Consider the following 144,179-nt stretch of genomic DNA (forward strand, 5'->3'; position numbering starts at 1 on the left):
ATTTTATTATAATTAATTTTCATTTATAATGATTAATATTAAAACACTAATCAAATAAAAAATAATTAAATTAAATCAATAATTATTTAAAAGATAATATTAATAAAATAATTATATTTATTTAAAAAATATTTAAAAGATAAAATTAAAAAATTAAAAAATAAATATGAACAACAAAAAAACTTTTCCTTATATATAATTATAAATGTATAAAAATTTATTAAAATATCAAATATATAAAATATATTAACAATTATATATTAAATATATAAATGTAAAAAAAATAAAAGTAGGGGACCATGACCTCCTTAGTCTCCTCTACCAAGATTCGCCAATGAATACAATATTTTTTACAATATTCATATCAAATATGAAACCTTAACTTCTATACATTTTAAAAAGCAATACTATACTTTCCATTTGATTTATGTTAATTAGTGTTAATTTAGATATACTTTAAATTTTAATTTGTTAGGCACTATGCACTACCAAAATATTTAATTTTAACGGAGGTTTATCACCGGAAATTTTAAAAAAGGCTTAAATATACATTTGGTCCCTATTTTTGTTGATTTTATTCAATTTGGTCCCTATTTTCGTTTTATGTTCAATTAGGTCCTCATTTTCGTCAAATTGTAGTCAATTTGGTCCTTTTCACTAACGGTGTTTAAATAGTTAACGTTTTTGAACAGTACATGCCACGTGTCAGCTCTTGGTTTTTTTAATTTTTTTTAAATTTTTTTTAAATTTTTTTTAAATTTTTTTAAATTTTTTTAAATTTTTTTTTAATTTTTTTAAATTTCAAAAAAATGGTCCACGTGTCAAGTCATAATTGTGCCACGTGTCAGTTGTGGTAGTATTATTATTTTTGTTCAATGTAGTCCCTATATTCGTTATTTTTGTTCAATTTAGTCCCTATATTCGTTATTTTTGTTCAATTTAGTCTGACACTAAATTTAATATCTTTTATACAAATTATATTAATATCTTTTCTAAAATTGATCTTTAAATTTATTATTTTTTAAATTCAATTATAAATTATTAAATTTAATTATAAATTGAATAAATTCTTATATTTAATTTCTAAATAGAATATAATTATTTAAAATATTATGAAAATATAATTATTAATTTTTTTTCTAATATTTATATTCTAAAATATTTTTAAAATTGATATATAAAAATATTTTAAATATTCAAAATATTTTAGAAAAATAAACTAATATTTGTAAAATTAACATTTACATATAAAATATTTTAGATTTTAATATCTAAAATGCAATAAAAATATTAAATACTTTAAATTTAAATGTAAATTTTACAAATATTAATATATATTTTTAAAATTTTAATAATTATATTGTAATAATATTTAAATAATTATATTTTAATAATATTTAAATAATTATATTTTAATAATATTTAAATAATTATATTCTATTTAACCATTCAATCTAAGAATTATATTCAATTAATAATTAAATATTATAATTTATAATTAAATTTAAAAAATAAGTAATAATAATGTCAATTTTAAAAATTAAATGGTTCTATTTTCACAAAATTTCGGACTAAATTAAACAAAAATAACGAATATAGGGACTGAATTGAACAAAAATAACGAATATAGGGACTAAATTGAACAAAAAAAATAATACTATCAGAAATTGACACGTGGCTCAATTGTGACTTGACACGTGGACACTTTTTTTGAAATTAAAAAAATTTTAAAAAAAATTAAAAAAAAATTAAAAAAAAATTAAAAAAAAATCAAAAAAACCAGGAGCTGACACGTGGCATGTACTGTTCAAAAACGTTAACTATTTAAACACCGTTAGTGAAAAGGACCAAATTGACCACAATTTGACGAAAATGAGGACCTAATTGAACATAAAACGAAAATAGGGACCAAATTGAATAAAATCAACAAAAATAGGGACCAAATATATATTTAAGCCTTTAAAAAACTCAAGTAAACATAAAGATAACGGAGGCTCTAACAACCTCCGAAAAGTAAGAAACCCTCGAAAAGCGTCAGGGGTTTTCTTAAAATCCCAGTAAAATTCATTGATTTAAACTTTTTTACCTATTTGTCTTCGATTTCCCACTTAGCTCATTTTCATTCTCTCGTCTCTGTGACTCAGCTCATTTTCATTTTCTCTCTGACATTCTGTGCTATGATGTTTTTTGTGATGTGAAGTCTAGATCTTGACTATGGAAGACAAGAGAAGCTTTGTTGCCGCCACCCACTGTTATCGATGAAACGCATCTCCGACATCGGTGCCACCAACGCCCTTCCATGTTCATCTTCGTCCCCGACACATAAGTTCGTTGATCCCCTTCTTCCAAATCCCTAAAATAGGAAACCTTTGCTACGTCCAATAGAGCCACCACTCCTCCTTCTCCGACGAGCATTGCCACCGCCAGTCGTCGTATTTGCCGTGAGAGCGTTGTCGCCACTGGAGGTTGAACAACCATCATCACGTCGCGTTGCCATGACTAGAGGCGCTGATGGTGGTATCTCCTTCTTTCCCCTTCTCCTTCAAGTGACTCCTCCTATCTTTGCGAATTGCACTGCCACGAGCCTTCTACCAACCACTGCAATAGGTGTAGTCAGTTTGAGTTTGCTGATTGCCACTCGTCATGGTGATGTCGTCGATTAAAGCCGGAAAATGTCACTAGTGTCATCGATAATGTTACCCTCTTCTCCCTATTTTTCTATTTTTAGTTTCATTTCTTTTCCTCCTTTTCTTTGATATTTTTTTAAGATTAGTCTTAGCTCTGTTACTACTTTTACCGTTGTTCCAGTGTTATTTTGGTATCATTTTTGCTTGTGTGCTTTGTTGTGGTGCATGAACAGGTGCAAGTTTGAGATAGTTGCAGCTGTTGTAAGTGATTCAATGGATCCTAGTCCATTTTAATTATTCACTTCCTAACACAAGATGAAGAACTATTGCTGCAACAAGAAAGTACTATGGACAAGCACATATGCACCTGGTTCCATCTTCCTTTTCCTAATTCTTTTACGCTATTTTTAGAATTTTATATTTTTATCAATTTTACCTCGAAATCTGTTCTGTTTTTTATTCTAGGCACATAGTGAATGTTTGCATTTCAATTTTAATTTTAGGTTCACAAGGTCATATTTTAGATTTCATGCTTTCTTAAGTAGATAGAAGTAAAATTAGCTTAGGTTAGTGATTTTGAAGTTGTTACTGCTATGTTATGAGAAATTGTTTGTTAGTGTAAGGTCGCAGATTGGAAGAGAGAAAGCGATGATAATGAACTGTGTTAGAGTGACGACTATGGCCATGGTTGTTCCTTCATGGAGGCCCACGTGTTGCGCTTCTTCATCTTCTTCTTCTGCTTCTACAACTGTCATCAACACAGAGCAATTGTGTTCTCAAATTGATCATCTTCACGCTGAGGCTGACGCCACCAGAGCCAAGGGTAACCCTACCCATTTCACATTGCTACCTTCTTTCGTTCTGATTTTCTTTCTCTATTTGAATTAATGTTTTCTAAAAAACACCTTTATAGTCAGGTCCATGAGTATGATTACAGTTTTAGTTTTTCACTTCCAATTCTTACTTGAGGGAATATAACTGAACAACTGTCCAAAGGGTTCATGCATCAATTGGACCTTGAAGTATTACTCTTGTAAGAAAAATTATCTGAGTAGCTCAAGAGGTTATCAAGACAATGTTATGTAGTCCTTCAGTGTCGAAAATTTCTCCAAATTGATTTCTGAACTGTACTGAAATACATCAACTTAGGCGATGAAATGATGGATATTCAATACTTCACGGTCTGCTTAAACAATTTAATTACTTTAGGAACTATTTAGGTGAGGAGCCAATAATTTGAGGATGACATTTTGATTTATTCTAATTTAATGAGTGATTATAAAAGCGCACCCCAAAATGGGGTGTATTTGGGATGGGAAAAAGAGAGAAATAGGAAGAAAAAGTAATAGATAGTGATGAAAAAGGAAGAGAAACAAAAAAAAAAAAAGAGGAAATTGGATGAAAGGGAAATTGAATTAGTGATTAGTATTTTTCTAATACAAAACTAATGTGGTGGTTAACAGCAACTAATGCTAGATTGAGGCTTCTGCGGTTGTCAGAAGTTGCGGAGAAGCTTCAAAAATAGGCCGTTATAAGCATTCAAAAGGGGAGGAAAATTATGCAAGGGAAATGCTTTTTCAGAGGTAGAAGGTGTTGCAGGCTTTGGACAAGTCTAAAAGACGCATTGAATTGCTTGATGAGCTTTCCGCAAAGTTAAGTGAGGTAAAGTGAGTTCATTTGTCCTACACTATTAGTTTCTATTTTCATTTTGAAATGATGCCATCATGATCATAAATATCAATCAATACATCTGAGGGAGAACTCCTTTTGTTATGTAAGCTATGAATTGTTCATATCATCAGAGTGTTAGGTTCTTAATGTAAGTTATGTTGCTTTTACTTAAAATGTTCATTTTTTATTAACTGAATAACGAAAGAAACATATGGTGGTTTCAGGCAATATCTTTGAAAGAAAGTGAGCTAATTGGAAATGTTAATGTGAACATTGAAGACACAACAAAAGATGCTTCAGGCAATAATGATTATTGTGTATACTCTTTTGGGAGGGATACTGAAGTTGTTACTGCTGCTCCTCTTTTTTTCTGGTTCATGTGCACCTTTAAAGAGCCATTGAAGAATCTGATATATATAATATATCACACACAAAAAAAGAAGAGGTGTTAGCTTTAAAAAAAAATTTCTGTGTTTGTGGGTTGTGTGTGATTGTACTAGTCAAATGAACAGTTTTGTAGATCTATCTGTGTTGTCTGGATGCGAAAGATTCTTGTAGTCCTTTGGTGAGATAAGACAAACAAGATTGTAGTGAATCTAAGGATGATGGTGAGACAACCAGGTTGTGAATGGGGAATGGGAAATAATTGGCTTGTGATTCTTTCTGACATGGGACTTAAATGCTATTTTCTTATTATTCTTGGATTGGAGACAGAGAGATCCAGCATGATGAGGTAATTGAGTAGAGATGTTAGGGATTTAGTTGAGTTGAATTTATTTATTTATTTTTTATATGCATTCGGCATTCCCATGGCGATGGTTTCAATTGAATGAATTGATTATATAGCACCTGGGTTGTTTGTGGTGCAGTCTCCAATGAAGACTTTCCATTGGATTTGGCTAACTTCCATTGGATATAGCACCTGGGTTGTTCGTGGTGCAGTCTCCAATATATTAAACTAATCGCAACATGTCATAGCTTGCAAAATGAGATGTAATGTAAGTTTAACACATGCCATTGGTAGCCACGAGAATTAAATAGTTACTTTATGTATTATACGTGCTTTCGATCACTACAAATTCCTTCAATATATTGAACTTACCCTATTAAAGTATTGTTTTGGTTTGAAATTGAACTTACCCTATTAAAGTATTTTTTTGGTTTGAAATTGAAATGAAAAAATGGTAAAGAGAGGCATGATTAGAGATTGGAGAGAGGATTTTGTTTGTTAGGAAATCTATTGGAGCGGAAACCGAGATGAATAGGGATTAATTTAAGAAGAGTAACAGGGAGTGAGTAAAGGGATTTTATTAGTTTAGAGTTAGTGTTGGGAATGTATTTGGTGTATGGGTTGATATTAATTATATATACTTCAAGTGGGGTGATGGAAAAATACAACATAAACTACTTCAAATTTTGATATTAAGAAACATGTTTCAATGCAGCCCCTGCAATGTTTTTGTCATACGTTATTATATATATATATATATATAATTAAGAACTTACCCTATTAATTATATATATATATATATATATATATATATATATATATATATATATATATATATATATAATTGTTGTAGCAAATAAAGTGTAAAATGAATTTAATATGATAAAAAATGCATTGAAATATTTGTTTTGCATGGTAAGTAAGATCTGAAAAAGAAAGAATAGAGTGAAAATGAATATACATACCAGAGTGGAAAAGAAGGAATTAACAGGGAACCCCAGGCATTAACAAGGAAGTGTTCCTAACGAAGAAACAAATTATCAACATCCAACACCGCAGGTTAATTTTGGTTTTATTGTAGGTAGATAGTGCATTGCTTATTATGCCACTGTCATTCAAATGCTACCTCTTCAACACTTATTATGTTAAGAGCATTATGACTGGTAGTCCACTATTGGTACCATTTGAATGAATATTTGTATTGATACCATTTAAATGAATATTTGTATTGATTGCTTATTTTGAAGTGGCATTGAAGGTTTTGCTTATTTGTATTGATTGATACCAAAATGTTAAGTAATAAATAGGAAATTTTATAGAATAAAGTTCTTTTTGTACTCAAATAATTAATTAAATCAATCAATTCTCAGGAAAGTACAACTTTAGCATTATAGCAATGTCATAATAATATGAGCACTAACTTTTTGGTATTAACAGGGGTTTTCGAGGAATTAACGGGGGTTTTCAAAACCTCAAGCATTGCTGGAGTTTTTGTAAACCCCATGCATTACTGGGGGTTTTCGGAACCCCATGCATTACTGGGGGTTTTCAGAACCCCAAGCATTAGTGGGGGTTTTTCAGAACCCCATGCATTATTGGGGGTTACCAGAACCCCATGCATTAATGGGGGTTTTCGAAACCCCAGGTATTAATGGGGGTTTTCGAAACCCCCGGTAAGTTGCGCTACTTCCAGGGGTTGCTAAAAACCTCCGGTAATCCGTTAGCCACGCTTGCACTTCCAGGGAAATCTTAAACCCCTGGTAAAACCATTAGTGGGGGTTAAAACCCCAGAAACGTCAAATATAACCCCCGCTAAAAACAATTATTTTTGTAGTGATGTTATTAGAAAATAAGATATGTCATCCTAAATAAGCATATCAAACGAAAACTAAAAAGTACTCTATTACAATAATTAAATTCTTAGTCATGAATAGTAAAATTAGTAAAATTTTATTATTAGTTTAGACCGTTGCTTCACCTGTTATTGGATTATGTAATTTATGTTTGATATGTATATGTCTCGATTTGAGATAATATATTAAAAGTAATATATCAACTAAAAGTAAAACTAATTTATAATATATAAATGGTGCAAATTTTATCTTAAAAACTAGTTCTGTGTAGTTAAATTAAATTTAAAATTTATTTTTTTAACACATTATGCTAAAATTTATACAAACCAATGAGGATCCTCTTAATTGAGTACGTTGAAATTTAACAACTTTAAACACTTTTAATTTGAATTTCCCAACTAGTATTAGATTAGCAAGGATTTTATTGTTAACCTATAAACATTATAAACCATAGTTAATAGTTATCCACTTTTTCTTTGTTAACCTATTCATGGTATTGTTATGGTAAAACATATTTTCAAATTCATATTTCGCTAATATGTCTCCAATCTCTAAATCACCCGCTTACAAATTTTTTGTTAGCTTCAAATTTAAACAAATTTCAACAAACAATATATTTTGTTCACATGTTTTCAGTAATCTAGCCATTTCTTGTCACTAATTTTACCGTTTTCAACATTTTATTATATATATATATATATATATATATATATATATATATATATATATATATATATATATATATATATATGAAATTTAGATTCTAATTACTTTTTAATATTTTTTTTATTTTTAAGATAAATTTATTTATTTTTTTCTGATGTGATTGATTTCTATACTTTTCTAAACATCCATGTCAAGTTGATGAATACATGACATGATATTATTTTGTTTTCTATATTTGTAGTAACTTATCAACATATTATCCACGGTTCATGAATGAATTAATATATACTCCTAAAATTAAATTAAAGTAAGTTTAATTTAATTATTAAATAGATTCTTTCATCCACCAATAAACAAATAAATACGTATGCCATATATTTTTATTAAATAAATAAGTCGAGATAAAAATTACAGGCAATATATAAATATATATGAAGAAAACCAATTTTATTTAATGATACTAAATGTGTCATGTTTACTCTTGTAATAGAATTCAAATTACAATTCAAATTTTAGAAATTGAGACTCTGATTCTCATTGCTATACAACCTTAATAATATTTTATCTTTTTTAAGTCGTTTTTTAAGTAAAATTTATTTAGTTCTGACGTGATTAATTTCCATAATTTTCTGCCTTGTAATGTAAGTTAGAAACTACAATCAATACCTATCTTCTATTTCTTTTTCATATATTTGTTGCTGTATGAACATAATATAAGCATCGATAAATATATATATATATATATATATATATATATATATATATATATATATATATATATATATATATATATATATATATATATATGATGTTCTACTTTTGTCTTGTATATTTGTTAATTCATATAAAAAAAGATGCATTGATACGTTAATGAATATATATTGTAGAAATTAAATTAAATTCTGTTTAATTTAATTCTTTGCTTTAAATAAATTGACATCTCAAAATATTGTTTATATGGTAATAAAACACTAAATTATATTTTATTAAACTACACTTTCTTTTTGTTTTTCTCTTTATTTGTTCCGTTTAATCACCGTCTCTTTCGATATATAAATTTAATTTTAATTTTAAATAAATGTCAATTATTTGAAATAATTTTATATGACAATTTAGATTGTTTGTTCAAAATTAATACTCATGAAAAATATTTGTTTATTGCAAATTTTAGTTACATTAAAATAAATATTTGTAAGTAATGTATATACTATAGTTCTGAGTAATATAAACAAATATGTTATAGTATTATAAAAGCAAGTTCAAGCAGTCAACATAGCTTGCTAAAATGACAATTACTTTCCATACCTATGAATTCTGTTTTCTATTATTTCTTTAATTTTATGAAATAAACTTTTAAGACTTTCTCTCTTTTACTGGTGTCCGGAAAGCCACCACCTGTCCGTACAATTATGGATATAAATGAAGGCATGGAGAATTCTAAACATCACAGGTGAAAGAGAAAAGAACTGTTGTCTACTCTGCTCTCTGTTAGAAATATCTGAAATCAGAAAAACTATAATGTGGGCTTATTTCCTGAAAAGATTTTATATCATTCTCTTGCTTTCTTTGCTTGCCTCAGGAAGTACTGTTACATTGAAAAACTCAAGTGAGAGTGGTGAAGCAAAGTGCATAGAGAGGGAGAGGCAAGCACTCCTCAGCTTCAAAGATAGCCTCATAGATGTCTTTGGCATGCTGTCGACTTGGACCAATAATACAGATTGCTGCGAATGGAAACGCATTCTCTGCAACCATCAAACTGTTAGGTAAACTTAAATGTGTGTAGTTGGTAGTTGTGTAGTTGGTAGTTGGAAGGTGGGTAGTTAGAAGTTGTTATATTAATTGTGAGTTAGGTAGTAGTTATATTTAATGAATGTAGTTGAAGGGTAATGTCCAAAGGCCTATAAAAGGACCATGTAGTGCTTCATTTCAAGATACAACAAATCTGAATACAAAGAGTGTTTATCTAGAGAGACTTGTTTGTCAACAAATTGGCATCAGAGCTTGAGAGCCTGAGTGTTTGAGTGAGTTAGAGAGTTTGATAGAGATGGCCAGCTTAGCTAACAGCATGCCCCTGCCGAAGTTATCAAAAGGCGTCAGCTATGATAACTGGAGTCTGCAAATGAAGGCTCTCCTTGGTTCCCAAGAAGTATGGGAGGTGGTCGAAAATGGGCACCAAGAACCAGAGGATATTGGAGAAATGACAATAGCCCAGATTGCTACGTTAAAAGCAACACGAGCAAAGGACAAAACGGCTTTGTACGTGCTGTACCGAGCTGTTGATGAGTCCGGCTTTGAGAAGATAGCAAATGCTATGTCTTCAAAAGAAGTGTGGGAAGGTTGGACAAAGGGGATAACCGTGTGAAGCAAGTTCGGCTTCAAACTCTCAGAGGCGAGCTTGAAAGGATGAGGATGAAGGAAGATGAAGGGGTTGCTAAGTACGTCTCCCGAGTTGAGACCGTAGCGAATCAGCTCGGTAGAAATGGAGAGACGCTGCCCGCTTGCCGAGTGGTGGAGAAAATCTTGAGGTCGTTAACCGACGACTTCGAGAATATAGTTTGCGCAATAGAGGAATCAAAGGACTTGACAGCGCTCTCGGTGGAAGAGCTTGCTGGGTCACTTGAAGCGCATGAGCAGCGGAGAAGGAAGAAGAAGGAGGAGTCCCTTGATCAAGCACTCCAAGCAAAGGCAACCATTAGGGAGAAGAAGGTTCCTTATACTCAGAACACTCGAGGCCGAGGTGGTAGAGGCAGAGGAGGATATGAAAGAGGTCAAGAACAGGTCGGCCAACAAAATTGGCGTGGACGAGGACAAGGTGGAGGTCGTGGTGGTAGAGGCCGAGGAGGTCATTCGAACAACTCAGGAGTTGAGTGCTTCAAATGCGGTAAGTACGGTCATTTTGCTAAAGACTGCTACTCAAGAGTCAAATGTTACAATTGTGGGAAGGTTGGACATTTCGCGAAGGACTGTCGATCTGAAAGCAAGAAGGAAACGAACTTCCTTTCTGAGGACGCTGAGGAAGAAGGAATATTGATGATGTCCAGGAGATCAGGTGCCGAGCTAAGTCCGAGCTGTTCTGACAACTCAGTTTGGTACCTTGATACAGGAGCAAGCAACCACATGTGTGGGGATGAGAATCTTTTTAAGGAGCTCACCAAAGTTGACGCTGGACACGTATCATTTGGAGATGCATCAAAGGTGGCAGTAAAAGGTCGGGGTACAATCTGGTACCTACAGAAGAACAACCAAGTTGGAGAAATCAGAGATGTGTACTATGTACCCGATCTCAAGAACAACATATTGAGCATGGGCCAGCTGATGGAGAAAGGCTACTCGGTTCTGATGAAAGACCGAGTACTATACTTGAAAGATAAGTCAGATCGATTGATTGCCCGAGTAGAGATGAAGAAGAACAGGATGTACAAGCTGGACTTGAAAATAGTCCAAGAGAGGTGCTTGAAACTTGATGTGAAGGATGAAGCTATGATGTGGCACTTCCGGTTTGGCCACTTGCATTTTGGTGGACTAGCCGAGTTGGTGAAAAAGGAAATGGTGCGAGGACTCTCGACTGTGGAGTTTGAAAAGAAATTCTGTGAAGAGTGCGTGCTCGGGAAGCATCCAAGGACCTCATTTCCGAGAACTATCGAGTACCGAGCAAAGGAATAACTCGGATTAATTCACACAGACATTTGTGGACCAATTACCCCTGAATCTTTCAGTGGGAAAAGGTATTTCATTTCTTTCATAGATGATTTTTCAAGAAAAACATGGGTGTATTTTTTGAAGGAGAAATCCGAGGTGTTCCAAGTGTTTAAAAGGTTCAAGGCAATAGTTGAAAAGGAGACCGGTATGCCTATCAAATCTGTTAGGTCTGATCGAGGAGGCGAGTTCATCTCATTTGAGCTCATGAAGTATTGCGAGGAGCAAGGAATAAGGAGATTTCTGACAGCACCATACTCACCCCAACAGAATGGAGTAGCTGAGAGGAAAAATCGAACCATACTTGACATGGTTCGTACAATGTTGAAAAGCAAGAACGTGCCTAAGGAGTTCTGGGCAGAAGCAGTGCAATGTGCCATCTATGTGCAAAATAGATGTCCACATGCTAAGCTGAACGAGAAAACACCACAAGAAGTCTGGAGCGGAAGAAAGCCGAGTGTGTCTCACCTCAAAGTGTTTGGTAGCATTGCTTATGGTCATGTTCCTGCTCAACAAAGGACCAAACTTGAAGATCGGAGCAAGAAGTACGTGTTTATTGGGTACGATGAAAAAACCAAGGCGTATAGGTTGTTCAACCCAATAATAAAGAAGGTGATTATGAGCCGAGATGTTCAAGTTGATGAAGAGAGCGAGTGGAAGTGGAACAACTCAGAGAAGGAGTCTAGAAGTTTGGAAGTAGATACACCACCAGCTGTGAGAGATCATGAGACTTCTGATGAAGAAGATGAACCTCTACAGCCTAGAGCACGAAGCTTGCAAGACATATACAACTCGACTGACGAAGTACATGTTGTATGTTTCTTGGCAGATTCAGAAGACTTGAACTTTGAAGAGGCCGTGCAGGAGGAGAAGTTGCAAATTGCAATGAATGAAGAGATCGGAGCAATCGAACGCAACAACACGTGGGAGCTAACCGATTTGCCCAAAGGAGCTCGGCCTATTGGCGTAAAGTGGGTGTACAAGAAGAAAACAAACGCTGAAGGAGAAGTTGGGCGATACAAAGCTCGACTCGTAGTGAAGGGGTACAAGCAGAAGGAAGGAATAGACTATGATGAAGTATTCGCTCCAGTGACGAGGATGGAAACAATCAGATTGTTGATTTCCTTAGCAGCTCAACACAGATGGACAATCTTGCAGATGGATGTGAAGTCAGCATTTCTGAATGGAGTCTTGGAAGAGGAAGTATATGTTGAACAGCCACTTGGATACATGCGAAGAGGCGAAGAGAAGAAAGTCCTGAGATTGAAGAAGGCACTTTATGGCCTGAAGCAAGCTCCACGAGCATGGAATGAAAGAATCGACACTTACTTCAAGAAGAATGGGTATGAACAGTGCCCTTACGAACATGCTCTTTACATAAAGAAGAAAGGAGAAGATGTGATGTTCATTGCCCTCTATGTCGATGATCTTATCTTCACAGGGAATAATGCTGAGCTAATTGAAGCATTTAAAGAAGTGATGAAGAAGGAGTTCGAGATGACCGACTTAGGTCTTATGAAGTATTTCCTTGGTTTGGAAGTCATTCAAGGGAAGGACGGTATCTTTGTGTCGCAGGAAAGGTATGCTGAGGAGGTCTTAAAGAAGTTCAAGATGACAAGTTGCAACCCGGTTTCCACCCCTATGGAACCTGACACAAAACTTTCTAAGTATGCGGATGGAGACAGAGTTGATGCAAGCAAATACCGAAGTCTGATTGGAAGTCTCAGGTATCTTACAAATACCAGACCAGATTTAATGCTGAGTGTTGGAATAGCAAGTCGGTATATGGAGGAACCAATGTATACTCATTGGAAGGCCTTAAAGAGAATTCTAAGGTATGTGAGAGGAACTGTGTCACTTGGTCTGATGTATACAAGGACAGATGATTACCGACTAGTCGGCTACTCAGACAGTGATTGGTGTGGAGATGTTGATGACCGGAAAAGCACGTCTGGATATGTATTCTTCATGGGGAGCACGGCGTTCACCGGGCTTTCAAAGAAACAGCCCATTGTAACACTGTCAACATGTGAAGCAGAGTACGTTGCAGCTTCCTGGAGTGTCTGCCATGCAGTTTGGCTTAGAAACCTTCTAAGTAAACTGGAATTGAAGCAAGAAAAGGGGACTGTGATCCGAGTTGATAACAAGTCGGCCATTGAATTGGCAAAGAACCCGGTCAATCATGAGAGAAGCAAGCACATTGACGTTCGATTTCACTTCATCCGAGAACAAGTGAAAGAAGGAAATGTAGAGTTGGAGCACGTTGAAAGTCGTGCACAAGCTGCAGATATGTTTACAAAGCCGCTGCCATCCTCTCTGTTTGAGAACAACAAGATGATACTTGGAATGAAGGACAAGAAGAACATTTAAGTTTATGGGGGGATTTTGTTAGGTAAACTTAAATGTGTGTAGTTGGTAGTTGTGTAGTTGGTAGTTGGAAGGTGGGTAGTTAGAAGTTGTTGTATTAATTGTGAGTTAGGTAGTAGTTATATTTAATGAATGTAGTTGAAGGGTAATGTCCAAAGGCCTATAAAAGGACCATGTAGTGCTTCATTTCAAGATACAACAAATCTGAATACAAAGAGTGTTTATCTAGAGAGACTTGTTTGTCAACACAAACAGGTCATGTACAACTACTTGATCTTCATGTAGACAACGACAACAACATACAGTATTTGAGAGGGGCAATCAATGTGACTTCATTGATCCACTTGCAATATATTCAACATCTAGATCTCAGTTATAATGAATTTGAATGGGTTCACATCCCAGACTTCATGGGCTTCACCAACTTAAGATATCTCAGTCTCTCCAATTGTTACTTTGCGGGGAGGATTCCTTCAAAACTCGGGGATCTTTCACAACTACGCTATCTGAATCTTAGGAGCAATATTCTTTGGGGAGAAATTCCTGTTCAGATCGGGAATCTCAAACTGTTACAGTATCTCGATCTTGGAGGATATTATCTTTCCGGAAAAATCCCATATCAAATTGGGAATCTCAGAAAGCTACAATATCTCAGTATTGGAGGTAATTATGGAGAGATTTGGAGGCCCAATATTTCAAATTCTCTTTCCGGAGCAATCCCTTTTCAAATTGGGAATCTTCCATTGTTGCATACTCTTCGGCTGGATGGCAATTTTGATGTAAAAGCTAAGGATGCACAGTGGCTGTCTTCTCTCCATTCCTTAACCGTTCTTCACCTCACTTCATTACGTAATCTTTGCTCCTCTCGCCAGTGGCTACAAACTATTAGTAAGATCATTCCTAACTTAACAGAGTTGAGGTTAGCTGAGTGTAATCTTCTAGATGTTGATATTCAATCTTTGTTTCATTCTCGTTCTTCAAACAATTCCATTTCTCCTACCATCCTTGATCTCTCTTCTAATATGTTGACATCATCAACACTTCAACTCTTGTTTAACTTTCCATCTCTTAAGATCCTCGACCTCTCTTATAATAATCTAGCATCATTAATGTTTCTAGAGAATTTTAATATCAGCTCCAAACTGCAAGAGCTTCATCTACAAAGCTGCAATCTTATAGATAGAAGTTTCCTTGTTTCATCTCCTTTCACAGTGAATTCTTTGTCCTCTCTTCACCACCTTGATCTCTCTTATAACTTGTTAAGATCATGCTCTACATTTCATTGTCTTTCTAATTTCACTACCAATCTTCGTATCCTTCAACTACAATCTAATTTGTTGGAAGGTCCCATTCCAAATGAATTTGGGAAAGCGATGAACTCTCTTGAATATCTTATTCTCTCCGATAACAAACTACAAGGAAAAGTTCCGTCTTTCTTTGGAAGCATGTGCAGATTATATCGATTAGAGCTCTCAAATAACAAGTTCAACGGCGAATTTCCGAGCTTCATTCAAAATTCTTCATGGTGCAGCAGACACATATTTGGGGCTTTATATCTGGCTCATAACCAAATTACTGGCAAGATACCCGAGGGCATTGGACTGCTATCTGAGTTGCAAATTTTAGATTTGCGATGGAATTTTTTAGAAGGTGACGTCACTGAATGTCATCTTTCTAATTTTTTCAAATTATTTTTCTTACTGTTGTCACACAATTCGTTGTCTCTAAAATTTGTCTCTAATTGGATTCCCCCTTTTCAATTAAATTACCTGGAACTAGCCTCTTGTAAGCTGGGTAAGACTTTTCCAAGCTGGCTCCAAACTCAAAGTTCGTTATTCTCTCTCGACATTTCTGAAAATGGCATAAGTGATTCCGTGCCAGAATGGTTTTGGAATAAGATGCAGACTATATACTACTTGGATATGTCTCACAATAATTTCATTGGTTCAATTCCTAATATGCAACTGAAGCTTCTTTCCAGACCATCTATAAATTTAAATTCAAATAAATTTGAGGGAAAAGTTCCATTATTTTTGCTACAAGCTTCCGAGTTGTTACTCTCTTCAAATAATTTTTCAGATTTATCTTCATTCTTATGTGGAAACGTCACAGCTGCAAACTTGGCCACTTTAGATTTATCATATAACCAAATAAAGGGGAAACTTCCAGATTGTTGGAAATCTGTAGACCAATTATTGTTTCTTGATTTAAGCAGCAATGAATTGACTGGAAACATTCCTATATCCATGGGTACCCTTGTTAAATTGGAAGCTTTTGTTTTACGAAACAATAGTTTAATGGGTGAATTGCCTTCCTCTTTGAAGAATTGCAACAATCTAATTATGCTGGATGTGAGTGAGAATATGCTGTCTGGTCCAATACCATCATGGATTGGAGAAAGCATGCAACAATTGATAATCTTGATCATGCGAGGGAATCATTTATCTGGAAATATTCCCCTTCATCTATGTTATTTGAAGCGTGTTCACTTGTTTGATCTTTCAAGGAATAACTTATGGGGAGGAATTCCAACTTGCTTAAACAATTTTGCTGCATTATCTGAAAACAACATCAACAGAACTGAAACTGAAAGTCGTGTGCATTGGTACAATACTACTTACTATGAAATTTATAGTGTTTTGGTTGATAGTTATTATAAGCTTCGCATAACATGGATGTGGAAAGGAGTGGAACGCAGCTTCACGAATCCCGAATTGACTCTTCGTAGCATTGATCTATCATGTAACAATTTAACAGGTAAAATACCAAGAGAGATTGCATATATGTTCGGGCTAGTTTCTTTAAATTTATCTGCAAACAATTTGAGTGGGGAAATTCCTTCCGAGATTGGAAATTTACGTTCACTTGAATCCCTTGACCTATCAAGAAATCAATTCAATGGGAGAATTCCTTCTTCTATTTCTCAAATGGATTTTCTCCAAAAGTTAGACTTGTCACACAACTCTCTTTCTGGAAGAATCCCATCGGGAGGACACTTTGATACATTTGATGGCTCTTGCTTTGAAGGAAATGTTGATCTTTGTGGTGAACTACTTAACAAGAGTTGTGCTGGAGATCAGATATCAGTAAAGCCTCAAGAAGCAACAACCCATGGAGAAGATTCTGTTTTCTATGAAGCATTATACATGAGTTTGGGGATAGGATTTTTCACAGGCTTTTGGGGCTTATTAGGACCATTACTACTTTGGCAAGCTTGGAGAATTGCTTACTTGAGATTCTTGAACACACTCATAGACTATCTACTAGTAATGGTTGAAGTGAACATAGCAAAGTGCCAGAGGTGGCTCGAAGAATAACAGGTAGATAATTGTAATAACTTTTTTGTTTGAATTTCATCGTATTTATTTCTCTCCAGTTAAGTAAATCGTTAACTAGTGTTAATATTGAAATGTAGAATGCCTTTCTAAAAACGAATGTACACGTTGAATTGGTATGAATGTAATTGTTAGAATTTGCTTATTTTGTTCTTTATCCTTGGCAATAGTAGATTCAAAAGTACTTCCATTAGTATGTCTCTTTCTCTCAGCCACACATTGGATTTCATCAATTAAATTAGACATTGATTATATCCTATTCTTTTATTCGGGGCTTTACTAATGGTAGTCCCTTCCTTTTCCATGAAAGAAATGTTTTTGGTAGTGTAAATAAATTATAGATAGTATGCTCTGTTTTTAGAATTTTTCATGTTTTCAGAAATTTTCATGTTTTTTAGATAGTATGCTCTGTTTTTAGAATTTTAAATGATATACACTTTTCTGTACTCTAATGAATTTTATATTTTCGTTTTCATTTAGCATATCACTAAGACTTCAATTTTTTTTCTTCTCATCATTACTAATTCTATCATATGAATTTTAGCACAGAATTTGCAGTTTAAATCGATTTTCTTCGAGACACCGTTCTGAGATGAAAGCATTATAGATTGCTGGAGTGCAAGATTTGAAGGTTGAAGTTTGTAATATAAAACTAGTTTTTGTACCCGTGCAATGCACGGGGTTTTTTAGATTTTATATATTTGTAATGGTAATGAACAATGAGTGTTATGCAATAATCTACATATGAAAATATGATGTCTTAAAAAAATTGTCAAGTGTAAAAATAGAAAACATAAGATAAATGAATTAAGAACATAATGTTGTTGCTTTGAGAAGCATTGTTGTTGTATTTCATTTTGTCTTTGGTTGTTTATTTTTTTTTATCTGCAACAACAAACACAAAAAAGATTACTGATAGAAATGTTAAGCTATGCTGAAAATATTATTTCTTTAAAAGACAATGATTTTCCTTCAATAGGGAACAGAACATGCAATACTTTGAAAGATAACAATTGAAGAAGAAGCAAAAAGATAAATAAGTTTATGTATGTTTTTACAAACTAATAAGTTAAATTCGAAATCAAAAATAATAAATTACATACCTATAAGAAGATGAAGCATATAATAATATGTTTTTACTATTTAAAGAAGCATATAACATCTCAAAAAACAACATGATGATATAAAAATTTTATATTTTTTATACACTTTAAATTGATAAATAATATTTTTGGTGAATGTCTTAAACTCTAATTATGTGTTTGATTGATACCTCATGATTCATTGAGTCCCACAAATCATGATTGTTGTTGTTCATAATAAATAGTCATATTTCAAAATGTAAAATTCTTAGAAGACGAAAAGTTTTTCATTTATTCTTTATATTTTTGACATTTATATTGGAAGCCGTAAGTGTTGATTTATAAAGTTTATTCAATAAGCTATGTTGAAATTTAAGAAGATTTTTGAAAACTGTATAAAGCTCTCTTAAAAAGGTAGGTAGATTTTAAAATATTTTCCATTTAAAATTTTAATACAATAAATTCATATGTAACATTGCAATGAGAAACACAAAAAGTTGTTGGTTTCTAATATTTAATGTTATTTAATGGCAAAGACATTCATATGTGAAAAGCCGTCAAAATATATCTTGAAAGTAGGTTGGAAAAAACTGAAAAGTTCTTTGAGATGTTGAAAAAATATAGCTTGGAAGTGGTGTTAGAAAAAACTGGAAAATTGTTTTAATTCTTCTTAACATCTTTATATTTTTTGAAGATGAAAAGTAGATTTTGAAAAATATAAATATATTTTTCAGTAAGCTAGATAAAAAAAACAAAGTCTTAATTTTTAATTTGGTAATTAAATATATTTAAGGTAAGTAATTTTATTTGCATTTATTAATATTGTTATTAATTATTAAGAAACTATTAATCGATCAGATTTTAAGAAAAGTGTAATATGTAATGACTATTTTTAAAATAAATTAAAAAAATACATAATTTTTCTGTAGAAGAGGAGAAAATATTAATACTTATATAAAAAATATTTGTTAGTTATAAATCTTTCTTCTACTTTGAACTTTTTAAAAGTCTATGTTATCATTAATGAGACAAATTCATGGAGTCAGAACTTTGTTTTAATTTTGTTTGTTCAAAAATTTAAAAACTTGGATTATGCCTTTATAATTTGTATTTATTATAAAAATAAAATGTAGTTTATGATTTGCATTTACTTCACTATAAAAATTCTGAAATAGTAAATATTATCTTATCAAATAAGATTTAATATTATATTTTAAAGTATTCACTCTTTGATGCTACAAAACATTTCAGTCGTGTAATATTCGTAAATTCCACACAAAATCCTAATTAATTTATTATATTATAATTTTTAATTAGATTTATTTTATAAAAATTAGCTACCTTCTCCAAGAAACTTTGTAAAAGTTACTAAAGTTGTTATTTTGTCATTCTTACTTCAAAATATTAATTATGAAGATCACCAATTATGTATATTTTGGGACAATGCACATTAGAATTCAAAAGAGTATTGTTAGCTTTGCAATTGTATATAATTATATATTAGATTAGATACTATTAGAGATTTTGGTCATTCAAAATGACTTTAATTTGAGAAGATTTTTGGACCCCGTATAAAACTTTTTCAAGAAGGTATGTAGATTTTTAAAATATTTTTCATTTAAAATTATAATACAATAAATTCAAATATAACATTGTATTGAGACACTAAAAAAGTTGTTGGTTTCTTCATAATTAATGATAATTAATTATAAAGATGTGTTGGAAGAGACAAATTTTTATCTTGAAAGTAGTGTTGAAAGAAACTGAAAAGTTGTTTTTATTCTCCTCAACATTTTTTAATTTTTGGAAGATGAAAAGTATTTTTTGAAAAATATAAAAAGCATATCTAGCAAGTCAAGTAAAAAAAAGTTTAAATTTTTAATTTGGTAAATAAATGTATTTAAAGTAAAAAAATTTATTTGCATTTTTTATTAATAACAAATTATTAATTAATCAGATTCACAAAGAGTGTAATATGTAATATTATTTTCAAAAAAATAAAAAATAACTAACTTTGTCTATAAAAAAGGAGAAACTATTAATATTTATATAGAAATATTTGTTAGTTATCATTATGAATTTTTTTAATTTTAAATTATAAATCTTTTTTGTACTCTAAAATTTTTAAGACGTGGGACAAAGTCCTGGAATGAGGAAGCAAATGAATATATTTCATTCATGGATTTAACTTATTAAACTTTAATAAATATTGATTGAAGCATGAGCTTTATTTCAATTTTGTTTGTTGAAAAATTTAGAAAATTTAGATTTTACCTCGAACAGCCTCTTTTGGTTTTTACTCTGGAAATAGCAACATATAGCTGGCAGTTGAGAAATCTTGACATTGCAATTATGATTTTGTTGAGAAGTGGACACGATGATGAAAGAAAGCTTTAAAAACTTGCACCATGATCAAGAATCAGAATTATTATTCATTAGTAGATTATTTTAATGTTGTAATCTGAATCAGTTTAATAATGAAAATGTGTGGGAGATAAAAGAGCAGTTTATATACTTACAACAATGCTTTAATCATCATTATCTCGAGTAGTGCAAATATTAATGAGTTTGAATATTGATTGACACGTTTCAAATTGACACGTTTAATGCATTGGAATATACGTTTCGTAAGACGAAGAGGTTTTAAGTGATTCGTGAAATGCGTTGGAATATACGTTTCATATTTATGTAATATTTATATAAAATTATTAAAATATTAAATATTTAAACGTGACGTTAAATGATTTTGGAATGCGAATGTTATAAAATATAATATTTAATGTTTACGTTAATTTTTTTTTAAATAGTAAGTAATATTTAATGCTTACATTTAAATTTTGAATTTAGATGGAATGATAATTAATTTTGATTAATTCCAAATATAATTAAAATTTATTTAGATTACAAATGTGCTATAATTCTGATTTTCATTTTTTTATCAAAGAACTTCATAATTAAAATAATTACATTGAGAGATAACTATATAACATCAAGAGTGGGTACAAATATAACTACTTAGAAGAAGATGAAGATGAACTGTTTCCTTAGGAAAGCTGAAAAAAAAAAAACAGATCTGGATAAAAAAAAATGTGGATGTTACCCAACTTCTACTAAGCTCATTCATCTCACAAAAAAAATTCCAAAACAGAACTAAAACAAAAAATATTACAAAAGAAGCAAAAATACAAAGAGATCTGAAGATGAAGATTATCTGGAGCCATGGTGTTGTCTGAAAAAAAATCAAAATCTGGGTAAAAAGATGAATTCTTCATTTCAAGCTTGTAAACAAAAAAAAAATAGCATCAACAAAAAGTGGGTACAAATATAAGAAGAAGAAGATGCAGTTGATCTGTTTCCTTCAAAAAACTGGAAAAAAAAATCTGGATAAAAAAAAAGAAATGTGGACGTTACCCAACTTCTACTGAGCTCATTCATCTGAAAAAAAATTCCAAAACAGAACTAAAACAAAAAAATAATACAAAAGAAGCAAAAGTACAAAGAGATCTAAGATCTGAAGATAAAGATTAGCTGAAGCCATGGTGTTGTCTGAAAAAAATTAAAATCTGGGTAAAAATATGAACTCTTCATTTAAGCCTGTAAACAAAAAAAAAATAGCATCAACAGAAAGTGAGTACAAATATAAGAAAGAAGATGAAGATGAAGATGAACTCTTTCCTTCAGAAACTCAAAAAAAAAAGATTTGGATAAAAAAAGAGAGATGTGGACGTTACCCAACTTCTACTGAGCTCATTCATCTGAAAAAAATACCAAAAAAGAACTAAAACAAAAAAATATTACAAAAGAAGCAAAAATACAAAGAGATTTGAAGATGAAGATTATCTGAAGTCATGATGTTGTCTACAAAAAATCAAAATTTGGGTGAAAAGATGAACTCTTCATTTCAAGCCTGTAAACAAAAAAAAATAGCATCAACAAAAAGTGGGTACAAATATAAGAAGAAGATGATGAAGATGAACTGTTTCCTATAGAAACTCGAAAAAAAAATACAGATCTGGATAAAAAAAAAAAGAAATGTGGACGTTACCCAACTTCTACTGAGCTCATTCATCTGAAAAAAAATTCCAAAAGAGAACTAAAACAAAAAAAAAATATTACAAAAGAAGCAAAAATACAAAGAGATCTGAAGATGAAAATTATCTGAAACCATAGTGTTGTCTGAAGAAAATAAAAATCTGGGTGAAAAGATGAACTCTTCATTTCAAGCCTGTAAGCAAAAAAAAATAGCATCAACAAAAAGTGGATACAAATATAAGAAGAAGAAGATGAAGATGAACTATTTCCTTCAGAAACTCGAAAAAAAAAACAGATCTAGATAAAAAAAAAAAAGAAATGTGGACGTTACCCAACTTCTACTGAGATCATTCATCTGAAAAAAATTCCAAAACATAACTAAAACAAAAAAAATATTACAAAAGAAGCAAAAATACAAAGAGATCTGAAGATGAAGATTATCTGGAACCATGCTGTTGTCTGAAAAAAATCAAAATCTGGGTAAAAAGATGAACTCTTCATTCCAAGCCTGTAAACAAAAAAAAAATAGCATCAACAGAAGGTGGGTATAAATATAAGATGATGAAGATGAAGATGAACTCTTTCCTTCAAAAACTCAAAAAAAAAAAGATCTAGATAAAGAAAAAGAAGAAATGTGGACGTTATCCAACTTCTACTGAGCTCATTCATATGAAAAAAATTCCAAAACAGAACTAAAACAAAAAAATATTACAAAAGAAGCAAAAATACAAAGAGATCTGAAGATGAAGATTATCTGGAGCCATGGTGTTGTCTGAAAAAATCAAAATCTGGGTAAAAAAGATGAACTCTTCATTTCAAGCCTGTAAACAAAAAAAAAAATAGCATCAACAGAAAGTGGGTACAAATATAAGAAGAAGATGAAGATGAACTCTTTCCTTCAGAAACTCGAAAAAAAAAACAGATCTAGATAAAAAAAAAGAAATGTGGACGTTACCCAACTTCTACTGAGCTCATTCATCTGACAAAAATTCTAAAAAAGAACTAAAACAAAAAAATATTACAAAAGAAGCAAAAATACAAAGAGATCTGAAGATGAACATTAGGTGGAGTCCATGCTATTTCGATGGACTGAGAGAGCGGAGAAAATCAAAAGAAAGTCCTGCAACAAATAATGAGAAAGTGAGAATGAGAATGAGAAGAAGATGAAGCGAGAATGAGAAACGAAAAGTCAGAAAGAGAGAGAAGAGGTTTAAGAGAGACAATTGAATCTGAAATTTGAAAGTGGAGAGAGAGGAAAAAGAAGCGGTGGGATACGTGGAGAGAAATAATTGATTTTGTTTTTGAATTTTTTTATGAAGTGCCAAAATCATGAGAGCATGACACGTAAGTGTTTTTACTTTTTGTAGATAAATTTTTTTGAATTGAAGTGTGTGATATATAGTATTTAATTGAAGAAGTTGCTATTTGTTAGTTCCCATTTGTATATAGATATAGATATGACAAGTTCTATTTTAAAGTAAAGACTTGAAAAATCACTCTTTGATGATTAAGGATTTGGTCGTTGTAATTGTATAATCTATTTGTAATTTTATTCTTAAGTCAATACTATGAATATCAAATGTGAAGCTTTTGCATTCCATCTTAAAAATAGGCTTGGTTGTAGGAATAATTTGTAGAAATGACAAAAGGGGTTGGGCAGGTCGAGCCGTATCAAGTTGAAGATTTCAATCCGTGAGATTGTTTTGGCCCAATACAGCCTTTTGGTCCATTTTTTTTAAATTAAAAATATTAATAAAATTTAATTTCAAGATTAATTTTTTTATATTATATTTTTCAAAAGTGTAAATGTATAATAATATTATAATTTAAATTTTTATCACTTATAAATTAAGTTTCAATTATTAGCTATAATAGAGTAATTTAACATATAAAGACAATAACTATTTTAATTTATCTAACTAAAAACATTAACTAATCAATTAAAAGTTTAGAAAATATTTTATATGATTATATATGCTTTTAATATTCATTTATATGTATATATAAATAAATTTTAAAAATATAAGATTTTAAAAAATTTATAACTAATTTAAAAAGATAAAAAAAGAAAAAAGGTGACGGATCAACCCGACTAGTCAACTCCTCGTGTATCAAACAGACTGTCATTAATGGCCCGTTCTTTTTTTTACGAGCCAGTTCGACCCGGTTCATTTTTGACGGACCAATGAAGGATTGGATCAAAACAGGCTAAGCTGACCCATTTTTTATACCCGTAATAATTTGTACTTTAGCATCATCAAATGTCATAATAACTACATATATAGAAATTGAATATATACATACTAGAGATGTCAAAATGGGTTTCAACCCGTGAGCCAACCCGGCTCACCACGGGCTCGAGCCGGGTTGGGTTGAGAAAAATTCAACTTTTTCAAAAGTGGGTTGAACTCAACCCGGCTCACTTAACCCACGGGTTAAACGGGTTCGAGCCGGGTTGAAGGTGGGTTGGCCCACTTAACCCACCAAATTTTTTTTACAATTTTTTTTTTATTTTTTTAAATTTTCTTTAATTTTTTTTTAATTTTTTAATAATTATTTACTACTCCTATTATATTTGTTCACAATTTCGTATTTTTAAATGCTAGAATGTTGCTTAATTATATTTGAATAGTTTGAATGTTTAATTAATTTGATTGTCAAGTTATATATATGTTGATACTTTAATCTTTAACTATAATCTTTATAGTAAATTGCTCAAGTAACCGTCTTACAAACAATTTTTTTCTAAATTAGCATGAAAACGTTTTTTTATTTATATTTTGTTGAATAGTATGACAAAAAATTTGTAATATTAGTCATGCTTTCTTAGACTAATGGATACTTTCTTGAAAATAATTCTTCATATATTGGTGGTGAGCATGATCAAAACATTGGTTCTTGATTTTACTATGATTGTCATCTCATGGGTTACTTAAAAATTTATTTAAATATTTGAATACTAAAAAAAAAAATTTTAGGTGGGTTGGTGAGCCAACCCACTTAACCCACCAACCCGTGGTGGGTTGAGCCGGGTTGCAAAATTTCTGGCTCACCAAAAAGTGAGCCGGGTTGGGTTCACTCATTTTCAATCCGGCTCGTGGTGAGCCAACCCGTGTGAGCCGGGTTGGCTCACTTTGACATGTCTAATACATACATAATGACATTTACATCTAACCTCTTATCATTAATGTTATTTTACAATAAAATTAGAATTTTGAAATAAGAAAATTTCTACTACTATTATTACATCATTTGCACTACCATGTATAGGTCATTCCCTAATTGTCTTTACCTTATCTCCATTAGGGATGGTAAATAAATCCATCTTGTAGGTATTATCTAAAACCGTCCTCGTTTTTAATTGGGTATGGGGATGATGATGTACATATCCACCCCATTCTTGTCCCTATTCCCGCCATAATACCCATCTCCGCCCTACTCCGTCCCGCTTAAATTATTAAAATACTTATAGTCTGTTAAGTAACCTCTCTCTCTCTCTCTCTCTCTCTCTATATATATATATATATATATATATATATATATATACATACACAAACACACAACACACTAAATACTTTCTAATTTTTATCTCTTGTAATTGTTTGACATGTTATGAAATTTATTTGTATCTCCGAGATGTTTTTCCTCTTATCAGTTCATTTTACAAAAATGGAAGTTAGAGAAATTTAAGTATTTGAGAACTCTTTTGTGAAAATGCTTTGAAGAACTAGTGTGGGTAGAGCGATAAGTTTCACCAAGTGGGTTCTTGTGTTATTGAGTATTGCTCCTGTTGTAAGGAGAAGTTGTTCCTCCTTTGTATGATTCAAAGGAAGTGTTCATTCCTTGTGGATTTAAGAAAAGTGTTTTTTCATCTTTTGGGTGATTCAAGAGAGGTGCCTTCATCCTTTGTGGGACTCAAAGGAGGTGTCCATACGCGAACATTTCGCTGCACGATTATAACATTTTCAACTTGTCTTAAACCTAGTGTGATTTTGAGATTTGTGGTAAGTTCTAAAGGAATAAGTGTGGATGGAGATTAGGGATGGCAACGGGGGGAAGGCGGGGACGAGTTTCGCTATCACATATCCATCCCAAGAGAAAAAAAAATGCATCCCCATCCCTAGAGAAAAAAATGTGTAAGACCCAGGAAATTTAAATAATTAAATAAATAATTATTTAATAAAGGCGGGTAATAAGAGTCTTTATGGCATTTAATGCGAATTATTATGTTGTGGAAAAGTACTAGCTTAAATGGTTGAGAGTACTTAATTGTTGTGAAAGGACTTGGGTTCAAGTCCTATGTTTGCCAAATTGTATGTTATTTTAATCTGTGTATGTTTGAATGTGATTAGTGATAATGTAATCCTAAAATTATAGGAATTATCACGAAACATGAATTGGTTGAATTGGTTGTGCATTGACTTGGTAATTGAATGATTGTGGGTTTAAACATTGCTAAGAATGAAATTAACTTTCTATTTGCAAAAATTTCATTTGGCATGGAGATGAAAAGGCAAATGAACCCTAGCTGCCAAGAGAGGCAGCCTAATGGGTTGAGAGACATTCTGTTGACGGTTATTGAATAGCCATTAAGCTAATTTTAATTAATTTTCGTTTTATTAGTAAAGGGTGATTAAGGGAGACATTAACTTTGAGAGAGAAGAGAATTAGAGGGGGAATTAGGACTGCATTTTTGTGGTATTGAAGGGAGATGTTTCAGAGACATCAAAACGTGCTTTTGGAAGAGTGGAAGTTGAGAATTTTGGTAGAGGAGAGGAAGGTTCTTGGACCTCTTGAAAGAAAGGCTTGGGAGAACCATTTGGGAGCAATGATTCTAGGTTAGGGGAGTTCCTTCACGTATCTACATGCTTTATGATTGTTCTGTATTGTAATGTATGATCATGAGGCCCTGCATAATCCCAAATCGTGGTGTTTTCGAGTTTTTGGAAAAATTCTCAGAAACCGCTTGGCGGCTTTGATTGTGCTGCCAGGCGACACATGACTGATAACCCAATTCTAGGTTTTTCTGTGATGAACCGCCTGGCGACAAGGGTGACTCCGCCAGGCAATGCTAACACTGTGCAACAACGCTATTTTTTGTACTTTTTGTGCAGCAGAAATTGTTGGGCGCAAGTTTTATACCGTCAGGCGCCAAGCTCTTGATTTCTGGGCGTTAAGCGCCACAAATTTTTCTAGTTTGCGCAGTTGTCGTAAAACTACGTTTCTCGATTCATTAACCGATCGATTTATGCAAAATTTTGACAGGCGATTCATAACATGTTGTTATCCACTTTGAAAGGTGGAGATTTGCATAGGATGTCTGCAGGTAGAGATATACATAACTCATGATTGGTTATTTTAATTCCCTAATAGTATGATTGTTAATGGATGATTAAGTGTGCTTAAGTGCTGGTATGGCCTTGATTGGTGAGTATATATATAGATTTGTGATTGATGAGTATGTTTTGGTAGTGCTTGCTGAGCCATGTTGAATATATAAACCTATATATGTTAGCTCGAATGTATGATGTTATAAGTGTGTGAAAAAGGCCACTATTGATGATATCACTATGACCGAGTGTTGCATGATCATGACGGGTTTTAGGCAATTATGGGAACATGATAATCATAATTTAAATGTAATGGGAGCTTTTTATGTTTGTTTTATTCGTGTATGATATAATGTGCTTGTTTTTTTTTTATCAAAAGTGTATGAAATCCTTTCTTTTGTGCTATTTTTCGTGAATTTCTAGGTTTCTGTCCAGAAACCGCCTGGCAGGCTCGAATGTGCCGCCAGGCGACATATCAATTCGTGCTTGTGTTCTTGGTTCGCATATGAACCGCCTGGTGGCGATGAACTACCGCCAAGCGACACAACATTGTCCATGTCATTTTTGTGTTGTTTGGTGTTGGAGTCCTCGCGACTTCTAGAATTTTGGGATTTTTATATTGACTGGACGAGTAAATGTTTTAAATTGATGGAATTGGGTGGAATAATGAATTTTTCAAGCAAGGGTAAGTAAGTGATTTTTGAATTAAAGGAGCACCTGGAAGAGAGGTATTAGGAACCTAATTTCAATGTATCATTGGCAGTAATCATATTAATGTGTTGCGTTTTGGTACTACTGGATGGTTTGCGAGTTCAACATAATTGGAGGGGAAGGCAATGGAGTGGACGAGTTCGGAAATTTAGCACAGAGGAGGAAATTGAAAATTTTCCCGAGGTCTGATACATCGCCTGGTGGTGTGTAATCTGCCGCCAGGCGGTGGCGCGAATGCTTCCTGTTGTGTATGGTGGCTGAACATGACGCGAGTATTGGATTTCTGGTGTACTCATACAGATTCAGGTGGACGAGAATGGGACAATGAACCTCGTGGATTGAGAATGAGTGAATGAACAAGTATATGAGGGTATGTTTAAATAGAGGTGTAATTTGGGAGTGATGAGGGAAGGATAGTGTAATAGGGTATGAATTATGATAATTGAGAGTGCAAGTTATGGAAAATATAGTGCTTTAAGTCTATATTGTGGGATGTAGAAAGGATACGTAATAAGGGGTTAAGACACCAAGTTATGATGGTGTAGATTTAATTTAACTCTAATTGAGGGGAATGTGTGGGGCTGTTGTAGTGAATAAAAAGTATGTGTGATGATGAAATCAAGGGATAGAGTATCAATTTCATGAGTTGACTAAGTCATGGCATAATGATAGAGTGGTTAATAAATCACATATAGTGAAAGTGTGAATGGCGAATATAAGATGTAGGTAATTGAACTAAGTGTGATTATGATACGCAAGTGTGCAATTAGGTTTTAGAGCAATTTAGATTGTAGAATAGGCCAATTTGGGTGCCAAAAACCAGCAGATTTGCGCTACTGGTGTGGCGCCTAGCGGCCTGCTGATACCCGCCAGGCGATAAGACTAGCGTGAGAGGTCCCTGCACCACGTGGCGTCTGGTGTGACACCCCGACTATTATACTAAATAATTATTATTTGATAAAAAGATATGGAATTAATTTTTTTTCCATAAGATTATCCTTGAGAGAACATTAATAATAACATAACTTCATATTCATATATGTAGTTTACATCTATGTAATTGTTCATGAAATATTACAAAAATATATATTTGTTAAATATTAAGAGTCCTACATCAGAATAGAAGATTTTCTATAATTTTAACATCTCCTAAAGATATTAATAGAAATTATCCATGAGTCAATCTTCAGAAGATCCACCAATAATATTCCGAACAACTCTCACTGAGCAGGTTCCTCTTCTGCTCATGCAACAGGTACATATGAAAGAAAAATATGAAAGGAGTGAGGTCTTTATAAGCCTTAAATATCAATCTTAATAAACTCAACAAACAATACAGACATCGGGGGCCTAGATTTGGACCTACAACCACAAAACTTGATCTTGTTTTACCAGACATATGGATCCATATTCCACTTCTGATGATCCAATCTGAACATCAAAAGTTGCTTTGGGAAGTGATTAGGTAGTTGAGTATTTCTCATAAAATATTGGTACAATCATAATTATTTCTTTCTCGAGAATATTAGCCATTCATCGGCTCACAAAAGAGATATATACTCACTACCTAACCTTGGCGATGCCGAGCAGGTATCGGATAGTCCCAAGTTTGGCCTATGAATATCCTAGTCCAGTGCGCTATTCTGAACTATCCAGATATTCACTTATTTGGTAAAACTTCCTTAGACCCCACCATGGTCCCTGTCTTTCATCCCCCAGCGTACAAAACTGTGACTTCCCAAATACAAACACTTTGACACTAGTTTAATCTCAACTTATTGAAATCAGACTTAACTCTTACTCAACTGACATACTCTTGAATATTTTCAAAGGTCATAAAATGTGATGACTATCAAATCATGTCATTGTATAAGCTATACACAAAGAACATAAAATAAAATAAAATGTACATGTAATTTTCTTATATTCAAGCTCACTGAATAAAATAATATTTACTTTCACTTCACATTTTTTTTATCATAAAATAATGATAAAATAAGAATCAAAGCAAGAACTTTAAATAAATAATTAGATAAGGATTATAACATTATAAATAAATAAAATAACAAAAATATAAATTAAACGGGACCAATGCGTAACTGGAGATATATTAATTGAAATAAATAAATGGGACTAGTGCATAACTGGAGATAAAATAAAATAAATAAACAGGACGTGTAACTGAAGATAAATAAAATAAAATAAATAAATAGGACCAGTGCGTAACTGGAGATAAATAAAATAAAATAAATAAATAGGACCAGTGCATAACTGGAGGTAAATAAAATAAAATAAATAAATAGGACCAATGCGTAATTGGAGATAAATGAAATAAAATAATTAAACAGGACGTGTAACTGAAGATAAATAAAATAAAATAAATAAATAGGACCAGTGCGTAACTGGAGATAAATAAAATAAAATAAATAAATAGGACCAGTGCGTAACTGGAGATAAATTAAATAAAATAAATAAATAGGACCAGTGCATAACTGGAGGTAAATAAAATAAAATAAATAAATAGGACCAGTGCGTAACTGGAGATAAATGAAATAAAATAATTAAATAGGACCAGTGCGTAACTGGAGATAAATAAAATAAAATAATTAAATAGGATCAGTGCGTAACTGGAGATAAATAAAATAAAATAAATAAATAAATAGGATTAGTGCGTAACTAAAGATAAAATAAAATAAATAAATAGGATCAATACATATTTGGAGATTAAATAAAATAAATAAATAAACAAGATCCGTGTATAATTAGAGATTAAATAAAATAAATATAAGAAGATAATAAATGAAAATAAGTTAAATAAAAGTAAATAGAATAATATATGAGTCAAAATAAATAAAAGATTAATATAAAACCCATGAGCTTATCAAGATTAATATATAAGAGCTTAACCTCACTCCCCCTTACCTTATTGATGCAAGAGCACACTAATAATATTTGTAGAGGACTATGATCTCTTCGAATCTTTACTGTAAACTTTCTTTCCCTGTTTTCTCTTTCTCTCTCTTATTTCTCTTTTTCTTTCTCTCTCTCCTTTCTTTCTCTCTCCCTCTTTCTTCTTTCTTTATCTCTCTTCTTTCTTTCTTTCTTTCTTTCTTTCTTTCTTTCTCTCTTTCTCACTTTCTCACTTTCTCACTTTCTCTGTTTCTCACTTTCTCACCACCGTAACTTCCCCTTCATTTATATATATATAGCAAGCCAAGTCATGTGTCATCATGACTTTCATTAATTTAAAAGATAAGGTTTATCTCTTTTTTTTTTCTTTTCCTTCTTATCTTTTCTCATAATCTTCCTATCTTATCTTTTTTTCTTTTTTATCTCTTTTAGAATATTCTCTTTTTTTTACACACCTATTTAATAAAAATATTTTTTTTCTAATATATATATATATATATATATATATATATATTTATCTCTTTTAGAAAATTCTTCATATATATTTTTTTTACACACACATATTTAATTAAAATATTTTTACCTAATATATATATATATATATATATATATATATTATATTTATTTTGTTTTGTTCTTATTGTTATTTTCAATAAGTAAAAATTACATCATGATAAAATATATTTTTAATATTTAAACTACATCATAATAAAATACATAACGTTAGTAAAAATAGAATATTTTCTAAGTGTTTTATTTAAAATAAATAATACAGTTTATTAAAAAATAGGGATGTTACATCTGGCGGCAAGGTGTGATCTGCCAAGCGATAGACCCTGCAACAATGGGTCTGTGAGAGGCTGGCGCCTGGAGGTGAGGAGGTTTCGCCAGGCGGTCTGTGTAGGTTTTGCCTGGCGGCGCTTAGATTACGCCAGACGATAATGCTGTGGTTAGTGGCTTGTGTGTGTTGCTTTCACGCAATGATGCGATACTTGGATCAAGGGATGTTGTGCCATGAGCGAGTAGGTTCATGGATGGTGGTGAACATGTGATGATATGAACGGGGAGGTTCATATCTTGATACTCTCGTGTGGGGATACAAGCGAGGTAGGTTCGTATGTTCCGTGCTCACACTTGAGAGATGCTGCGTGCAGGGAGGTACGTAGCTAGTGGATCACGCGTGTTGGACTACATGCGGGCAAGTCCGTAGAACAGGACTACGAGCAGGGAAGTTCGTAGACCAGAATTACGAGCGGGGAGGTTCGTAGAGGTAGGACCACGAGCGGACAGGTTCGTGTGAGCATCATAAACCCTGAATCCAAGGCTAACTATTTGTTTGTTAGGAAGGTTGAAAAGCCTTGGGGATTAAGGTCTTGGCCAAGAATTAACTAGACTAAATTAGTTGGGTAATTGATATTATTAATGTATGTGTTATTTTAATTATGAGCTCACTCTTTCTGTTTATGTTTGACGATGATTGTGTGATTCGTTACACGGGAGCAGATGATATCACATGTGATGCTGGCGATGCATAGAGACGAAGAGAAGGATAGCTTGGGGACTTGAGCTAGGAAATAAATTATGTTTTTTTTTTGTTTTGTCGGATTTTGGAAATTGTAATAAGATTATTACTTTAACTTTAATCGAATTTTGGTGCATTGAATAATGTTTTAAATTTTCACGCGTTTGGGAATAATAAAAATCGTGACGTTTGAATTTCAACTCTTAATTGTTTTATTTAATTAAGTAATTTCTAGTATGGATGTTACAAAATGCATCCCCATCCGCATACCCAACTACAATGGGTATCAAATTTTTGTCTCATCCTCATCCTCACCAGGTAACGGGTATGTACTCGTACTCGTATCCATACCCGCTTTCTTATTGTTTCAATATCAATTAGTTAATTTTTATAAAATAATAAAAAATTACGTAAATGAAACATAATATTATCAAATACTCAATATTAAAGGAGATAATTCTTGTTTATTATAAATGTATACATTTCAGATTAAAATACCAAATAAAATTTATAAGAGCCAAAATATATTTGATAAATGTTACCTAGTTGATAAAAATTAAAAATATTTTTAAAAAATATGAAAGAAAAACAAATATTTGAATTAAAAATATTTTAAATGTATGTTTACTTGAAATTTTTAAACTCTAATGAAATCTTTTTTTATACACTAAAAAAATATAATACATCACTTTATTAAAATCAAATAAAGAACAAAAATTAACTACCACAAAAATGACTTTTGACGTTGGCTCTTTTTGACTTTTGATGTCTGAGTAAACTCCGACGTCATATCGGGAGACGTCAATTTCACGTCAGTATCAAAACCAACGTTCAAGAACGTCTGTCACCACAACAATCCTTTATTCATAATAGTGACTATTTTGAATAATTTTTTATTTTGTAAATTGGTATCTAAATTGGTCACTGTAGTGACTACAACTTTTGGTCACTAAAATTGGTTGTTAATGAAACATTTTCTTGTAGTGTAATTAATTAAAGAATAATTTAGGTTTTGGTAGCCCAAACCTTGGTAGCTAATTCCTTTGGTAATCAAAACCTTGGTAGCTAAATTTGAAAAATAAATTTAGAGACAAATTATAATTTTTTATTCGTAATAGTAACTATTTAGTAATCAATAATATTTTATTTTGTAAATTAGTATCTAAATTGATCATTAAAGTAACTAACAATTTTTTATCTTTAAAATTGGTTGTTAATGAGAGATTTTCTAATAATGTGTATTAAGTGCAGTTGTCTTAATCTAGAATGTTCGGTTGAAATCACATTTGATAAATTAGCTAGTATATCTTAATAAACTAAAAGTGAAATAAAAGTGATGATTTGATCATCAAAGGGATGATTTCAGGTTAGTTTTTTAGTGTATTAAAATTAGTTTTAACAAGCTAAAATGTTCTTAGTTTCTAGGACATACACAATGAACATTTTAACTTATTAATATAATCGATTAATTGATTTCACTAATTAAGTGAAACCAATAAATTGTTTGGTATATCAAAATGGCTGAATATAAAATATTTTTTGAGCTATATTAGTAATAAAATATTTTTTGAGCTATATTAGTAAAAAAAAATTTGTAAGGCTTTTTTTCTTAAACATAATTCTACAATTATTTTAATAGAAAAATATTAATAATAAAAAAATGATGTCTTCTTCTGCTCGAAGCTTAAAGCAAGTGATTTACTTGTTTTATCTTTGAACCGGTTCTATTTCTAATAAGAAGTAAGTAAACTCCTTCCGAATAGTTCATTATAAAATTAAATCAAATGAGTAAACTAAATAATTTTAAAATAAGCATAACAATATTCCAATATCATTGTTGGTTTCTTCAATGTTTATCATTTGTTTAAATAAAATGAAAGTTAATTTTAGTTTAATTTTGAAAAATTTGAAATAATGTTAAGATCACTAAAAAATTGATCTTAACTACGATAAAATTTCATGAAAGAAAAAGCAGTGGCAGAGCCATGAAGGAGCGGGCGGGGACCATGACCCCAAACTTTTATAACTTTTTTAAAATTGTATGTATTTAAAATTTTTTAAATTATGTATATTTTTAATCAAGCCAACTTTAGTCCACAAGACATTTCATACATTGATTACAAGAGTCTATGAATATTTATTAGAGGAATCTCTCTAAACACCGATTAGACAAGTTTACCAACATCTCTTTTCTTAGCCCACTCACAAACCTAGTTACGTTTTCTTCTCCACTTTCAAATTGAAGTCTCACTTTTAAAAGTACTCCATTAGCTTGACATATTTATAAACACACATGGACCCTTATTGAAGCCTTTAGAGCTTCAAAAGAGTTTCCCTCCTATAATAGGAAGGAATGAATCTAGCACGCATTAAAACTTTAATGTCTCTCGAAAAACCGCGAGTGGATCATGGTTAATATTGTTTGTACACATTTGATGCCACCAAGTCATGACATAGTCCTTAAATTCTAAGACTACCAAATCTACTTAGTCACTAACTAAATGAATGTTGAATATTTGGTCCACTTTTTGCTCCCACTCAATGTAGAGGTTGAGATCACTCTCTCCTTTGAACTTGGAAATCTTGATGGGAGGTGGTTGTCTTTGTGGCAATGAGGTGCGCCTCTCCCGACCATCAAATACGTGCCTTCCTCTCCATCCTTCACCATCAAAAGAGCTCTCAAATGAAGATCTCCAACTTCTACTCTTCTCTTCTCTAAGTTCAAGCATTTGAATATGCTTTTGAAGCATAATCTCATTTTATCTCCCATCCACCTTGTTACAAGAAAAATTGAAATTTTCCATAGTCAAAATCTGTGAGAAATAATACCTTTCCGTGGATAATTGTACTTTTTCCATAAATTTTCCACAAACTGAAATTCTTGGGTAATAAATTCATAAGAAGCATTTCCCATGTACTTTTGTTTTCAAAGGATAATTTTCCACCGATATATTTCCACAATCTTTAGAAGATATTGTTATGATACAGAATACAGGTGGGGAAACATCAAGGAAACACGTGGCAATGGATCCAAAGAAGGATGAAACGATGCAAAGGTTTGTTAGGAGAAGCACTAAGAGTAAAAAGATTCCATTATGTTTGAGGGAATGAGTGAGGGATATTTATGTGGGAAGAGGGGACCACTAGGGGTAGGAAATATGGCATGACTTCTCTCCTTTCTGTTATGAGGAATTTTCCCTTATTCCCTGAGCATAGAGATTTTGTTCCCTTTTTCATTTTTGCTGTCATATGCCTTTTGGAATACTCTTTAGCAGACCAAAAGTGCTAATAATATAGGATCTATCTTCCCACAATACTCTATTTGCTTTATTTCTGAATTTTTCTGCAGGAACCATCACATTGGTGCTTCCATTGAGCTCTCATGGCGGAAAACACGAGGATGAAAGAGCTTACTACGGAACTTAAACGTGTTTCTGACATCATTGCCCTTCATGATCAACAGGGCAAATCCACCCAACAGCATTTGGAACGTCTTGACTCGACTATTGTAAGACCCAGAAAAAATTAGAGTAAAGAAGGACACATGAGAAAAATTAATGGTTTGATTAATATTATTGATTTATTAATTTAATTAGGTTATTAAATTATGAAATATAAAATAACTATTATTTGAGTGATTTAAGTTATTGTTGTATTTATTTTAAATTTTAATATTATATAAGGTTACGAATATGTATATATAATTAAGTAGTGCATGTTATTACATGAGGATATAATTAGCTTGGCGATTGCAGAGTGAATTTGTGTGTACATGGGTTCGAATCCGACGGGCCGAATAGACTAGTTTTAATTATTTAATTTTGTTATTCGATTAAAGCATGTGCAGTTATGAGTTTATATTCTCTTGGTGCGTAAAGTAATGCGTGAAAGCTTACAGCTTGGTGGTTGAATGCATTTGTTTAGTGCGTATGTTACTGCCTTCGAACCTGGTTGGCTGAAAGTGAGTTGCTTTTAAATTCTTTTTTCTCCTTTAAGGAGTGGGGCCCACGAAAATGTGTTCAATTGGTTTCTCTTTCAGTTATGCGTGCGTGGAGTGCTTAATTTTTTATAGGATGCGTATAGTATATATAGGAAATTTAAATTTTGAGAATATTAAAGAAAAGATTTGGAGTAAGAGGGGTATATAGGTTAAAAAAGTTAGGGTTTTAGAAAGTCATGTTGCATAGCTTTTTCTTAATATGGTGGTTAAATTGCATGGAATCCCTTCTTCTATTGTTTCTGACCGTGACAAGACCTTCGTTAATTCTTTTTGGCGGCATCTTTTTAAACTACAAGGAACCTCATTGTGGATGAGTTTGGCTTACCACCCTCAAATGGATGGGCAATCTGAGGAGGCTCTTAACAAGTGTTTAGAGATGTATCTACGTTGCTTTATCTTTGAAAATCCTTCTTTATGGGTTTCATTTCTGCCTTGGGCAGAAACTCTAGTACAACAGTTCCTTTCAGACCTCCATTGGAATGACACCGTTCAAAATTTTATTTGGTCGAGACCCACCAACCATTATTCCTCACTCTGTTCGGGATGACACTCCATTTAATGTTCATGTTCAATTACTGCAAAGGGATCGATTACTAACTCAACTTAAGCATAATTTATCCCATGCTCAGTCTCGCATGAAGCATAATGCTGACAAAAAGCGTTCAGAAGTTACATTTAATGTTGGTGATTTTGTTTTCGTGAAATTGTAGCCATACCGCTAGCATTCTTTGCGCCTGCAACGCAATAAAAAATTATCCATGCGCTATTTTGGTCCTTTCAAAATTTTGGATCGAATTGGTACTGTTGCCTATAGGTTGGAACTCCCTACATATGCTAAAATTCATCCTGTATTCCATATTTCGTTGCTAAAAATGTGTAAAGGTACCCCAGATTCTCAATACATGCCTCTACCACTTACTACAATTGTCCATGGCCCTCAGTTCCAGCCTTTAGCTGTTCTCGACACTCGCAGAATTCAGATTCGTGACATGTGGGTTCCTCAAATTTTGATCCAATGGAAGGGTACTGGCGACTACACTTCGGGAACTTGTTTCATATATCCAAGATAAATTTCCTCTATTTGACCTTGTGGACAAGGTCCCTCTCGATGGAGAGGGTAATGTTATGATACAGAAGTGGGGAAACATCAAGGAAACACGTGGCAATGGATCCAAAGAAAGATGAAATGGTGCAGAGGTTTGTTAGGAGAAGCACTAGGAGTAAAAGGATTCCATTACGTTTGAGGGGACCACTAGAGGTAGGAAATATGGCATAACTTCTCTCCTTTCTGGTATGAGGAATTTTCCCTTCTTCCCTGAGCATAGAGATTTTGTTCCCTTTTTCGTTTTTGCTGTCATATGTCTTTTGAAGTACTCTTTAGCAGACCAAAAGTGCTAATAATACAAGATCTATCTTCCCACAATACTCTCTTTGCTTTATTTCTGAATTTTTCTGCAGGAACCATCACAGATACGTTCCAATATCTATGTCTACAAAAATTATCCATAGAATATATATATATATATATATATATATATATATATATATATATATATATATATATATATAAAAGACATTTAACAGTTTGATAATATAAACATAAAAATATATCAACAAATATTAATAAAAATTAAAAAGAGCAAAACAAAAAGTACAATCATCAATATAACACTACAAAAATAATAATTTTTATTAGTGGGTATTTTATAACCTCGAAAGTTAATTTCAATATGTCGTAACTGATTAATTAAGGAGACATTGGCAATCATAGGGGTAAACAAACGTAGGGGCAAAAATGTTTGTCCTATATGTTTCTTTTATCTCGAAAACTAAGTTTGAATGCTGCTTGTATGTCCAAGAAGATGTATAAATATATAAATCCTTCTGCTAAGAACTTTTTTTTGGTGACGTAAATAGTTTCATCCAGGTGAATGATGATACATGAAAATCTTTGGCAGAGAGAAAGTAAAATACGTGCAAGCGATTTTGAAAAGGTGAAAACTGATTTGCAGAGATATATTAAAAATATTGGGAAGAGGGTAAAAAGAGAGGGAAAGTAAAATATAGAAGATGATGCATATTTGATAATATTCCGTAGCATTGTCTCATTTATGGATTGTTTTCCTTATTGTCCAAGGATTTACTTTTGTGGAGCATCTGATAGAGAATTTAAGAGAGTTGTGATGAGATGATGAAGACTAAATATATATTAAATTGATTGCAGAGCAGAGTGTAGGTCCCAATGAGGAATCATTTTCAAGGATTAGGTTTTGGGTAGAAGACACCCAATTTTGACTAGAGATTAGTATGAAGAGATTAGTATGAAGAGAGTTTTACGTGTGTTGGAGGACACAGAGGTGAATGAAGACAAATATTCGAAGGATTAAAGAAAGCGATTCAAAAATTTGATACGGAGGAGAGAAGAAATGAGTTCTCGTGCGGATTCAAATGGAAAAATGGGAGAATTCTCGTAGCTCTACGTAGCGGCTTATACAAAACTTTCTTCTTTGTCATTTTCTGTGCATGGGAGTTGACATGTTGCATATTTTAGGAACACTTGCAGAGACTCAAAGAATTTTTGAATCAACCTCTGCAAAACAGATTTCGGGCTCTCCAACATAATTATCTTGTGATTTCAGGTCTGCTGCTTACACATACTTGCATTTCACCTTCAGAAAGTAAACAAACATACTTGCATTTCACCGATTTCTGTGTGTTTATCAAAACCCATTTTCAATTAGCTCTGCATTCCCTCTTGCAGTTTCAACTCAGCTCTTTAAAAGTGAAATAGAAAAAACGTTGTTCTACAAGCACTACAAAAAAACAATTTTTAATTTGAATCCAACACAACATTACATGTAAAAATGATCAATGAAAATTTTGTTAACCTTACTTTTAATTTGAACATAATTTGTTGGATGGTGGGATTATGATGATATCATTCTATAATTCCTTACGAATTTTGACATTTACAATGTGATCTACACAAATCTCTGATGCAAATATTACTATAACTGATCCAAAGCCCGGAAGCCTGGAGCTGTGGAAACTAAAATTATAATATCTCGATCCCCTGAGCAAACTCATGCAACCCAAAGTCTTATTCAGGCATTTGTCATGAGTGAGAGGGAGTTTGGTTGATCTCTCTATTTGTGTAATATACTAATACGTATGTTTCTCTAGTCTGGAAGTTGTACTTGAGCTTTTCTGCTTAATTTTCTTCCTGTCTTAATTTTTAGTAGGCATGTAGTATAATTTGTGAAATATTATCCTATAGAAATATGACTATGCCCCCCTATGTGCTTTTATGTGTATTTATTTGGTTTGATTTTTCCAATTATGAAGTTACAACTTGTGTTTAATTGATTTCATTTTGACCGATTCCAAACCTTCTAAATCTCACAGAAAACCTAGGTCAAGTGAATGAGCACTGTTTTGAGGCTTGGCGAAGATAAGGGGTTTCAACGTCTTTGGTATATTTAGCTCAAGCAAATTGGTGTATGCTTTACTCCTAATCTTGGACATGTAAGCAAATTGGTGTAGGGTTTTGACGTCTCTTTTTTTTTTTTTTTTCTTATTTTGATCATAAAAGTTGTCATTGTGACTTCTATCTAGTACTTGTCTTTTTAATACATAATGACAATGGGAGCACCCATATATAATGTGCATTTTTCTAGTCTTAATAAAAAGGTTCACTAATAATTCTTAATTAGTATTGTGGCGAAAAAAGTTTTTTAGCATCCTTACCTTCACAGTAAACAATATCATTTCAATTTGGATGTTACTTTTCGTATTTCGATTAATGAATTCTCGGATTTTTAATCAGATGAAGTGAGAATGTGGGTATTCGAAGAAACATTACCGATCGGGGAGAAGCTCACAGATGTTATCAACAAAACCAATGTAAGGCCACTCAAGCATTTCATTCTCATTGTGCATACATTGTATTATTTTTTTTTAATCAATATTAAATAATTTACTGTTCTTTTTTGCCAGGAGAATGTTAAGTATCTCCCTGGGATTAAGCTCAGTAAAAATGTTGTTGCACATCCAGACCTTGAATTTGCAGGTTCCAAATAAATTGTTCACTTTTTTTCCAAAAATAAAACCTTGCACCTACTACCAAAAGAGCCAAGATTTTTATTAGAGAGAACCCAAAACTCCATAACTGTGTACCTTTGTTCGATTTTGATTTTTAAACTGTGTTTTATGGATAACTTGTATTATGCTCTGAATGGTTGATTATGTAGTTAAGGATGCCAACATGCTGGTGTTTGTAACCCCACATCAATTCGTGGAAGGAATATGCAAAAGGCTTGCAGGGAAAATAAGGGCAGATGCAGAGGGAATTTCTTTATCAAAGGGATGGAGGTCAAGAAAGAAAGGCCAAGCATGATCTCAAATCTCATTACCAAACAACTAGGAATCAATTGGTCAGTGTTAATGGGGGCCAACATAGCAAATGAGGTAGCAAGAGGATATACAACACTGTTTAATCTATATACTTAGGGAAACTTATAGATAACAACTTATGCTGCGATCTTCACTGTTTGAACAGATAGCAATGGAGAAATTTAGTGAAGCAACAGTTGGACATAATCAAAACAAATCAGCAGCAGATAGATGGGTTCAGTTTTTTTGCACTCCTTATTTCAATGTGACAGCTGTGAGTAACAAAGTAGTGAAAAACCTGGAAAAATAGTTTTGAATGGGAAAAAATATGCCTAAATCCCTAGGAATCTTATGTAATCAGTAATAGCAAAAACTACCCTAATGGAAAAATCATTCAATTATAATGATTATTCCTACTTGTTTACTAATCCTGAGTAATTTTAAACTAGTAAGTTGTGAGATACACTTCAAGCATATGGTTTTTGCATTATCATTAATAGGTCCAGGATGTTAAAGGCGTCGAACTCAGAAAAATGTTGTGGCCATAGCTGGAGGTATGTTATACAGTAAATTAGTAACTGCAATTCATTCTCCCCCTTTCTAGTTTCTGTTAATGTTGACAAATTGGATGCAAATGGTGTAAATGGGAGAGCTACTGATAGAGAATAAAGACTTTCTCATATTATTGAAGTATGAAAACAGTGGTGTTTATATACACTGAGAAAGGAGTAACAAACTCAACAGAAAAACAGAAAATAAACCCATGCACGTAACCATGCCCCATGCATAGGCCCATACACATTGACTTAAATCTCAACATGCCTCCTTAAGTCAAAATCGAACAATTCCCAGAGATTCTCTAAGTTTACAAAATCTAGCAGCCTTCAAAGGCTTTGTAAAGATATCTGCATTCTGATCTTCTGTGCTGCAGTGCTCTACTTCAAGCTTCTTGTCATTAACTTGCTCTCTCAAGAAATGAAACCTCATCTCTATATGTTTGCTTTTTCCATGAGCTGATGGGTGTTTAGCTAAGTCTATTGCAGACTTATTATCAACAAACTGTGTTGGTGGTTGGATTAAACCTGCATTCAGCTCCTTCAACAGCATCCTAAGCCATGCAGCTTGACACGCAGCCTGCGCAGCAGCTATATACTCTGCTTCATAGGAGGAGAGAGCCACCACGGGTTCCTTGACTGAATTCCAGGATACTGGTCCTTCGCCATAGTAAAAAATGTGACCTGCAGTACTTTTCCTGTCTTCCTTGTCACCACACCAATCTGCATCTGCAAATCCCACCAACTTCATCTCACCCCCTAGCTTCTTGCATGGAAACATTATACCAAGGTTACACGTTCCACGCAAATAACGTAAGGTTCGCTTCACGGCATTCATATGGCTAACTTTTGGGCTCTGCATATGTCTGCTAATAATGCCAACACCATAGCTCAAATCGGGTCCGGTGTTACATAAGTATCTCAGACTCCCAATGATTCTTCGAAACTCTGTGTGATCAACATCTTCCTCCTCAGTGCACCTTTCTAATCTGAGACCCATTTCCGTTGGAGTTACTGCAGCATTGCAATCCTTCATCCCGAACCTGTTGAGAAGATCACGTGAGTATTTCATCTGATGCATAATAGTTCCAGCTTCTGTGAACTGGAACTCAATGCCTAGGAAGTAGTTGAGTCTTCCCAAATCACTCATCTCAAATTCACTATGCATTTGAGACTTAAATTCTGCAATTGCTTTTGGCTTGCTCCTGGTCAACAACATATCATCCACATAAAGACATACTATTATTTTCTCTTCTCTGTCTTGATCTTTCCAGCACTTGGTGTACACCCCTTGTTCAGAAACACATCTCATAAAACCAATCTTCTCTAAGAACTGATTGATCCGATGGTTCCAAGCTCTAGGAGCTTGTTTAAGCCCGTAAAGTGCCTTATTAAGCCTGTACACCTTGTGCTCTTCTCCTTTGACTATGAAACCCAATGGTTGTGTTACATATATTTCCTCCTCCAAATACCCATTCAAGAAGGCAGATTTTACATCTAGTTGGTGCAAGGACCAACCCTCCCACGTTGCCATTGCAACAATGATTCTAACAGTCTCCAATCGAGCCACAGGGGGCATAGATTTCTCCATAGTCAACTCCTGCTTTCTGGAGAAATCCTTTGGCGACCAATCTCGCCTTGTACCTCACAATTCACCCTTAGGATTGGCTTTTATTTTATAGACCCATTTCAGAGAGATTGGTCTTTTGTCTGGTGGTGGTTCAACCAGTGTCCACGTCTTGTTTTTCTCTATGGCTTCAATCTCTTCCTCCATGGCTCGCACCCAATGAGTGTCCCGAATAGCATCATAGAATTCTATCTGATCTACCTCAGCTATCAGGGCGAAATGCACGAAATATCCATTCTCCGTTACCGCTAGATCATTGAAAACTTCATAATCTTTGAAACGTGTAGGTGGTTAAGTAACACGCTGTGATCTTCTAGTTTGTACATGAGGCTCCTGCTGCCCTGTTACATCGCCTTCAACATCATCAGTTAGTGAAATTGTTGGTGATGTACCTGATTGAGTTTCTTGACTTGTTTCTTGCCAGTTCCAACACGAGCTTTTGTCAACCACCACATCTCTACATATGATTACCTTTCGAGAGTTTGGATCAAACAATTTATAGCCACCTGTTACGTGATAGCCAATCAAGACTGCCATAGCACCTTTGTCATCAAGTTTGCTCCGTGTTTGATCTGGAATGCGATGATAACAAAGAGAGCCAAAAACTCTCATGAGTTACATCCGGTTTCTGACTAGACCAGGCTTTCTCTAGTGTTATATCATCAAGCTTCTTTGTTGGTGAACGATTCAAAACATAGGCAGCAGTTGAAACCGATTCTCCCCAGAGATATTTTGGAACACCCTTGCTTTTGAGCATGCACCTTACCATGTTAAGCAGCGTCCGATTCCTCCTTTCTGCAGTACCATTATGCTGCGGCGTATATGGTGGTGTTGCCTCATGAGCTATTCCATTTTCAGCACAAAAATTCTTGAATTTAAGAGAGTTGAATTCTCCCCCACCATCAACACGAAGCCTCTTCAACTGCTTGCTGCACTAATTTTCAACCAGTGACTTGAACTGCACAAACACTTCAAACGCTTCACTCTTCTTTCGCAAGCAATACACCTATAACATTTTCGTGTAATCATCTGTAAAAGTAATAAAGTACTTGCTACCCCCAGGTGTTTCAACCGGCAATGGACCGCAAATATCTGAATGTATTAGCTCAAGTTTCTCCGAAGTTTTCAAAGATACCTCTTTAGAGAATTTTCTCCGTGTTTGCTTGCACTCCATGCACTCTCTACATACTTCGTCTGGAACACACATATGAGTAATACCAACTACCATTTTCTTTTGTCCAAGTTCTCTCAAGTCCCGAAAGTTAAGATGTCCAAACCTGAGATGCCACAGCCATTCGCACTTGCCACTGACAGCAGCAAAACATTGGTGCTTCAATGCATCCATCTTAACCTGAAAGGTCCGATTGGAGGACAGACCAGCATGTATAACCAGCTTCTGAGTTTGATCAAAGACACGTAAGGATTTATCTTCAAGCATCATCTTGAAACCTCTTTGCATCAATTGGCCTAAGCTCAGAAGGTTTGATTTCAACCCGGGCACATATAGAACGTTTTCAATTATCACGTTCTTGCCATCACTGTTTCGCAACACAACTCTACCAGTACCTTTTGCTGTGAGAGAACTATTATCTGCAAAACGTATCTTTTCTTGACTTACATCCCTTATTTGCACGAACCAATCCTTCTTCCCAATCATGTGTGTGGAGCACCCAGAGTCCAAGTACCACAAATTTTCACCGTCAAGCTTCGCATCTGTCTCAGCCATCAACATAACAGCCTCTTCATCAGAGTTTTCTTCCTCTGCAAGATGAACACGCGCATTCTTCTTTGGTCTGTTCTTGGCTCCGTCACCATCCCAGAAGTCTCGTGCATAATGCCCGAACTTTTGGCAGTTATAACACTTGACTTTTTTCTTGTCATACTTCTTCTCTTTATCTTCTCCAGAATTTTGTTTCTGATCTTTGTTCCTCTGCTCATCCGACTCTCCCTTCTTCTTTGTCTTAGATCCTTTCTTGGAATCTTTTTTTTGCTTTCCATTTGTTCTTGCATGAAGAACTTGCTCTTGATAGGTTCTCCGCTCAAACATGCGCAACTCGTGGGCTTCAAGCGAATGTTGCAACTCCTGGAAGGTTAGGGCATCCAGATCTTTCGTCTCTTCAATGGTAATTACAAGATGATTGAATCTTGGAGGAAGTGACCGCAACACCTTGTTCACGATATGTTGTTCAGACACTTTGTCACCGCAAGAACGCATGCCGTTAACAAGTTCTTGAATCTTGTTGAGAAACCCAACCACCGAGTCACTTTCTTCCATGATGAGGAACTCGAATTGCCTTTGCAGAGCCTGCAACTTCACTTTCTTATGTTTATCCCTCGCACCATACGTAGCCACCAAGATATCCCACGCTTCTTTGGCTGTGCCCGCCATGGAAATCCTATTAAAGATCGGTGAGCTAACACATTGATAGATCAAGTACCTTGCCTTGCCATCTAACTTGTGTTGAATCTTGTAAGCCTTCTTATCATCATCAGTAGCCTTCGCACCCGGTGGTGAAACTCCATGCTCAACAACTTCAGCCACATCTTGAAAGATGAAGATCACATTCATCTTAATCTTCCAATCGTTGAACATGCTACCATCAAAGATAGGTAGACCCCCTTGTATCATCCCACCCATATTAGCCATGCTACACCACGAACCAGATCAAGAATGCACATGAACCTTTCTTGATTACGAACCAAGACACCACTCCTTCCACTTTGCACTCTCACTTAATTGCACTATACATAGCTTCTAATTGGTTGCAGGCACACACAACTCACGTCCTTGGACCGTAAAGAGCTCTTGATACCATGTAAATGGGAGAGCTATTGATAGAGAATAAAGACTTTCTCATATTATTGAAGTATGAAAACATTGGTGTTTATATACACTGAGAAAGGAGTAACAAACTCAACAGAAAAACAGAAAATAAACCCATGCACGTAACCATGTCCCATGCATAGGCCCATACACATTGACTTAAATCTCAACAAATGGGACATGTTTTGTTGATGGCTTGGAAATGGGGAATAACACAAAAGTAAGTTTAAAGGATTGATTTGATGCCTCAGAAATTTTCTCCCCCAAGTTTCTTGTTGGTTTTCTTATTTTATACATATATATATATATATATATATATATATATATATATAGGTTGCAATAATGAGAATTGGCCTGAAAGAGATGATGACATTTTCAAAGATGTGCTTTCCATCTGTTAAGGATAGTACCTTTATGGAGAGTTGTTGTGTAGCTGATCTTATCACAACATGCAGTAAGGACACTGAATGGCTTCACCTTATTTTTCAATGTTTATTTATCACGGTTTCATTAAAACCTTATTATTTTGTTGCAGTGGGAGGGAGAAATAGGAAAGTTGCCGATGCTTATGCCAGAAATGGAGGGAAGAGGTGTGTTTTTCCTTCCTAGTTCACAATTCTTGGATGAGTAAAATATAATTATCTTTTGCTGATATGACAGGTCTTAGATCCCTTAGTTTTTGTAAGTACCTCGCTGAGATGCACTCTATGCTTAGAAATCAGTTACTAATCTTTTAGTAAAAATTATATAGTCTTTCATGTTATTTGAGTCTTTATACTTTGATTAGTGTTTTCCTTAGTAAAAATCCTAATCCTGAACCATAAATGTTATAAACATGCATACACAAATGAATTATTAGAGAATAAAGTCTCGTGTCTAGAAGAGGAAAATGAAATGCTAGGGAAAGTCTCGCGTCTATTTATTTACTTGATTTCATTTTAACTTAATTTTTTCACCTTATTTTAACTTGATTTCCCTTATTTTATCATTTGGTTGCAAGAAAAGTAATTTAGCTTGTGAATTTTTTGTCCTTCCTTATCTCATATGTCGCTTCTCTTTCGCCACTTTCTTTTATTCTGTACCATATAACCCTCTTTAGCATCTTTAGTTTTAAGATTGAGGTTAATTTTTATCTACTATACAATTAAAACATTGTCCATAAAATTAAAACTTAATTGTATATAATGGTATTTGAATCTGTAGGGGTCACTGGCAGTTGTTGGTAATTCTTCCTCAGAAGTTTGTTGTGGTTCTTTTGTGTTCATTACACAAGAAGCCTAACACTTTGAAAATTAAAAGTACATTACAAGTGTAAGTTTTTTTATTAACTTATTTTGTGTTATATAATTTAATTTTACTAAGTTCCATATTAGGCACAATTTCAATATACATTAAATTTTACAGAGCGGTTGAGGCTCATTCCAAGTTGCAAGGACAACAAATCACTTCTAAAAAGAAGTTGCAAGAGCTACTGAAAATGCATGAAACTATCACAAGGGTTTATGTACAAAGAACGGGCGAACCTTTATGGGTTATATCGGAAGACATGGAAAGGGATGTTTTTATGTCAGCAGCAGAAGCCCAAGCTCATGGAATTGTAGATCTTGTAGCAGTTGAGTAAAAAATTGGTGGCAAAGGTTATTCTAATTAAATACAGGATTGGAAATTTAATTTTTTACTCTATCTTACTTTACATTTTAAAATAAAATCTCTAAGAGTTAATCTATTAATATAATATATATAATTAATATAGGCTATAAATAAGGAATATAGAATATATAAATAAGGAATATAGAATATAAGTAATTCACGGTTAGGATAGATCTAAACCTGCTTATTATATTCATTGCGCCAACTGTAAGTAGTTAATCTTCAAACTATTGAAATACAATTATCAAATTTATGATATTATATGAATTTAACTTGTAGTGCTCACGTCAACCGGGAAGCTATGAGTGTGGATATTATACCATGAGGCACATGCATAGAATCATATCCGCAAACATTGTTGACTCATGGGATATGGTAATATGTACAATTTATAAATCACATCTTAAGTATTTATCACTAAAAGATTATTGACTCAACCATTCATAGTGTAGATTTTCAATGACACATCTCCAATGGATCAAGGAGTCTTGAAGGAAGCTCGTGAGCAGTGGGCTTCGTTTCTTTTAAGTGTTTATATAAGATGATGTTAGGTGTTTTATGACTTATAAAGTAATTCGTTTTGGAGTAGTATTATGTTGATCTCTTGGCAAGCGTACCAAAAGCCAACTGTAGTATAATGATTTGAAGTAAGAGTGTCGAACCCACGAGGAATGAATTCAGTTAAAATAATTAATTATCTCGATCAGCATATATATATATATACAGAAATTTTAATTTGATATATCATTGATGTTTAAACTAATTTGCATAAACAAATACAGTAAAAGTAGAAAATTAGATAAAAGTTCTTCCTCTCCCTCACACTCATTTTTTTCTTTCTTTCTCTCTGGTTCCTCCAACACCTCCTCCTCTACAACCAGGTTGTCTCTAATCCCTCTTCCCACAATCTTATCACTTCTGGTAGTAATTGAATTACAGTGCTCTTTCAGATTAGTCTGAGTGTTGGCCGAAAATTGACCTGCTTGCTGATCTGATAATTGCTTAGCCAACTGTCCAACCTGTACTTCAAGATTTCTGATTGAAGCTTCTGTATTTTTCTGATTGGTCAAAGAAGCTTGCATAAACTTTTCTAAAGTATCCTCCAGTTTAGTTGTTCTGTCATGCACAGAAGGATACTGTTGTTGTTGCTGTTGGTAAGGAGGTTGTCTATTTGAAGGACCAACATCTTGCTTCCATCCAAAATTCTGATTTGGATTGTTTCTCCACCCCTGTGAAAAGTTGTTATTATTGGAGAAATTTCCTGGTCTTCCTTGGTTACTCACATATTGAACTTCTCCTTGTGAGCTACTCTGATAAGAACAATGACCATTTGGATGATCGCCTCCACAAAAGTCACATCTCATGGGTTGTTGATTGGGAGAAGATTGCACAACTTGCAACTGCTCTGGTAATTTAGACATTTGTTTGTTAATGCTTCAATCTGTTGAGTCAGAATTTTATTCTGAGGTAAGATCGCATCTGTAGTACTAAGATCAAGCACTCCTTTCCTCTAAACAGTTTGCCTATTATGCTAAGCTTGATGATCTGTGGATGCTAATGCCTCAATGATTCTTGTTGCTTGCTCTGCATCTACAATCATCATTGTTCCACCTGCTGCTGCATCTAATATCATCTTGGTGTCAGGCCTCAGACCATTACAGAATATGTTCAGCTAAGCAATATCCTCGAATCCGTGATTTGGGCGTTTCCTCAATAAGGAATTGAACCGCTCCCAAGCTTCATAGAATGGCTCATCTGGTCCTTGCTTAAACGTTAAAATATCAGCTTCGGCTTTGATGTAGCGAGATGGTCGAAAGAATCTGTTTAAGAATTTCTCCTCAACATCCTTCCAACTGTTCAAACTCTGATTTGGATGTGACTTAAGCCATTCCTTTGCTTTACCTGCCAAATAAAAAGGAAACAAACGCATGTATACATGCTCAAGATCTCCTTCTTGAAAGCCCATGGTTCCTATCAATTCATAGAATGTAGAGAGATGAGTGTATGGATCTTCATTATCCATTCCAGTGAATTGATGAGAATTGATCAAGTTGAGGAAAGCTGGCTTCATCTCCAAAGTTTTGGTGGTGGATGGTATTGCTATGCTAGAAAAATATCTCGGCCCTTGTTGCATAGCATAGTCTCCAAGTGTCTTCCTGGCTGGAGCTGGTCTTTGATTCTCCATGTTTTCTGATTGAGGTGTGATGAAAGTACTGGAAGATTCTTTCCTTGTCTTTCCTTGCTTCTTTTTGCTTTTGCCTCTGTTCCTTCTAGCTGTCTTTTCTATCTCCGGGTCAAATGCTAATCGATCTTCAGGAACCTGACATCTTAAGAGCATAAATCAAAACAACTCAAGCAAGGATTAGTACAAAGGGAAAATTTAATAAGCTATCTAATAAAGAAAAAAATATACATAAAGCTGGATGAGATAACTAGAAGTTTCAAAAGAACACCGTTCCCCGGCAACGGCGCCAAAAATACTTGTTGATCTCTTGGCAAGCGTACCAAAGGTCAATTGTAGTATAATGATTGAAGTAAGAGTGTCGAACCCACGAGGAACTGATTCAGTTAAAATAATTAATTATCTCGATCAGCATATATATATATATATATATATATATATATATATATATATATATATATATATACACAGAAATTTTAATTTGATAGATCATTGATGTTTAAACTAATTTGCATAAACAAATACAGTAAAAGCAGAAAATTAGATAAAAGTTCAGTAAAAGAAACTGGTATTGAATTTCATCTATCTCCCTTGTCTGTAATCTGGATGAATACAATATATAACATCTGAAAATACCAATATTGATGCACACTCAAAAATCATTTATACCGATCCCTCACGTATAAAATTCATAAGATTAGTTCCCTGAATATTGATTCCTCACATATTCAACAAACTATCAAGCATTAGGATCGAGTGTTAAAAGCAATTGATATATTGAGATCTATTCCTAGCATCACAGTATATCAAGTATCATTGTTCAAATCAGATTTTCAGAAATACTTTCCAGTCAGATCTAAAAATCAAAATCAAAACATCTATTGATCAGATAGAAGTAAGCATTAAGAGCAGAACAATAATACCCATATTGAGTAAAACAGAAATGCTATATATAAATATCACCAGATTACATCCAAGTTCGAGTAGATTACATTCAATCCCAAGGAAAGAGATTAGCCGCTCATGGTAGCTATCAAAATCCTAAAAACTAAAGAAGAAGAAGAAATATGATCTGTGTTTGCTCGTGGTCACCGCTCTGCAGCAAGGATCAGTTCTTCTCCCAAAATCTCCAGCTAATCTGCAGTTCTGAACCTCCAAAATATATATACAGCCCGAACTCTCGCTTGGGCTACTGAATCTCGCTTGGGCGAGATAGAGTACTTCAACATGAAGGAAGGGTCTCGCTTGGGCCACTCATTCTCGCTTAGGCGAGATAGAGTTCTTCAGGTTGAAGAAAGGTCTCGCTTGGGCGACCATGTTCTTGCTTAGGCGAGAACTGAAAACTGCATCTTGGCTTCTTCATGAAATCTCGCTTAAGCGAGATCAAGCTCGCCTGAGCGAGAAAGGCGGCAAGTGTCTCGCTTAGGCGAGAAGACTTTAACTTTTGGGCGAGCCTGTCCTAGCTTGAGCGAAACACCTTAATTCTGAGCGACCTGTAGCAGATTTTCCTCCTTTTCTTCTCTATTTCTTGCTTTCTCCTTCACTCTTCTTGAGTTCTCTTTAATCTTTCCTGAAAAACACACAAAATAGGATCAAATGATTTCTTTAATTCAAAACTTGGAAGCATGTGATTGAAACTTAGATTTAGGGAGAATGAATATGAAATGAACACCATTAAAAGCATAAGTGTCATATTATATTTCATATAAACATTAGATTCTATTTCATGTAAATATTAGATTGAATGAGATTTGTTTTCTGGATGTTTTGGGTAATTATATACAAGTTTGGTATGTGGTAAAAAGCATAAACGATTTTTTCATAAAAAAAATAATAAATCACATTTTATACCGGTTGAGGTCATACTTGGTGTAAAATGTGTAATTGTTATACCGGTTGGAATTATAATCAGTATAAGAAGTCATTTTTTCTTATGTAACTTTCCATTTCCAAGAGGACTTTCTAGAAATGGTATAAAAAATATTTTTTTATACCTGCCATGGAACCGATATAGAAAGATCAAACCTTCTATATCGCCTACATCTATACCGATGCTAGAATCGGTATAAAAAGCCTTTTTTAACCGGTATAAAAAGTCTATTTTACACTGGTGCCTGATTATTTTTTGAAGAATCAAATTAGTTGCATTATCAATTGATGCAGTTGCTTCATCCTAAAAGTGCACGCCCCAAACAAAATAATTGCCTTTGTCCCATGCTTTAGTTTGATCCATCTTCAACAACTACATAACATTTTTCTAGTTGTTATCACCCAGGAAAAACAAAAAAATAGTTTACATCCACAACTGTGGCTGCATCAACCTCATTTCTGCACAATTTCACACAATATTATTTATCGTGGCAAAACCCAACTGAAATTTCAAACCTTGATTACCATAACTTTGGCAATGTTACCAGGGGAGTTTAGACCCTCAAATTTCTCTCAGACAACTTCTCGTAACTGACATTTCCCAAGAACCTTCATATTGACCAAATATTAGGCTACATTGGAAAAGTTAAACACAAAATAAAGAGAATGATTGGTTTTACCTCCATATCTCGTGATCAGAGTATTGAGATAAAGAGTCCAAATTATCTTTAAGGCTCTCTTTGCTTGAGAAGATAAATTTAAAGGAGAGTGTGAAGATGGATTTATGTGGATTTGTGTAGATGAATATGTGTGTTTTTTTGAGTGAATTTAGAGGATAAAGTGAATGGATTTGAAGATGAATTTTGTGAAAGTTAGTGAGTGATTTGAATGATGTGATAGATTAAAAAAAATTTATAATAAATAAAATTTTAAAATTACCAAACTACCCTTTTAATAAAAATAAAATTAAATAATTTTTTTATAAATAAAAATATTAAATTTTAATAATATTTTAATTTTTATTATTAATTATTATATACACATATTATTAATAATAATTATATATATTATTAATTATTATGTTACATATATATATATATATATATATATATATATATATATATTTTAATTATTATATACATATATTATTAATAATAACTATTATTAATGACAAGCAAGTACATTAGGGTAAAAGAAAATATGTGTAAGGGGATAAATTGGTAAAATGAAACTTTATTCATCCAAATCCGTTCATCAATGAGAAGATGGAGTTTTTATTAGATTTAGAAAATCCTTCCTCTCAAATCATTATGTTTCACCATAATCGAATAAAAATTTAATTAAAAGTGCATCGTCTCAAATCAGCTGATTATTCAAATCACCTCGAGCGAACATAGCCTAACAGTCCCATTAAAAAGAGTTATTAAAATGACACTCGACGGATGCCAAAGTATACAAATTATTGCTACATTCAAGTAAGGATGTCAAAAAAATCCGTACCCGCGGATATCCACGAATAAAACCAGCAACAGATAGGAAATAAATATTGTAAATTGATACCCACGGGATAACGAGTATGTGTATTTTTAATACCTGCATGTTAACGAGGTGGGTACGAGTATCATAATATTCGTAGCTGTGGATATCCGTACTCTCTATACTCTAATTTAAATTAAAAAAAATAAAAAAATATGATTAAAATAATAACATTGATTTTGAATGAGTTATTTTTTTTATCACTATTTTAATGTGTTATTTGGATTTTGTTTAAAATTTATGAATCTTATTTATTGTATTTTATTTAAATTTACGATTAAAATATATTGTTAAATATTTATTTTTATTTTTTTGTAAATATCCGCGGGTACTCGTGGATGTCCATGGATATTAAAAAATTATGTGGATACCCGTATAACGGATACCCGACAGATATGGATATGGGTACAAGGCATATATTTATCCAGCAAGTAAAGTACGAGGGAATTACTACCTGTACCTAGGGATGACAATGGGTCGGGTCAGATACGGATAGTGCCTACCCGCAACCCGACCCGCAAAAAAAAAATCTGCCTATTACCCGCCTGTTTACCTGCTGGGTATCCGCTTAAAAAATACCCGCAAATTTTTTTAAAACCCGTGGATACTCGTATACTTGTATATACTTAAAACATATATATAGTTTATTAATTTTTTAATACAAAATTATAAAAATAAAATAAAGTATAATTAAATTAAATTAAATTTTAATTTTAATTAAATTTAACCTAATAAAATATAATTTTAATTAAATTTAACTTAATAAAATATAAATTAAATTTTAATTTTAATGTTTTACGGGTAATTGGTACTCGCGAGTACATATAGTAGATACCCGTATCCAACCCGTTTATAAGCAGGTATTAAAATATCCGTTATCCGCGGATAATAAATACCCGCAGATACTAAGTATCCGTCACGGATTTTATCTGCAGATATTTGCGAGCGCGAATATTTTTACTATCCCTACCTGTACCTTATCCGTGCCGTTCACATCCATACATTCAAGCCGAAGATGGAACGCAAAAGCTTCACATTTTATATATTCGCAGTATTGACTAGAATAAAATTACAAATAGATTATGCATTTCCAGCTATCAAATCATTAACTATCATCAATGATTGATCCTGCAAGTCATTACTTTAAAATAGAAGTTGTCATATCAATATCAATATTATTATACAATTGTGAACTAACAAAAGGAAGTTTTTCCATTGAATAATATATCTGATTTTCTTCTTAATTCAAATTTTTATCTACAAAAAGTAAAAGAGCTTACGTGTCACTCTCTCAGCGTTTTCACTTTTTAAAAAAAAATCAAAAACTGCTGAAAATCTGAAGTATATTATTATCTTTCTCTCTCTTCCGTGTCTTCTCCGCTTCTGCTGTCACCAATGCTTTCTCTCTCTTGCTCATTTTCTCTGCCACCGTCTTCTCTCTTCTTTCTCTATCTTTCTCATTCTCTCTGGCAGCGGCTTCTTTCTTCTTTCTCTATCTTCTCATTCTCTCTGACCGACCCAGCAAAAAAAACATTCTGGAGATGCTTTCTTTTTTTTTCTTACATTTCATCTGTTCATCTTCTTATGTTGATCATTTTTGGTTTGTTTTCAGGCTTCAACTGTCGCTTATAAAGATATGCATCTCAGATTTCCCGTTGATCTATCCATTTTTGTTGTTGATGTTTAATTTTTTGTCTTTGTGAAGCTAACTAGTATTTTTCTTGATGTTTTTTGCAAAGATCTGATGGTTTCTTTTGTTCATCTTATTTTTCAGGTATATAAACAGTGAAGTGCAACCACAGACATCTTTTTTAACCACCCAAAAACCGATCATGGAGCTGTTTTTTCTATTTTTCTTACATTTCATCGTTTCATCTTCTCTGTTCATCATGTTTGTTTTCTTTTCAGGCTTCAACTGAAGGTTAAACAGACATGCATCTGAGATTTCCCGTTCATCTGTCCATTTTTGTTGTGGATATCTTTTTTTTCTGGTTTGTCAACCTAACTGTTATTTTTCTTGAATTTTTTTACAAAGATCTAATGTTTTGTTTTGTTTATCTTATTTTTCAGGTAGACAAATGGTTGAAATCAAGAGTACAACCACATACATCTTCTTTTTCCACCAAAAAACCCATTATGGAGATGTTTTTTCTATTTTTCTTTCATTTCATCTTTCATCTTCTCTGTTCATCATGTTTGTTTTCTTTTCAGGCTTCAACTGAAGGTTAAAAAGACATGCATCTGAGATTTCCCGTTGATCTGTCCATTTTTGTTGTGGATATCTTTTTTTTTTTTTGTCAACCTAACTGGTATTTTTCTTCAATTTTTTTACAAAGATCTAATGTTTTTTTTCTTCATCTTATTTTTCAGTTACATAAATGGTTGAAATCAAGAGTACAACCTTCAACATCTGAGATTTCCCTTTCATCTGTCCATTTTTGTTGTTCATCTCTTAACTTTTTTGTTTCTTAACCTAACTGTTATTTTTCTTTATGTTTCTTTAAAATATTTATTGGTTCTTTGCTTGATCTTATTTTTCAGTGTTTAAATGCTTCAAATGAAGAGTACAAGCACAATCTTTTGTTTAAAATTGAAGTAAAAACTCGACTCTGGCCAGGTTATTTATATCTTTCTTACATTTCATCTGTTCATCTTCTTCTCTTCATCATCTTCCTTGAATGGTTTTGCGTTCAACATGAACACTACAAACACGTTCAACATCAACACTCGCTTCTCTTCAGATTTCTTTGTTTTTGTCGAAACCTTTTAATTATTTTGGTTTCTCAACCGAACTGTTATGGTTCCCTGTGTTTTTTGCAAAGATCTCATGGTTTGTTTTGTTCATCTTTTTTTCCAGGTATATACAAGGTTGAAATGAAGAGTACAACCACATACATCTTTTTCTCCAGGTATCTCTCTGACCTTTCTGCAGATCATATTCTTCTGTTATTCTTCTCTCTATATTGCTTCATGTTAATTTTCATTTTTTTTTTTGAAATGAAGATTAAAACACAAACTTTTTTTTTAAAACGCAAAATTACGTTTCTTATGTTCATCATTTTTGTGGAGAACGCCAGTCATAGATGTCAGCTTATTTCATGTTGTAATTTCTTATTATTTTTAATTTATTTCGACTTCTTCTTTTGATTTTTAAAAACTCTTTGTATTCTCTGTGTATTCAAAATAACAGTTCACAAAGTTTAAATTTGTAATTGTAATTTTTTATTTTTTACATTTTTTTAATTATTTCAACCCTATTATCTTTGAAGTCGTCCTTTTTTTACACTTTGATATTCACAATTAATTGAATAAATTGTGATGCACGCTTCATTATGTTTCTTTATCTTCCACCTTCCACAACATTTCTTATGCTTTAAGCATCCGTCATTTCTTCTGTTTTTTATTTTTTCACCTTATTAAGTTAAATAATCCAACCCTATTATCTTTTAAGTCGTCCTTTTTTTTCACTTTTAAATTCACAAATAATTGAATAAATTCTGATGCACGCTTCACGTGTAAGTACGGACCGTGCCAAAAGGAATGACTTTTCGATTTCTCTTTCTTTATATTTGCAACAGTAATGACCTTTCGTTTTCTCTTTCTATATATTGGCGTCTACATACTGACAAAACTTATTTCTTTTGTCTGACCCATTATCTTCTCTTCCAATTATTCTTCATACCCACTATTTACTCAAACAATGGAATCCGTGCGCACACAACAAGCCATACTTTCTGGCAAAATGCTTGGTGGTTTCGTCACTATGTTTTTGAAACACCAGGTTTTTTCTTTATTCATTCACATTCCTTTTTATTTTTGGTTTGTATTTCTTTATTCTAACCTTCCTTATTCTGAAGGATTTTGGGTACGTCGACCGTCTCTTCATAATACGTAATTTGAAGGACCTTGGTTCACAGTGGACCATTGTTGATTACGACAGGAATGTTCATACTGTTACGTACAACATGAATATTCACACTCCAATGATCACCCAAGGCTGGAATGATTTAATATCTTTTTATGCACATGAATCTGACAAATTGGTTGTCTTCAAATATTTTGGAAATTCGTCCTTCCAACTTCACGTCTCTAAACGTTTTTGCGACTCAACATTGAAAGCCAACTTCTTCAACCATCTTTCTCTTCGTCGTCCTCTACATACTTCAGACTTAAAGCATTTTCAAGTTCAACTATCAACATATTACTGTCGATCCAGCGACTTGGTTAGTTTTTTTTTTCTTTCATTATTTATTTTCATTCATTCTGAATAACTAAGATATTTTCTCCTTTTTGTTGCAGTATTTGAAAAAAGAAATAGCGACTTATTTTAAAAACAGTGGTCTTAGATCTATTGTTCTACACGGACCACGGGGACAAGTCGAATGTAAACTGATCATAAGACCTAATTGTGTTAAGATTGGAACTGGCTGGAAAAGTTTTTGTAATCTTCATCAACTTTCTGCAGATGATCATCGTCAGGTTTTTTTTGAAGTTGAAGGACACACAACAACCAACCATATCAAAGTGTTTTATCCATTAATCTGGTTTTAAGTTATAACATGTTCTATAGTCTTTTTGTTAAACTTCTTATATATATATATATATATATATATATATATATGTATATAAGAAGATTTTTAGGTCAACTATATTTTGTATGCACTTATAACATATATTAGTCTATGTGTTTGCTTTTATACATTTAGTCTGTATGATATTTTTTATTTTTTCTTATGTTTACGAGTTTTGTACACGACATTAATGACTAATATATCTTTATAAAATTAAACTATTACATTTAAATCATTACTTTAAACAGAATATTAATTAATGTTTTTTTCAATTATAATTTTAATCATACACGTCATTAAAAGTCATTAAATTTGAATCATTATATAGTATTAGATTTCCTGAGCAACATGTGAATATTTATAATTTTAATTAGTATAAATCATTTAATTTAATATTTCAATAAATATTCCTTTTTATTAATTTCAAATCACCCAGTCTATCAGGTTTCCCCGCATTAATTACTCCACTGCTCGAGGTAATGATGATTGAACTCCTCGATCATCTGCAACACTCTTTCATTATTTGAAATCATTCAGCCGATAAAATTAATGACCATTTCTTTTTCCAAGAGACGTTTAGAAATTTGAAACGTTTTTCTCATTATTTTTTCCACCTCTCACGAGAATGATGATTGCAGTGTCTGTTGCCGTGTCATACTTATCTCCATGTCCAGACTCTTCCACTGTCTGGTATATATTTGTTTCATTAATTTTTTTTGCAGGATGAAAGTAATTAACTTATCTTCTCTGCTTGACATTAACACCATTACACTGCGATAACAAGCCTTCCTCTTGCACTTCCAGAAGTTGTTATTCATTACAAAAAGGTATGACTGTTAAACCCTTTTATCAACTCTACTTCTCTTCATCTCCTATATCTTCTCACCATATTTCTTTCTCGCCATATTCTATGGATGTTTTTACAAACAGCATTTTTTATATTCGGTTTTGATCTTCATCTTCGTTTCCTTTTTACCAGCAGACGTGTCTCTAACCAGTGGTCTTTATATTATTTTCTGTTCATCTTTCTTGCCATATTGTATGCATGTTTTTATAAGCACCCTTTTTTATAATCGATTTTGATCTTCATCTTCCTTTCATGTTTTTATAATCGATTTTGATCTTCATGTTTTTATAAGCATCTTTCTCTGATTTTTTTAAGCAGTCTTTTTGATATTATGTTGTGTTCATTATCTTTCTGTAATTTTTTTAAACAGACGTTCTTAGAAGCTGTTATTTTCATGATGTTCAACAATTTGTTCAACACTGTTACAGTCCGTTTAATTTATATTTGCCAAAACAAACCTATTTTTCCAATTTTACAGATGACAACTAAGCAATGCATCCTTGGTGAACAATCCATACTTGGCTCAAAATGGAAGGGTGGATTCTTTACTATTTTCATGGAAGACCAGGTTTTTGCGAATTTGCTTACTCTTTACCATCAATGTTCTCCGACATCCTTTACTAATTATGTTTTTATGTTGTTTTTCTTATGAAGGATTTTGCGTTCGTCAATCGTTTGTTTGTCATTCAATTAGGCATTGAACTGGGACCACGTTGGACTATTTGTGATAAAAAAGGCCATGCTCACGATGTTACCTTCAACATGAATACCTATGGTCCGCGAATTACTGATGGCTGGGTTGATATAAGAAACTTTTATCAAATTCAACCACCGAAACTATGTTATTTAAGGCATCTCGGGAATTCTGTTTTTGAAATATACTTATACGATCATTGTTCAGAATCAACTGTCCATAAATTCCTAAGTAATGTTAGAACAAATGCTCCTCTCATAAGGACCAAGTTAATTCATTTTGAGTTCCGGCTTTCTAAGTACAACTGCAAAGCAAGCTTTCTGGTGATTTTGTTTATCTTCTTTGTCCATCATTTATTTTCTTTAACCTTGACACCTACAAAATTAATTTTTGTCCATCATATTTATTATTTTTTCCAGGGCTTAAATTCAGACTTACGACAATATTTTGCTAACACTCAGTTCTCACACATTGTTCTTTACGGTCCAAAGGCACGAGTTGAATGCAAGTTGTTGATTAGACCTAGATCAGTCAAGATAGGAAGTGGATGGAAACGTTTTCGTGAAGTGCATGGACTCGAGGAAAAAGATTTAATTCTTTTTCAGGTTGACGGTCAACAAGCAAGCAATGATGTCAATGTTCTTCTTAATATAAATGATTATTATCATCCGCTATGAACAATCTATAAACAATATTTCTTAACAGATTTATAATCTGTATGTTTTGTATGAAGTTTAGTTGTTTATTATTATATTAGCTATATGTATATGTTTTACTCTGTTTATTTTGAACTTCTGCAAAGTTATTTACTCATACCTGCTCCATATCTTCTTCCATATACGTAAATCTGTGGCATTTAATTACTGTCAGACACAAATCATATCATGTCTCTGCTTTTTATTTTTTTTTTATCTATATTTAAATATATAGCTATCCAGAAAATTTTTCATACACATCCCTTATAATAGTTTTTTAATCTTTCATTTCAATGTCTATTGATATGACATATTGCACATGCTTTTCTTTATCTTCCACCTTCCACGACATTTCTTCTGGTGTAAGCATCCGTCATTTCATAAAATATTTAATTGTACTATTGATATATATTTCTTTTTATTTTTTCACTTTATTAACTTAAATAATCCAAACGAGTGCCTTCTCCTACAAGTTTCAAACACAGTTCCTTCTCTTAGAAGATTGTTTCGCTTCTGCACCATACTTTTATTTGTCTTTTTGTACAGATCCAACACAGTTGCTTCATCCAGAAGACGTTTCACATACATTAACGTATTCTTACAAGCCATTAACGTTTGCAGTCATCACAGGTATGTACTTCATTTGTTTTATGTACAAATATAGTAGTGTTGCTTTAGAGACGAAATGATATGACATTTGCAGTTCTGAAATTTCGTCTAAGACATTATCGTTTCCTATCACTTTTCTCTACATTTCCTCTTTCGTGAATGCATAAGAAACCAGGATGTATGCATGTATATGCACTTTTTTTCTTAATTGTTTTTTGCTTATTCCATCACGCCAACCCCTTCTTTATTCACTTTCAAGTAATGTGCTTCATGCTTTATTTTGATCAGAATGCTTTTCTCTGAATTTTCCTTTACTATGAAACCTTTCAATAAATGAATATCAATAGTTGATTCCTTCTGACATCAATAGATGTTATTTGCCGGGTTAACCAATATATATTCCCATGACTTCTGTCAAAACGTTCGTACAACATGTTTGAATTGTCCTTATTTGAATATATTCTACTTTTTGCTTTCTTTTACCATTTCAAAAATTTCCATATTCACGTCTTCATTAATCGTTTAACTTCTTTTACTCTCCTTTGACTAATAAAAAATAAAATGTGATCAGTAATTTATTATTTCAACCTTTTTTTGGTATTTCTTTACTTTAGTGGTTTGCATAACAATTTTGTCTTATTAGTTCCTTATTTATGTATGTAAGTATAAATATGTCTCCAATCTAATCCGGTCTTTTTTACTTCTCACATTTGAATATTGTTCTTCTGAGTTCAACATGTCTCTCTGTGAAGTTCCTAACCAAACCCAGAGCATAAGCGAAGTAAGCCCCCAGAAGGAAAATTGGAATATTATCGCTAGGGTCATTCGTTCATGGTTTGTTCCTGATTTCACTAAACAGAGGTGTCCTTTTTCCATGGAGTTCGTTATTCAAGACAAAGAGGTTATTATTATTGTTATTCTTTAAATTCTTCCATTACACCTACTTTCATTTACAAATTTGTATGTATTAAATAGTGGTATGCTAAACAAATTTATACTAAAATTTATAAATGTTCATTTTATGTGTTTCAGGGTTCTAAAATACATGCTTCAATTAGACGTACTCTAATTTACAAATTTCAAAATGACATTTCTGAAGGCCATGTTTATGCTATACAAAACTTCAGTGTTGCTCCGAATTCTGGAATATACAGAACAACACACCACCCTTATAAGATAAATTTCCAGTTTGGTACAAAAGTTTCTTTGGTTAATGTTAATTTGGTTCCTCATATTAAACCACAATACACACCTTTGTCTTTATTGACAACCTCTGCATTTGATACTGATTATTTGGTTGGTAAGTCAATATTTTTAGTTCCGTAACTATTAATTTATTTCTTAATAAACATTTTTTTTAAAGTATCTGATTTAGCACATATACAATGCATTTTAGATATTTTGGGATTACTGGTCGGAGTGGGGACTGAAAGAGAATTGCAAGTTGATGGAAAGACAACAAAATTAAATGTCATAGCAATAGAAGCCGATGGGTATTGTATATCTATACTAAATTAAATTCCTTTTTATATTTCTTTCCAAATAACTACCTCACATTATATTGCACTTAAATTTTTAGGTTTCGAATAGAGTGTACTTTGTTTGGTATTTATGTGGATGAACTGAATGTATTTCTTTCGAGTGGAGAAGTACAAAATACTGCTGTGAGCATAGAATTTGCGAAAGTCAAAACTTTTCAAGGTAAAATTTTCTTATTACTTTTACAAAGTAGTTTGTACTAATTATTACATGTTACTCTCACATACAATATATTTTTAAATATAGATAAGGTTCAAGTTCAAAATTGTAAGTTCTGCACCCGTATTAAGTACAATGTTAACTTCAAGGAAGCATCTGAACTTAAATCAAGGTAATTTCTATTCGAAATTTATATTTAAAAGTATAGTGTATCTGATATTTCAGATATGACATACACTATATTTTCTTTACTTTGTAATGCAAATTATCCTTGATTGAGTGAACTTCATATTTCAGATATACATACATTCAATAATATATTTAATTTTTATGAGTATAACAAAATTTCCTTTTGCACAGAATGATTGAGAACAATGAATCTCCCTCTCAAGGATTAACGCAACTTTCTCAGACTTCAAAAAATACTGTCGAAGAGGACTTTTTAACACTTACACCTAGAACCAACATTCAAGGTCTAAAAGATTGTAAAGAGGTTAGAAAATATTTTGGTATCATTGTACAATTTTTCGTATTGACAATAATACATTCATTAATGTTTTTTATATTGAAAGGTCACCACTTTCATATTGTTTGGAACAATTAAGCATATCTTGGTTGACGATGACTGGTGGTATACTGCTTGTGTGTGCAACAAAGCTGTTTATCCAGATTCAAAGATGTTCTTTTGTGAAAAGTGTAACAAGCATGTTATAAAAGTCTTTCCAAGGTTAACGAATTGTTTTTTAATATTAATGTCAATTTTAAACAACATGGTAAAATTATTTTATGAAGTTGATGAAATTTATTTAACAATTTTCAGATATAGGATTAAGATCCGAGTTATGGACTCTTCCGATTCAACCACATTTGTCCTCTTTGATAGGGATGCAACTACCCTTTTCAAAAAAACTTGTGCTGATATGTTAGACGCTCATGATAAGGTATAGTCTTCAATATTTCCACTTATATATTTAATTACACAATGTATAATTATTTTTTTTTTGTAGATGAATTCTTCTGGAAATTTGCCTAAGCAATTTGATGAGTTAGTTGATAGAAGTCTGCTTTTTAAAGTGGAAAGTAGGAACGATCAGAATTTCAAACTTGAACAGTCTTTCAGAGTGAAGAAAATATGTGTTGATGATGATATCATTGACAAATTCAATGATTCTTCGTTGAAATCTGTGGTAAGATGTAATTTAAGATAATATTTTTTACATTATAATCTCTTTATAATGCAGTAATGTTTTTCCTTTCTATCATCTCATTATTTCTACCTATTTGAAGGATGTTTATGCTGGGAATGGTGAGTTTAGCAGGGAAAAATTGCGTATAGTGAATGAGTCCACCGTTAATATTTCAGAGGTATACAACTTATATTCATGTTTTTAAAATCAATGATTTCTTTCATAATTTTAATCATGTTTTCCTTTTCTTATGTCGAATTTGTTTTAATAAATTTTCTTTTAATACTGTAGGATTTATTAGTCCGATTTACCAAAGAAACAATTGAGTCTGGATCCCAATCACCTGAACTAATCCAAGATAATCCAACCAACGATGATGCTAGCAGTTCACATAAGAGAGAATCTGGAAAGAAAGCTGCATCACTTGAATCCATCGAAGAAGACAATGTTCCATTGAAGCTTTTAAAAAGAAATATTAAGAAGGAAAAACCAGCGATTTGAGATCCACTTTTACTTATTCTATTTCAAGACTATTATTTTTATGACTTTCATTTTGGGGATGTAATATGTCTACGTTATTTGTTGTCTTTAAATTCCTCTGAACATGAACTTCTATGTTAAATTTTATCTTTAATTGCATCTGAACCACAACTTCTATGTTGAAATTCATGATAACAATATTATGCTCTTTTGAGTTTATTTATTTAGATTTTAAATTATTTTTTATGCTGGTGCAGAAGATATTGTTGACATTTTTCAATTTTTGTCAACAAAGATTACTTCCAGCTACATCAAAACTTGGTGAAATTGATTTCATTTTGTACCATCATGTAATGGAAGTCGTAAATAACCTCTTTTTGGTGTAAAAGAATTCTTCTTTAAACTTGTGCCACTCATAAATAACATATATATATTTTTTCTCATAACATTATTTCTAAATGTCTATTTTTCATAATATTTACTTTTCATAAATAATATAAATATGGCAAAGGAATTATCTGTTGACAGATTTTAAGTTTTGACAACAGAATTGGATGCCATATACATTTTCTATTCAATACTTTTTTTGGCTCATCTTCTGTTAATAACTTTTAAACCTTCTACGATATATTTGACATTTTTTTATACAACAAGTACGAATGAAATATTAAATTTATACGTATAATATTATACATTACAGAATTTTATTTTTGGAATTTTGTTATTGGTTTATAATACATATATTATATTATTATATTTGTAGCGTAATAGAATAGAATAATATAATACATTTTTAGTAACGTTATATATTTTTAATTTTTTATTTTGTTATTATCTTCTTCCAGTTTTCCAATGCAGTAATAATTACGTTACTGTTGAAGAATCTATTTAGAATCGTCCCGTCTTTTCATCTGTCATTGGTCTTCTATAAATAAATATTGATCTACATTCTACCATGAACATTAGACGGCAAGATCAGTTCAAGGATATTATACATTCTTCAAACTTTTTCTGTACTATCTCTCTCAAAGTCCAACCAAATGGAAAACAACTTCAATGAAGATGATGTTATTTATAGAATGAGTAGGTACCAGTTCTCTATTATTCACCTTCAGGACGAGGTAAGTTCATTGTCAAACTTTTCAGACATATTTTCTTTTACAAGATTTCTTCTACTCTTTCTATTGCATAGAAGGATTTCTTCTTCTCTTTTACAATATCCTGTTTTTAACGTTAACTAATCCAATTTTTTGTTAAACAAATTCTGTCTTTCGAGGTTGTTGGTTTTGTTGATCGTGCATTCGCCATTCTTTATGATGAGGATCTTCAGCGTCAATGGACTTTAACAGATGATGAAGGCAATAGACATGTGGTTGCTTATAACAAGAATTTACAAAAACCAATGCTAATTGGAGGATGGTCTGAATTAAGGCACATATATGATCTTCACGATTTTCACACTATTTATTTTGGATATGTTGGTGATTCTTGCTTCCACATCACTATTTTTCCCAGTAAATGCAAACCTTTGTCTATTGCACGATTTCTTAAAAGAATTCAGGCAGATCAACCCCTTTTCAATGGACCGAAGTTGCATTTCAAAATATTTCTGAATCCAAATCAATGCAATGCTAGCCATCTGGTGAGATAAATTTCATATTTTTTACTAAATGGATGTTTGTATCGTATTTTGATTTATATTTCCAAATTATATTTAAAATTTAATCCATATACTAATTTCATTAATACTTTATGTCTTCTTTAGGATTTGCCAGCTAATTTTGGCAATTATCTTCGTCAAGGAAGTTTTAAATACATTTATCTTTATGGACCGCGTAAAACAGTGAAGTGCAAACTACTGTTGAGAAATCATCCTAAGAAGTCTAGCAAAATTGGAAGTGGCTGGAAGGAATTTTGTACTGCTCATGGATTTCTTCAAACTATTGACTTGGTGTTTGAGGTGGACCACATGAAAAGCAATCAGAATGTCAAAGTGCTAACATATTGTAATTTTTAATTTACAGTTACAATAAATAGTTATATTTTAATTTCTGCCACTTATGTAGTTTTCAACCTACAAGTTCTTTTATTTTCAGCAAAGCATATGTATAGTTTTACCTTCTTATCAATGAAATCTTTTTGAAGTTTCTCTGTTATGGTATCATATTCAGAAATCAAATTTGTTGGTGCTATAATTAAAATGAGATATATATGATGAAATTGAAACATATATAGTGGGAGGAATAATGAAAAGTTATCATTTTTATAATCATATGTATAGATGTATGTTGCTTTAGTATGTGCGTACACTGACTGTATGTTATCATTTTTATACATAATGATGTTAAGATTGTACATAATTCCTTTGAAAAAGTTCTCTTTATTTTACTATATATAGTACTGACTCAAAAAAACGTCTGATTGTACCTACATAAAAAGGAAATGTTTTCTTAGTTGCAAGAACAAATCAACTCTGAAATAAGTGCTATATATATGAATGTTTCTGATATAGTAACACTCAGTACTGCATGCTCTTTCTGTTTTTTATGTTTGTCTTCTATTTTTATCTTTTTCTCTTCTCAAAAAACTGCTTCGTACTATAATTAAATATATTTCTGTTTCCAAAATTGTGATTAGAGGTACAAGCTACAACAAAAAGTTTAACAAAAACATTCACCAATATAGGAATAAAACAGTAAACACTTTTTCATCCATTGAGTCAACTTACCTTTATTTTTGCTTCTTCCATTGTAACCTTTGAAACTATTCCATAACATTTCTGTACTGTAATGGAGCATAACGATTGTAAAAATGCAAGGCTGAGAAGGAAACTGCTGCTACAACACAGGTTCAATGCAAACAATCCTCAACATTCATGTAAGTCATTAACATCTTACTTAATCCATTTAAGTTTTGTAATTATTCATCAATAATTTATTTTGAAATGATGCATTTGTATGTTTCTATTTTTTTTTTGTTGCAGATGAGAAAGAAGAGAATGCAAGAAAGAAAACTAGATTTGCAAACCATACGTCTCAACTCACAGATAAACCAACTGTATCACAAACATCATTTCACCAAAATATAGAAAGGAATCCATTACAACAGTTGGATATTAGTAAGTTTTTTTCTTTCTAATCTATATCTTTAAAGAATGTTTTTAACTTAATCAATGAAGTAAGTTTGTTTCGCTTCTGCAGCATACTTATTTTTTAATTTCTTTAATAACAATGCTTCTACAATAATCCTTTTGCAGATGTTGACAACAACAACAACAACCTTCACAATATGAATTCATTATTTCACAGTCAAATTGGTCAGTTGTCAAGTTCTTCCAATGCTTAACAGTAACATTATTTATGAAGAATATTAAATCCGTACCACTTTAAACTAACCTTCGTTTCAATGCAGAAACTGTGAACAAATTCTCAAGTTATTCAAGTACTTTAGTTGAACAACAAATGACTTCACAATCTGAAACTTCTACTTTAACTTACCATAGTCCTTTCGGTAGATTTGTACATTATTCTTAATTTGATATATACATGTTGAAATGACAACTTTAGATTTTATATCAATGTTTTTGAATGACTCCAGCTTTTAACAATAACAGTCAGAGAAATTATGGACAAAATAAGAACAATTCCAGTGCAGGTAATTACATTTGGATTCATACTCACGATGCCAATGCAGGTAGGACAATTATTTTTCGTTGTTTTTCATAGGTTCGAGATCAGATGTTGTAACTGGGTCGCATTCTGTTTCTAAGAATAAAGTTGTGAAATATCCTTTTCAAGTCATACAATCACTTCAAAACAGATTCAATCTTGATGATGAAACAACAAGACAACATAATAATTCAGACACAACAAACGATGATTCAGCAACAATAACAGATGATGGTAATTCTGATATTAAACTTATTGATTTTAATATAAATTCCTTTTAAATCATTAATTAGTTTTCATCTTACTAATATTGAAGAACATCATACAACTACAAACGAATTGTATTGCAAAGGAGAGTTACAAGGTACATAATGTCCAACACAATTGTATATAACTGCAGATTAAAATATTCGCAGCTTCATTCTAATGTTTTATATTTATTTTCAGAATTGCTCAATATTGGAGAACCTTGCTTGGAATGCCAATACTGTAAAGCTCAACTTTGGTATGAAGAAAGAGCAGAAAAATGTAACACATCTAAGGGAGTTGAATTCTCATTGTGTTGTCAAAAGGGAAAAGTACAAATTCCACTATTAGAAAGACCACCTAATCTGCTTGAAGGTTTGTTAAATGGTGAAGATCAGAGAAGCAAATCATTTTTACAAAACATAAGAGTATACAATAGCATGTTTGCATTTACTTCAATTGGTGGTAAGATTGATAATTCAATGAACAATGGTTCTGCTCCTCCACAATTTATTCTTAATGGACAGAACTATCACCGTATTGGCAGTTTATTGCCAGAGCATGGATCAAAGCCAAAGTTTGCACAACTATACATATATGATACCGAAAATGAAATGACTAACAGAGTCAACCATTTCAGGTCAGTCAATATATTAAATAATTTAATTATATGAAATATTTAAATATATGTGTTGACATGCTTTCTCTTTATTATTTTTTAGTTCAAACACAAAGGAATCTGTTATAGATGAATCATTGGTTGCTGATTTGATTCAAATGATTGACAATCACAATGTTCTTGCCAAAACTTTTAGAAGAGTAAGAGATTTGTCACTGGAACATATGGAATCAGATTTCACGCTAAGACTATTTAGAGGCAGAAACAAAGACCCCAGAGTCTACAATACACCTTCATGTGATGAAATAGCTGCACTTATAGTTGGTGATTTTGGCAATATGGATGTAGGCAGAGATATAGTGGTAAAAAAATGTTCTGGTGAATTAACCAGACTGCACGAAACTCACACCGCTTTCATTCCACTACAATATCCTCTCATGTTTCCATATGGAGAAGATGGTTATCAAGAGGATATACCAATAAGAGAATGTCATTCAAAAACAAAATCCAGGGTAAGAGTTAGAATTTCTTTGCGAGAATTTATTGCGTTTAGAATACAACAAAGAGCTGTAGAAGCAGGAAATATTGTGAATGCATGCAGATTGTTCCAACAGTTTCTGGTGGATTGCTATACAATGGTTGAAGCGCAAAGGTTGTCATTCATCAGAGCGAATCAGAAGTTAATTCGCTGTGATATTCTTAATGGATTACAAGAAGCTGTTAATAGAGGAGAGACAGATCCTTCTTTAATTGGAAGACGTATTGTCTTGCCTGCTTCTTTCACTGGTGGTACCAGATACATGTTCAACAATTGTCAAGATGCTATGGCAATTTGTAAAAAATTTGGATATCCTGATTTGTTCATTACTATAACATGCAATGTCAATTGGAGTGAAATAAAAGAATTTGTCTTAGCAAAAGGGTTATCAGCTTCGGATAGACCTGATATTGTATGTAGAGTGTTCAAAATGAAGCTGGATGAAATGATGACAGATTTTAAGAAAAAAGACTTCTTTGGAAAAAGCACTGCAGGTATGTTATATATGAAGTTATATACATTATATAATTTTCTGTTAAATTTAATTCTAACAACTATATTTACTTTTTATTTATATATGCAGGAATGTACACAGTAGAATTCCAAAAAAGAGGTCTACCTCATGCGCATATACTTTTATGGTTGGATGGAGAAAGCAAGTTGAAGAATTCAACTGATATTGATAAAGTAATATCAGCTGAATTGCCAAATTCTGATCTGTACCCCAAATTGGAAAAAGTTGTCTCAAGTTACATGATTCATGGACCATGCGGACCTGCAAGACGTAATTCACCTTGCATGAAGGAAGGAAGATGTTCTAAATTTTATCCAAAAAAATTCAGATCTTCGACTTCAATTGACGAAGACGGATATCCATGCTATAGAAGACTTCATAATGGTAGATTTGTTGAGAAGAATGGAATTAAGCTGGACAACAGAAGTGTTGTTCCCTACAATCCACAACTTCTAATGAGGTATCAAGCACACGTCAATACAGAGTATTGCAACAAGACCAATTCAATCAAATATTTGTTCAAATATGTGAACAAAGGTCCGGACAGAGCTACTATTAAAATTAGCAAGAACTCTGCACAGTCTGAAAAATCAACCATTATTGATGAGATCAAAAGGTATTACGACTGTAGGTATCTATCACCATGTGAAGCTGCTTGGAGAATATTTGCTTTTGACATCCATCACAGATGGCCTCCTGTTCAGAGATTGACCTTTCATCTTCCTGGCCAACAATCAGCTTTGTTTAAAGATGATGATGATATTAATGTGGTCTTCAACAGATACGAAAATGCTAACACCATGTTTCTAGCTTGGTTTGAAGCTAACAAAGTCTATGAGGAAGGAAAACAATTGACTTATTCAGAATTTCCAAGTAAATTTGTCTGGTTTGCCAAAGAAAAAGAATGGAAACCAAGGAAGAAAGGCTACAACATTGGTAGACTTACTTATATTCCTCCTGGGTCTGGAGAACTTTATTATTTGAGGATATTACTGACCATTCAAAAAGGTTGTATTGATTATGAAAGCATTAAGACAATTGATGGAAAGTATTATGAAACATACCAAGAAGCTTGCTATGTTTTGGGATTGTTGGCTGATGACAAAGAATATATTGATGCAATCAAAGAAGCAAGTGAATTTGCTTGTGGGTATGAACTTAGAAGATTATTTGTTACTTTGTTGTCCATGAATACAATTTCTAAACCAGATATAGTTTGGAATTGTACTTGGAGTATCTTATGTGATGGAATTTTGTACCAAAAAAGGAAGGAGATGAACTTACCAGGTACTTCATATTTTTTCTTCTAATTTCGTATACATATATATTTTAATTGTTTTATTTACTTATTGCATGTCTTCTCAAACTATAAACAATATTAATTTACAGATTCATAATCTGTATTTATTGTTCTTTACTTATTTAAGATCTTCTCAAGTTTAGTTGTTAATTATTATATTATATATATGTATATGATTATTATATATCTGTATTTGCAGGTCTTCAAATTGAGACTGCTGAATTACAAAAACTATGTCTTCTGGAAATAGAGGAAATGCTACTGTCAAATGGTAGAAGTTTGAAAGATTATCCTTCATTACCTCAACTTGATCTTTCAGATGTACATACATTCAATAATAGATTTATTGTTGATGAGTTGCAATATAATAAACAAGACATGGCGAGAGAACATGACAGTTTGTTTAAAGCACTCAATGATGAACAAATTGATGTATATCAGCATATCATGACAGCAGTTCTTTCAAAGAAGGGAGGATTCTTTTTCTTATATGGCTATGGTGGTACAGGTAAGACTTTTATGTGGAAGACATTGTCGGCTGGTCTAAGAAGCAAAGGCATGATTGTTTTGAACGTAGCATCAAGTGGAATTGCTTCTTTATTACTTCCTGGTGGAAAAACAGCACACTCTACCTTTTGCATCCCACTGTTAATTAATGAAGAATCAACTTGCAACATAGCACAAGGTAGTCTTAGGGCAAAACTTCTTATGGCTACCAGTTTGATTATCTGGGATGAAGCACCAATGATGAATAGAATGTGTTTTGAGGCATTTGATAGAACACTAAGAGATATTATGCGAAATGTTGATGATGCCAATAAAGACAAACCATTTGGTGGCAAAGCAGTTGTGTTAGGAGGTGACTTTAGACAAATTCTACCAGTTATCAAAAAAGGATCTAAGTTTGATATCATAAAATCATCAATCAACTATTCAGTGTTATGGAATTGTTGTAAAGTGCTAAAGTTATCCAAGAACATGAGATTAAGTACTACATCAAATACTGAAACAGCCAATGATATTCAAGAATTTGCTGATTGGATTTTGAAGATTGGAGACGCAAGAATGGATCTAAATGAAAATGGTGAGTGCATTGTTGAAATTCCCGAACAGATCCTAATTACAAACACAGATTTACCTTTATTGTCATTGGTTGAATTTGTCTATCCTGAATTTGTGGTTAACATGTTGAATCCTAATTATTTTGATGATGGAGCAATTTTGTGCCCAACAAATGATTCTGTAGAGCAAGTAAATGATTTCATGTTGTCCTTAATTGGTGGTGATGAGGTGACTTATTTAAGTTCAGATACACCTTGCCAATCTGATGAACAAGATGAAGTGCAATCTGAATGGTTTACATCTGAATTTTTAAATGATATCAAATGTTCAGGGATACCAAATCATAAACTGAAGTTGAAAACAGGTGTTCCAATTATGCTCTTGAGAAACATTGATCAAGCAAAAGGTTTATGCAATGGCACAAGATTGCAAGTCAAACATTTAGGCAAGAATGTAATATGTGCAACTGTAATTACTGGAAAAAACATTGGTGACAGCATTTTTATACCAAGAATGGATTTAGTGCCATCGGATTCAGGGTTGCCTTTCAAATTTCAAAGAAGACAATTTCCGATATCTTTATGCTTTGCAATGACGATTAACAAAAGTCAAGGACAAACGCTTTCTAGAGTTGGCCTTTATCTTCCACAACCTGTATTCACACATGGCCAACTATATGTTGCTATTTCTAGAGTCAAAACCAAAAGAGGATTGAAAATACTTATATTGGATGAAGATGGAAAGGTAACAAACACAACTAAAAACGTTGTGTACAAAGAAATTTTTGAAACTCTTTGAAAAGAAATCAATTATAGGTATGTCATTTAGAATTTTATTTTTCATTTCAAAACTGTTATAAATATATATCAATTGATTTATGTATTTTCTGCCATGTAGGAAAATCATTGTACTGAAAAAGTTGAACAAAGAAGTCATTGTGTACAAAAGGAAGTTATGAACTTCAATACCAAAGGATACATTCTAGGTATGTAATTTTTTCTTTTTTAATTCTTATGTTAACAAAGTAGTGTATTAGTCATATTTTTGTTGTTGGTGCTTGACGACAATATTCAATGAAATCAAATCTTAACTTCACATACAACTTTAGTTACATTCTAAATTGATCTATTCCATTGATAAACGTCAACATCTTTTTAAAAAATTAGATTATCATCATATAGATTATTAAATATCCAAAAAACCATTGCTATGACCAAAATTATTACATATAAAAAATACCCGTGCGTTGCACGGGTAGAAGGACTAGTTTTATATTACAAACTTCAACATTCAAATCTTCCACTTCCAGGAATCTATAATGCTTTCATCTCAGAACGGAGTCTTGAAGAAAATCGATTTAAACTGCAAATTCATATGACAGAGTTAGTAATGATGGAAAAAAATTGTGAAGACCAAATTTTAGTGATAAACTAAATGTAAACAAAAATATAGGAACTCTTTAGAGTACAAAAATGTGTATAACATTTAAGCATTTTAAAATGGTCCAAGCATAACTCATCTGAAAACATGAAAAGATCTAAAAACAGAGAACACTATTTATAATTTCTTTCACCAACAAAAACATTCGTTTCTTTGAGAAGGGACTACCATTATAGTAAAGCCATGAATAGGAGATTAGGATATAATCAATGTCTAATTAAATTGATGATATCCAATGTGTAGCTGAGAGAAAGAGACTAATAGAAGTACTTCTGAATTTACTATTGCCATGGATAAAGAATTAAATAAGTAAATTCTAAAAATTACTTTCATGCTATGCGAACTTGTACATTTAATTTTAGAAAGGCATTCTCGATTTAAAATCAAAACTAGTTACTCATTTACATTCAATAAAATTGAAAGAAAGAAGTTATCAGAATTATGTACCTGTTTGTCTTTAAGCCACCTTTGGCACTATGTCCAGTTCAACCATTACAAGTAGATAGTCTATGAGTGTGTTCAAGAATCTCAAGTAAGCAATTCTCCATGGTTGCCAAAGTAGTAATGGTCCTAATAAGCCCCAAAAGCCTGTGAAAAATCCTATCCCCAAACTCATGTATAATGCTTCATAGAAAACAGAATCTTCTCTATGGATTGCAGCTTCTTGAGGCTTTACTGATGTCTGATCTCCAGCACAACTCTTGTTAAGTTGTTCACCACAAAGATCAATATTTCCTTCAAAACAAGAGCCATCAAATGTATCCAAGTGTCTTCCCAATGGGATTCTTCCGGAAAGAGAGTTGTGTGACAAGTCTAATTTTTCCAGAAAATCCATTTGAGAAATAGAAGAAGGAATTCTCCCATTGAATTGATTTCTTGATAGGTCAAGGGATTCGAGTGAACTTAGATTTCCAATCTCGGAAGGAATTTCTCCACTCAAATTGTTTCTTGATAAATTCAAAGAAACTAATCCAATCATACATGTAATCTCTCTGGGCATTTTACCTGTTAAGTTGTTACATGATAGATCAATGCTACGAAGAACCAATTCTGGATGTGTGAAGCTGCGTTCCACTCCTTTCCATATCCATGTTATGTGAAGCGTATAATAACTATCATCGAAAATAGTATAAAATTCATAGTAAGTAGTGTTGTACCAATGCACACGACTTTCAGTTGTAGTTCTGTTGATGTTGTCTTCAGACAACGCAGCAAAATTGTTTAAACAAGTTGGTATTCCTCCCCACAATTTATTCCTTGAAAGATCAAACAATTGAATACTCTTCAAATAACATAGATGAAGGGGAAGATTTCCAGAGAAATGATTCCCTCGCATGATCAATATCATCAGTTGTTGCATGCTTTCTCCAATCCATGATGGTACTAGACCAGACAACATATTCTCACTCACATCCAGCATAATTAGATTGTTGCAATTCTTCAAAGAGGAAGGCAATTCACCCATTAAACTATTGTTTCGTAAAACCAAAGCTTCCAATTTAACAAGGGTGCCCATGGATATAGGAATTTTTCCTGTTAATTTATTGTTGCTTAAATCAAGAAACAATAATCGGTCTACAGATTTCCAACAATTTGGAAGCTGCCCCTTTATTTGATTATCTGATAAATCTAAAGTGGCCAAGTTTGGAGCTGTGACATTTCCACATAAGAACGAAGATAAATCTGAAAAATTATTTGAAGAGAGCAACAGCTCGGAAGCTTGTAACAAAAACAATGGAACTTTTCCCTCAAATTTATTTGAATTTAAATTTATATATGGTCTGGAAAGAAGCCTCAATTTCATATCAGGAATTGAACCAATGAGATTATTGTGAGCCATATTCAACGTGTACATATTCTGCAACTTATTCCAAAACCATTCTGGCACGGAATCATTAATGCCACTATCATATATATCCAGAAAGATTAACGAATTTTGAGACTGGAGCCAAGTAGGAAAATTCGGACCTAGTTTACAAGATGCAAGATGCAAGAAATTTAATCGAAAAGGAGGAACCCAACTAGAGACAAATTTTAGAGACAACGAGTTGTGTGACAAGGATAAGTAATATAATTTGGAAAAATTAGAAAAATGAGATTCAGAGACATCACCCTCTAGAGAATTCCCCTCCAATGATAAGGACTCTAACTCAGATAGCAGTCTGATGCTCTCAGGTATCTTGCCAGTAATTTGGTTATAAGATAAGTTCAATCCATAAATTATGTGTCTGCTACACCATGAAGAATTTTGCATGAAGCTCGAAAATTCACCATTCAACTTGTTATTTGAGAGGTCTAACATCTGTAACCTGCACATGCTCCCAAAGAAAGATGGAACTTTTCCGTGTAGTTTGTTATTGGAGAGATAAAGATATTCAAGAGAGTTCATCGATTTCCCAAATTCATCTGGAATGAAACCTTCCAATAAATTATAACCAAGGTGCAGGGTACGAAGATTGGTAGTGAAATTAGAAAGCCAGTGAAATATAGAGTATGATCTTAACAAGTTGTTAGAGAGATCAATGTGGAGAAGAGAGGACAAAGAATTCGTTGTGGAAGTGGATGAAATAAGGAAATTTCTATCTATCAGACTGCTGCTGCCTAGATGAAGCTCTTGGAGTTTGGAGCTGATATTAAAATTACCTAGAAACATTGATGATGATAGATTATTATAAGAGAGGTCAAGGATCTTAAGAGATGGAAAATTTGTACACAGAGAAGGTGACAAAGAGATACTATTATGAGGAAGATAAAGCTCTTGAAGATGAACGCTAAAGTTAAACAAGAGTTGAAATGTTGATGATGTTAACATATTAGAAGAGAGGTCTAGGAGGGCAAGAGAAAGGAAGTTGTTGAAAGAATGAGCGTGAAACAAAGATTGAATATCATTATCTAAAAGATTACAATCAACTAGCCTCAGCTCTGTTAAGTTTTGAAGGATCTTACTGATAGTTTGTAGCCACCGGCGAGAGGAGCCAAGATTATGCAATGAATTGAGCTCAAGAACGGTCAAGGAATGGAGAGAAGACAGCCACTGTGCATCCTTAGCTTTTATATCAAAATTGCCACCCAGCCGAAGAGTATGCAACAATGGAAGATTCCCAATTTGAAAAGGGATTGTTCCGGAAAGAGAATTTGGAATATTTAACCTCGTAATCTCTCCATAATAACCTCCAATACTGAGATACTGTAGCTTTCTGAGATTCCCAATTTGAGATGGGATTTTTCCGGAAAGAAAAAGTTCTCCAAGATCAAGATACTGTAACAGTTTGAGATTCCCAAACTGAATAGGAATTTCTCCCCAAAGAATATTGCCCCTAAGATTTAGATAGCGTAGTTGTGAAAGATCACCAAGTTTGGAAGGAATCCTCCCCACAAAGTGAGAATGGGAGAGATCAAGATATCTTAAGTTGGTGAAGCCCATGAAGTCTGGCATATAAATCCCAGCAAAAAAATTATGGCTGAGATCTAGATGGTCAATATATTTCAAGTGGATCAATGAAGTCACATTGATTGCACTTTTCAAATACAGTGTGTCGTTGGTTCCATGAAGATCAAGTAGTTGTACATGACCAGTTTGATGGTTGCAGTGAATGCGTTTCCATTTGCAGCAATCTGTATTATTGTGATGGTTGGTCCAAGTAGACAGCATGCCAAAGTCATCTATGAAGCTTTCTTTGAAGCTGAGAAGTGCTTGCCTCTCCCTCTCTATGCACTTTGCTTCACCACTTTCACTTGAGTTCTTCAATGTCACGCTAATTCCTGAAGTAAGCAATGAAAGCAGGAGAAGAAGATAAAATGATTTGAGAAAATAAGCACTCATTGAAGTTTTTTTGATATCAGATAATTCTAACAGAGAGCAGAGTAAAGAAGAGTAGTATAATGCGAATGATTCAGTTCTTTTTTTCTTTCACCTGTGATGTTTAGAATGCTCCATGCCTTCATTTATATCTTTAATTGTACGGACGGGTGGTGGCTTTCTAAAGACCAGTAAAAGAGAGAAAGTCTCAAAATTGATCTCATAAAAGAAATAATAAAAAGAAAACACAGTTCATAGATATGGAAAGTTATTATTATTTTAGCAATGTTCTCCTTCAACTTATTTTTATAATACTTTAACATAGTTTTTTTATATTCATTAGATTTATAGTATACGCATTACATACAAGTATTTATTTTTATGTAGCTAAAATTTGCAATAAACAAATATTTTTCATTGTATTAATTTAGATCAAACAATCTAAATTGTTATATAAAATTATTTTAAATAGTTGAAAATTTTTAAATATTAAAATTAAATTTGTAGATCGAAAGAGATGACGGTGATGAAACGGATCAAATAAAGAGAAAGATAAAAAGAAGATTAGTTTAATATTTATATAATTTAGTATTTTATTATCATAAACAATATTTTGAAATTTCATTTTTTTTAAAACAAGGAAATAATTAAATTAAACTGAATTTCATTTAATTTCTACAATATATATTCATTAACGTATCAAAGCATTTTTTTTTATATATATGAATTAAAATATATATATAAGACAAAAAGTAGAACATCGTTTGTGTATTGATTGATGTTGACATGGGTGTTTATTGGTTTCTTAGTTTTCTAACTATAACTTACTTTGAAAGGTAAATAAAAAACTATGGAGATCAACCCCATAAAAAATAGATTGATAAATTCCACTACAAAACTTTAAGTATAAGTTTACAAAAAAAAAAAATATAGAAAAAAGGAAAATTAATATTAGGAATTACTAGTATAGAGAATAAGAGTCTCGGTCTCCGAAATTGTTGGATCCTAATTATTAATATATAAGAGTAAATATGACACATTTGCGTAAGTGGCCAAAATATTTTGACCAACAAAATAACTTTTCTAATGCTTATAAAATCTAATAGTTTTTTTTTTATAATTTATCTGTTTCACAAAAAATTATATGAAATGACTATTTTTATTTTCTATAAAATATATATCCACTCAAAAGAAAAAAAATTAAACTAGACTCAATTTAATAAAACTTTAAGAATATATATATATATATATATATATATATATATATCATCGATGCTTAGATAAAAATATTTGTTCTTAGAAATGCAGGTTCTAGTGAAAATTTGAATCATGAAAATTATGTGATTGAGGTTGGGAATAATTTGCCATATGCATCTGATTTTGAAATTTTTGACAATAATAAAGAAAAATTGTTTTACCATTTGATGGAAGTTCCAAAGCGACTAGAGATAAGACCAATTCATAGTATATAAGTGAGGTGCAAACCTCACCTTATAAGTCAGTTTTGTGAGGTTGAGTTAGGCTTAAAATCCACTTCTAAACATCATTTACATCTTATAAGAGAAATGAATATTGTTTTTTCCCGAAACATTTTTCATCTGCTTATTCTTGTAAAATGTTGAAGACGGCAAAATTAATTAGTGACAGAAAAAGGCTAGATTAATCGAAATATGTGGACAAAATATATTGTTTGTTGTAATTTGTTTAAATTTGAAATAACAAAAACTTTGAAAGCGAATGATTTAGACATTGGAGACATATTAGCGAACATTGAATTTGAAAATATTTTTTTACCATAACAATAACATGAATACTTGCAAATGAATTTCAAGACTAAATAAGAATCAAACATTGATAAAAGCTTGCGAAAAGAGATTTTGAAATAGAGTTGGTTTTACTTAGAATATGTGTAGCTATGGAATGTCTTACAAAATACAATTTGACTTTTCGATGACCAAATGTAAAAATTATATAAAGATAATAATGGTAATTTCTTAAGATTGATTGAAACTATTATAAAATTTGAACTGATAATGCAAGATCACGTTAGGAGCATTCAAAATTGTCAAACTCATTATCACTGTCTTTGGAATAAAATTCAAAGTGCGGTTATCTCCATGTTGGTCAATGTGTTACAAGTTCCATCATAAATATTATTAAAGAAGTAAAACATTTTTCTAAGATAATTTATTGTACTTTTGATGTGAGTCATAAATAATAACTGACTCTAATGATAGGGTGTTTAAATATATCAATTAATAAAATCAAAAATTGAAAATCACTTTTTAGAATTTTGAAAATGGACGACACATCGTTGGGAATTTTTAATGAATTATAAGCTTGGTGAAGTCTCTTCTTAATCTTAAAATTGATTATAAAATGGGTTGGAGTTAAGATAATATCTTTATATGAAAGAAAAATACCGAGTTCATAAATATTTTCTTCAAATAAATCCAAGAGCTTCGGTACACTTTGTGTTTGTCATACTCTTAATCTTATTTTTATTGGTATGACCATTCTTGTATTAAAGTTGTTTAAGTTTTTGGAATAGTTCTACCAAAAAAAAAAAGTGGATAATTATGCTTGATAATGTTTATAGCTTAACAATAAAAATCCTTGTCTAATACTTGTTGGAAAAGTCAAATTAAAAATGTTGAAAGCTATTAAATTTCAAAGTCTTCAATATTAACTCTAATTTGTTTGTATAAATTTTATGATAATGTGTTAAAAAGTGGATTTAAGCTTGATTCAATTTCATAAAATTAAATTCTAAGATAAGATTTGCACTATCAATATATTGTAAATTGATATTATTTTATGTATGACTTTTCCAAAATTCTCTCTCATAATTTTATTTATTTATTTTTTATCAGTATAAATTTATATATTTATATGACAACATTTGGAGTGTTCCGATCCATATACAAAATTATGTACATTATTTTCCAAATAGATTGTCCCAATAATATAAGATAATACCTTACATTTGCAATCCAAGTACTCCTTTTCTATATATTTCAATCTTGACAATGATATTCATAATTCTTCATAATAGATTAATTACAACGGCTATCTTCCTACATAATGTGCTATGACCATGTAGTACTTAAGTCCAACAAGGTTTCATCAATATTATCTAACAGGACATGGTCTTCAAAATTTTAATTTCTCGCACAAAATTTTTACACTTCAAACCTCCTTCCTTTGATGTTCTTTCCTCGCAATATTTGATTGGTTTTAGTTCTCGATGGTTTTTACCAGTTTCCTCCTATATAAGCCTTCTTTCTCTTCATTTTCCTGCAAAAGCAATCATCTAGACTAGATCGTCTGAGATTTGTTAGTCCTGGTTAATTATGCTATCTATGTAGTCCTCCATTTTATTGTCCTATTATCCAAGTGTCTACTTATATTTTGTGCAAAGTAACTTTTGAGGCATCTTATAACAATGTTTTAATACAATATAGAGGACATAAATACCAATTAGAGTATGAGAAAGATGATATTTTATATTTGCTCCTTATTCCTGATCATATCCTCATTTGGGCCATATATATGATTTCTTCTTCATCCACCTTTTTCTTTTCGAAAAAAGATGTTATTTCTTTGATTCCATATACTCCATATGATAGTTATCCACATCCCCTTTCAAATGTTGATTTCTTTTTTATTTAGTTCCATTAAGTGAAAGCGATTAAAATTTATTTTTATCTAGTTATGGTGTACATTACTAACTCCTACATCCAAAAAACAAATGGCTGGTTGTTTCCTCACTCTTCCCACACATAACACACAGTTCATTTTTCAACCCACAGCTCTTACGTTTTAATTATTCCTTAGTAGGTATTTTTTTATTTTTTCATAACCCTCCATGCTAAACATTGAGCTGACGGTAGTACTTATACTACCCATAATTCTGTAAAAATTGTGATTTCTTTGTCCTACCTTCATTCCACTGTCCTATTCCTCCTCCAAGTTGCTTGCTTCATATTTGAATTGGCCTATAATGCAGCGTAAAAGTGTATAATTATCGTCACAAAAATTTCTGCTGTATTTTAATCATCTATTGACTCACACAAACCAGCATCTTAAACAAGGATATGTAATATAAATGGTTTGATAACAGTCCGATAATGGACCGATAATGGACGAAATAATAGGCTAATCGAACAAAAAATTCCACTGCTCATGACTAAGAATTTAATTATTACAATTGAGAAGTTTTTAGTTTTCGTTTGATATGCTTATTAGTATGGAATCTTATTTTCTATTAACATAATAACTAATAAATTACAATTTAAGTATATCTGAATTGACGCTGACATAAATCAAATGGAAAGTGTACTATTGCTTTTTGAAATGTATAGAAGATAAGGTTCATGTATGTGGTATGAATATTGTTAAAAATATTGTAGTTGATATGGATGTAGACCTTATCTTTTCAACAAAACTTCACTTTCATAGGAAAAAAAATAATTTGATGAAAAATAAGCAATAGAATGAAACAAATATTTGAGTAATTATAAAGACATTTGAAATTAATTTTAGATTCTTATTTGATTCAAAGAAGTCAAAGTCATTTTAAATTTTCTCATGATTATCCATATGTTGATTTAGAAGATTTATTTTCTGTGGGAACTACTTGGTCTACTAACTTAATATCAGCCATAAATATTACCGAGTCCGACAAAAGTGCAAATTATTATCCAAATGCATCAATTGCTTACAGATTATTGTTAAATGTGACTAGAACATAAGCTGAAAGAAATTTTTCTAAATTGAAATTAATAAAATCGTAAGGTCATCAATGTCACAAAATGTTGAATTATTTAACAAATTTATCTATTAAGATATTGTAAGAAAATATTACGTGTTGGTTTTATTATTAAGGATTTTGCATCTCAAAATGGTGGACGAAATAATTTTTTACCATAATATTTTGAAGTTTTTTGTGTCTGCTATATTAGTCGGTATTAATAATGAAAGATGACATGGATTGATGAGATAATAAATGATTGCAGAAGATGAACTAGCAGAAGTCCTCGAAGTCTTTGGGTGACTCTGTTTCAGAAGAGTTAAGGGCTTGTGCCCACTAGTAACCTCTCCACACACGGCATCATTTGGATTGTGTGAAGTTTTTTCTGCTCTGTAGACCCCCACAAAGTGGTACATTTCTTGAAATCCTTTACCACAAAAAATTAAATAGAATCACTACAAAATTTCATTTTACGAATGTGCCAATGAAAAGAGTTCTATGAAATATAAATGTGACTCACTTCGGCATTGTATAGAGAGTAATGTGGAAGGAAATATTAGAAGATATGCATTTTCAACCACATCTCTTATGACGAAGTCTTCTGCTACATATATGAACATATGAACATATCATTAACAATGTTACTAAATTACATGTATGAAGATTTTGAAAGGGTATGTGAAAAATCAATATCGTCCAGAAGCTTCAATGATTGAAAGGTATATCGTTGAAGAAAGTATCGAAATTTGTTCAGATTACACAACAAAAGTAATTCCGACAGGAGTTCCTCCCAGATCATGGTTAAACATGTGTTCTATAAGTAAAAACATTTGGGGTGTGAATGTGGTAACCAAAGATTGCACAGAACTATTGCAAGCATATTTATACATATTGAACAACATTGATGAGGTGATCTCTTACTTATTTGCACACAAAGTCATTGTAAAGACACAACATCCGAGACGATAAGAGAAATGGCAGTTAACGAAGCATAACATAACGTTCATGTCTTGGTTTAAATCTGAGGTTTTGAAAGATTAACAGTCTTCTGAGACTATGATGTGGCTAGCAAATGAATTGAAGTTTGATGTTGTAACTTGTAGAGGTTATGAAATTAATAATTGCACATTCTATAAAAGTCTTTGGATGATAAAAGCATAGTACAAAATAGTGGAGTGAGTCTTGAAGCTAAGTCATTGCAATTTTCCACATCCAAATATCAAAATTTGTTAATTGAGTCAATGACGTACTATGGTGTAAAAGAAGAGGTATGGGAGGCTGACTATACTATGTTTACTATTCCACTGTTCAAATGTAAGTGGATTGATAATAAGAGTGATGTCAAAATTGATGAATTGAGTATGACTTTAGTTGATTTTCGAAAGGTGGGTTATCGAGACGAGCCCTTTATCATGACACATCAATCATCTCAATTTTTTTATGTAAAAGATCATGTGTCTGAACATTGGTTTGTCACTCTTCATGGCAAGAAACAAATTGATGTTAATGAAAAGAATTTAAGTAACCTTCATATTACTGAGACTCATCCATTTAAAACAACGATAAATTTTGATGAGGCCCCAGTACTTGACGACGTACATGCAATTCAGAAAGATCAAAATGAGGGAATATACATATAACCAATCATAACTTTATGTATGAATATGAAATTTTTGTATAAATTTACGTGTTTTGTTAAATAATATGTTATTTGTTATTTTAAATGTTTGTTATTAATCTTTTGTATTTTTTTTCTTTTAATAACATATATATGGCTAACCATCAGACTTCATCATCAAAGGATGAAGTGCCCAGAAAGAAAACCACCAGAGGAGCCATTAGATTGAGGAAAATCTTGTTGAGACAAGCTAAAGGTAAGAAGACTCATGTCATTATTGACGTCATCACTGGTCAAGCTTCAGGTCGTAATAGAGACCTCTTCAGAAGATATTTAGGGAGTATTGGCACGTGACATAAATTCCATCCTTACTTCAACGGAACATGATATGGTAGGATATATTGGTAAATTACGTCACATAATTTTTTTAATTTATATTTTTATTATATTGGAAAAGCAATTGATGTGCATTTTCTTTATTGCAGACGACAATTGATATTCCAAATGTGGCAACGCTTAAACATAAATGTTTGTTAGTGGTTGCCAAGGATTTTCATGGTTTTAAGACAAAACTGACATCTAGGTATATCTATGGAGCTAAAAAGAATGAAGATCCACGTGAGCTATACAAGGCAATTGATGAAGACACTTGGCATTAATTTGTTGTGTCTTGTACGTCTGAGCGATGGAAGGTTTGTTTACTTGAATTCAAAAAATTGTTGAAATTGTGTACAAGTTGAACTAATTCAAAAAATGAATTATATGTTATAGGTGAAGAGGACAAAAGCCCAAACAATAAGTTCTTAAAATAAAAACCACACTTATTGTCTCGTGGTGGGTATAAAAAGCTTAAAGGGAAGATATTGATGGAAAAAGAAAAGTCTAGGCCCCACCTTCTGATGGTGATTGTCCCGTGCCTTGTTCACCACCATCTCATCATCAAAAGTGAAAGTTAGCCCGTCTACGATCATCGGGCACCTACACTTTTGAAATTGCACGAGAAATCTCTGAAAAAATTGCAAGAGTTAACTTTACTTTAAACAATAATATGATTTTATATCAATTTTCTTTTAATTTTCTTTTGTTATATCGCAAGACTCCTTAGTTAAGTAGAGCTCGTAAGGTACCTTCATTTGAGAAGGTCGTCATGACATTCTTGCTATTGCAATTGGACGACCTGAGCACCCTGGACGTGTGTGTGCTATTGGATCAGGAGTCGGCATTCGCCAATATTTTGGTGGCTCCTCTAGTCAGTCTTCATGGACATACAATGCTTAGTATAAAGAAAAATTGACACAACGGTTGACGAAATAAATCACTGAATGAGTTATGCATCATTTCAAACAACATTTTGGTGGTCATGGCATCCCTCCACAACTAATTCCCCAACCAGAACCTTTTGTGACCTCAATAGGTAAAATTAACAATCATTTTGTGCTAAGTTATGATCTTCCATAATTATGATTTAATAAAATAACATTAACATTGCCTCTGACACGTAGAAGTAGAAGGGGAGTTGTTCGACTCTAGCTATACCAGGGGATGACGCAGACGATGCTCATCAATGTGAACTATATGTTCTGCATGGTATAAGAAAGACACTAGTGGCTCGCGGAACAATATTTAAGACAACCATTATTCTTCATGGTATGGAGCTAATGGATGATGAGATTAAGGTCATAATAGAGGAAGTTATTGTACCAAATATTTTAGTTCTTATGCCAACAAATGAGGTATATACTTTGGTACAAGCATTTCAATCTTTCCTCGCTTAGCCTAAAGATTTGGTTGGTTCTATTTCTATTCCCTCGGTATAGATCCCCAAACCTACCTTATAGTACTCTGAATTTTAAGTTTACATGTTATTTATGTTCACAGTCAAATTATTTTTTCCATGCAATAATAGTCACATGAAGTGGAAAGTCTTGAACCTATGAAGATTCCAATATCTTTGGACGATCCTCTTGGTGCATTACACCAACTTGCTAACATCATAAGTGATCAGTCGATGACGGTTCCATGGGATTCTGATGTATTAGGAAGAGATAGTGACATCCCAATGTAATTGCATAAGCAAGGTGTCTTAGAGCTTGCGTTGGGGACAAAAAACTGAATATTACCTTTATTCAGTTATGGATGATGTAAGCATCTAAACCATTCATTGTGTTTAATTAATTTATCTAGTAATTTATATTAAATAAATGTTTTTGTCTAGGTATATGTTTGGTGTCAGTAACAATATAGGGTTGAGTGATGTATATGGGTTTATAGACCCCCAACTCATTCATGCAAACAATAAATTTGATGACATTCAAGCATACGTCACCCAGTGCTTTGGATAGGGGAAGGAAATATATTTTGTCTCCTATATTGCTGGGTAAGTGTAGTTTGTTGACTTCTAATTATAATATGCTATTTTAAGGTAAAACAATGAATTTTATTTTGATTGTAGGCATCATTGGCAACTAGTTGTGATTTCCATGAAGGACAACATTGTTGTGTGGCTTTGTTCCTTGCACAGGTAACCCCCTAACCATCTCAGACAAGTTATAGATTGGTAAGAACTTCAATTTTATGAACTTTCTTTCTTATATAATTGTATCTTAACACCTTACCTTTTTCATAGTTCAATTGATGCACATAGAATGATGTTAGAGAAATCAACTACTATGACAAAAAGGCTAGCATGGTTGGGCCTCCAGGTTTGGTATTTTGGTCTATAGTATTGTAATTATTCGATTTCTTTTCTTCCTTAATTACTTATAATTGTGCATTCATTGCAGTGTAATTTACAAACCAGCTCATATGAGTGCGGATACTATGTAATGCAATGGATATCAACCGTTGTACATGCTCGTATCGCAAGTGGTTGGGAAATAGTAATAATTTCACTACATCAAATACTTATCTACAATTTTGTCTTAGTTTATATAATAATTTAAATTATTCTCTTGTGTGCAGAGATTCAATACCACTACATCAATCCCCGCCAAGTCCATCAAATATTTAAGGATAGTTTGTACAAAGTGCATTATACAAATGTACAATAATACTTAGTATATTTGTTTATGGTAGCATATGAGATTTTAATGAATACTACATTAATATGAATAGTATTTAAGTATTTTGCCACATTTTCTGTTCGAATAACATTTGGCTTTTATATCTGGTTTTCTGGTTGAAAATTTGTAGGTTAAATGTGTTGGATATGAAAGAAACAGGACCAGAATTAAAAAAAAAAACGACACCTTTATGCTTTAGTTGTAACCAAAACCGATGCAAAAGGTTATTTCGATTTTTTTTAATAGCTAATATGCATCAGTTGGACCAGACCTGAGGCAGTAAATCTTGCTTTCTGCCTCGGTTGGACCAGACCTGAGGCAGAAAGTATATTTAATTTTTTTTTATATTTCTGATACCCAATTATGCCTTAGTTAGGCGGGAACCGAGGCAAAAACTCTTAAATATGCCTCAGGTTCATAACCGAGGCATAAAGAACTACCTTTTACCTCGCCTACGCACCCGAAGTCAAAAGTTGAAAATAATTGTTGTTGTTTCCCTTCCCTGCACTAGTGTCAGATTTGTGAAAGGAGGATTATGGTATTAGCATCTCCTGATTGGTCAGATGTGAGAGTGGAAGACTGTGACACGTGGTGATGTTTGATTGGGCAAATTATGAATGCTAGGATGAGTATTTCCTAGGAGTAATTTTTACACGGGCATTGGCTAACATTGATGTAGGGTGTATGATGTTTATGCACAGGTATGAAAAATTCTTGGGATGGTGTAATTTCAAGTGAAAATACTATCTATTATGGTGGAGTATGATTGTTGGTGAACACGATGAAGATGCATCTATTTTAATCATGGTGGAGTTTGTTGAATATGAGTTGTAAAGTCTCACTTATCTTAGGATAAGAAAGGGAGTGAGTGCTCATGGTAATATAGGTCTCTTAGTTCATGTTTTTAGTTGCCCCAAATCTTACCACTTTGAGCTAGTGTACTTTTTTGTACTCTTGTAAGTAAAGTGTTGTGATATATAACTAAGTTCTTACTCAAAAGAGTGAGTGTACTTAAGGTCAAGAATTGAGAATTAAACCGTGTTGTATAAATATACACATAATAAATATTTTCTGATTGTCTTTTGACATCTATCATAATTTTTTTTTATATTTAAAATTTTCACGTTATATTATATATGTATCTTGTTTTTGTTCTAATTTTTCTGGCAATCAAATAATTTTTGGACGAATTAAACTTCATTGTTTTTTCCAACACTAACGTCACCTACTCTTACCCTTGCATCTTTCCGACGTCTCCTACACATAACGTGTCGTACTCCTAACGTCGCCCACATTCACTCTAACCTACTCTCGTCGTGGTCTATTTCTAACATCGTTTACACACTGTGGCCTAGTCTTAACGTCACCATTATAACTTACCCCTAACGTCAGTCGGTATTAATAATGAAAGATGACATGGATTGATGAGATAAGAAATGATTGACAGAAGATGAACTAACAGAAGTCCTCGAAGTCTTTGGGTGACTCTGTTTCAGAAGAGTTAAGGGCTTGTGCCCACTAGTAACCTCTCCACACACGGCATCATTTGGATTATGTGAAGTTTTTTCTGCTCTGAAGACCCCCACAAAGTGGTACATTTCTTGAAATCCTTTACCACAAAAAATTAAATAGAATCACTACAAAATTTCATTTTACGAATGTGCCAATGAAAAGAGTTCTATGAAATATAAATGTGACTCACTTCGGCATTGGATAGAGAGTAATGCGGAAGGAAAAATTAGAAGATTTGCATTTTCAACCACAGCTCTTATGACGAAGTCTACTACACTACATATATGAACATCAGAAGTTTACTGCACCTTCCTAACAAATTTTTATGAGGGCCGATCAGTCGATAGAATGATTGATCGGGTACGCAGCTAGTATCTGATAATTATAATTAAGGGGTGATTGAGCCATAATTAACTCATGATAAATAGAAGTGTGTTATAGAAATTATGCTTTGTTTTTTCTGAATATGTTGAAATTCATCAAAAATATATTATTCTCACGCATAATCATATCCAAATACTTTTATTTCATTCTAGATACAAGTGACTAAAATTCTTAAGATATGCAATCAAATTAATGAAGATAAGTGCTAAAATGTATGTGTATAACACGTAAAATGAACACTTATGATGTTGACATGTATGCTTATTGTTTCGTAATTTTGACTTATTTTGCAAAGTAAATAAATAAAAGAGAGAAGCTATGGAGCTCAATCCAAAAAAAAAGAAAAAGAAAATTCACTTCAAAACATTGAAGTATAATTTTACGAAAAAGAATATAGAAAAAAGGACAATTAAATTAAGAATGCCCAGAGAATAAGATTCTCACTCTCCAAAAGTTTTAGATCTTAATTATCAATATAAGATTAAATATGACACATTTAGTAAGTGGCCAACATATTTTGACCCTTAAACTTGTCTAATGTTCACACAGTTTAATACTTTTTTTTTGTATAATTTATCTAGTTAACAATACATATATGAAATGTCTATTCTTTTATTTTTATAAAATATCTATTCACTAAAAAAACTTTAGATGGAACTCGTCACGATTTTATAAAAGGTGTCTTAGATAGTGAAAGGAAAAAAGGAAGAAAGTGTATTTAAAACCACCTTAGAATCTCGTATTTAAAACCACCTTAATTTAATTTTAGGAATATATATTAATTCATTCAGGAATTATTATTTATCAATAAGAGTAAACATAACACATAGTATGTTTCCAGAGCTTCACCCACTAAATTTATTACAAGAATTTTAATTTCATAATTATTATTTTATTATAATATAATGCATAAATATAAATTCTCTATATATTTAAAAATTTATCTAATTTATAGATATGATAATTTCTATTAAAATTTATTATAGAATTAAAATTATTAAATATGAATTCTCTCTATATATTGAAAGATTTATCTAATTTATTGATACGATAATTTTTTATTAACGTTTACTATAGAATTAAAATTATTAATTTTTAACAAAATTATATAAGAATAAAACATATAGATAAATTATATATATACAAAATTAATAAAATGAAGCATTGATTTAAGATGACATTAATATCTATTTTATATTTTTGTTTAATGTGTGAATTGTTATTATTTTAGTTTTATCTACTTGCACTATCACTACTAAAAAAACTCATATTTCCTGTCAATTTTGTTTTGAATTTTTTTTCGTAGAAAATACTTATAAATTTTGTTGTAAAAAAAATTGTAAGAAATTGCTATCAATTTTCTTGCAAAATATTTTGTATAAAACACTTTTCGCAACAAATTGTGTAGGAAATACTTGCAAATTTTATAATTTTGTAGAAAATTATCACCCACAAAGGAATTACCTACCAATTAAAATTCTTAGAAAAAATGACAGAAAAAAGTCTTTTCTTTCAAATTTGTAAGAAAAATCTCATGTAATATGAGAATTTCTAGTATTGACAAAAATCAAATTCATTATACTTGAACTATCCATAATGAGTAAATTTGAGAAGTGAATGATTTGAACATGGATATTATTTATGCTACTATCATCTAGTTAGTGATAATTTTAAGCTTATTTTTTTCTTTTTTGTTGAAAAATAATTCAAAAGATTATAATTAAGGTCATTAAATTATTACAATTGTCTATTTATATAAAAAAAATACATTCACTATTGAAAACAATATTCTTCCTCAAACAAAAATCATATACTCTATTTATTCAATTTGTTCCAAACTCAACATATTGCTATTTATCATTATAGACAAAAGTATTTAAAAGCAATTTATAATACTTATCATCATATTCATTATTCTAATTATTGTTATTATTATTCAAAATAAATGTTATATGAATTTTATTGTTTTTTATATAATATAATATATTCTTATAAATACTCAGTAGATCATTACTTTAAAAAGTATGCATGTAACATGTAAAAAAATAGTTAAATATGATGTCATGAAATCAACAATAAACTATGATGAGACATGGATTTAAATGAAAATGGTAAAAACATTCTTGACTAACATATCTAAAAATTCAAAATAGTGAATTGTCTTTACTATTATTAGTTCAATTTGTCTATCTTGAATTTGTGATGAATATAATGTCTCTTGGATTTTTTGTTTTTGATGGAGCAATTCTATGTCACACAGTTGAATATGTAGAGTAGGTCAATAACTTCATGTCATCTTTGATAAGTGGTTTGGAAATTACTTATTTAAGTTTAAACATACCTTGCCAATCAAATGAAGATCAACAAATTCAAGTTGAGTGGTTTACATTTGAATTCTTCAATGAAATAAAATATTTAGGCATATCAAATCATCGATGAGTTGAAAATAGATGTATTATGCTTATAAGAAATATTGATCAAGAAAAAAATGTCTTTACAATGACATAAGATTACAAGTTAACAAGTCAAGGGAAAATGTGATTTGTGCTACTATAGGGAAAAAATATTAGGGAAAAGATATCTTTAAAACGTGAGTATGACAACTACAAAATTGACTACAAATAAATCTTTAAAACTCTTTACAAACGTCAAACTTACAGCATTTGCGATACAAAAAAGGTATACACCTTTTTATTTTAAGTTTTATTTCTATTTGTGTTTATCAAAGTTACTTTGTGGATCGCATATGGAAAATATCGATATAACTTCATTGATTGACTTGCAAAAATTGGAAAATTTGGATCTCAATTTTCATCATTATTCCATTGATGGTCAAATTCTAGCATCCATCAGCTCCTTCCAAAGCTTAAAATATCTCTCACATTTAAGTTACATGGATCTTTCAATAAATGACTTTTCTAGTAAGAGAAATAAGTTTTTGGATGAAAAAACGTATTTACTTTTGGTTGTTATTTTATTTATGACATCAACAATACAATTTATAAGCTTATAATTTTTGTCTATTGTATTCCTAATGTCTATAAAGACTTTTTTTATTAAGGGGTCTATTTAAACTCAAATTTGTAAAAATGGATTTGTTGATTTTTTTTTTTGAAAAATAGGGTCAAGTCGTCATGGTGAAAGACAACATTAAAAGTGATGTCATCCTCCACCATACCGGTTTCTTTATTTTATTTTTTTCAAAAAGTGAAACAGTACGATAACAAATCTGTTTCTATTCACTTCAAAAGTGAAGTCGTCCTTACGCATGACGACTTCATTTTTTCTATTTTTTTTTCAATTATCTGTAGAGGAATGCAAAACTACCTCTTTTTCTTTCTTCTCTTCGTCTCCACTTCATGTGCAGCCAAAGACACATTTCCAAAAGGTTCCGCACTTTCAGTAGAGAAACAAAGTGACATCCTCCTTTTCATCCAATGGCAATTTTTCCGTCGGTTTCTTCCGAGTTGTTCAAAACGCCCTCTGCTTCCCCGTTTAATTTTACAAATTTAGTATAAAAAAACTAAATAATATATTAAAAAAAACAAATATAAAACTGAAGTCGGCCCAAGGACGACTTCACTTTTAAAATGAATAGAAACCGGCTTCTCACAACACAGTTTTTCTTTTTGAAAAAAAAATAAATCAGAGAAACCGACATGGTGGAGGACGACATCACGTAATGTCGTCCTCCACCATAACGACTTGATCCTATTTTGCAAAAAAAAAAAAAAAAATTAACGAACCTATTTTTACAAATTTAAATTTAAAAGAACCCCGAAATAAAATAAAAAACCGTCTATAAAGGACTAATACATTAACTATCTAACGGCTAGTACATTAATTACTTACAATTATAAATGGTTAGTATGCTAACTATCACCAACACAATGGCTATAACATAAGATGTAATCACTTATGGGCATCTAACATTTTCTGGTGCAATCACTTATGAGCTTGGAAATTTGTCACGTGTGATGTATCTCGATCTTTCAGGAAATTCACTTATCGGAACACTCCCGTTCCAGGTTGGAAATCTTCCTCTCTTGTCTTCTCTTGGACTTGACGGTGTTTCTGGTCTTAAACTAAAACATGAAAATTGGCTATCTTCTCTCTCTTTATTAACAACTCTCAGTCTCAATTCAATTTCTCATCTTGGCTTCCCTCATCCGTGGCTCATATCATCAATGAGCATCTCCCAAACTTAAGAGAGTTAAGTCTAGACAGTTGTGGTCTTTCAGATGTTGATTTTTCACCATTGTTTCCTTCTCATTCCAACATTTCCACTTCACTTTCCAACCTTGATCTCTCTAATAATATGCTGACGTCATCAACGTTCCCGTTGTTGTGCAACTACAGCCCTAATCTCCAAGAGCTTTACCCTGGTGGTAATAAAATTGTTTTGCCATCTACTCATTATGTAAATTTTGCTCTTTTGTTATCCTTGACCTCTCTCAATAATCTGACTCACATAAATTTCAAGGAAATCTCAACTTTAGCACCAAACTACAAAAACTTAAGTTCTGAATGCGGCCTTACCGATAAAAGTTTTCTCGTGTCATCTACTAACATTAAAATTTTTCATTCTCTTGTCACCCTTGATCTCTCATATAATCTATTGAGATCATCGGTTGTATTTCACTGGGTTTGCAACTGCACCGCCAATATTCAAAGCCTTTCCCTATATGATAGATTGTTAGAACTTAGAAGGTCCCACTCCAGATGGATTTGGGATAGTAATGAGCTCTCTCAAATTTCTTGAATTCGGTTCTGACAAACTAAAAGGCAAGATTCCAGCTTCCCTTGGGTTTCTTTATCAGTTGTAGTCTCTTCGTCTTGAGGAGAATAACTTGGAGGGTGATATCGATGAATTGCATCTCACAAATTTGTCCCAATGATAGAGCTAGAAGGTGTAATTCCTACATTTTTGCAACACGCTGGCATATTGGATCTGTCCGAAAATAAGTTTTCAGATTTAAATACACTTTTGTTCAAAAATAGAGTAACAGTAAACGTGCGCACTTTGGATTTATCAAGTAATCAAATAGCAGGACAACTGTCTGAGGGTTGGGAACATCTAAGTTCTTCACTAGTATATCTTGATCTAAGAAATAACAAATTATCAGGTAAGATTCCACAGTTCATGGGTGATCTTGTTCATTTGGAAGATCTAGTCTTACGAAACAATAATTTTATTGGAGAACTGCCACTCACATTTGAAGAATTGTTCTAACTTAGCTTTTGGGGTTTATTTGGATCAATGTTACTTTGGCAACCATGGAGAATTTCTTACATGAGATTCTTGAACAGAATGATAGACTATATACTTGTAATGGCTGAACTCAACGTTGCCAAGTGCCATAGGTGGCTAAAAGTATAGTTAGTAGGTATGTTCTTCCAATAACTTCTTTCTTATAATTTGCTACTTCATTTCTATGCTTTTGTTTAAATCAGTGAGGATGAATCTTTTTGTGAAAGTAAATTGTTTATCTAGGTATCAGTCAAGTTGTTAGATTTATTAATTCTTTCCTTTTTCATTTTTTTTTGTAACAAGTGTCGTTTACTTCATTATATATTTCTTCACCTGTGTGTCTCTAACACTCACAAATTTGTGTGCATTAATTTAAAATTTAAAATTTAGTTTGTCTATATTTATTTTAATTAGTTATTGCCTTAACAAACAGTAATTGTCCTGAAAGTCATTATTTTCCCTGCAATAAAAAAATATCATATATGGCATGTTCTGTTTGGATAAGTTTTTTTTTTTTTGCTATAGCACAACTTCTCGTATGTTTAAACCTCCTAATTAAGTCTCTAACTTTTCTTCATAACGGCTAATGTATGCATTGTGAATTGTATCACATAATTTGCAGTTTACGGAAGATGATGAAAGAAGCATGGATTACTGGAGTAGGTATTGAGGTTCACAATGTAATACAATTATCAGTGTTTCTTTAAGCTTATTCATTTCAGTATCTTCTATTGTGTAATGTATGCCTTACTTTTTGTTTCATTTCTTATGATGACAAATCTATGATTGCCCTTGCCAGAATATCTAAATAAGAGTAAATTTGAAAATCAATACAAAAAATTAGCAGTCCCATTTATTATTCTTGTGTAAACATCATAACCACCAAAGTCTGCAAGCCAACAAAAAAGAAATTTGTTTTAACAAATCCAATGTTTAAGCCGCAAATAAGTAAAATGATGTTTTAACACTTAAATGATCACTTCGCAGCCTACTTTTAAATATTTTGTGATCGTTAAAACAGGTAAAATTTTATATATCGTAAAAAAAAAATTGAAAAAGAAAAGAGTTTATAACAGGGATGTCAACGAGACGGGTAGAGTATGTGTAGTATCTCCCTCGTACCCTATCCGCTGGATAAATATCCGCCCCGTACCTGTATCCATATCAGTTAGGTATTCGTTATGCGGATACCTGTCTACTTTTTTCATATTCACGGGTACACACAGGTACCTACGGGTATTTAAAAAATTATTTAAAAATAAAATATTTAATAATAAATAAAATAAAATATATCACTGTCATAAATTTTAAATAAAGTTAAAATAAATTCAAGTTCATATAAGTCTAAATAATTATAAAAATAAATATAAGATGACGTTTAACACAATAGAAATTCTTTAATTAGTGTTTGGATTAACAAGCCCACTTTCTCCGATTGATTCCTGAAAAATAAAAAAATAAAAAATCACTAACAATTTATATGGTAGTTTATTTTTGAATGAAGAAATATTAAAGAAATTACTAACTTCATCACCTTCATTCACAAAAACATTATTTGATTCACTCGTTCTTCACCTTCATTAGTAGAAATTCGTAGACATCGTTAATTTAGAATATTACAAATGCACAAAACCAGGTGAGTTTTTAATGTTTCTACTATAAAAAATTCTATCAAAGAGGTTGCAAAAAAAATTTATAAAGTAAGTATACATAAATTATACCTGTAATTGATCTTGACAAACAAAAATTGTGTCCCCTGCTATTAAAATAATTTAAAATAATAAAATTCATTCATTAGTGGTTTTTGATGCATACGAAACTCATGAAATAATAAAATAGTAAACAAAAATGTTATTAAAATGATAGAAGTCATACAATAGTAATTTTCAATTCATAAAAAACTCATGAAACATTACAATAATAAACCAAAAAATCAGTTAAATAAGAAAACATATACGAAACCATATTTTTCAATTCTTATAAGTTAATAAAATTCAAATTTTAAAAGTTAATAAACCTCAATTGCCACGTGCCAAGTATTCTTATTTTGTTAACTCCATCATTTGACAACAAACATACCATAAATGTCACTATCTAGATAGGGTTTGATGTATATGCCCAATTTCAAAGAAAGGAAAGAGAAAAATGTCAAGGGGTGTACCAGAAAAAAGACAATGTACCAGTACTTGAAGCTAGAAGAATGAAGACAGAAGACAAGATGTGCAGCTTAAAAAAATTAGGTCAGGTAGACGGGCATTCACGGGTACGGATACTATGATACCTATACCCGCCTTGTTAACATGCGGGTATCAAAAATACCCGTATCTGCGGGTAGCGAGTATCCATTTTTAATATCTGTTTCCTACCCTTTGCAGGTTTTATCCGTAGAAATTCAAAAGGGAAAGCATAGCAACACGCAAGGCAACTGATTTGGATCAGTTAACAAAAACTAATTCCTACAATAGAAAACCCTAACCTTTTTAATACCCTCCCTTCAAGCTAGATGGGAGATGCTCAACATTCCTAGTTGATCTTGAAATTAGTGCGATGAAGAGCCTTCGTAAAGACGTATGCGAGTTGATTGTTCGAGCACACCGAAAGGAGGCGAAACAGGTTGTGTTGAAGTCTCTCGCAAACCACATGAGAATCAATGTCGATGTGTTTGGTAAACTCGTGGAAGGTGGGGTAGTGCACGATATGCCTTGAGGACTGGTTATCGTAGTAGAGCACAACAGGACGATCATTAGCTTGACATATTTATCAACATACATGGGCCCTTGTTGAAGCCTTTAGAGCTTCAAAAGAGTCTCACTCTTATAGTAGGAAAGAACAAATCTAGCGCATATTAAAACTTTAATATCTCTCCAAAAATTGCGAGTGGATCTTGGTTATATATTGTTCATATACATTTGATGCCACCAACTCATGACATAGTCCTCAAATTCTAAGACTACCAAATCGACTTAGTCACTAACTAAATGAATGTTGAATATTTGGTACACTTTTTGCTCCCACTTAATGTAGAGGTTGAGATCACTCTCTCCTTTGAAATTGGGAATCTTGACGGAAGGTGGTTGTCTTTGTTGCAATGAGCTTAGCCTCTTCCCACCATCAAACATGTGCCTTCTTCTCCTTCGTGCATCATAAAGAGCTCTTGTATGAAGATCTCCAACTTCTCCTCTTCTCTAAGTTCAAGCCTTTGAATATGCTTTTGAACATTTTGCCTCCCATTTGCCCTGCTACAAGAAAATTGAAAATTTCCATGGTCAAAATCTGTGGGAAACAATTAAATTTCGTGGGTTATATATTTTTCCCATGAATTTTCCGCAAACCGAAATTCGGGTAATAAACTCATAGGAAGCATTTCCAACGTACTTTTGTTTTTAAAGGATAATTTTCTACAGACTATTTCCGCGAAAAAAGTCGTGTCATTCGGTTGATAATTTTCCACCGATATATTTTCACAATCTTTAGATGATACGTTCTACAAAAGTTATCCCTAGAAAAAAAAAAAAAATATATATATATATATATATATATATATAAAAGAAATTTAACAATTTTAATAATATAAACATAAAACTATATCAACAAATATTATAAAAATTAAAAAAAGCAAAACAAAAAGTACAATCATCAATATAACAATACTTGTAGAAGATAATAATGTACCACATTAAGTACAAACACTAGTGCAGGAAAGGGAAATGACAACGGTTATTTTCACCTTTTGGCTTCGGGTGTGTACCCGAGGCATATACTATCGAGGTAAAAGGATAGTACTTTATGCCTCGGTTACAAACCCGATGCATGTTTAATAGTTACTACCTCGGTATCTGCCTAACCGAGGCCTAATGTGTATCAAAAATTCAAAACAAAAAAAGAAAATTGAGCGCACAATGGAGGCGCGTCTGTTTTGTTTGTGGCTGCATAGTGGAGAAGTTTCGCATTCCTTGAGCGCGTCTCCTTCGTAAGGTTCGCGACAACAACCTAGGCGCGGCGCCAGAACTTCTTCCTCGTCGCGAGGACTTTGGTGGCTTGCTTCGTCCAGACCTTGCGGTGGTGTCTCTCTTTTGCCATGGTCTTTGGATCTGGCCTTCGCAAGTGCAACTTGCAATAGTGGTTTGCTCACGAGAGTGCGTTGATGGTTTCATGATGGCCTCCATTGGGATTGGTGGTTTGGCTGTTGCATTATTGCTTGCAGATCTGCAAGTTGGGTGGCTCGCGGAAGACTTGTGGTGCCGCGGTGGTTTCGAGGTATCGTGTGGTGTGGGTTTCAACAACATACCAAAAAAACGAAAAAAAAGTGATAGAGCTGAATCAAAAACGAAACAAAAACGTAAAAATGAACCGTACAAAGGGGCAAGATTCACGCCGAAAATGGAGGACCAACAAGAACGACCAATTTGATGGCCAATCAGTGCGGTGGAGGGCTAAAATCAGTGGTGGCGCGGCCTGAGAATCTCTGAACCAATGGCTGCATTTTTTTTGCGAATGGAGAAGACGCAGGAACAATGCTGCGATTTGGGGTTTTTTAACCTAATAAGCTATACTGCCTCGGTTGATTCGAAACCGAGGCATAAACGTGAATAGGCCTCGATTCAAAGCATAACCTAGGCATATTCTCACGCAAAATAACAAAAAAAGAAAACACGTTGATAAATTCTGTCAATTATAGGCCTCGGGTGAAAAGGCCCGCTGCAGTAACACTTATATGCCTCGGTTCATTGGGACCAGAGGCATAAAATTGCCTCATTATTTTTGAATTTTAAAAAAGCAGGAATGTTTGAATTTTTTACACCATTACTGCCTCGGTTGGAAATATAACTGAGACATAAACGCTCATAGGCCTCGGTTGTTTGGTAACCGAGGCATAAAAGTTGTTTTAAATCACAAAAATGCCACCACGTCTTTATCTATCTCGTTTGTGAGAGAACCGAGACCTATAAAACACTGTCTAAATGCGAATTTGCACTTGTGAAACCTGGAATAATAAAAAGTGAATCAATAGTAAAAATTGGATTATGCGGAGAAAACTCATATGCTTTGATCCTATTTAAAATTTTCTAATACTATTGTAACCAAGTAGCAAATGTTAGAATTAAGTCTTATATAGGATTGTAGCTCGGCCGTAACATTGAATGGCTCAAAAGATTATAAGTAAATTCTACATTGATTGTTCCATCTACCATGCTACAGTTTCAGCTGTTGCAGATAGACAAGTCAAGTGACAGTTCAGCTTTCATTTATCTAGCTATTGGAACAAGTCAGCGTAACTGAATCTTGCTGAATTAACTTCAAAACTTCTGTCTGATATGACAGCGGCATGGATTATTGAGGTCTGCAATTTAATGCAAAATTACTGTTTCAAGAAATTTATTTCGTTGTCTTTCATCGTATAATGTATGCTAATTTCTATTATTTGTTTTTTATATTTTCAGGGTACTAATTTTAATGTGATGATTTTGATTTGTATTTTGAATAATGAGGCTTCCTAATACTATTTTTTTAACACAAATTTATCTTTTCCTACAAACAAAAATCTTAGAGTAATTCAGTGTCATCACATATCAGTTGTTTCTGCTTTCAAGCCCAGTTGTTATTTCACAATTTATAACGTCAATAATATACGACTTTCAGACAACACATAAAGCACCAACAAAAGGATATTTTGAATATTGTAATGGGAAGGGTAGAAAACATAAAGAGATTACATGCCTTTCTTAAACTGTAATTAAATGTTTTTACCTTAACAAATTAAGAATTGAACTTTAAAAGGAGGTGAATGTTTATGTATGGGTACCTTAGCTCCTTAGGGGTATCATGCATGGTAGAATTTATTTATATATTTGGTTTATAATTTTGGAAGCGATTAGCTAATGTATCGGTCAACTGAGCCAATCCAAGTATGAAAAATTATTACGGTGAAGGCAATTTTTCCACAAGTAAGTTTATTGACGTGATTAAGGTGCTTAATTTTCTAACCCATCTTTTGGGATTAGAAGATTTGGAAATTTAACAAATAATGTATTGAATGAAATTGAAGAAACCCTTGCTAAGAAGACTTGGTCCGTTTAATCACTATCTATTTCAATCTACAAATTTAATTTTAATATTTAAGAAAATGTCAACTATTCGAAATAATTTTATATGACAACTTAGATTGTTTGCTGTAAATCAATAGTAAAGAAAAACATTTGTTTATTGCAAATTTTAGTTGTTTATGTACAAATAAATTGTATGTAATGCTTATACTATAGTTCTAATTTAAATTTAAAAGAACTGTGATAAAGTATTAGAAAAGTAAGTTGAAACAGTCAACATTCTAAGCTAAAATATCAATTGATGGTTTTGTTTTTAGAGAAATTTATTAAAGGGAGATGATGTAAATAGGATATTTTGAGAATGCTAAAATTTATATATATATATATATATATATATATTATAAGAACATTTTTAAATAATAATCAATTTTAATGATTAAATATTGTTAATAACTACCAATTTAGATTCCAATTTTCAAAATAAAAAAGTATTGATTATTAAAATAATTACTATTATGAATAAAAAAAATTAGAATTGATCGCTAAATTAGTCACTAATTAATTAGAAATTAATTAAAAAACTAAAGTTTTTAGTAATCAAAATTTTAATAGTTAACTTTTAATAACCAATTTATAAATTAATTCTTTTGATAGTTAAAAACTTGATATCTAAATTTTAAAGATCGATACATATCGTAAAATTTGAATTACACTCGGTTTAATTCAATTATTTGCTTGTTTTAAATAAGTTTTGACATTTCAAAATATTGTTTATATGGTAATAAAACACTAAATTATATAATATTGAACTACTCTTCTTTATATCTTTCTCCTTATTTTGGTCCATTTCTTCATCGTCTCTTTCAATCTACAAACTTTAAGTTTTAATATTTTAAAAAAAGTTAATTTGAAATAATTTTATATTACAATTTAGATTGTTTGTTTAAAATCAATACCAACGAAAAATTAATATAATTTTTTTTAAAGTATTACTAAAGCAAGTTCAAGCAGTCAACATAGTTTGCTAAAATGACAATTACTTTCCATATATGAATTCTTTTTTCTATTATTTCTTTAATTTTATGAAATCAACTTTTAAGACTTTCTCTCTTTTACTGGTCTCGGAAAGCCACCACCCGTCCGTACAAGTGTGGATATAAACGAAGCCATGGAGCATTCTAAACATCAAAGGTGAAACTGAAAAGACCTGAATCATTCGCATTATACTACTCTTCTTTACTCTGCTGCTACCTGTTAGAATTATCTGATATGAGAAAGACTTCAATGAGTGCTTATTTTCTGAAAATATTTTATATTGTTCTCTTGCTTTCTTTGCTTGCCTCAGGAAGTACTGTTACATTGAAAAACTCAAGTGAGAGTGGTGAAGCAAAGTGCATAGAGAGGGAGAGCCAAGCACTCCTCAGGTTCAAAGATAGCCTCTTAGATGTCTTTGGCATGCTCTCCACTTGGACCGATAATACAGATTGCTGCAAATGGAAACGCATTCTCTGCAACCATCAAACAGGTCATGTACAACTACTTGATCTTCATGGAGACAACGACTACAACATACAGTATTTGAGAGGTGCAATCAATGTCACTTCATTGATCCACTTGCAATATATTCAACATCTAGATCTCAGCCATAATTATTTTGCCGGGACTTGCATCCAGAACTTCATGGGCTTCACCAACTTAAGATATCTCCGTCTCTCCAATTCTTACTTTGCGGGGGGATTCCTTCAAAACTCGGTGATCTTTCACAACAACGCTATCTAAATCTTAGGGAAAATATCTAAATGTAGTTTGGGAATCTCAAACTGTTACAGTACCTCGATCTTGGAGGATATTATCTTTCCGGAAAAATCCCATCTCAAATTGGGAATCTCAGAAATCTACAATATCTCAGTATTGGAAGTAACACTGCTCCATATTATAAGCCAAACTACATTTCAAGTTCCCTTTATGGAGCAATTCCTTTCAGCATAGGGAATCTTCCATTGTTGCGTACTCTCCAACTAGTTGGCAATTTTGATATAAAATCTAAGGATGCACGGTGGCTATCTACTCTCCATTCCTTAACAATTCTTCAGCTGAGTTCCTTATACAGTCTTGGGTTTTCTCATCGGTGGCTACAAACTATTAGTAAAATCATTCCAAACTTAACAGAGTTGAGGCTAGTTGATTCTAATCTTTTGGATTGTGATATTCAATTTTTGTTCCATTCTCACTCTTCCAACAAGTCCACCTCTCTTACGGTGCTAGATCTCTCTTCTAATATGTTGACGTCATCAACACCTCAACTCTTGTTTAACTTTACCCTTCATCTTCAAGACCTTTATCTTTCTCACAATAATATAGATTTCTCACCTTCTCAGTGTCCAAATTCTCCTTCTCTTAAGATCCTCGACCTCTCTTATAATATTCTAACATCATCAACGTTTCTTGGGAATTTTAATATCAGCTCCAAATTGCAAGAGCTTCATCTCGTAAACTGCAGTATTATGGATAGAAGTTTTCTTATTTCATCTACTTCCACTATGAACTCTTTGTCCTCTCTTCTCCACATTGATCTCTCCAATAACTTGTTAAGATCATACTCTGTATTTCACTGGCTTTCTAATTTCACTACCAATCTCCGTACCCTTAATCTTGATTATAACTTCTTGGAAGGTTCCATTCCAGATGAATTTGAGAAATCAATGAACTCTCTTGAATATATTTACCTCTCCAATAACAAACTACAAGAAAGGTTCTATCTTTCTTTGGGAGCATGTGCAGGTTACAGGTATTACACCTCTCAAATAACAAGTTGAATGGTGAATTTCCGAGCTTCATTCAAAATTCTTCATGGTGCAGTAGACACATATTTAGGGAATTGGACCTATCTTATAACCAAATTACTGGCAGGATACCTGAGAGCATCGGACTGCTATCTGGGTTAGAGGTTTTATCGTTAGAGTGGAATTCTTTAGAGGGTGATGTCACTGAATCTCATCTTTCTAACTTTTCCAAATTATATTACTTATTCTTGTCATACAACTCTTTGTCTTTAAAATTTGTCTCTAGTTGGGTTCCTCCTTTTCAATTAATTTACTTGTATCTTGAATCATGCAAACTAGGCCCGAGGTTTCCTAGTTGGCTCCAGACTCAAACTTCGTTAATCTCTCTGAAAATATCTGATTGTGGCATTAATGATACCGTGCCAGAATGGTTTTGGAACAAGTTGCAGACTATATACGAGTGAAGTATGTCTCACAATAATCTCATTGGTACAATTCCTAATATGCAATTGAAGCTTTATTACAGACCAATTATAAATTTAAATTCAAACAAGTTTGAGGGAAAAGTTCCATTATTTTTTCTACAAGCTTCCGAGTTGTTACTCTCCTCAAATAATTTTTCAGATTTATCTTCATTCTTATGTGGAAACGTCACAGCTGCAAACTTGGCCACTTTAGATTTATCATATAACCAAATAAAGGGGCAACTTCCAGATTGTTGGAAATCTGTAGACCGATTATTGTTTCTTGATTTAAGCAGCAACGAATTGACAGGAAGGTTTGGCTTTACGAAACAATAGTTTAATGGGTGAATTGCCTTCCTCTTTAAAGAATTGCAACAATCTAATTATGGTGGATGTGAGTGAGAATTTGTTGTCTGGTCTAATACCATCATGGATTGGAGAAAGGATGCAACAACTGATGATATTGATCATGCGAGGGAATCATTTCTCTGGAAATCTTCCCCTTCGTCTATGTTATCTGAAGCGTATTCAATTGTTTGATCTTTCAAGGAATAACTTATGTGGAGGAATTCCAACTTGCTTAAACAATTTTGCTGCATTGTCTGAAAACAACATTAACAGAACTGAAATGGAAAGTCGTGTACATTGGTACAATAATACTTACCATGAAATTTATAGCATTTTCCATTATAGTAATTATACGCTTCGCGTAACATGGATGTGGAAAGGTGTGGAACGCAACTTCGCAAATCCCGAATTGAGTTTTCTTAGCATTGATCTCTCATGTAACAATTTAACAGGTAAAGTGCCAAGAGTGATTACATATATGTTCGGATTAGTTTCTTTGAATTTATCAAGAAACAATTTGAGTGGAGAAATTCCTTCCGAGATTGGAAATTTACGTTCACTTGAATCCCTTGACCTTTCAAGAAATCAATTCAGTGGGAGAATTCCTTCTTCTCTTTCTCAAATAGATTTTCTGGAAAAATTAGACTTGTCACACAACTCTCTTTCTGGAAGAATCCCGTTGGGAAGACACTTTGATACATTTGATGGCTCTTGTTTTGAAGGAAATATTGATCTTTGTGGTGAACAAATTAACAGGCGTTGTGCTGGAGATCAGATATCAGTAAAGCCTCAAGAAGCAGAGATCCATGGAGAAGATTTTGTTTTCTATGAAGCATTATACATGAGTTTGGGAATAGGATTTTTCACAGGCTTTTGGGAATAACTTTGGCAACCATGGAGAATTGCTTACTTGAGATTCTTGAACACACTCATAGACTATCTACTTGTAATGGTTGAACTGAAGATAGCAAAGTGTCAAAGGTGGCTCAGAGACTAACAGGTACATTATTCTGACAACTTCTTTCTTTGAATTTTATAGTATTTATTTCTCTCCGTGAGTTAAGTAAATGAGTAACTAGTTTTTATTTTAAATTGAGAATGCCTTTCTAAAAATAAATGTATAAGTTCGCTTAGAATGAATGTAGTTGTTAGAATTTACTTTAGTTTTTTATCCTTGATATAGTATATTTAAAAGTAATTCCATTAATCTCTTACTTGTATGTCTCTTTCTCTCTGCCACACATTGCTTTTCATCAATTTAATTAAACATTGATTATATCCTATTCTCCTCTTCATGGCTTTACTAATGGTAGTCCCTTTTCAAAGAAACAAATGTTTTTCTTAGTGCAAAGAAATTATAGACAGTGTGCTCTGTTTTTTGATATTTTCATGATTTCAGATGAGTTATGCTTTAGACCATTTTAAAATGCTTAAATGTTATACACTCCTCTGGGTTTCTATATTTTTGTTTTCATTTAGTTTATCACTAAAATTCGGTCGTCAATTATTTTTTTCCATCATTACTAACTCTGTCTTATGAAATTTAACACAGAATTTGCAGTTTATACTGATTTTCTTCAAGACTTCGTTCTGAGATGAAAGCATCATAAACTGCTGCTGGAAGTGCAAGATTTGAGGGTTGAAGTTTGTAATGTATAATATAACGAGTTCTATTTTAAAGTAAAGGACTTTCAAAATCAATCTTTGGTGATTCTTAATGATTTGGATAGTTGTAATTGTATAATCTATTTGTAATTTTATTCTATCTAAAATGTGAAGCTTTTGCATTCCATCTTAAAAATGAGGCTTGTATTTACCTTATTTCCATCCACACTTTTTCCTTTAGAACTTACCACAAATCTCAAAATCACACTAAATTTTTGAGATTGTAAGACAATTTGTTTTCTCATAAAACATTGAGGAAGACATATAAATGATCAATATGTTTGTTCATGGGAATATTATCACGATAGACGACAACAAATTCTTCAATGAAAGAACATAAAACATAACTCATTGATATCATGAGAGTGTTGGATAAATTAGTTAAGTCAAAAGACTTTATTAACCACTATATAAACCACATTATGTTTTAATAGTTGTTTTTCATTTATCATCTTTCATTCACATTTGATTGTATCCATTGTTTGAAATCAAATTTCGAGAATAGATAATTTAATCTCCCTCTATTTTTATTTGTATTTGGTTTTTCTTTTCTATATGAATATAAAAATAGTAGGTGAAATTAAAATAACATTTCAAATACGAAACATAATCTACAATACATTCAAAATTGTTTAAATTAAAAAGTTACGTAAGAGAAATTTCTTTGATTTGGTTCCTAAAATAATCTATAATAAATTTTCAATCCTAATATGATTTGTTAAAATGATTATTATAGTCATCTTGGAATGGTTGTAACATGCTTACAGTTACATACTTTTTTGACTTGATTAGATTTTCAGTTTTATCACTAGAATTCAGTCTCTAATTTATGTCCATGACGACACGAATTTATCACTAGAATTCGCCAAATTTGCAGTTTATGGCTTATTAACTTCAATACTTTTGTCTGATATGACAGCGGCATTGTATTATCTCTCATTCCTGTTTTGACTGAAAATTCTCATATTCATTGAGTACCGAGTAATATTCAATGTTTTCAATTGTGTATGAAAATATACATCTAATCAAGTCAAAAAAGTATGTAACTGTGAGCATGTTACCAGAGGTTAGTATTCCAACCATTAGAAGTATATATTCCAACCATTCCAAGATGACTATAATAATCATTTTAACAAATCATATGGTAGAAAGAATTTTTATTGCAGAAATAAAAATGGGATAATCCAATCCACACCCCTCTGGTTCGTTGTTATCCCTATGAATACCTTAGCTCCTTAGGGTTATCATGCATGGTGAAATTTATTTATATGTTTGGTTTATAACTTTGAAAGCGATTAGCTGATGTACCAGTCAAGTGTGCCAACTAGGAGATGGGTTGAGTTGTAGATTTCAACTAGTCAACTCATTCTAGTTCGTCCCGTCCAGTCCGTTAATTTGACGGGCCAAAATACGGAGCAGTGTCCTGAATCGTTTTCCCGTTTTACAAAAATAAAATAAAACAAAAATAATTAAAAAGATTAATTTTTTTATATTATATTTTTTAAATGTGTAAATATATAATAGTATTGTAATTTAAATCATTAACACCTACAAATTAAGTTTCAATTATTAGTTATAATTGAATAATTTAATATGTAAATTTAATAATTATTTTAATTTATCTAATTAAAAACATTAACTAATCAATTAAAAGTTTAAAAAAATTATTTAATTAAATAATTTTTTAATAATAATTTATATGTATATATAAAAAAATTTAAAAAAAATTGAAAATTTTGAAAAGAAACTAAAAAACATTTTAAAAAAATAAAAGAAAAAGAAAAGAAAAAGGAAAAAAAGTGGACAAGCCAGTCTGGCTCGGCCTGTTAGCCCGTCCTATACAAGACGGGTTGTGATTATTGATCCGTTTCTGTTTCACGAGCCAGCCCGGCCCGACCCGTTTTTGACATGCCACATACAGGTTCAGGCCAAAACGGTCTAGGAGATTGCAAAATTTTAGAGTGGGTCTAGAATTGATTAAGCATTCAATAAAGTTCGTTAATTGTGGTGTAGGTAGTGGTTATATTTAATGAATGTAATTGAAGGGTCATGTCCAAAGGCCTATAAAAGGACCATGTCGTGCTTCATTGCAAAACACCACAAATTTTAATATAAAAAGTGTTTATCTAGAGAGACTTATTTGTTAACGATAGGATTATGGATGAGAAACGGAGCAAAAGCATAACTGGGCAAACAGAACAAGAGGAAAAATCAATTCTTTAACAATGCAAAACTCAGTAAACAAATAGATCCAAAATCAAAACAACATAAAGAAAGAAGGATGTTAGTGAAAAGCCAACACGGCAAGTGCACCGGTCGCACATAGAAAGTAATAAGTATTTTATCGTTCTCTCTCAAGGGACTTGTGCAACGCATGACAACTCTCGCAATTCACGACTCAATTAGACACAAAATTCACACAAACACAATGGAAACTCCTTTTTGTATTTTTATCAAACAGTTGATGTGCAACAAGAAATTAACATAGTGCATTTACATGTCAAGATTAGACTTCAACCACTTAATTCCCATGCATCCTAAATGATCTCAATTCCATATTCATGATAAAATCAATTCACAAGAATACTCGAATCCTATTCCTAGAGCCTTTGAGTCTATGATCACTCATCAAGTTTCAATCCCTTGAATCTTCAACAAGTGAAATCATGCATTAGTTTCAATAATATAAAATTACTAATGAACCAAGTTTTTTTCCTAGATACAAGCATCCATCAGGTATTTAATTTCAAGTCTAGATTCTCAAGATGTTTCCCAACACCTCAAGAATCACAAATCAAACATTGAGCATGGAAATCAAATACTATCTTGAATTGGAAAAGTGTATATATATATATATATATATATATATATATATATATATATATATATATATTAACAATATAGTTTTACACAAGAATTGAATGTTTTACATCTAATCTCAACAAATAGAAATTGCTCTCCATGGTGGAGAACCTAGGGTTTTACAAAATTGAAGAATAGGAAAAGATTAGAAACATAAAGTATAAACAATCCCTCTCCCCAGGTTCATGAATACTTCTCCATGCTCCAATTGTGCTTCTCTTTCGCATCTCCGTCTCCAATTTCGTAGCCCATCATCCTCTCCAACCCAAAAGGGGTAAAACCTCCATGGATGAAGAAGGAAACCCAAAAAAGAGAAGGGAGAGTTTTCTAACAACTCTAATAGTCTCCAAGAGTCTCTCCCAAGCACCCAAGGTGTTTCTATTCATGAAAAATGAGGAATCTCTAAAAATTCTCATAGAAACATGATTAAATAACCATATTCACCTATTGGGTCGATATTCTCGCCCAACGGCTTCATTCTCGCCTAGCAAGGCCTAAAATCAACGTTCTCAGACATGTAACTCGTTGGGTGAGCCTTATTTTTGTCCAGCGAGTCAGCCTGGAGCTCAATGGTCGTTTTTTTGGCCTTCCCGAGGTGGTCTAAGGCAGTATATACCTCTATAGGTGAGTCCTTTTTCTATGTTTGCAGTGTTGGGCTTGATTTCGGTGTCCCTGACATGGGTATTTGTCTAAAAATCAATATTTCTTGTCCAATCCTGCTTCCTTGAGTTTCAACTTGTTTTCCTCCATCAGAATTGTTTCCTATTATTTTATTTCACACACTCATAATAAGATTAGAAGTAAAAGAGCATAAAATAACTAAAATACAAAACAATACAAAAATAACATAAATTTGAGGATTAAACAAAATAAAAGATATAAAAAAATTGATTTTATCGACAAACCTTAACACTAATATAACTAATAAAAAGTAGAAAACAAGAGTTTAAATGATAGAGCTGAAGACGGAAGTCTTAAAAGCCCTCGTGAAGGAAGACCCATATGTACATATTTTGCTATGTATTTGTGATTAGCACAGTGAATACGGGTTAGACCTAAAGTTCCATTTATAATACATTACTATTACTTCAAAAGTAATCGTTAATGAGAACGATGGGAATTACTTTTTCAGGATATTAATGAGTTTTGAGCGGAAAAAATATTGAAGTTTCATAAGAGAAAAAGAGAACAATTTTTAGATCTTTTTAGTGTTTCCGATGATTCAACTGAAAATCTAGAAAGGGTAACGTCAGAGAAGATAAAAAAAATTTGTATCTATGTTTAGTAAGTGTGTTTGAAACTATGATTTTTTAAAAACCCTTTGAAAAGAAACCTTCTATGCACAATGGTAGACAGAGATTGTTGGGAATTTTTTCTTTTTTAAATCATTGACTATTCTACTTGTTTTTTCCTTAATTTTTTCTTATTAATCATCTAACTGATTTGCTGGCTTTTTCTATATTGTTTTCTTTGTTTATATGGTAGACGGTGTAAATGAGTTTGCGTTATGAATTATTCCAAATGTAGATATATCTTTTTAATAAATACATGTCTAACATTTCATATTTTTTATGTATTTATTGTAACCTATCAACATATTAATTCTGTATGGATGAAAGAATGAATTAATATACACTCTCAAAATTAAATTATACAGTTTAATTCAATTCTCATATGTTTTGAATAAATATACTTTTTTTCATTCACCAATAAACAAATACGTATTTGCCATGTTTTTTATTAAATATATAAATTGTGACAAAAAAACTACCAAGATATATAATTTATATTAGAAAGAACTACTTTATTTAGTGGATAAAGCTCTGGCAACATACTTGCCATGTTTACTATTATTGATAAATCATAATTCAAAATCTAGAAATTGAGATTCTCATCGCCATATAAATTAATAACTTTTTTCTTTGTAAAAGAAAATTATTTATTTATTTCTGATGTGATTGATTTCCTAATTTTCTACCTTGTAAAGTAAGTTAGAAAAATGAGAAAACAACAAACATCCAAGTCAACATTGATGAATACATAGACATGATATCGACGGTTTCATGAATGAATTAATATATACCCCTAAAATTAAATTAAATTAAATTAAATTAAATTCTTTTGTGTTTTAAATAAATATATTTTTTATCCACCAATAAATAAAGAAGGTTCCACATAATTTTTATTAAATAAGTAAATCTAGATAAAAATTAAAAACGATATATAAATATATATCATAAGAAGAAAAATTATATTTAATGATGCTCCGGAGACGTGCTAAATGTGTCGTGTTCACTTAGAATTCAAAATTTAGAAATTAAAACTCTGATTCTCATTACAATTCAACTTTAACAATATTTTCTCGTTTTTAAGTCAAATTTATTTAGTTCTGATGTGATTGATTTACATAATTTTTCACCTTGTAAATAGGAAAATTATTTTTGACAATTTGTTTTTTAATAAATTTGGCAAAATTTTTATAAATAAAATTAAAATAAATAATTTTTTTATTTTTTAATTAAAATAAACTAATAAAATTATTATTATTTTTTATCTAAACAGGTAATTTGTCAAAAACTTTTAAAAAAACTTTATTAAATTATTATTTTTCTGATAAATATGTTAGAAAATTAAGAAAAGACTAAGTCAATTTTACCGGTCATAAAACGTGCTTTTTTTGGCATGGACGGATTATCGTAGTGATAGAGAGTGGTTTTGACCCCTAATTTTTAATATTTATATAATTTAATATATAATTTATTTATTTTTTGTTTTAATATATTTTGTATATTTGACATTCTAAAATATTTATATGTCTATATAAAAATATTGATATCTTACGATATTTGAGGAAGATCTGTTACTCTCCTTTGGATAAATAGAGTTTAGAGAGAATGTGTGGATGAATTCATAATGATCGTAATGGATTGAGCGGATAAATTTGTTATATTTTTTTTGAAGAGATTTGATTAAGAAAATGAGTGAATTTGAGATGAAACTCATTTGTGAGTAATTTAATTGATATGATAAATATATTTTAATATATTAAAATATAAAATTATTATTTTGTTAATAAAAATTGATATATTATTGTTATTATTTATTATGCATAAATTATATAAATAAATAAATAAATATATATATATATATATATATATATATATATTAAACTACTTGTCCTTTTTATCTTTCTTTCTATTGGGTCCGTTTCATCACAATCTCTTTTAATCTACAAATTTAAATTTAAAATTTAGAAATGTCAACTATTTCAAATAATTTTATATGATAATTTAGATTGTTTGTTCTGAATCAATTTTATGAAAAATATTTGTTTATTTCAAATTTTAATTACATAAAAATAAATACATAAAAATAAATACATGTATGTAATGTGTATATTATAGATCTAATTAATATAAAAAACTATGTTAAAATATTATGAAAGTAAGTTGAAGCGGTGAACAGTGCTAAAATAATAATAATTTTCCATATCTATGAACTGTGTTTTCTTTTTATTATTTCTTTTATGAGATCAATTTTGAGACTTTCTCTCTTTTACTGGTCTTTAGAGAGCCACCACCCGTCCGTACAATTAAGGATATAAATGAAGGCATGGAGCATTCTAAACATCACAGGTGAAAGAAAAAAAGAACTGAATCATTCGCATTATACTACTCTTCTTTACTCTGCTCTCTGTTAGAATTATCTGATATCAGAAAAACTATAATGTGTGCTTATTTTCTGAAAATATTTTATATTGTTCTCTTGCTTTCTTTGCTTGCCTCAGGAAGTACTGTTACATTGAAAAACTCGAGTGAAAGTGGTGAAGCAAAGTGCATAGAGAGGGAGAGGCAAGCACTCCTCAGCTTCAAAGATAGCCTCTTAGATGACTTTGCCATGCTCTCCACTTGGACCGATAATACAGATTGCTGCCAATGGGAACGCATTCAATGCAACCATCAAACAGGTCATGTACAATTACTTGATCTTCATGGAAACTACCTCGATAGACCGTATTTGAGAGGTGCAATTAATGTCACTTCATTGATCCACTTGCAATATATTCAACATCTAGATCTCAGCCATAATTATTTTGCCGGGACTTACATCCCAGACTTCATGGGCTTCACCAACTTAAGATATCTCAGTCTCTCCAATTGTTACTTTGCGGGGAGGATTCCTTCAAAACTCGGGGATCTTTCACAACTACGCTATCTAAATCTTAGGGACAATATTCTTTGGGGAGAAATTCCTATTCAGATTGGGAATCTCAAACTGTTACAGTTTCTCGATCTTGGAGGATATTATCTTTCCGGAAAAATCCCATTTCAAATTGGGAATCTCAGAAAGCTACAATATCTCAGTATTGGATGTAATTATGGAGAGATTACGAGCTACACCATTTCAAATTCTCTTTCCGGAGCAATCCCTTTTCAAATTGGGAATCTTCCATTGTTGCATACTCTTCGGCTGGGTGGCAATTTTGATGTAAGAGCTAAGGATGCACAGTGGCTGTCTTCTCTCCATTCCTTAACCGTTCTTGACCTCACTTCATTACGTCATCTTGGCTCCTCTCGCCAGTTGCTACAAACTATTAGTAAGATCATTCCTAACTTAACAGAGTTGAGGCTAGCTGAGTGTAATCTTCTAGATGTTCATATTCAATCTTTGTTTCATTCTCGTTCTTCCAACAATTCCATTTCTCTTACCATCCTTGATCTCTCTTCTAATATGTTGACGTCATCAACCCTTCAACTGTTATTTAACTTTGGCCTTCATTTTCAAGAGCTTTATCTCCCTCATAATAATATCTCTTTGTCACCTTCTCTGTGTCCAAATTTTCCATCTCTTAAGATCCTTGACCTCTCTTATAGTAATCCAGCATCATCAATGTCTCTAGGTAATTCTAATATCAGCTCCAAACTCCAAGAGCTTCATCTAGGCAGCAGCAGTCTGATAGATAGAAATTTACTTATTTCATCTACTTCCACAACGAATTCTTTGTCCTCTCTTCTCCACATTGACCTCTCTAACAACTTGTTAAGATCGTACTCTATATTTCACTGGCTTTCTAATTTCACTACCAATCTTCGTATCCTTCACCTTGATTCTAATTTCTTGGAAGGTTCCATTCCAGATGAATTTGGGAAATCGATGAACTCTCTTGAATATCTTTATCTCTCTAACAACAAACTACAAGGAAAGGTTCCATCTTTCTTTGGGAGCATGTGCAGGTTACAGGGATTAGACCTCTCAAATAACAAGTTGAATGGTGAATTTCCGACCTTCATTCAAAATTCTTCATGGTGCAGTAGACACATATTTAGGGAATTGGACCTATCTTATAACCAAATTACTGGCAAGATACCTGAGAGCATCAGACTGCTATCTGGGTTAGAGGTTTTATCGTTAGATGGGAATTCTTTAGAGGGTGATGTCACTGAATCTCATCTTTCTAACTTTTCCAAATTATATCAGTTATTATTGTCACACAACTCGTTGTCTTTAAAATTTGTCTCTAGCTGGGTTCCTCCTTTTCAATTAATTTACTTGTATCTTGAATCATGCAAACTAGGCCCGAGTTTTCCTAGTTGGCTCCAGACTCAAACTTCGTTAATCTTTCTGCAAATATCTGATTGTGGCATTAATGATACCGTGCCAGAATGGTTTTGGAACAAGTTGCAGACTATGTACGTGTTGAATATGGCTGACAATAATCTCACTGGTTCAATTCCTAATATGCAATTGAAGCTTCATTACAGACCAATTATAAATTTAAATTCAAACAAGTTTGAGGGAAAAGTTCCATTATTTTTTCTACAAGCTTCCGAGTTGTTACTCTCCTCAAATAATTTTTCAGATTTATCTTCATTCTTATGTGGAAACGTCACAGCTGCAAACTTGGCCACTTTAGATTTATCATATAATCAAATAAAGGGGCAACTTCCAGATTGTTGGAAATCTGCAGACCGATTATTGTTTCTTGATTTAAGCAGCAACGAATTGACAGGAAAGATTCCTAAATCTATGGGCAACCTTGTTAGATTGGAAGGTTTGGTTTTACGAAAAAATAGTTTAATGGGTGAATTGCCTTCCTCTTTAAAGAATTGCAACAATCTAATTATGGTGGATGTGAGTGAGAATTTGTTGTCTGGTCTAATACCATCATGGATTGGAGAAAGCATGCAACAACTGATGATATTGATCATGCGAGGGAATCATTTCTCTGGAAATCTTCCTCTTCATCTATGTTATCTGAAGCGTATTCAATTGTTTGATCTTTCAAGGAATAACTTATGTGGAGGAATTCCAACTTGCTTAAACAATTTTGCTGCATTGTCTGAAAACAACATTAACAGAACTGAAATTGAAAGTCGTGTACATTGGTACAATAATACTTACCATGAAATGTATAGCATTTTCCGTTATAGTAATTATACGCTTCGCGTAACATGGATGTGGAAAGGTGTGGAACGCAACTTCGCAAATCCCGAATTGACTTTTCTTAGCATTGATCTCTCATGTAACAATTTAACAGGTAAAGTGCCAAGAGTGATTACATATATGTTCGGATTAGTTTCTTTGAATTTATCAAGAAACAATTTGAGTGGAGAAATTCCTTCCGAGATTGGAAATTTACGTTCACTTGAATCCCTTGACCTTTCAAGAAATCAATTCAATGGGAGAATTCCTTCTTCTCTTTCTCAAATAGATTTTCTGGAAAAATTAGACTTGTCACACAACTCTCTTTCCGGAAGAATCCCGTTGGGAAGACACTTGGATACATTTGATGGCTCTTGTTTTGAAGGAAATATTGATCTTTGTGGTGAACAAATTAACAAGCGTTGTGCTGGAGATCAGATATTAGTAAAGCCTCAAGAAGCAGAAATCCATGGAGAAGATTTTGTTTTCTATGAAGCATTATACATGAGTTTGGGAATAGGATTTTTCACAGGCTTTTGGGGCTTATTAGGACCATTACTACTTTGGCAACCATGGAGAATTGCTTACTTGAGATTCTTGAACACACTCATTGACTATCTACTTGTAATGGGTGAACTGAACATAGCAAAGTGTCAAAGGTGGCTCAGAGACTAACAGGTACATAATTCTGATAACTTCTTTCTTTGAATTTTATAGTATTTATTTCTCTCCGCGAGTTAAGTAAATGAGTAACTAGTTTTTATTTTAAATTGAGAATGCCTTTCTAAAAATAAATGTACAAGTTCGCTTAGAATGAATGTAGTTGTTAGAGTTTACTTTAGTTCTGTATCCTTCATAATAGTATATTTAAAAGTACTTCCATTAATTCATGTCTCTTACTTGTATGTCTCTTTCTCTCTGCCACACATTGCTTTTCATCAATTTAATTAAACATTGATTATATCCTATTCTCCTATTCATGGCTTTAATAATGGTAGTCCCTTTTCAAAGAAACAAATGTTTTTTCATGTTTTCAGATGAGTTATGTTTTAGACCATTTTAAAATGCTTAAATGTTATGCACTCCTCTGAGTTTCTATATTTTGGTTTTCATTTAGTTTATCACTAAAATTCGGTCGTCAATTTTTTTTTTTCCATCATTACTAACTCTATCTTATGAAATTTAACACAGAATTTGCAGTTTATACTGATTTGCTTCAAGACTTCGTTCTGAGATGTAAGCATCATAAACTGCTGGTGGAAGTGCAAGATTTGAGGGTTGAAGTTTGCAATGTATAATATAAGGAGTTCTATTTTAAAGTAAGGACTTTCAAAATCAATCTTTGGTGATTCTTAATGATTTGGATAGTTGTAATTGTATAATCTATTTGTAATTTTATTCTTAAGTCATTACTGTGAATATCTAAAATGTGAAGATTCCATCTTGAAAATGAGGCTTTGTATTTACCTTATTTCCATCCACACTTTTTCCTTTAGAACTTACCACAAATCTCAAAATCACACTAAATTTAAGGCAAATTGAAAATATTTTGAGATTGTTAAGACAATTTATTTTCTCATAAAACATTGAGGAATACATATAAATGATCAATATGTTTGTTCATGGGAATATTATCACAATAGACGACAACAAATTCTTCAATGAAAGAACATAAAACATAACTCATTAATATCAAAAGACTTTATTAACCACTATATAAACCACATTTTGTTTTAATAGTTGTTTTTCATTTATCATCTTTCATTCATATTTGATTGGATCCATTGTTTGAAATCAAATTTTGAAAATAGATAATTTAATATCCCTCTATTTTTATTTGTATTTGTTTTTTTTTTCTATATGAATATAAAAATAGTAGGTGAAATTAAAATAACATTTCAAATACGAAACATAATCTACAATATATTCAAAATTGTTTAAATTAAAAAGTACGTAAGAGAAATTTCTTTGATTTGGTTCCTAAAATAATCTGTAGTAGATTTTCAATCCTAAGAAAAAGTCCTCTCCAAATTATAGGCTTTATTCTTTTTTATTTCCTTCTACCATATGATTTGTTAAAATGATTATTATAGTCATCTTGGAATGGTTGGAATATATACTTCTAATGGTTGGAATACTAACCTCTGGTAACATGTTTACAGTTACATACTTTTTTGACTTGATTAGATTTTCAGTTTTATCACTAGAATTCGGTCTCTAATTTATCTCCATGACGACACGAATAATGTAAGTATTTTGAATTGTATCGCCAAATTTGCAGTTTTTGGCTTATTAACTTCAAAACTTTTGTCTGATATGACAGCGGCATGGATTATATATTCAGATCTGCAATGTAATGCAAAATTACTGTTTCAAGAAATTTATTTCGCTGTCTTTTATCAATGTATGCGTAATTTCTATTACTTGTTTTTATATTTTAAGAGTACAAATATTTATTATGTGAAGATTTTGATTTGTATCTTGAATAATGAGGCTTCCTACTACTTTTTAACACACATTTATATTTTTCCTACAAACAAAAATGTTGAGTAATTCAGTGCCAACATATTTGTTGCTTCAGCTTTCGAGCCCAATTGTTCTTTCACACTTTATGAAGTCAATAATATACGACTTTAAGACATCACATAAAGCACCAACAAATGGATATTTTGAATATTGTAATGGGAAGTGTTGAATAATTAAACATATGCTAAAACATAAAAGAGATTACATGCCTTTCTTAATCTTTAATTAAATGTTTTTATCTTACCAAAATAGGAATTAAACTTTAAAAAGTGAATGTTTATGGGTAGGGATGACAAATAAATTCATCTCCGTGAGTATTATCTCTTATTCTCGTTTTGACTGAAAATTCTCATATTGACTAGATGCCGGGTAATACTCGATGTTTTCAATTGGGTATAAAGATATACATATTTGTCGCTTTCCCAACCCACATCCATCCAAATACTCATTTTCGTCCCGTTATTTGATTTTTTAATTTGAGATTTATACAACTATAATATTTTTTAAATATTTGTATGTTCTTTTAATATTGAATACTTTGATAGTATCATGATTTTATGGATGTAATTTTTTTTATAAAAATAATTTAATTTGTATTTGGAACAATACAAAAAATTGGTATAGGTACGAACATATGAGTATACCTATAATTCAGTAAAGATGGTGATAAGACAAAAATTACATATCCATTGAGTTTGGAAATAGGGTGTTAATAGTTAGTTTTGTCTGAGTCAATACATTTTATTTCAAGAATTGATTAAAAATATGTGTTCAATTTATTTGAGAAATTAAAGAAAAATGAAACAAAAAAAACAATAACCAACCGAAAAGATTCAAAAATATTTTCTTCTTACACCTACGAGTTTTATGTTTACATTCCTTTCAAAATGGACTAATAACCCAAAATTTTACATTCATACCCCCTTTATTTTATTTTCACACCACCTAAAACCCCTCTACTCAAAAGCTGACACGTGTCCCTCTTTTTCTCTCTCACATACCACCTTTTCCCTCACATCTCCCCCTCTCTAATTTCTCTCCTTCCGTCAGACTTGCAGCATGCACGCGTCCCATCTCTAACCCTCCATTAACTACCCAATCTTCTCCCATCAAGTCTCCATCAACCTACACCTCCTCCACTAATCACCTACACTCTAACATGATTTCTGACCCAAGCTACAAAAGGATTTGGATCTTCAATTTTAAAAGGAACTCGAGGGGCTCTAAATCAAAAAAAAAAAAACCAACAGAGCATGGTTCATGACAAGGGGTCTCTATTTTTTCTCCATCATTCAAATATCACCATCTCTAAATGCTTCATCCCGCAGATTCATCTCCATTGAGCCCATCCGCGACACAGATTTCATTTCCATTCTCTCGACAAAATATCCACATATTTAACCATAATCTTCTTTTTTCCATCACCTTTACACAACCCATCTTCATTTGCACCATGCATGGAATCACCACTGTTCTCCATACCCGTCTATCATGACTCAACATTTACCCTTCAAAAACCCACATCTTCTCAAACAATAAGGACACAGAAAACTTCATCATCCTCCTCATGACCCCCTGATCACCACCACTCTCGGACCTTCATCACCTTCTCCAGTATAAAAACCAGATAACAAAACCCTCATCTCCATCTCCTCTAAACCGCAAACCAAACCCTTTCGCTCATCATAATACATCACAACTCACGAACCCCCCAACACATAATCACACACACAAAACATCTCGTTCTCCTCTAAACAGAACTCCACCCGCTCCCATCTCAAAACACACATTTTCACCTCTTCACCTACAAGCAGAGAACACGCAACAAACAAGAGAAAATGAGGAAAATAGTGACGTCAGCGGCGACATCGCCTACGGCCAAAGACGTCGGAGGAAGTCGTTGGAGGTACAGGGTGAACTTAGATAGTGGAGGTGAAACTGTGGTGAGCCCAAGCGGAGGTGACGCAGTCACGATAGCGGGTTCCGCCTTGGTTAGCGTATCAGAAGAAGACGGAGCGGGAGACCTCAAGCGCCATGGCTCCATTAGCGATGGCAACGGTTGTTGCGATGGCGGTCTGGCTCGACGGAGATGGAAGCGCGCCAGAGTGCCCTGTAGCTACAGTGGTCTATGGTCTGTGGCTGAAATGTAGGTACAATAAAATTTGTTTTTTTTTTCCTTCTAGGCAAATCACTCTGCATTATTACGGAACTAGGCAGTTTTTTAAAAAATTACGGAAATGGACAAATCGTTTGGGAGGTGGACGTTTTCGAATGAAGAAATCGTATAGTCCCCAAACGTTTTCATGATCAATTGAGTCAAAGGGCGAAATTGTGTGGGAGGTGAACGTTTTTGGTGCAGTAATCGATTACCGTATGCTGTAATCGATTACTACATGATGTAATCGTGCAAGGGGTAACGCTTTTGGCACAGTAATCGATTACCATATGGTGTAATCGATTATTGCATGCGTTGCAGTTTTCTGGATGCACGCTGAAGTAGGAGAATCAAAAGGTATAAGAAGAAAACGTCATGGGGGTGCACGTTTTCTATTAGAAAACGTGTTGGGGTACACGATTTCTCTAAGAAAACGTGTAGGGGGTGCACGTTTTCTTTAAAAAAGTTTTTTTTTCTTTTCGCACCCCCAACCCACTCCTTTCGCACTCCAACCCACTCCTTTCGATTCTGCAGACTAAAACGCTTATATATCTATGCACACTACCATTGCTTCTTCTATCAATACTTCTCTGCATACGAAGCTTCACATCTCAAATATCCTTATCTATATTTTCATATCAACGTGTTCATAATGAGTTTGTGGAATTATGGAGGATCTTCTTCGTCTAATTCAATCGAAGACGAACTTGTCATTCCAGACATTGTCGAAGAGTTTACTTCCGATGATTTTTATGAAGACAATGTGGACGATCAAGAAATTGTTTCGGTTCCTACTATGGATTACAATCCGTATGGGGAAGTCGAACTACAAGAACACATGCAATTCGATTCAAAACAGGCAACGATGTCTGCCATCAAACATTATCACATCACCAATGGATACAACTTCAATGTGGTAGAATCAAAACCGCATCTTTATGTTGCACGATGCATCCTTTACAACAATGGATGTCAATGGCGTCTGAGGGCTAGTTATAGTAAAATCAGACATCATTGGGAAATCAAGTCCATTGATGGTACACATACTTGTTTCTCTACATTAATTTCACAAGATCACTGCAATCTGGATTCGACCCAAATTGCTTCCATTGTTTTTCATTTGGTCTGCACAAATCCTAGCATTCGCATCAAAAGCTTGGTTGCTAACATCAAAACTCGTTACGATAGAAGAGCATGGATTGCGAAGGAGAAAGCAATTACAATGGAGTATGGTGATTGAGACCAATCTTATAATGAAGTTCCCAAATGGTTACTAGCTGCCCAACAAACCAATCCTAGGACAATTTTTCAACTTTCCGGTCCTCTAGTTAATGTTGATGCTGAGGATGAGAATTCCACATACATTATGGAACGTTGCTTCTGGACATTTGGACCATGCATTGAAGGTTTTAAGTATTGTAAACCTGTTGTTCAAGTGGATGGAACCTTTTTAACAGGCAGATATCATGCCACCTTGCTAACTGCAATTGCTCAGGATGGAAATAGAAACATATTTCCTTTGGCATTTGCAATAGTAGAAGGTGAGATAAAAGAGGCATTGATTTGGTTTTTTCAACTACTACGAGAGCATGTGACTCCTCAACCAAATCTATGCCTAATTACTGATAGAGACAAGGGCATTTTGTCAGCCCTACGATCGGAAGAAGTTGACTGGGAATCAGATAATCTTCACTTTGTCTACTGCATACGTCATCTAGGTTCCAATTTCAACAACTGCACCCCCAACACGTTTTCTATTCAGAAAACATGCACCCCCCACACACTTTCAATTTAAAAAATGTGCACCCCCATGACGTTTTCTTCTTGCACCTTTTGATTCTCTCGCTTCAACGTGCACCCAAAAAACTGCAACGCATGCAGTAATCGATTACACCATATGGTAATTGATTACTGCGTCAAAAACGTTACCCCCTGCACGATTACAGCATGCAGTAATCGATTACAGCCTGGGGTAATCGATTACTGCACCAAAAACGTTCACCCCCACAAGATTTCGCCCTTTGACTCAATTGACCAAGAAAACGTTTGGGGGCTACACAATTTCTTCATTGCCCATTTCCGTAATTTTTTAAAAAATTGCCTAGTTCCGTAATAATGCAGAGTGATTTGCCTAGAAGGGAAAAAAACCATAAAATTTGGGTATGGGCTAATTTTTGCACCCTAATATTTTCTAGGGGCTTCTCCCTACACCCGAAATATTCTTTTGTATCCTTACAGTTTTGATTCTAACAATTTTTTTATGTATCTCGGCGGTTGAAAGAGTTAAAACATAAAAAAAGAAAAAGAAAATGAAACGAATGTTAAGATCCATTTCAAAAAAATGTGAAACGGATCTCGACATCCGTTTCACAAAAAAAAAATAATGAAATGGATGTCGATATCCATTTCAGAAAAAATGTGAAACGGATCTTGACATCCGTTTCATACAAAAACAAAAAAAATAATGAAACGGATGTCGAGATCAGAAAAATGTGAAACGGATCTCGACATCCGTTTCACAAAAAAAATAAAAAAATAATGAAATGGATGTCGAGATCCGTTTCAGAAAAATGTGAAACAGATCTTGACATCTATTTCACAAAAAATAAAAATATCCGTGAAACAGATATTAAGATCTGTTTCAAAAAAATGTGAAACGAATCTTGACATCCGTGTCACAAAAAAACAAAAAAATAATGAAACGAATATTGAGATTTGTTTCATATTTTTCTTTTAACCATAAGAGTTAAAACTGTAATTTTTAGGTACAGAAGAATGTTTGGGGGTGCAGGAAGAAATCCTCTATTTTCTTCCAACATTACTTTTGTTTGTCTTGTGTTTTTGTATTTAGATCTTTACTTGTCACACCCACTTTTAGCTCCTTGCACCCTTATTTTGTTGCATTAAACTTTTATTGCTTGATGCACTCTACATTTTACTAACTTGTACTCTATGATATTGGCATCAATTTTCTGTATTTTCTATCTACATCTCCTTGCTCTTATTAACTACGCTCCATCTCATTTTAGTTTAGGTTTATGCTTTACTTTCCATAACACATTTTATCACAATTCTAACCTTTTTTTGATATATTTACCGTCTCATGTTTTCAAATGTGAACCAATTTTCTATCATTAAAAAATTAATAAATATGTTTCAAAGTAATAATAATAATAATGTTTTTTTTTCTAATAAAATTATGAAAATTGTTTAACGTTTATGTACTTTTCAAGTTGGTTATTTTTAAATTGTTTTAAATCATTTTGGATGTTTTTAATATTTTAATATTCTAAATCACTTTGGATACACTTCCAATTTGATTATCTCAAGACTTTAAACCACGCACTTCTAATTTGATTATTTTCAAGATTTTTAACCATTTGGATGCACTTTCAATTTGGTTATTCCAATATTTTTAATCATTTTGGATGCACTTCCAATTTGATTATTTTAATATTGTAAACCACTTTAGATGCATTTCTAATTTGGTTGTTTTAAGATTTTTAATCACTTTGAATGCACTCCTAATTTGATTATTTTAATATTTCTAAATCACTTTAGATGTACTTCTAATTTGGTTATCTTAATGTTTTAAACCACTTCAGATATACTTCCAATTTGGTTATTTTAATATTTTAAATCACTTTATATATATATATATATATATATATATATTTCTAATTCGATTATTTTTATATTTTAAAATCACTTTGCATATATTTCTAATGTGGTTATTTTAAAATTATTAGAAATATCTTTTTATATTCATAATTCAGGTTTTACAAAATATTACACTAAAATTAAAATCTTTTCTACTCACAAATATTTTCTATAAAAGTTTTCTACCGACAAACGTTTTCTAAGAACTATGTGATTCCTGATTCTCCATTATTAAGGGAGATACATAGGATCGAGGTCAATCCTTGTTGGGTTCACTTCCCAAAAGTCCAAAATATTTCAAAAGTGTTTTTTCTAAGTAGTCTTTTTTTATCTAAAACTACGTGGTCCATAATTTTTCATTATGAATGGAAACACGTAGGATCGATGTTAATTTTTGTCGGACCCAAAAGTTAAAATATTTTTTTCTTTATATCTACTTTTATTTTTATTTCTGGAGAAAATAAATATTTATAAAAATCACATCTATTTTGCATATTTGATTAAAGGTATCGTCTTAGGACGAATGTTGTAGGGCGTTAATACCTTCCCTACACGTAACTGATTCCCGAACCCAAAATCTGATTTTCGCAGACCAACTCTTTTATGGTTTTTCTGTAGTTTTCCAGAATAAACTATGATAGCGACTCCAAACTTTGTTTTTCAACTATTTATCCCTTAGTCACCATCCTGTCGCGATATAGGTTGCGACATAGGGATGATGATGAATTTTTATTGCGGAGATGAAAATGGAATGAATTTTTATTGCGGAAATGAAAATGGGATAATCTAATCCACACCCCTCTGCCCCGTTGTCATTCCTATGGATACCTTAGCTCCTTAGGGGTATCATGCATGGTGAAATTTATTTATATGTTTGGTTTATAACTTTGAAAGCAATTAGTTGATGTGTTGGTCAAGTGTACCAACTAAGGGACGGGTTGAGTTGCAAATTTTAACCCATCAGCTCATTCTGGCCCATCCTGTCTAGCCTGTCAACTTGACGAGCCAAAGTACGGGACAATCCGTCCTGACCCATTGTCTCGTTTTACAAAAATAAAATGAAATAAAAGTAATTAAAAAGATTAATTTTTATAATATATTTTTAAATGTGTAAATATATAATAGTATTGTAATTTAAATCATTAACACCTACAAATTAAGTTTCAATTATTAGTTATAATTGAATAATTTAATATGTAAATTTAATAATTATTTTAATTTATCTAATTAAAAACATTAACTAATCAATTAAAAGTTTAAAAAAATTATTTGATTAAATATGTCTTTAATAATAATTTATATGTATATATAAACAAATTTAAAAAATAAAAAAATTTGAAAATTTTGAAAACAAATTAAAAAACATTTTAAAAAAATTAAAGAAAAAAAAATGGACAAGCCAGTCTGACCCGACCCGCTAGCCTGTCTATACAAGACGGGTTGTGATTATTGACCCGTTTCTTATTCACGGGCCAGCCCAGCCCGACCAGTTTTTGAAGTGCCACATACAGGCTCAGGCAAAAACGGTCTAGGAGATTGCAAAAGTTGAGAGTGGGTATAGTATTGATTAAGCATGCAATAAAGTTCGTTAATTATAGTTTAGGTAGTGGTTATATTTAATGAATGTAGTTGAAGGGTCATGTCCAAAGGCCTATAAAAGGACCATGTCGTGCTTCATTGCAAAACACCACAAATTTTAATATAGAAAGTGTTTATCTAGATAGACTTATTTGTTAACGATGGGATTATGGATGAGAAACAGAGCAAAAGCATAACTGGGCAAACAAAACAAGAGTGAAAATCAATTCTTTAACAATTCAAAACTCAATAAACAAATAGATCCGGAGTCAAAACAACATAAAGCAAGAAGGGTGTCAGTGAAAAGCCAACACGGCAAGTGAACCGGTCGCACATAACAAGTAAAATGTATTTTATCGTTCTCTCCCAAGGGACTTGCAATTCATGACTCTCGCAATTCATGACTCAATTAGACACAAAGTTCACACAAACACAATGGAAACTTTTTTTTGTATTTTTATCAAACAGTTCATGTGCAACAAGAAATTAACATAGTGCATTTACAATTTGTCAAGATTAGACTTCAACCACTTAATTCTCATGCATCCTAAATTATCTCAATTCCATATTCATAATAAAATCAATTCACAAGAATACTCAAATCCTATTCCTAGAGCCTTTGAGCCTATGATCACTCATCAACTTTCAATCCCTTGAATCCTCAACAAGTGAAATCATGCATTAGTTTCAATAATCTAAAATTACTAATGAACCAAGTTCTATTCCTAGATACAAGCATCCATCAGGTATTTAATTTCACGTCTAGATTCTAAAGATGTTTTCCAACACCTCAAGAATCACAAATCAAACATTGAGCATGGAAATCAAATACTAACTTGAATTGGAAAAGCGTATATATATATATATATATACGCTTTTATTCAATGTTTTACATCTAATGTCAACAAATAGAAATTGCTCTCCATGGTGGAGAACCTAGAGTTTTACAAAATTGAAGAATAAAGAAGAAATTAGAACCATAAAGTAGAAACAATTCTTCTCCACAGGTTCCTAAATACTGCTTCATGCTCCAATTGCGCCTCCCATTCGCATCTTCGTCTCCAATTTTGTAGTCCATCATCCTTTCCAACCCAAAAGGGGTAAAACCTCCATGGATGAAGAAGGAAACCCAAAAATGAGAAGGGAGAGTTTTCCAACAACCCTAATAGCTTCCAATAGCTTCTCTCAAGCACCCAAGGTGTTTCTATTCGTGAAAATGAGGAATCTCTAAAAACTCTCGTAGAAACATGATTAAATAACCATATTTGCGTATTGGAGTCAATATTCTCGCCCAACAGCTTCATTTTAGCGAGACCTAAAATCAACGTTCTCAGACATGTAATGTGACGATAAAAAAAATCTAATTATTTATTTATTATTATTTTCTACAATATACTTATAAAATTTAAAGGCAAAATTATATAATGATATCTAATTATACTTAAAATATTCTCTCTCTCTCTCTCTCTCACACACACACACACACACACATATATATATATATATATATATATATATATATATATATATATATATATATATGTATGTATTTATAATACTGTATGCATCTTATATCCACACAATTTAGTACATCCTATATTTCTTACACTAGAAAAGGAAGAAGTGTTATTTATTTACAGTTTCCCCCTCATATACTGATTTTCAAACAGGTGGAGGAAAAAGGATATGGATAGGATTCACTTGGACTGTTGGGGGTAAATAGAAGGTAACTCCTATTTGTCCTTCGATGACAATTCGATGACAATCAGCGTGTTTGGAGCAGAGAGAAAAGTAATAGTAGAGTTTCCCATTCCCTGAAATGTTACAGAATTATTCACTACATTGGTTTGCCATGCATTCCCCAGGAAAACAACCACAATGTCGATGAAGAAGGGATCATGCATGTTTGGAACGACCATGTATGATAAGGTTATAAAATTTGGTTTTTTACACACAATCATAAAATAGGGAAGTGAGACAAACATCACATAAAAAAATATACAACATATCATAATAAGATAAACTAAAATGGAAATTCTCCCAAATCCATAAAACTGGATTTTATCATACTTTATAAAGATATTGATTAATTTGTAGTGACTAGTCAAGATAAATGTGCTCATGACCAACAAAATAACTCAAGAACATCTCATCTTGAGTAATACTAACTCGTTTAAATCCCCAAGGTTATACCTCCAACTACAATAATCAAATCTTTATTTATCATAAATTTTATTTCAATATTAAACCATATAATTATATAAATAAATAAATAGGATCAATGAATAATTAAAATAAATATAAATAAATAAAAAGGACCAGTACGTAACTGAAGATAAATATAAATAAGTAAATGAGAATAAATAAGACCAGTGCACAACTGAAGATGAATATAAATAAATAAGTAGGAATGAGAACTAAATATAAATTAGAATGAGGTTAGGGACACCTCACTTAAAGGTAAATATAAAAATAATTATGAGGAGATAAGAAAAATAAAAGTCAAAAGAGAAAATGATAAATGTCTCTTTCCCTTACCTTAGAGATGGAAAAAGGTCTGAATAAATGCACGATTCAACTCTTATTTCTCCTTTGAGTCTCATTGTTACATTTCCCTCTTTCTAATGTGCTTCTCTAACTCTCAAATCTCTTTTTTTTTTCTCCTTTCTTTTCCTCGTATGGCTTTAACTGCACTATCCTCTTTATATAGAGGCTTTGAAGATTCAATCATTAAATTCATCCAATCTTATCTTAGATTTTGCAGTACAGGAATAAGAATCTTATTAATTGAAATTCTATCTGTTACTGAAGGTTGTCCTGCATCATTTACTTTAAGAGATAAACTTGTATTATATATCTATATATATTTTAAAACGTAACGTAATCTATTATATAATGTTTATGACATTATGATATTAATATATATATATATATATATATATATATATATATATATATATATACACACGTTTAAATATTATACATATATATTATGATATTTTATAGTTATTTTATATTATTATGATTATTGTTATTTAATTTAATTATTAACTAACTAACTATATATATATATATATATATATATATATATATATATATATATTATACGTGTAACACCCCATTTAATTAAGTACGTAAAATTAAAGGAATGTTACGGGAAAGATAACATAAAAGCGCGGTCTGGGAGTTTTAAACTCAACTCCATACAACCCATGGCATACCACGATGCCCAAAAGAAACCAGAGGAAAAGTTAACCAGAGTACATAAATCTAAGGACGAACAGATACATGGGTCGTAAGCCTAAATAAACTCATACAGACATGTAAACTAGTCCACACGAACTATGCAACGGAATCTCCATCTCTTTGCTAACCTCTGGAACCTAGCCCATCTGCTCCCATCAATCAAATTGATGATCATCGCAACAGAAAAAAGCCACACCACATAACATACAACAAACAACAGAAAGGGTAAGCTAGAGCCACTCAACATTTATATCATATAGTTAAATATACCTTCCCATCCAATATTAATATAACACCCAAGCATGTTAAGACTTTTCAATCAATACACTACGACTTGACTCGACTCATCCGGATACGTATAACCTGGTTGGACTCAGCGGATGCTTGCACTTGTGGTGGATACCTCTGCTCGACCCCGAGCTGCTCGACCCCGAGCTATGTGTTATAAGTGTTACAATGAATCGAATTTCCCTCACCACAAGGTTAGCCCTTACTGAATTTTAGGCCTCCTGCTACTCTCACCACAGGAGTCAGTCCGCTCTAAGTGAGACTAACTGGCTCCTTAGAGTGTCAGGATGCAACCTTAACTTGAATCCTTACCTAGTTATACAGATGGGGCACCACCATGAACACCCACTAACAGGGACCATGGGATTACGTCCCGACCACTGAAGCGCGTCCCTGAAAGTCTCACCTAGAGACCCCAAGGAATTATGCACTGACACAGATCAACCACATTCACATAGCCAAAATAATAATTACCACACGTAGACATACATCACTCGTACCAACCTTTGAAGCCAACGCCTTTCATAATTCAGGCCTATCTCATTCCAACACATCATAGTTTATCCATGTACCAAGGAACTCCAACTCATGTCGTTATCATGTCTCTTTCATACCAAACATTTCCTTACAATCTCATGCGAAACTCATGTCAAACCATTATCCATAGTTCATGACTTTCATTACTCTATCATACTCATTCATATCAAACCTTTAGCACAATACCCAAAACCAAGCAAGTATTATCCATACAAAATCAAGAAAAACATCCCACCTTGCACTGTCTCGCCCAGCACCTCGCTCAGGCTAGAGGGTCTCGCCCAGACGAGGTCCCCATTCGCCTAGCGAGGGCTCGAGAAGGGAGCAGAAGCACTCGCGGGATCTCGCTTAGGCGAGATCCCTCTCGCCTGGGCGAGATGCTCGGTCGCTCAAAAAAACACAGTGGGTCGCCTAGGCGACCATTCATGGAGAAAAGGCTTAGGCGAGCCTCTGTTAATCTCGCCTAGGCGAGACTAGCTCGCTTGGGCGAGTTTATCAGTGCCCGCCACTGTTTTCACCTGCAACAGATGCGAATACATATCACAAGCAACAAATCAACTCACATTATACACTCACAGTCACTTATATGCACGATGATCACGAAATAACATCAAAACAACCATTTTTATACCGAACAATAGGGTTCTAGCTTCCCTTACCTGGGAATAAGCTAGCAAAAGACCTGACACGAGCTTGACCCTAAACAGCGGAACACAGTCCTCAAGAGGCGACTCCTAGAGCTGGAAACCATGACCAATAGCGGAAACATTAGTTACTTAGGGTAACAGTGGGGGAAAACAGACGCAAACAGAAGAAGCACTTACGTAGTAAGGGAAATGGGTTCGAACTGGCGTGCTCACGATGGTCCCCAAACCCTAGCAGTGGTAGAAGACGACTGCGGCTCTAATGCAAGGATAACAATTTCTGAAAATGCGAAGAAGTGCAATGTTTAGGGCAAAACTAGTGACTTTATCTGTTGGGCCGGCCTTAGGCCCACTTACAAGGGCAGCCCACTAACTTTAGGGCAGAAAATAAAAAGGGGGCCTCACAATACGCATAATCATTGATATATATACATGAAATTTATATATTTTTATAACTAAAAAAATTATTATAATTATTTAACCAATTTTTTTTATCCTATAAATTTTTATAATCTTTATATTTATATATACATAATTTATTCAATTAGATACAACATACATAAAAAGCAATGTAATATAATTATTTTTAGATGTTAGCATATTAAAAATATTGTGGTATAAATTTTGAGATGTTACATGGGCAAGCCTTATTTTCGTCCAGCGAGTCAGCCTGGCGCCCAATGGTCGTTTTTTGACCTTCCCAAGGTGGTCCAAGGCAGTATATACTTATAGGTGAGTTCTTTCTGTATGTTTGCAGTGTTGGGCTTGATTTCGGTGTCCCCTACATGGATATTTGTCTAAAAAACAATCTTTCTTGCCCAATCATGCTTCCTTGAGTTTCAGCTTGTTTTCTTCCACCAGAATTGCTTCCTATTATTTTATTTCACATACTCATAATAGAGATTAAAAAAGCATAAAATAACTAAAATACAAAACAATGCAAAAATAACATAAACTTAAAAATTAAACAAGATAAAAGATATGAAAAAATTGATTTTATTCACGAAATTTCACATAGTAGAAAACAACGTTATCAAAGGGTTTAAAAGATAGAGCTGAAGACGGAAGTCTTAAAAGCCCTCGTGAAGGAAGACCCGTATATGTATATATTTTGCTACGTATATGTGATTAGCACACTGAATACGGGTTAGACCTAAAGTTCCATTATAATACATTACTATTACTTTAAACATCAATAACAATAATAAAAGATTTTTTTTTGTTCACATTTCATAATACCCATTTTATCTTTAATTATTTAAAAATTAATTATTTTTTAAATAATTTATTTTTAATCAGTTTTTTACAAATATTTTTTGTCTTAAATTATTATTTAAATTTTCTTTTTACATCTTTTTTTTTTTTAATTTTATATTTAATAATTATTTTAAAAATTTTATATATATATATATATATATATATATATATATATATATTATTAATCTTAACTTAAATTTTTTAAAAATTAAAAAATACGAATAGACAGACGCGATCTGTGTTCGCTAGTATTCGCTAATGAGAATGATGGGAATTACTTTTTCAGGATATTAATGAGTTTTGAGCGGAAAAAATATTGAAGTTTCATAAGAGAAAAAGAGAACAATTTTTAGATCTTTTTAGTGTTTCCGATGATTGAACTGAAAATCTAGAAAGGGTAACGTCAGAGAAGATAAAAAAAATTGTATCTATGTTTAGTAAGTGTGTTTGAAACTATGATTTTTTAAAAACCCTTTGAAAAGAAACCTTCCATGCACAATGGTAGACAGAGATTGTTGGGAATTTTTTTTTTTAAATCATTGACTATTCTACTTGTTTTTTCCTTAATTTTTTCTTATTAATCATCTAACTGATTTGCAGGCTTTTTCTATATTGTTTTCTTTGTTTATATGGTAGACGGTGTAAATGAGTTTGCGTTATGAATTATTCCAAATGTAGATATATCTTTTTAATAAATACATGTCTAACATTTCATATTTTTTATGTATTTATTGTAACCTATCAACATATTAATTCTGTATGGATGAATGAATGAATTAATATACACTCTCAAAATTAAATTATACAGTTTAATTCAATTCTCATATGTTTTGAATAAATATACTTTTTTTCATTCACCAATAAACAAATACGTATTTGACATGTTTTTTATTAAATATATAAATTGTGACAAAAAAACTACCAAGATATATAATTTATATTAGAAAGAACTACTTTATTTAGTGGATAAAGCTCTGGCAACATACTTGCCATGTTTACTATTATTGATAAATCATAATTCAAAATTTAGAAATTGAGATTCTCATCGCTATATAAATTAATTTTTTTTTTCTTTGTAAGAGAAAATTATTTATTTATTTCTGATGTGATTGATTTCCTAATTTTCTACCTTGTAATGTAAGTTAGAAAAATGAGAAAACAACAAACATCCAAGTCAACATTGATGAATACATACACATGATATCGACGGTTTCATGAATGAATTAATATATACTCCTAAAATTAAATTAAATTAAATTAAATTAAATTCTTTTGTGTTTTAAATAAATATATTTTTTATCCACCAATAAATAAAGAAGGTTCCACATAATTTTTATTAAATAAGTAAATCTAGATAAAAATTAAAAACGATATATAAATATATATCATAAGAAGAAAAATTATATTTAATGATGCTCCGGAGACGTGCTAAATGTGTCGCGTTCACTTAGAATTCAAAATTTAGAAATTAAAACTCTGATTCTCATTACAATTCAACTTTAACAATATTTTCTCGTTTTTTAAGTCAAATTTATTTAGTTCTGATGTGATTGATTTACATAATTTTTCACCTTGTAAATAGGAAAATTATTTTTGACAATTTGTTTTTTAATAAATTTGGCAAAATTTTTATAAATAATTTTTTTATTTTTTAATTAAAATAAACTAATAAAATTATTATTATTTTTATCTAAACAGGTAATTTGTCAAAAAATTTTAAAAAAACTTTATTAAATTATTATTTTTCTAATAAATATGTTAGAAAATTAAGAAAAGACTAAGTCAATTTTACCGGTCATAAAACGTGCTTTTTTTGGCATGGACGGATTATCATAGTGATAGAGAGTGGTTTTGACCCCTAATTTTTAATATTTATATAATTTAATATATAATTTTATTTTTTGTTTTAATATATTTTATATATTTCACATTCTAAAATATTTATATGTCTATATAAAAATATTGATATCTTACGATATTTGAGGAAGATCTGTTACTCTCCTTTGGATAAATAGAGTTTAGAGAGAATGTGTGGATGAATTCATAATGATCGTAATGGATTGAGTGGATAAATTTGTTATATTTTTTTTCAAGAGATTTGAATAAGAAAATGAGTGAATTTGAGATGAAACTCGTTTAATTTAATTGATATGATAAATATATTTTAATATATTAAAATATAAAATTATTATTTTGTTAATAAAAATTGATATATTATTGTTATTATTTATTATGCATAAATTATATAAATATATATATATATATATATATATATATATATATATATATATATATATATATATTAAACTACTTGTCCTTTTTATCTTTCTTTCTATTGGGTCCGTTTCATCACAATCTCTTTTAATCTACAAATTTAAATTTAAAATTTAGAAATGTCAACTATTTCAAATAATTTTATATGATAATTTAGATTGTTTGTTATGAATCAATTTTATGAAAAATATTTGTTTATTTCAAATTTTAGTTACATAAAAATAAATACATAAAAATAAATACATGTATGTAATGTGTATATTATAGATCTAATTAATATAAAAAACTATGTTAAAATATTATGAAAGTAAGTTGAAGCGGTGAACAGTGCTAAAATAATAATAATTTTCCATATCTATGAACTGTGTTTTCTTTTTATTATTTCTTTTATGAGATCAAATTTGAGACTTTCTCTCTTTTACTGGTCTTTAGAAAGCCACCACCCGTCCGTACAATTAAGGATATAAATGAAGGCATGGAGCATTCTAAACATCACAAGTGAAAGAAAAAAAGAACTGAATCATTCGCATTATACTACTCTTCTTTACTCTGCTGCTCCCTGTTAGAATTATCTGATATGAAAAAGACTTCAATGAGTGCTTATTTTCCGAAAATATTTTATATTGTTCTCTTGCTTTCTTTGCTTGCCTCAGGAAGTACTGTTACATTGAAAAACTCGAGTGAAAGTGGTGAAGCAAAGTGCATAGAGAGGGAGAGCCAAGCACTCCTCAGCTTCAAAGATAGCCTCATAGATGTCTATGGCATGCTCTCCACTTGGACCAATAATACAGATTGCTGCAAATGGAAACGCATTCTCTGCAACCATCAAACAGGTCATGTACAACTACTTGATCTTCATGGAGACATCGACTACAACATACAGTATTTGAGAGGTGCAATCAATGTCACTTCATTGATCCACTTGCAATATATTCAACATCTAGATCTCAGCCATAATGATTTTGAATGGATTCACATCCCAGACTTCATGGGCTTCACCAACTTAAGATATCTCAGTCTCTCCAATTGTTTCTTTGCGGGGAGGATTCCTTCCGAACTTGGTGATCTTTCACAACTACGCTATCTAAATCTTAGGGACAATTATCTTTGGGGAGAAATTCCTGTTCAGATTGGGAATCTCAAACTGTTACAGTATCTCGATCTTGGAGGATATTATCTTTCCGGAAAAATCCCATCTCAAATTGGGAATCTCAAAAAGCTACAATATCTCAGTATTGGATGTAATTATGGAGAGATTACGTCCTCCAATTCTCTTTCCGGAGCAATCCCTTTTCAAGTTGGGAATCTTTCGTTGTTGCATACTCTTCGGCTAGGTGGCAATTTTGATATAAAAGCTAAGGATGCACAGTGGCTGTCTTCTCTCCATTCCTTAACCGTACTTGAACTCACTTCATTACATAATCTTGGCTCCTCTCGCCAGTGGCTACAAACTATTAGTAAGATCATTCCTAACTTAACAGAGTTGAGGCTAGCTGAGTGTAATCTTCTAGATGTTCATATTCAATCTTTGTTTCATTCTCGTTCTTCCAACAATTCCATTTCTCTTACCATCCTTGATCTCTCTTCTAATATGTTGACCTCATCAACACTTCAACTCTTGTTTAACTTTGGCCTTCATCTTCAAGAGCTTTATCTACCTCATAATAGTATCTCTTTGTCACCTTCTCTGTGTCCAAATTTTCCATCTCTTAAGATCCTTGACCTCTCTTATAGTAATCTAGCATCATCAATGTCTCTAGGTAATTCTAATATCAGCTCCAAACTCCAAGAGCTTCATCTACGAAGCAGCAGTCTGATAGATAGAAATTTCCTTATTTCATCCACTTCCACAACGAATTCTTTGTCCTCTCTTCTCCACATTGACCTCTCAAACAACTTGTTAAGATTGTACTCTATATTTCTCTGGCTTTCTAATGTCACTACCAATCTTCGTACCCTTCACCTTGATTATAATTTCTTGGAAGGTTCCATTCCAGATGAATTTGGGAAATCGATGAACTCTCTTGAATATCTTTATATCTCTAATAACAAACTACAAGGAAAGGTTCCATCATTCTTTGGGAGCATGTGCAGGTTACAGGGATTAAACCTCTCAAATAACAAGTTGAATGGTGAATTTCCGAGCTTCATTCAAAATTCTTCATGGTGCAGTAGACACATATTTAGGGAATTGGACCTATCTTATAACCAACTTACTGGCAAGATACCTGAGAGCATAAAACTACTATCTGGGTTAGAGGTTTTATCGTTAGAGGGGAATTCTTTAGAAGGTGATGTCACTGAATCTCATCTTTCTAACTTTTCCAAATTATATGTCTTATCATTGTCATACAATTCGTTGTCTCTAAAATTTGTCTCTACTTGGATTCCCCCTTTTCAATTAACTTACTTGGCTTTAGCTTCTTGCAAGCTAGGTAAGACTTTTCCTAGCTGGCTCCAAACTCAAAATTCGTTAATGGTTCTCGATATATCTGATAGTAGCATAAGTGAATATGTGCCAGAATGGTTTTGGAATAAGTTGCAAACTATGTACGTGTTGAATATGGCTCAAAATAATCTCATTGGTTCAATCCCTAACATTCAATTGAAGCTTCCTTTCAGACCATCTATAATTTTAAATTCAAACAAATTTGAGGGAAAAGTTCCATTATTTTTGTTACAAGCTTCCGAGTTGTTACTCTCTCAAAATAAATTTTCAGATTTCTTATGTGAAAACGTCACAGCTGCAAACTTGGCCACTTTAGATTTATCATATAACCAAATAAAGGGGCAACTTCCAGATTGTTGGAAATCTGTAGACCAATTATTGTTTCTTGATTTAAGCAGCAATGAATTGACTGGAAACATTCCTATATCCATGGGCACCCTTGTTAAATTGGAAAGTTTGGTTTTACGAAACAATTGTTTAATGGGTGAATTGCCTTCCTCTTTGAAGAATTGCAACAATCTAATTATGCTGGATGTGAGCGAGAATATGTTGTCCGGTCCAATACCATCATGGGTTGGAGAAAGCATGCAGCAATTGATAATCTTGATCATGCGAGGGAATCACTTTTCTGGAAATCCTCCCCGTTCTCTATGTTATTTGAAGCGTATTCAATTGTTTGATCTTTCAAGGAATAACTTATCAGGAGGAATTCCGACTTGTTTAAACAATTTTACTGCATTGTCTGGAAACATCAACAAAACTGAAACTGAGAATCGTGTGCATTGATACAACAGTACTTACTATGAAATTTATAGTATTTCCAGTGGTAGTTATGCGCTTCACATAACATGGATGTGGAAAGGAATGGAACGCAACTTCAAACATCCCGAATTGACTCTTCGTAGCATTGATCTCTCATGTAACAATTTAACAGGCACAATGCCAAGAGAGATTACATATATGCTCGGGTTAGTTTCTTTGAATTTATCAAGAAACAATTTGAGTGGAGAAATTCCTTCCGAGATAGGAAATTTATGTTCACTTGAATCCCTTGACTTATCAAGAAATCAATTTCATGGGAGAATTCCTTCTTCTATTTCTCAAATGGATTTTCTCACAACATTAGACTTGTCACACAACTCTCTTTCTGGAAGAATCCCATTGGGAAGACACTTGGATACATTTGATGGCTCTTGTTTTGAAGGAAATATTGATCTTTGTGGTGAACAACTTAACAAGCGTTGTGTTGGAGATCAAACATCAGTAAAGCCTGAAGAAGCAACAATCCATGGAGAAGATTCTGTTTTCTATGAAGCATTATACATGAGTTTGGGGATAGGATTTTTCACAGGCTTTTGGGGCTTATTAGGACCATTCCTACTTTGGCAACCATGGAGAATTGCTTACTTGAGATTCTTGAACAGACTCATAGATTATCTACTTGTAATGGTTGAACTGAAGATAGCAAAGTGTCAAAGGTGGCTCACAGACTAAGAGGTACATAATTCTATAACTTCTTTCTTTGAATTTTATAGTATTTATTTCTCTCCATGAGTTAAGTAAATCGTTAACTAGTGTTAATATTGAAATGTAGAATGCCTTTCTAAAAATGAATGTACATGTTCGCTTACCATGAATGTAGTTGTTAGAATTTACTAATTTAGTTGTTTATCCTTGCTAATAGTATATTTAAAAGTACTTCCATTGGTTCATGTCTCTTACTTGTATGTCTCTTTCTCTCAGCCACACATTGGATTTCATCAATTAAATTAGACATTGATTATATCCTATTCTTCTATTCATGGCTTTACTAATGGTAGTCCCTTTTCCATGAAAGAAATGTTTTTGTTAGTGTAAATAAATTATAGATAGTATGCTCTGTTTTTAGAATTTTTCATGTTTTCAGATGAATTATGCTTACTCCATTTTAAAATGCTAAAATGTTATACACTTTTCTGTACTCTAATGAGTTTTTATATTTTCGTTTTCCTTTAGTTTATCACTAAGACTTCAATTTTTTTTTCTCATCATTACTAATTCTATTATATGAATTTTAGCACAGAATTTGCAGTTTGAATCGATTTTCTTGGAGACACCGTTCTGAGATGAAAGCATTATAGATTGTTGGAGTGCAAGATTTGAAGGTTGAAGTTTGTAATGTAAAATATGACAAGTTCTATTTTAAAGTAAAGACTTGAAAAATCACTCTTTGATGATTAAGGATTTGGTCGTTGTAATTGTATAATCTATTTGTAATTTTATTCTTAAGTCAATACTATGAATATCTAAAATGTGAAGCTTTTGCGGGTTGGGCAGCCCGTTCAAAGTGGGATGGATCCTGTCGGCGTCAATTCAGTATGGCCCAACATGGTCTGTTGGTCCATTTTTTAATTAAAATATTAATAAAAAAGAATTTAAAAGATTAATTTTTCTATATTATATTTTTTAAAAGTGTAAATATATAATAGTATTTAATTTAAATCTTTATCACTTATAAATTAAGTTTCAATTATTAGCTATAATTGAGTAATTTAACATGTAAATGCAATAACTATTTTAATTTATCTAACTAAATACATTAACCAATCAATTAAAAGTTTAGAAAATTTTTACATGATTATATATACTTTTAATAATCATTTATATGTATATATAAAAAATTCTGAAAATAAAATATTTAAAAATTTATAACAAATTTAAAAAGAAAAAAAGAAAAAGGGTCACGGATCGGCCTGACCCGTTAACTCTTTGTATGTCAAACAGATTGTCAATAGTGACCCGTTTTTGTTTGACGGATTAGTCCGGCCCGATCTGTTTTTGACAGACAAACGACGGATTAGACCAAAATAGGCCAAGTTGACCCAAATTTTCACATGTAATAATTTGTACTTTAACATCCATTGACTACATATATAGAAATTGAATATATACATGCATAGTGCCATTTACATGTAACCTCTTGTCATAATGTTATTTTACATTAAAATTAGAATTTTGAAATAAGAAAATTTCTACTACTATTATTACCTCATTTACACTATCACGTATAGGTCATTCCCTAATTGTCTTTGCCTTATCTTCATTAGCCATGGTAAATAAATCCATCGTGGGTATTATTTGAACCTATCTTCATTTTGACGGGAGAATTTCCTTATTGACTGGATATGGGTATGAGAAATATTTGAATTTTTCAATTGGGTATGAGGATGAGGATGCGGATGTACATATCCGCCCCATCCCTATCCCTATTCCTGCAATAATACATATCCTCACCATATCTCCGTCCCCGCTTAAATTATTAAAATACTCATAGTTTATTAATTAACCTTATATACATATATATATATATATATATATATATATATATATATATATTGTACTTGTCTAGGAATAGCATTTCGTCATTATACCGAGGCATCGAGAAAGTAACTTTAGTATGGGATGAGGTGATGGTTAGAGGGGTTCGGTATAAAGGCGAGATGACGAATACATGAGGAGATAGGTGCGAGTCCGAGGAGTTTGTAGGAAATTGAGAGATAATCAGTGTCTGATATTTGGGGGATTTGATTTTTAGAATATTTAGGAGGTTATTTTTTAAATATATTGAGTGGTTTTTAGGGGGAGGTTTTTGTTATTATTTTGAGAGATATTTTAGGGAAAAAGATAATTTTATTTTGTTATGTATTATCTACAAAATCCAATATTTGTAACTCATTATTCTATAAATACAAATTTTGATCTCATGGTCAAGGGACATATTATTTGTTACCTAAGCAAGTCTTAAGCTAGGGTTAAAAATATTTCTTTCTTTTTGTTTTTGGTTAAGAATTATCTGGCAGTTTTCTTGACCAGAACATATATATATATATATATATATATATATATATATATATATATATATATATATATATATATATATATATATACATATATATATATATATATATATGTATATATATATATATATATGTATGTATATATATATATATACACACACATACACACTAAACACTTTTTATTTTTTATCTCTTCTAATTATTTGACATGTTATGAAATTCATTCACTCCAAGATATTTTTCCTCTTATTAGTTCATTTTACAAAAATAGAAGTTAGAGAAGTCTAAGTACTTGAGAACTTTTTGTGGAAAAGCTTTGAAAGTTTTGAAAAACCTCGTGCAAGTAGAGCGATGACTTTCATCAAGTAGGTTCTTGTGTGATTGAGTATTGTTATTGTTGCTAAGAAAAGTTGTTCATCCTTTGTGTGATTCAAATGAGGTGTTTATTCCTCGTGGATTCAAGAAAAGTGTTTCTTCATCTTTTGTGTGATTCAAGAGAGGTAACTTCATCCTTTGTGGAACTCAAAAGAGGTGTTCGTCCCTTGTGGATTTAAAGGGAGGTGTTTTCTATCCTAAACTGCTCTTACTCATATTTGTAATCTCAGTTTATTTTTAGTGTTTAGATAATCCATCCTTAGAAAGATTAACAATTGGACGTAGAGTCTTTTGATCTAAATCAGTATAAAATATCTTATGTCGATCTTCTCTTTCCATGCTTTCTTTGTTAATTTACAGTTACATTAAAGGAAATAATTTTTAATTGAAACAATAAAATTTGGGAAGATTTTAAAGCATTAAATTTTATTAATTAAACTAATTCACCCACTCTTGGTTTTTGTTCACACACGAACATTGTGCTACACGATTATAACATTTTCAACTTGTCTTAAATCTGGGGTGATTTTGAGATTTGCGATAAGTTCTAAAGGAGTAAGTGTGGATGGAGATTAGGGATGACATTGAGGCAAGATGGGGATGAGTTTCACTATCTCATCCTCATCCCCAGAGAAAAAAATGCATCCCTATCCCCATACCAACTACAACGGGTATCAAATTTTGTCTCATCCCCATCCCCACCGAGTAACGGGTGAGTACTCGTACTCGTACCCTTACTTGCTATTTTATTGTTACAATATCAATTAAATAATTTTTATAAAACAATAAAAAATTACATAAATGAAACAAAATTTTAGCAAATACTCAATATTAAAAGGAGATAATTATTGTTTCTTCAGTATCAAATATTTAGAAATAAATTATAATTGTATACATTTTAAATTAAAATGCCAAATAAAATTTTATAAGAGTCAAACCATTTATTAAATTTGTAAACGTCAATGCTACCTAGTTGATAAAAAATTAAGATATTTTTAAAAAATATGATAGGAAAAAAATATTTAAATTAAAAATATTTTAAATGTATGTTTACTTGAACTTTTTAACTCTAATGAAATCTTCTTTTTTACACTAAAAAAATTATAATGCATTACTTGATTAAAATCATACAAAGAACAAAGATTAACTACCACAAAAATGACTTTTGACGTCAGCTTTTTTTTACTTTTGAGGTTTGAGTAAACTCCGACATCATATCAGAAGATGTCAATTTCACGTTAGTGTCGAAACCCGACATTCAAAAACATCTATCACCATAACAATACTTTATTCATAATAGTGACTATTTTAGTAATCAATAATTTTTTTATTTTTTAAATTGGTATCTAAATTGGTCACTACAGTGACTAACAACTTTTTGTCATTATAGTGACTAACAACTTTTGGTCACTAGAATTTGTTGTTAATGAAGCATTTTCTTGTAGTGTAATTAATTAAAGACTAATTTAGAAATTTATTCCTTTGGTAACCAAAATCTTGTTAGCTAATGTTTAGTGACTAATTTATAAACTAATTCCTGTAGTAGTCAAAACCTCAGTAGCTAAATTTGAAAAATCAATTTAGAGACAAATTATTATTTTTTATTCATAATAGTGACAATTTTAGTAACCAATAATTTTTATTTTATAAATTGGTCACTAAAGTGACTAACAATTTTTGGTCACTAAATTGATTGTTAATTAAAAGTGTTCTTGTAGTGTGTGTTTAATGTAAGTTGTCTTAATCTATGATAGAATGTTTGGTTGAAATCACATTTGGTAAACTAGTCTATCTTAATAAACAAAAAGTGAAATAAAAATATGTTAAAATGTTTACTATAATATTTTAACTTGTTATGATAGTTTGATTGTCAAAGTGACGATCTCAGGTTAGTTTTTTAGTGTATTAAAATTAGTTTTAACGGAAAATGTTCTTAGTTTCTAGAACATATACAATGAATATTTTAACTTGTTAATATTACCGATCAACTGATTTCACTGATTAAGTGAAACCAATTGTTACATCAAATTGGTTGAATGTATCATATAATAAAGCTACATATAAACAATTTAGTTGCATGAAGAGCCGAAGTGAGTGTGATAATGAGGTGGTAGCAAGATCAAACATTCTTGAGGAGATTTTGAGTAGAATAGCATAGATGGTCTTCGTCTAAGAATTTGTGGGAGTTCTAAGTCAATCATTGCTCAAGTTGTTTTGTTCTTTAACCATGTCTTGTAATTTTCTTGCTTTTTTGGTAGGGTTCAAGAGTTACGCAATAGGGTTTTCGCATTGTCTTATACGCTTCTTGTAGGATTCAAGAAGTATTAACGTATTGTGTTGAGAATTTTGTATCTTGTACTGTTTTGTCGATCAGTGGAACCAAGCCTTTGTTGAATTCTTATGTATCTATATATTGATACTATGAAATAGTTAATAAAGTCTTATTTTTAATAGTTGTGTTCTTTTTATCAAAAAAAATATTAAATAAAGATAATTTGGTTGTCCCAAACTATTCACAAGGTAATATATACAAAAAGAAAAATAAAAAAATATAATATAACTCTTCTGTTTGAAAAATATTCTTGTCATAATATTGAACAACAACCTCGTCCAAGACTAAATTTACATTACAATTCATATCAACATTTCCAATAACATATATCCAGAAACTATAGTTGCATCTACGTATTTGAATACAGGATGATGCTTATTTTTTTCATCTCTCTAATTTGCATTGATCATTCAAAGTTTGTAACCTTCGTTTAAGCTTCTAAAAGATAATCTACGTCAATAAAAAAGAAAAACACACCCAAGGGTGACAAAAAAACCACAACATATATATACAAAACAAAAACACCTATTGGTGACATTTATCAATTATACTTTTCAACATGAAGAACAAAAGAGTTTAAGGTGTTTAATTCTTTGTAAAGATAGTTTTTATTCGAGTTTTTGTAATATATTTTATAATATAAAATTAGATAAACAATGATTTCATTTAGGAATGATTATAATATATTCGAACTTATCTTAATAGTTTTAGTTAATCAATTTTATAAAAATGGCACATTTATTTAATATATTATGTAATACTAATAGAGTTTCATTTAAATACACTAATAAAATAACTATGGATGTTCACTATTATTAAATTGTATCGTGGGTGTCATTTTGAATAGGAAAATTATGCTATAACTCCCATTTTCTGATTTTTATCCTTTACTCTCAAATATAATTTAAGGTGAGTCATTGATTCTTTTAAAGAAAAAGATAGTAATACATTTATAAATGATCCACACTAATCTATGTCCTAAAAAATGAAATAAAAAAAATAGAAGTCATATTATCATTATCATTTTCAATAATTAAAGATCTTAGTGGCAAGAAAATTAAACCCATTTTAATAAACTGTTGATATTCCATTAATAAAAAATGGAATAGTTGCGTTCTTGCACCATTGTTTTTCATTCTCCCCACTTTCTTTACAACTCCTATTTTGCTAGAGAGGGCTCCATCTCCTAATTTATTCTCCCACTTTCATTCTTGTGTTTTTTCTTGTTTTCACATTTATTTTGGTGTTCTTCAATTGTTGCGACATTCCACTAGCCACAACAACCCTTTCACCAAGCTCCTCAAAACTAGTTCAAGCTCCATAAATCCTTGGCACAGAGAAAATATTTCATCAACTCACTCCAATAATCATAATGTAGACCATCAAAGTGAAAATTTTGTCTTAAATCTTTTTGGCACTCACCTTTGTGTTGTATTCTCTTTTCTCTTAACTAAATTGCAACTTTTATATATATATATATATATATATATATATATATATATATATATATATATATATATATATATATATATCAGGTCTAGTTAAAAGTATCAGCTTATAATTATAAAAATATATAAAACTTGTAAATTGATTGATATTTTATTGTACAGAAATAGTTGTTATATAACCTTTATAGAACATATATTACAAATACCTCTTGATCTCCCCTAGTTTATTTATATCAGTAGTAACACGTTATCATTTACTTTATTACCTCAAAAACCTCTTCAATGCAAAAGATAGACACATAATATTGATATAAATCAAACATTTTTGCACGATCAATGTGATTCCGCAGATTGGAAATGAGACCAGTACTCTTTCACAAGTTGCTTGAACAGCGATCCTTCTTTCGTCATCAACCTCGTTGGTTCATCATACTCCACCAACCTTCCTGTATATTGCAAAAATTTCAAACTTAATTGACACCACGTATTTATATGCTTCGTTTTCTCTGTAACTGAGTCATAAAGGCCAAGTTAGAAAACCAAGTATATCCAAATTACCATCACTGATTGAAAGAACCATAGTGCAATCCATCACAGTTGGTATCCTGTGTGCTACTGTTATCACTGTGCAATCTGCAAACTCAGTCCTGATTGTTTTCTGTAAAATCAAATCAGTTGCATTGTCAATGGAAGCAGTAGCTTCATCCAACACCAATATCCTACTTCTCCTTAAAAGTGCACGCCCCAAACAAAATAATTGCCTTTGTCCCATGCTCCAGTTTGATCCATCTTCAACAACTACATAACAACATTTTTCTAGCTGTTATCACCCAGGAAAAACAAAAAAACAGTTTACATCCACAACTGTGGCTGCAACAACCTCATTTCTGCACAATTTCACACAATAGTATTTATCGTGGCAAAACCCAACTGAAATTTCAAACCTTGATTACCATAATGTTGGCAATGTTATTACCTGGGGAGTTTAGACCCTCAAATTTCTCTTGGACAACTTCTCGTAACTGACATTTCCCAAGAACCTTCATATTGACCAAAAATTAGGCTACATTGGAAAAGTTAAGCACAAAATAAAGAGAATGATTGATTTTACCTCCCATATCTCATGATCAGAGTATTGAGATAAAGGGTCCAAATTATATCTAACAGTCCCATTAAAAAGAGTAGGATCCTGAGGTATAACACCAAAACGTGACCTCAAATCATGAAGGCCAATAGAAGATATGTCTATGCCATCAACTACAATTTTTCCAC

General features: G+C 32.0%; 7 protein-coding genes, 1 long non-coding RNA gene, 1 other non-coding gene and 3 pseudogenes across 10 annotated transcripts; 10 read left to right on the forward strand and 2 right to left on the reverse strand.

The window, feature by feature from the left end:
• Positions 1-2,028: 2,028 nt before the first annotated feature.
• On the forward strand, positions 2,029-5,044 carry LOC114180333 (annotated as a pseudogene).
• Positions 5,045-13,978: 8,934 nt separating this feature from the next.
• Positions 13,979-17,719, forward strand: LOC114181672 (receptor-like protein EIX2). 2 transcript variants are annotated; one of them, XM_028068182.1, is made up of 2 exons: positions 13,979-16,930; positions 17,490-17,719. In XM_028068182.1, exon 1 carries the CDS (start codon positions 14,021-14,023, stop codon positions 16,925-16,927), a length of 2,907 nt encoding a protein of 968 aa, XP_027923983.1. In that variant the 5' UTR covers positions 13,979-14,020; the 3' UTR covers positions 16,928-16,930; positions 17,490-17,719. The 2 variants fall into 2 exon arrangements, with proteins under 2 accessions (XP_027923983.1, XP_027923984.1); XM_028068183.1 differs by having other exon boundaries at positions 17,495-17,719.
• A 19,571-nt stretch (positions 17,720-37,290) lies between these two features.
• Positions 37,291-47,550, forward strand: LOC114180816 (annotated as a pseudogene).
• A 222-nt stretch (positions 47,551-47,772) lies between these two features.
• Positions 47,773-48,077, forward strand: LOC114181502. The gene is made up of 3 exons (XR_003603825.1): positions 47,773-47,786; positions 47,859-47,954; positions 48,032-48,077. It is a non-coding gene; the product is annotated as an uncharacterized LOC114181502 (long non-coding RNA).
• A 1,190-nt stretch (positions 48,078-49,267) lies between these two features.
• LOC114182801 lies at positions 49,268-49,374 on the forward strand. The gene has a single exon (XR_003604237.1). It is a non-coding gene; the product is annotated as a small nucleolar RNA R71 (small nucleolar RNA).
• An 11,944-nt stretch (positions 49,375-61,318) lies between these two features.
• On the forward strand, positions 61,319-63,227 carry LOC114180817. Its single transcript, XM_028067105.1, has 8 exons — positions 61,319-61,483; positions 61,615-61,882; positions 61,979-62,075; positions 62,162-62,283; positions 62,368-62,452; positions 62,641-62,773; positions 62,853-63,007; positions 63,101-63,227. Exons 1-8 carry the CDS (start codon positions 61,319-61,321, stop codon positions 63,225-63,227), a joined length of 1,152 nt encoding a protein of 383 aa, XP_027922906.1.
• Positions 63,228-67,534: 4,307 nt separating this feature from the next.
• On the forward strand, positions 67,535-72,692 carry LOC114180818. The gene is made up of 6 exons (XM_028067106.1): positions 67,535-67,601; positions 67,673-67,849; positions 68,063-68,501; positions 68,584-69,512; positions 69,602-70,819; positions 71,032-72,692. The coding sequence occupies exons 1-6, from the start codon at positions 67,535-67,537 to the stop codon at positions 72,690-72,692; spliced, it is 4,491 nt and encodes a 1,496-aa protein (XP_027922907.1).
• Positions 72,693-73,095: 403 nt separating this feature from the next.
• Positions 73,096-77,236, reverse strand: LOC114181653 (receptor-like protein EIX2). The gene is made up of 2 exons (XM_028068164.1): positions 73,782-77,236; positions 73,096-73,256 (listed from the first exon to the last, which is right to left on the reverse strand). The coding sequence occupies exon 1, from the start codon at positions 77,155-77,157 to the stop codon at positions 73,792-73,794; it is 3,366 nt and encodes a 1,121-aa protein (XP_027923965.1). The 5' UTR covers positions 77,158-77,236; the 3' UTR covers positions 73,096-73,256; positions 73,782-73,791.
• Positions 77,237-97,868: 20,632 nt separating this feature from the next.
• On the forward strand, positions 97,869-104,235 carry LOC114180820 (receptor-like protein EIX2). Its single transcript, XM_028067108.1, has 6 exons — positions 97,869-97,970; positions 98,913-98,979; positions 101,103-101,509; positions 101,587-102,545; positions 102,668-102,740; positions 103,315-104,235. Exons 1-6 carry the CDS (start codon positions 97,869-97,871, stop codon positions 104,233-104,235), a joined length of 2,529 nt encoding a protein of 842 aa, XP_027922909.1.
• Positions 104,236-111,587: 7,352 nt separating this feature from the next.
• Positions 111,588-115,726, forward strand: LOC114181773 (receptor-like protein EIX1). The gene is made up of 2 exons (XM_028068322.1): positions 111,588-114,980; positions 115,494-115,726. Exon 1 carries the CDS (start codon positions 111,606-111,608, stop codon positions 114,975-114,977), a length of 3,372 nt encoding a protein of 1,123 aa, XP_027924123.1. The 5' UTR covers positions 111,588-111,605; the 3' UTR covers positions 114,978-114,980; positions 115,494-115,726.
• Positions 115,727-120,349: 4,623 nt separating this feature from the next.
• LOC114180821 (receptor-like protein EIX2) lies at positions 120,350-135,702 on the forward strand. The gene is made up of 2 exons (XM_028067109.1): positions 120,350-120,524; positions 133,121-135,702. The coding sequence occupies exons 1-2, from the start codon at positions 120,350-120,352 to the stop codon at positions 135,700-135,702; spliced, it is 2,757 nt and encodes a 918-aa protein (XP_027922910.1).
• Positions 135,703-143,076: 7,374 nt separating this feature from the next.
• Positions 143,077-144,179, reverse strand: part of LOC114182213 — a 6,003-nt pseudogene continuing 4,900 nt past the window's right edge.

This window comes from Vigna unguiculata, chromosome 4, assembly GCF_004118075.2.
Source record: "Vigna unguiculata cultivar IT97K-499-35 chromosome 4, ASM411807v1, whole genome shotgun sequence".
In the NCBI taxonomy this organism is placed as follows: Eukaryota; Viridiplantae; Streptophyta; class Magnoliopsida; order Fabales; family Fabaceae; genus Vigna; species Vigna unguiculata.

Excerpts from the sequence above, each read along its gene's own strand:
- LOC114181672 (XM_028068182.1), top strand. The coding sequence starts at position 14,021 with ATGGGCTTCACCAACTTAAGATATCTCAGTCTCTCCAATTGTTACTTT.
- LOC114180817 (XM_028067105.1), top strand. The coding sequence starts at position 61,319 with ATGTCTCTCTGTGAAGTTCCTAACCAAACCCAGAGCATAAGCGAAGTA. Across the intron at positions 62,076-62,161 it reads ATAGCAATAGAAGCCGATGG|GTTTCGAATAGAGTGTACTT; the intron begins GTATTGTATATC and ends TTAAATTTTTAG. Across the intron at positions 63,008-63,100 it reads GTTATAAAAGTCTTTCCAAG|ATATAGGATTAAGATCCGAG; the intron begins GTTAACGAATTG and ends AACAATTTTCAG.
- LOC114180818 (XM_028067106.1), top strand. The coding sequence starts at position 67,535 with ATGACTCCAGCTTTTAACAATAACAGTCAGAGAAATTATGGACAAAAT. Across the intron at positions 67,850-68,062 it reads AGCAACAATAACAGATGATG|AATTGCTCAATATTGGAGAA; the intron begins GTAATTCTGATA and ends ATTTATTTTCAG. Across the intron at positions 70,820-71,031 it reads GAAGGAGATGAACTTACCAG|GTCTTCAAATTGAGACTGCT; the intron begins GTACTTCATATT and ends CTGTATTTGCAG.
- LOC114181653 (XM_028068164.1), bottom strand. The coding sequence starts at position 77,157 with ATGAGTGCTTATTTTCTCAAATCATTTTATCTTCTTCTCCTGCTTTCA.
- LOC114180820 (XM_028067108.1), top strand. The coding sequence starts at position 97,869 with ATGGCCTCCATTGGGATTGGTGGTTTGGCTGTTGCATTATTGCTTGCA. Across the intron at positions 101,510-101,586 it reads GGGGATTCCTTCAAAACTCG|TACCTCGATCTTGGAGGATA; the intron begins GTGATCTTTCAC and ends AAACTGTTACAG. Across the intron at positions 102,546-102,667 it reads GGAGCATGTGCAGGTTACAG|GATACCTGAGAGCATCGGAC; the intron begins GTATTACACCTC and ends AATTACTGGCAG.
- LOC114181773 (XM_028068322.1), top strand. The coding sequence starts at position 111,606 with ATGTGTGCTTATTTTCTGAAAATATTTTATATTGTTCTCTTGCTTTCT.
- LOC114180821 (XM_028067109.1), top strand. The coding sequence starts at position 120,350 with ATGGAACGTTGCTTCTGGACATTTGGACCATGCATTGAAGGTTTTAAG. Across the intron at positions 120,525-133,120 it reads GGCATTTGCAATAGTAGAAG|GAAGTACTGTTACATTGAAA; the intron begins GTGAGATAAAAG and ends TGCTTGCCTCAG.